Genomic DNA, 133,272 nt, shown 5'->3' with positions numbered 1-133,272 from the left:
ATTCAAATTGGTCAAAGTTAATCAAAAGATAATTACGATGAGAATTTGTAGCAATTAACGAAAGTTAATCAACAGTTTTGCACTTGACTGCCTTTTCCAATTGTGTACCAAGTAAATAGACATATATATATATATATATATATATATATATATATATATATATATATATATATATATATATCCTAACCCTCTTATAACGCGGTACTAATGATGTGTTTTATACTAATTCCGAGTTTCTTATAGTGTGGTTTCCATACAGCCTGTATTGGGTTTAAATATTATATAAGGTGGCCCTTAATATGGATATTTTCGAATATTTTTTTCCCAAGGGTTTAAATGCTTCTATATTATTAAAAAAAATCTGAAAGTTTTAGCTTTAATATTAACTTTAACATAGTCCGCATTCCTAGCAAAGTCTCTTATAGAAATAACATGGATAAAATTTCATTTAGAGAATAACATTGAATTTGCATATTCTGATCATAAATAAGAAAATTACAACAAAATTTTAATATGTTTTATAAAACAGGTTTTTACTTTAGAAGAAGAACCAAGAACTTTTGGAGGCAGATTTTCTTAAAATTAATATCAGGAGCTACAATTTCTTTCAAAGATTTTCTTTTTCCTTGGGAGCAAGGTATTCGAAAATATCCATATTAAGGACCACCCTAATGTATATATATATATATATATATATATATATATATATTTACATGTGTCTATTTCCATCCCTCGGGCAGAAAAAGGCTCAGTCGTCAGAGAACATTTAATTAAAATTTCTAATTGGATTAGAATCAAATATATCTGTTTATAATTGTCTGTTCTGTTTAAAGTCTACCTTCTGAAAATTATATTTATACACACCTACATATTTATACACACATACACAATCTGGTCACAATTATCTACAAGGTTTTTATAAAAGAAACTCATTTTATATTCTGACTTGCTCACGAGACTCTTTTTGTTAATTTTGACTTTTTGGGAAAGTGAATATTTTCAAAAACTCATGGTGTATGGCATCGTGTCTTAAGGCAAATTGCTGGAACCTCCCGTACCGTAATGAAATATTGGAGAAATAAACGTTTTCAAATATATTGTTACAAATACTGTAACTTTCATTATTTTTGTCATCTTATTGTTATATATCTGAGCAAATCAAATGTAAATCATAAATCAATTTATCTCCAGATTATTAACAATCGTCATTTTATTTAGAATCGAATTTTAAAAAAAAAGTAGTTGCCTTATTAATTTACACAAAATTGAAAAATTGCTAACAATTCTGTGCGACATTTTCACTTATACTGTACTTAGCTTGGCGGCATTTTCACATTTTTCAATAGTTTTCATGAAATTTGAAAAGTACATAAAACAGTCTAAACGCACTTGGGTAAACATTTGCACCAGAGAGGCGCTTAGACTGTGTTTAGTCTGGGTCATTTTTTGAATTTTGAATTTTTAATCTAAAATTATAAAAATATTTTATGGAAAATAAAAAATGATGTATTAATTTTTTATCTTCAAAAGCAATTGTCAATCATTCAAATCGGACGCTTAGTTCACTCAAAAACTGCCATATTTTGCATATTTAGCTCTGTATCTTCGTTACGGCTGGATCTGCTTTTGCCAAAAACTAATCAGCACATCTCCCCATCAATAGGGATCGATTGTTTTTTAAACCATTCAAATAGGTTGATCCGTGCGCCCGAAAACGTGGACGAAAAAATGCGGACATACACACACATCCATTTTTTTTGAGGTATGCCAAAATGTTCAGAAACCTTCAAAACGTCGAGAAATGCAAAAATTTTCATTTTCAATCTATGATATAAAAATATTTATATCTGACTTTGCTAGGTATAGAATTCATTAAAAAGTTTCCAAAGTATTAGCGAAAAATGGTTTAATTAAAAAAAAGTGGAATGATGTATGTTATTTTCGAAACTCTGTATAAATGGACATATGTACAAGCATTCCAAGTGTAATATAATGTTTTGATCTTTATTTGAATTCATTCTACCCTTGATTTGAATCATCTAATCTGTTTATGGTTTATGGCTTAAGAGTATGTCGAGTGGAATCATAATAATAGGGTTTGGTTATGGGTATGGGTTAGGAATTTTCGAGGCCATTAACACCGAGAGAGGGTAATTTAATCCAGATTAATATGTTATTCATTCCGGAATTCCGGAATTCCGGACCGCATTATGATATATGTTAATCGGCAAATTTACACATTTGTACATATAGATAAATAAATGGGTTAAGTCTATAAGGGAAGCTAAACTGGATACTTATATTCATATACTTCACTTTGTGTCGGTATCACTTTTTAAAAAAATATTAAATATATAGAAGAGACAAAAAACAAATGATATAATCGAAATGATGGCTCCCTCGTGAATTAATGGTTAAAGCAAAGCTAAAATGTTCAGAAAGCTCTAAAACGTGAAGATATGCAAAAATTTTCAGTTTCGATTTTTAGACGGTTACAATAACCTACCCTACGGAGTTAATATTATATTTTTATAATCGAAATGACAGTTTCCTCGTGGATTAGTGGTTAGAGCTATGAGCTTCCAATCAGAAGATCCAGGTACGGATATCCTGATTCCAAGTAATAGTGACATTTTACTTGGAAACATTGCAAATCTTTATCGAGTTTTCATCAAATGGCTTTTAGATTTTTAAAATCGATTCAGTAGTTTTTGAAAAAATATCGAAAAATGGTCGAATAGTCGAATAGACTCGATACGGACAGCCTGATATCAAGCAGTAGTGACATAATTTTACTTGGAAATATCGCAAATCCTCATCGAATCTTCATCAAATAATTTTTAAATTTTTAAAATCAGTTCATGATTTTTGAACCTTTGTTCGAATGGACACACATATTTTTCCCAATTTCAGTCTCAAACGATTCAGAATGATATGAAACGTCGAGACAAGACAAAAAGTATCAAATTGTATTTTCTGGCGAGAACCTAAACTTTTTCTTCAGGGTGTTTTTAAAAAAATAAAAACCAAGTTCCATTTAAAATAAAGGTGTATCTCACAATCAGATAAATCGTCTGGAAAACCTTTCAGAGACAACTTAATTTCGTTCCATTTCTCTCTTGTATCTATTATTTCTTTATCTTCTGTTGAATTAAGTTACTTTATAGTTGAATTTCTATTCAGACGATTGTATTTTAATTTGCTTGAAAGCAAATTGCAGCATTTCTATCGATCGATTGCTGCAGAAATAATTGCATTTGCTGCTGCAAGATAATGTACATCTTTAGACATTATTTATTTATTGACAAATTTATGCTTGTTTATGATTCGCTTTGTGTTTACGAATTAAGATGTTTTGCATTTCAAGATACTTTATTTCAAGATTTTAAGATAAAATAATAAAAATATATTATATGGGTTCAAAGAATTACTTGACACAATTCTTTGAATATTTTTCTTTCAGTTCAATTTATTCTCTTAAATAATATCTTATTTAGTTAAGTACTCTCTTTTAAAAATTAAATTTGCTAATATTATTTTTTTGCATACACGTTTCCTTTTAATCAAAATGTTTGTTAATGTATTCATGGCATTCCGGAATTAGAATCGCAATAAGAAACATTTGACATTTTCTTTTCATTTTCTTTGCGGTTAAATAAAAATAAATAGAAATATTGATTCATACATAGACAATTCCTTTATACATAAGTCAATAAATGTTACATGTATATATGTACCTGTATAAAATGATTAAATCCTCGTCCTTTCAAGGGGGGATACATTACAATACACACGTGTGTGTCCTTTGATATCCGACCAGGTGTGTGTAATGTATTCATATCCATTTATTGTACACATTTTAAAAGATCATGTAAGACCCCGAGAGAGCTTTTTAAGCTTTCTGAGCTTTTTAAGAAATTGGTTTAAGTGCTTTCAAGGGGGCCAAAGTAAATGTAAATTAACACATATTTGCTGGAGGGGTTTTATATAAATATATACAAATATATATATATATATATATATATATCTAAGTATATGTATGTGTGTGTGTATTATTTTACTATTTCTGTCTATTCCAGAAATGTCCAGTTTTAGATTCCATCGAATGTTATTTCGATCATGATCGTCTATAAGTATGTTTTATAAGATAAACACCTGTGGAGCTACTAACAGGTATACCTGTTACCTTGCTAATAAGATTAATTACAATACGATCTATTTCAAGATGAGATTTTTAACGACTTTGAAAATATTTACGAAGAGCACACTGGATACATTCTTTTAGGGTTTGGAAATTGACTAATTAAATTCATTATTGATTTTGATAAATGATTTTAATTTCACCTAAGATCAGCGGCCTTTAGCAAGCATACTTAAAATTAGTTATTTATATTACAAGGAAACCACATTATTTTTCAAAAGAAATTCATATATTGGAGAAATTTTATGTATTTTTATATACTTGAAAGTTCAGAATGGCCAAAAAAAAGTTGGAAAACACTGATTTAGAGCTTTATTGGTTTAAAAATTAGGAAAAGCTTGTTTTGTAACATGTTTTGCGTTGGCTCCTAAAATGTAATAATAATTTTAGTGCATTTTGTGGAAATTCGTATTCATTCGTTTTGTGAGCCCAAAATTCAACGTATTTTGTTCAGAAAAGCATGATTGTAAAAGGGAATAATATGCTTTTCTTAATTTTATTTAATATACTTTTTTACAACTAAAATGTCGTTAATATATTATTTTATAGAGTTGATTTTATGGATGCAAATTTATATGTTTCAAGTAATTATAATATAAATAATTCCATTCCGCTGGAAAAAAAATCAATAAAATATAAATGTTATGGTAATGCTGTGTTACAGTCCTATCTTCGTTTGAATTTGTTGTAAGAAATTATCAAAAAACTATGGATTTGCTGTGCAATAAGGCTTTTTACACATAAATCCTAACTTCCAAAACGCACATAAGTCAAAGGACAATTTTATCAAAAGTGCAACTCTGTGACGTCTTTTTGATAACACATACCTGAAGTTAGGTTATACGAAGATAGATCCATAACATCGCATTATAATAAGATAATTGCTATTGAGGATGAAAAATATTACATCTTTTTTTATTTTCAATAAAATGTTTTCGTAATTTTGGATTAAAAATTGAAAAATGTGAAAATGCCGCCAAGCCAAGCACAGTATAAGCGAAAATGTCGCACAGAATTATTTGCAATTGCGTTTAGACCGTGACTATACGCGAGCACTTTTTCATTTTTGTGTAAATTAGGCAACTATTTTTTTTTTAAATTGAATTCGAAATGGAATGACGATTGTTAATGTTCTGGAGATAAATTGATTTATGATTTACATTTGATTTGCTCAGATCATAACAAGATAGCAATAATAATGAATGTTGCAGTATTTGTAATAATATATTTGAAAACGTTTAAAATTTCTTGAATATTTCATTACGGTACGGGAAGTTCCAGAAATTTGCCTGCACGATGCCATACACCACTAGTTATTTGAATATGATCGACATTAAATCTGTAAAGCAATCTATTAATTATAAACTACCCCTTTTTTAATATTAATCATTTTTATTAAAAATGATATCATAGCTCAAGAATTTAAAAGTTTAAGACTAGATTTTACGAATTATTTCATATTTTTACTAATTTTTTGTTAGAACAATTTTAGTAGTTTGTTGTTTTATTGACCCAATACTTTAATAATTTCAAATTCCGATTAATTTCTGTTTTTCCAACATCGTCACTCGAGTGATGACGACGTATCGATAATAATGTTTTTATTACAAGGTATCGATATCTTAATTGATTGATCGATTAGATTCGATCACAATTCAGAAACGAAGAAGAGACTTTGATTATGATGGGAAAGAATTCGAGTGCGGCGCTTGAACGGATTCCTGCGTCCGATTAGAATTTGCGAACAAAATAAGACTGAGTCCGAGGGAATGGGACGTCTGTGGGACGAAGGCGGTCTACGATGGGTTTGCGATGGGTCGACGGTGGGTCGACGGAGACGGAAGCGCGCGAAGTTAGTCGCGTTTCGCAGGCCGATGCGAAAACAAGGCGGATTTCGGGGAAAACAATAACGGAAAAGTGACAAATCTCTATTACAAAATAGTTAACAAATGTCGTCGTGGAAACACATTCTATATTATTTTAAAAATGTGTTTTTATTGTAACCACTTAAGTTTCAACTTGTATAATAGTGATACAGATTTATCGCATAGAAAAAATTCATAATAAAAATATAAAGTATCTCGATATGCTTCTTGCATTCAAAAAAAATTTAACTAAACTTTTTCAAATAAACATTTATTGTGATGTAATAGTTAAATGCACAAATATAACAATAGTTAAATACAACTGTTGGTATTAATTAATATTTTCTCATAAATTTTATATAATATTAGTGAAAACTTGATATTTCTGTTTACATAAATGAAAGTGGTGAATATTATGCATAGTGAATATAAGAAAAAATTCATCAATTTATCAAATTTTACAAAATTTCTTAATCATTTTAATTCTAGTATTCAATCCACAATATTTTTAGAGAATTTACATCATTGTTATATAATTTTGATTATATGCATTGACGAATATATATCTATAAATCTTTATGTATACTATACTCGTACATAGGAGTATGTATATACATATATGCATGTCTATAGAACGAAATAGAGCAAGTATTCGTGTTTTTGTATAAATTCGTTTAAGGACCATCATGGTGCAATTTGTAGACACGAAGGGACCAAAAATGATAGAAAAGCAAAAAACATTATTTAAGAAAACTAATTTTTACTAAGCACAAAGTCTAGGTACATCATATTAAAATTCAGACCTCCAAAATAAAATTGTCAACATTTGCTACTAGTATAATAGTGCTCCTTTAACAAAATTAGGTAAAAACTGAAAAGTTTACCCACTTGGTAGCATATTATTAACTTATTGTATGATAGAAATTGGAGAGAAGCTTTGTTCTCATCCCTTTTCATGGTCAAAAAAAGTCTTAAAAAATAAGCATAAATCCACAAAAAATGCTAAATAAAAAACCTTTCATTGCAAACACCAAATTTATTATTAATTAATATCCAATTATAATTTTAGACAAAAAACTTCTGTTCAAAAAACGATTATTTTATTTTGTTTTCCCAGTGCAAAAAGCCACCACCAAGTCATGGCAAATTGTGTTGCTATATCACTCCTCATTTATTGTTTTAGAAATTCTAAGATGTCATGACAATTATTTTAATTTGTCCAACTTGTGTTGCCACATCACTCCCTGTTCATCCCTGATCATTTTACAAATTCTAAAAAGTCATGAAAATTATTTTATTTTAGACAGCTTGTGTTTTACAAATTCTAAAATGTCATGACAATTATTTTATTTTGGCCAACTTGTGTTGCCACATTTTTAAGTAATAAACATTTTTAGACAATATTTAACATTTTCAGACGATTTATAACATACTTAGATAATATACAACATTTTTAGATAATATAACATTTTAGATAGTGTGCAACATTTATAGACAATCAATAATATTTTCAGATAATCTACAAAATTTCAAGACAATTTATATTTACAGACAACTTGCTACATTTTCAGTCAATTTTCAACATTTTCTCTCATTTTGTACTTTTCTAATTCCTTCTCAGAAACATTTAATATTTAACACAACCTGATTGGAAAGTCGTATTAGAAGTTTTATTTCAACAAATAAACATTGAAAGCGCTTAATAAAATTTTAGATTTAGACTTTTTGGATAGAACAGGGAATTCAGATTATTCACTTTTAATATTTATTTTAAATTTAATTTAATTTATATTAAAAAAATATAAGCCACTACTAATATAATAAATACATGGATAAATCCAATAATCAATCACTACTTTCTGGTGCTAAAACAAAAGATACTCCAGATCATTAGGACCTGTTGATATTTGTAAAATTTGTAGTATATTTAATTTATATTATTTATACACTTCGTATGCAGGTTTCGAACAATTACAAATACACTATAAATAGTACAATGGGCTAATAATAATCTACACTTTTTTCAATTTCCAATCAATTGAAAATGATAAAGTGATAAAATGATAAAATGATTCGAATTTGTCGTCGTGTCTTTGTTAGGTGGAATCTGTCAGTTGCGTTTCGTTCGCCCGACTGACAACACAGGACACGTGCTCTCGAAAATAATAATAGAAATTTATTAATAATTTATTAATTAATAATAAAAGACATGAATATAAATAATAAGTGTTATTTACAATGAGTGATCGTCATATTTTTTCTAACATTTTGTACAAATTATATAAAAATTTGTGTCGCCAACGATTATTTATCTTGAAGTGGTTCCGAGAATGCCAGTAGTGTTTTTTGTGCTTTTATGGGAAATTGTTAGATAAATCGGATAATTATGTGCGCTCTTATACTTAAACAAGGTAATTAGACAAATATTTTTTGTTTAAATTTTATATTATATGTTATCAAGATATTAATTCACAAAACTCATAGATTTGAGCTAAATAATGAATTATATATGGTTCTGATTGATTATAATTAATTACAGCCTATTTTAAATATTTAGTTAGATATAATTCCAATAATTTGTTGAACTGAGTTTTGGCTGTCCATGTACTTATTTATTTACATTATTTAATTCAAGTCATCTATTAATAATAATAATAAATATTACAAAACGTCTTGTTCACTTTTTCTTAAACCTACCGACTAAGAGTTCATGTAGTTAGGGTAGTAAATATTATATTTAAATATCTAAGTAGAGTTCACAATCTATTTTTTATTCATTTTTTTTTTTTGATAGATGATAGGTTTCTAATAAATTCAGGTAAATTTTTTAGCAATCGATTTGTTAGGACAGGTACGACACATGTTAATAAACTCTAGTGAATGAGCAAATAATAGATTCCAGTTGTAAAATAAATAGAAAATTGGTGCTAATTTGGAATCTATGATCTACAATATACATTTAGATAGAATATATAATATATATATATATATATATATATATATATATATATATATTCGTAAATGGAATGTCTCGATCTGCAGATTCAGCAAAGCTAAAAATGGATACTAATTATTGTGGTTTAAATTTTTTTTTAAATAAATAAAATTTAAAAATATGTATATATTGTTTAAAACAATAATTCGAAAAAGACATTTTATTAAGTTACCAAAACTAAAAGCGTTCCACTTTTGTTTTCAATTTTTGTCTCTTCTCTTATTTCATTATAATAGATCTTGTAATAATATAATTTGATATAAAAGATATTAATTCTCTAATTTTTCTTAAATCAGTAATCAGGAAATTTGTAATAATTGATGCACTGTTTTCAATTTTATTTATTAATTAATTAATAGTAATTAATTATTGCTTTATGTTTAGTCATTTCAATGACTTTAATTTTCTTAAATTGCTAAATTTGTTTCTGAAATTTTGAAATATCATTATTTTATTTATATTTTTATAAACAACACTGTAGTTATTTTGAATCTACTAATTGCTCCATTGGAGATAATTCGAGTTTTGCCAATTGGTTAAGATACAATTTATGTTCATTTTTTAAAAATTGATGTCATATTGGAAAATTATAATTTATATATATATATATATATATATATATATATATGAGTAAGTTCTTCAAGGGCATACATCAAATAAAAGGCAAAGATTTAGAAGTTAATCTTTAATTTTTCCAAACGTTTCGACATAGTATTTTATGTCATCATCAGTGGATCTACAGAATGAATATTGAAAAATTAATATAAACTAGGAAAAAATGACAGAAATTGGAAAAAGAACTATAGATATAAGTAATATAATTATAACAATTTTTCCTAGATTATATTAATTTTTCAATATTCATTCTGTAGATCCACTGATGATGACATAAAATACTATGTCGAAACGTTTGGAAAAATTAAAGATTAACTTCTAAATCTTTGCCTTTTATTTGATGTATGCCCTTGAAGAACTTACTCATATTTCTCAACATCAAAATTAACTACTTTAACATATATATATATATATATATATATATATATATATATAATAAATTATCGATATATTTACAACCTTTTGGCCCATAAATAAATTTGCATGAAATTACGTCGTGTAGGCGATAAAATATAAACAAGGGATGATCGTTGTTTTCAACGCAAATCATTATTTTTGAATATATATATATATATATATATATATATATTAAAAATATTATCTTCGAAAATATGCATAATTTATCAGGAAACGGTTCGAAACTATGATTTGAATAGTGTAAATATATATAAAAATATTTTTAATTAGATATGATACATCTTCAATTATATTAATATTATTTATTACACTCTAAAATCATCAAGTATAATTTTGGAATTCATCCATTCATTTTTTTTTTGATTATGGTCAAAATATTTACTTTATTAACTTCCCGTAGGGTAAGTTATTGTAATTGTCCAAAAATCGAAATTGGAAACATTTTGGAATTTTTTCAGAAAAAATGGATGTATGCGTGTGTGTATGTGTGTATGTATGTATGGATACAATTTTTCGTTCACGTTTTTGGGCGCACGGATCAACCGATTTGAATGATTCACAAAACATTTGCTTCCTATTGATAGGGAGATGTGCTGATTAGTTTTTGGCAAAGGCAGGTTCAGCCGTCACGGAAATACGGAGCAAAGAGTGCAGAAAATACAAATCAAATTTTTGAGAGAACGGATTATCCGATTTGAATGATCTAAAAAACATTCGATATGTAATTATAGGGAGAAGCGGTGATTAGTTTGTGGTAAAGGCAGGACCAGCGGTTTCGGAGATACAGAGCTAAATGTGCAAAAAATGGCAGTTTTTGAGTGAACTAAACGTCCGATTTAAATGGTTCAAAGAACTTTCTGCTTTTTTAATAAAGCAATTGCTTTTGAAAAAAATTTTTTTTCATTTATTTTTAAATTTATTTTTTCATATTTTTTTTAATTTTTTTTCCATTTTTTTCAAAAGAAATTGTTTTTTTGTACATCGAAAATAATTCAGATTTTAATTTTAATTCTGACTAAAGTTCTAATATACTTTCTTATAAATATTGGACAATGTTATAATATTTATAATAATCTATTTCAAAACATTTAATATTCGTACGGGAAGTTCTAGCAATTTGCCTTAAGGCACAATGCCATACACACCACTAGTTAACTTTTTTTAAAGTCATTTTTTCTCTAAAGTTTTAATTGTCCATTTCAAGCCAGGTGTATAAATTACTTTATAAAAAGGTTTATTAGCTAGTATTATTTAATAAAAAAAGAGTGCAGCGCGTTTTTATTTTCAAAGAGTGTTTATAGAGCTTAAAAAAACAAAAACCGAATAATAAAGTGTGTGTTTCAAACAAATATAATTCATCATATTTTTGACGTTGGGATTATTGACATAAAATTCATGCAACTTCCGCCATACGTCCATAAACAGACTAAATATACATCACTGCCTAAATGAAATAAAATTTATAATATATATATATATATATATATATATATATATATATATATTATCTGTTCAATGTATAAATCGAAATGTGTTTCGAGACAATAAAGAAATCTTGAAAATCCTCCTCAAGATTGATTTATTTATAGCAATCGCTATCTGAGACGCATTCGTTAATTGATAACTGATAATGATTTGTTTTTATCAATCACTTTTATTGGTTATTGTTGTCGATAACGATAACGATGAAAGACATCGACAAAAATCACCACAATTGTAAATTACACGTACTATATTATTAGCTTGAAACTAAATTAAAAATTACGAATATTTATTAGTAACGGTTAATAAATCGGGTCGCCATTTTGTTTTTTCTGCCATCTTAAGATTTGTTTGTGCAACTTTAATTTTAATGGAGCTCATACATTTTATTTACCTTTCCTTTATTGTTTATACATAATATAAACATTTTTACAAATATTTTCAAATCTATTTGTCAAAGTTAGATTTACATTTCTTAAATTGTCTGTTAATTTATAATTAATTTGTATGTTGACAACTAATTCAAACATGACTAACCGCCATTACAGAAACTCGTTCAAATAATTTTATATTATATAAATATTTTTATATAAAAATTTGGCGATAAATATGCATTGATAATTTGTAAGATTACTATAAACTATTTATCAATATCAAAGTTAAAATTGCTTACTTAAATTCTAATCTTTGTATCTCGTTTTTGTAATCGTCCAAAAATTGAAAATGAAATGAAAATTATTGCATTTCTTTAAAGGTTTCTGAATATTTTGGCCTACCTTAGAAAAAATGAATGTGTGTGTGTGTGTGTGTGTGTGGATACAACTTTTCGTTGACGATTTCGGGCGTACAGATCAACCGATTTGAATTATTCAAAAAGCAATCGATTTCTATTAATAGAGAGATGTGCTGATTAGTTTTTGACAAAGACAGGTCCAGCCGTTTCGGAGTTATGAAGCAAAGAGTGCTGACAATAAAAATCGAGTTTTTGAGAGAACGGAGTATCGGATTTGAATGATCTAAAAAACATTCAATTTGTAATGATTGGGAGAAGAAGTGATTAGTTTTTGGCAAAGGGAGGTCCCGCCATTTCGAAGATACAGAGCTAAATGTGCAAAGAATGGCAGTTTTGGAGGGAACTAAGCGTCCGATTTGAGTGATTCAAACAATCTTTTGCTTGACGAAACGATTGTTTTTGGGAAAACATTATTTTTTGTTATAAAATTTTGAAAAACATTTTTTTTAATATCTAAAATAATTCTGAGTTTAATTTCAATCCTAGCTAAAACTCTAAATCTCACTCATATACTTAATTTTAACTTCGCAATTTATTTTATATAATTTTTAGAAATATGAGATGAGGTCCTTCATTTTAAATTCGATTGATTAAGTTTTATTTTGTCTCTAAAATATGAATAATGAGTTACAGCATTTATAATAATCTATTTAACAACGTTTGAAATTTCTCGAATATTTCATTAGTACTACTAGTTTAATTATTCCTCTATTGGCATTCCTACAATAGGGGCGACTAACTTCAAGTAGTTCAAACACTACTACCACCATTGCAGGAACACATGTACAATAATTACTTAAGTTGGCACTAATCAAATGTGAAGTTTCAAAGGAGAATTGTTTGTTGTTTCAACTGTCACTTGATTAATTAAAGTCGTTATCTTTAATTGAAATGAACATTAATCTAGAAATTTAATAAGTTTGATATTACGTTTGAGTAATTAAATTATGCGACAGACATTTAATCGTCCTTGCAATATTAATGTCTCTGATGCAAAATTGGTTCATTCCTAATTCATAAATTATATATATCATATAGAAAATTATTAATTCAAATTTCCTTTATTCCAGATGGCGTTTGAAAAAATGTGGAAAATCATTCTTTATGGAAATCAAGATAAAAAATGACAAGTTTCTGATAAATGTCGATAACATTTCATCAAAAATGAGACACAAGTACAAAACGAGGCACCCGAAGACAGACATTCACGTCTTGAAGAACAGAAGATGAAGAAAATAATAAATATTAAAAATATGAATTATTAATATATATTTTTATTTGAAAAATTCTGAACAGAAGACTGATGATAAAAGTCTAGTCTATTTTGTAAAAATATTACATTTGTTAAATTATTTATATAAAGCATTTATGTAAAATCCAACAAAGAACAGTATTGATGTAAATTGTTATAATAAATCACAGTGTTGTGTAATAATAATTTAGTTAATTGATATCTATAGTGCAAGAATTAATTTGTGATCAATTAAATTAATGTATATGTGTTATCAGTGCCATTATTTTTTAAAAGTATTTAAATAAAAACAGAATTTTAGAATGTGATTCAATTATTAATTGAAAAATAATGAAAAAACTATGGTGATTGGGTGTTGCTTTAAATATATTTTGTTGTTTAAATAAACAGTGTCTAGTGATATTTTAAAATTAAAAACAAACATTGAAACAATTTTTATAAACAAAAGTAAAATTGTAAAACTTTAGTGAGAATTTTAATATGAAATTTTATTAAAAATATTAATTGGAAAATATTTAAAAGACTGTAAACACATCAATTATAATGTATGGTTTTAGAACTATATTTTGTTGAGACATTTATTTTTAAAATATATGAACAATTTAAATAAAAAGTGTCTTGTGGAATTTTGAAGTGAAAGAAAACTCAATTTTGTGTTTATAAAAAAATGTTATTTATCAAACAAATTGTTTATGAAATGAAATTAACAAAACTTTAGTGAGAAATGCTGTTCTTGAAATAAAAACATAAACATGTATTTAATGATACTTTGAAGTCATTAGTCAAATTATAGTGTAAATGTAATAAATTTTTAATAGTGTTTTAAGTGACTCTTTTGAAGTTTTTTTAAAGACTGGTCATTTAAATGAACTATTAACAGATTTTAATATAATGTATAAACTAAGTCATTATTAATCTTTTCCTGAATTTCCTTCTAATTGTGTTATAAACTGCGTGGAAAAGTTATCAGTGTCAATTTTGGAAGTTATGATTTTCTAAAAGTGTTCAACGTTTTTCTAAAGACTGACTAAAAAGAAATCGAACTCTTACAATATTTTAATATAATGTGTAAACCAAAAACCATAAATTTCCTCCTAATTACAATAATTTTAATAAAAATGTGCAACTCTTCATCCCCTGTCGCCTATGGGCAGTGTCTACTAAGTGAAGAAGACACTGGACAGCCCAGAAAATGCGAGTCGCTCTGTGTCCAAAAATTGAAATCCGATGAAAATCCTTCGAATTTGGCCAAAAAATATAATCAGAATGATAAAGGATATTCGGATAATTATGCTGATCAGTATCAGGATCATGATTTAGAAGGAAATGCTACGAATTTTAGTAAAAATGCTTACGAATGGGTTTGCGAATTAAGGGCTGCTGTTCTGTTGCCGAATAATACGAATTATGATGCTGCCAGGCCGAAGGTAATAAAATTAATATTTATTTTATTATTTTATTTATTACATCTATATTCTTATTAAAATTGATTGTGTAAGAGGAAGTATGTGGTACATATATGTAAAAATTTAGATGGTTTATCCCCTGTTACGCATACCACATATAAATATTCCCGAGACGTATTGTGACAAAATAAATATTTATTTTATAATTTTATTTATTACATCCACCTTCTTGTTGAAATTAATTGTGGATGTGGAAGTGTTTGGTATATAAGTAAAAATCAATCACTTGAATCTCCAAATGTACCAAATCAATTTATATGAAATGAGTTTCAAATTGAGCTGACACTTGCAATAAATTCCGGGAACATTTATATGCGTTGCAGTGGGTAAACCATCCAAATAGTTTGTGTTACCTAATTCTTTCACATATATGCCACATACCTTTTTTTTGACAATTAGTTATTTTTGTACTAAAAATTGTCTAGAAATATTTTTTATGGGTTATGCCGGGTCAGCTAGTATACATACAAATCAGAAAAATTGTCATTTTTAACTTCCCGTAGGGTAGTTAGAGTAATGGGCCGAAAATCGAAAATGAAAATTTTTGCATTTTTCGACGTTTTGAAGGTTTCTGAACATTTTACTCGCATACCTCAGAAACTAAATGGATGTGTGTGTGTGTACGGGAAGTTCCAGCAATTTGCCTTAAGGCACGATGCCATACACCACTAGTTATTGATTTATTCATACTAATAAGCAACTAAATTTTCAACTAAATTGTTACTTTTGATAAAAATGAACTAAGTATTACATGCACACACATACATGCATTTTTCTTAAGGTATGCCAAGAAGTTCAGAAACCTTTGAAACTTGAACAATATGCAAAAATTTTAATTTTTAATTTTTACGACTGCCTAAGTCTGGAATATTATATCACTTAACCTTTGATGAAATGCAACAATATAACCTAATACGAGCTCAAGGGATTTATTTGTGCAATTCCATCAGTAACTACGATTGAATAAACAGCAAACGCAATTTCATTGATTAAAACTAAATATACTCGGAATTTACTACCTACGATATGTTAGTTTGTACAGAACTGCATAATATAATATAATATTAATTCAATGATATTATCTCTGAGTTGGAATTATGTTTACCAATGTCTTGTCCTAAACAAATTGATCGAAGGGAGAAAATCTAAGGGAAAAGGACTATATCTCAATTTGATGTTAAGGAATTGACTTAAGACTTCAATTGTGTATAAATTTATAAAATATAAAACAACTAATGGTGTATGGCATCTTGCCTTAAGGCAAAATGCTGGAACTTCCCGTACCGTAATGAAATATTCGGGAAATTTTAAACGTTTTCAAATATATTATTACAAATACTGTAACTTTCATTATTTTCGCATTAACTTGTTATATCTGAGCAAATCAAATGTAAATCATTTAATGAATCAAATTATCTTCAGAACATTAACAATCGTCATTTCATTTCGAATTTAATTTCAAAAAAATAGTTGCCTAATTTGCACAAAATTGAAAAAGTCCTGCATCGTCACAGTCTAAACGCATTTGCAAATAATTCTGTGCGACATTTTCACTTATACTGTGCTTAGCTTGGCGGCATTTTCACGTTTTTCAATCACATTTTTTCACTTGGCTAAACATTTGTACCAGAGTGGCGCTTAGACTGTGCTTAGGTTGGGTAATTTTTTTAATTTTTAATCCAAAATTACAAAAATATTTTATGAAAAATAAAAAAATAATAATTTTTAATTCTCAAAAGCAATTGTTTTGTCAATACAACAAGTGGAAAGTTTTTTAGATCATTCAAATCGGATACTCCGTTCTCTCAAAAACTCGATTTGTATTTTCTGCACTATTTGCTCCGTATCTCCGAAACGGCTGGACCCGCCTTTGCCAAAAACTAATCAGCTCATCCATTTTTTTTTAGGTATGCCAAAATGGTCAGAAACCTTCAAAACGTCGAGAAATGCAAAAAATTTTATTTTCGATTTTCGACCCATTGCTATAACTACCTTATGGGAAATTAAATATATGGAAAATTTAATTGGACAATTTTATATTTTCTCAAAGTTTCAAGTAATTTTGAATTGTTTGACACCATAATTGGAAAAACTTTGTGTTTTCCGCGACAATCATCCAAGCTGTTCCTTTATAATTAGAAGATAAGTGCGAAATATTTCATCCACGTTTTAGCCAAAATCCCGAATTTATTTAGAAAATTCAAAATTAATTCTAGTTATAATCGTGCTGATTAGATTTTAGTAGATATCGACCGTATTGCGATACAGTAGAACTCCAATTATCCGAATTAATGGAGACCGGGACCCATTCGGATAATCAAATATTCGGATAATCGGAGTTTTTTTTTTAAAATTGCCATGGAGAGAAAAAAAGTTACGTTTTGATATTGCACTTTTTTTTATTGAATTAAATGAAAGAAACATGATATTTTCACATGCTTCAAATATAAATAAAATGTACTTATGTACAAGTTTAGAAATGAAAATCATTGTTTTTCAAACATCTTCGTCAAATCAAAACAAACCATGTGCCTACACTGGCTTCGCTGGTGGAAGAATAATAGCGCACTTAGATTTTTTTGGACAATTTTTTTTCTGAAAGTGATTCGGATAATCGGCGATTCGGATAGTCGGAGTTCGGATAATTGGAGTTCTACTGTATTTTCCTAATTTATCATCTGCTATTATACTAAATAACTAAATGTATGTTTTTCCCTTGTTTACCAGGTTCTGCCCGTGTTAGAGTTGGCCCTCCAGAATGCCTACGAGATGGAACTGATTCCCCGTTTCGTCAGGTGGAAGTTCATCCACCGGGACGACGCCTGCGACTCGACGAGGGCGCAGGCGGCAGCAGGAATCGCGGTCGCCCGAGACTGTGCCCACGTCCTCTTCGGCCCTGCCTGCGACTACGCACTCGGTAAGGGATTGATTTATTTATATAAATATATACATACATAAACACACGTATTATAAAGTATTACCTGAAAGGTTTCAAAAATTCAAAATAGTTTTTTTTCTCTCATATTTTGGAACTTAGTATTTTGAACGGTGTGGCCTACAGTCGAGATGCATTTGTAAAATTCAAGAAAAACTGGAAAATCTTAATAAAATTATATAAACACAGTTAACGATTTACATATCATTTTATTCGTTATTTTATTCTGCATCTTTCGTACGAACAAAGTTTTTTCGTATCTTTTACAATTTCGCTTGTAGAACGCAATCTGTGTGAATATACAATTGTCGAAATGCAAAATACGGTTAGGTTAGAGCAACACTCCTCACGATTCGATATTTTTGTAAAGAAAACATATAAAGTATTATACATCGTTAGAAAGGTCTCAAAATTCTTAGTTTTTTTCCCATATATCGCAACTTCGAATTCCGAACGGTGTGGCCTACAGGCGAGTTGCCGTCGTAAAATTTCAGGAAAATCGAAAAATCTCGAGAAAATTATATGAACACACTTAACCATTCGTATACCATTTTATTCATAATTTTATTCTGCATCTTTCGTACGAACAAAGTTTTTTCGTATCTTTTACGGTTTTCATGTTATAGAGCAATATGTGTAGATGTTAACTTGTCAAAATGCAAAGTGCGGCTAGGTTGGAGCAATACTCCTCACGATTCGATATTTCTGTAAAGAAAACATATAAAGTATTATACATCGTTAGAAAGGTCTCAAAATTCTTAGTTTTTTTCCCATATATCGCAACTTCGAATTCCGAACGGTGTGGCCTACAGGCGAGTTGCCGTCGTAAAATTTCAGGAAAATCGAAAAATCTCGAGAAAATTATATGAACACACTTAACCATTCATATACCATTTTATTCATAATTTTATTCTGCATCTTTCGTACGAACAAAGTTTTTTCGTATCTTTTACGGTTTTCATGTTATAGAGCAATATGTGTAGATGTTAACTTGTCAAAATGCAAAGTGCGGCTAGGTTGGAGCAATACTCCTCACGATTCGATATTTCTGTAAAGAAAACATATAAAGTATTATACATCGTTAGAAAGGTCTCAAAATTCTTAGTTTTTTTCCCATATATCGCAACTTCGAATTCCAAACGGTGTGGCCTACAGGCGAGTTGCCGTCGTAAAATTTCAGGAAAATCGGAAAATCTCGAGAAAATTATATGAACACACTTAACCATTCATATACCATTTTATTCATAATTTTATTCTGCATCTTTCGTACGAACAAAGTTTTTTCGTATCTTTTACGGTTTTCATGTTATAGAGCAATATGTGTAGATGTTAACTTGTCAAAATGCAAAGTGCGGCTAGGTTGGAGCAATACTCCTCACGATTCGATATTTCTGTAAAGAAAACATATAAAGTATTATACATCGTTAGAAAGGTCTCAAAATTCTTAGTTTTTTTCCCATATATCGCAACTTCGAATTCCGAACGGTGTGGCCTACAGGCGAGTTGCCGTCGTAAAATTTCAGGAAAATCGAAAAATCTCGAGAAAATTATATGAACACACTTAACCATTCATATACCATTTTATTCATAATTTTATTCTGCATCTTTCGTACGAACAAAGTTTTTTCGTATCTTTTACGGTTTTCATGTTATAGAGCAATATGTGTAGATGTTAACTTGTCAAAATGCAAAGTGCGGCTAGGTTGGAGCAATACTCCTTACGATTTGATATTTCTGTAAAGAAAACATATAAAGTATTATACATCGTTAGAAAGGTCTCAAAATTCTTAGTTTTTTTCCCATATATCGCAACTTCGAATTCCAAACGGTGTGGCCTACAGGCGAGTTGCTGTCGTAAAATTTCAGGAAAATCGGAAAATCTCGAGAAAATTATATGAACACACTTAACCATTTTATTCGTAATTTTATTCTACATCTTTTATCCTGAATAATTTTTTTTCGTATCATTTACCGGTTAGCTTGTAGTATAGGATTTGTGTGAATATTCAAATGTTGAAATGCAAATTGCGATTAAGTTCCAACAACTATTCACATTATTTAATATTTTTATAAAGTCGCTATAATTGCTATTAAAAAATGAAAAAAATTAAAATTTACAAATTTATTTATCCAAATTCACCGGTATGCGTCTTGTGTAGATTTGTATTATTGCAACAATGTGCATTTTCTTAAATGCAAATTTGTGCTTAACAAGATGTTCTAGTCTAGAATTTTTTTAAATTGATTTTTGCTTTTGATATTTATAAAGTTTAACTATTCAAGAATATGTGTGCAAGAGAATTTTTCTAAATTTAATTTATATTTGAGGATATAGCCACGATAATCCTTCTGTTTCCTTTGAATGCGTTTTTTTAGAAACTGTTTTTTCCGATATAATACTTGAGATGTCTCAACTTCTACTGGACCGATTTACTTGAAAATTTTACATAGTCCTCTTTATAAACATCTCTTCACTAAAACTCCAATTTTTACTATTTTGAAAAAAATTGTGAATATCAAAAAGTTGAAAACTCTTTTTTCTTCAGACAGTCCTTATTTTGTGAAACAAAATTTAATATAATACAACTAATTATATTATATACAATTAATTAAAGAATTAATACTAGTCTATTTGTTATTCCAATGAAAAACTGCCTTTACTAAAACGTATAAATTGAAATGTGAATAGCTAAAAAAGCATTTATAAATTAATTTGTTAGTCTATCACGTTTTCTAAATATGACAAATTTAATTTAAATATACAAGGCTTCTATTTCCTTTATTTTTCATGCTATCTTTTATTAGATTCAAATATATATTTAGGTTGCTTGAGGTAAAGGTTTTATCTGAATATCATTATTATATTTTCATATCTCTTCTTTATATATTTACATAATAATCATTTACCCATATGATATAAAAAGGAAATAATCAAAAATATAAAACAGCGTAAAAGGATTCAAATCTGTAGTCTGGTAGTTTTTATCAAAGTCGTTTTTAATTTAGTAACAAATTGAGGTGTATGAACTTCTTATAGAAAAAATAATATTTATAAATTAAAATCTTACATTCATTCGCATTTCTTGTACGCTAACATCTACATCATAGGTTCTTTCATGTATTTTTATAGCCTTACGTGTGCCTATACGTTGCATTCTATACTACACGCCTTACATCTGTACCATACGCTATATTTCATTATATACTCTCAAATCCCTACATTGTACACCGAATACACCTAACCTATATCTACTATATATCCTATTACCTATATTTTTTTTACACGCTACATTAACCCTACCGAGAATCGAACCCGGGTCCGCCGCGTGGCACGCGACGACCTTATCCACTACACCACCGTAACGCTACAATCAACCGTCTTTTTTCGCGTGTCGTCGCGCCACCTTAGTATTAATTACCTAATTAATTAGAAAATGACCCGCGGAAACAACAGTGCGTCCCATATTATATTATTAATGGGGGTATCCGGTAGGGTAGTGGTTAAGGTGCGCGACTTCCACGCGGAGGTCTCGGGTTCAATTCCGCGTTATAGACAATAGATAATATATATAATAGGTAGAGATAATACATAGGGCGTAAGGTAAACTATATAATATAGGTGAATATATAAATTAGACAGTAGTATTTATAAGAAGTAAAAGGTCTGTAGGTTATATAATAAGATAATGACGGTATAGGTATCTCACGGTATGATAGATAATAGATATTTATCGATGATATACAATAATATAATGTAGTATGATAGGTAATAGGTTATCTATCATATTATTAGGTTAAGTCTTATAAAGTATTGTAATAAATCTTGAGTACTTTTATATCATAATAAATACCTGTAGGTATTAATGAATACAAATAATACCAGAATAAATATAATTAATGTCATTGAAGAATATAAATTATGTACTCAATGATTCCCTCATACTTGTACAATTTAATGTATAGACTAGCTGTATATAATAGAGTTAATTATATAATAAGTTATTATTAATAATATAATTATTATTATATATATATTATTATATATTATATATTATATATATATTATTAATTATATAATAATTATATAATATTACATTTGTGAGGTCTTATCGAAATATATCAAATTTTTTGAATCGGATTTTAAATTTCGGTATATAATAGAGTTAATTATATAATAAGTCAATATATTACATTTGTGAGGTCTTATCGAAATATATCAAATTTTTTGAACCGGTTTATGAACCGGATTTTAAATTTTAGCGTTCCGGCAAAAAAAATATTAGCACAACACCACTGGGTAGTACATAATATAATAAAAATTATTCGTTTTTTGTGTCTATTACACACTGTATACAAATTGTGTATATTTTTTTCATATATAGTATATAAATTGGTTTGATTTTCTTTCGACGACTTTGAATTTGATATTTCATTATTTAGCAATAAATAGAAAATTTAGGACATTTTTTTGGTTTTTGTCAAATAACTCAAAAATTTAATATGGAACCACCCCCTTTGTTTTGGATAGGGTGAAACTAGGTAAAATTTACAACATTTCACAGGGAACACTTTTAGAGAGTCCGAATTGCAAGTTTTGAATAAAACGACTTTGATTTCGATATTTCTTCATTCTTCCGCAATAAATAGAAAATTAGAGACATTTTTTTGGGTTTTGTCAAATAACTCAAAAATTTCATATGGAACCACCCCCTTTGTGTTAGATAGGGTGAAACTAGATAAAATTTACAATTTTTGTACAGTTTGTAGGACAAATAAAATACATCTTAAGTATGATTCTATCGATTGCAAAATTTATTCTGCTGTAGGGTTAAATTTAACATTAGTTGAAATGAATTTATTATTTAATATGGGTTATTGAAAAATCTTACTGTCAATATTAAGATAAACTTTTTAGTATTTTAGTTGTAATTTTTCAAACCAACTTATACATTTTAGTTTTTAAATTAAATTTTACGAAGGATAGGACTATAGCCGAAACGTATACATTTTATTATAAATTTAAAAAAATGCAAGTGTATATGTATTTTTATTCTCCTGGTACTAAGACTATGCTTCCATTACAAAACGACCTTAAGGCGTCTCCGTAAGCCAATCTGATCTTCAAAAGAAATGTTTTGTTTAAAATTGATTAAATTTAGAATCGAGGTAGAACAGACTATACACGTTTCTATCTATATATTCGTGTAGAATAATAATAATCTGACTGTTGTATATTTTAATTAGCCGTATCTTATCGATAACTGGACACCTATATCGATAACGATGATAGACTCGATCAAAATATACCCGACGATGAAAAATATATACCGAACAACCCGACAGGTCGACTCTGTATCAGGTTACATGACCTTAAATACACACACACACACACACACACACAAACACACACACACACACATATATATATATATATATATATATATTAACTGAAAATCTTTTTTTCTCAGAAAATGTTTCATGATTTTTTAATTATTTCATTCAACGTTTAGGCGCCAGTGTGCGATGTGTCTCCTATGGGATAAATACTATTTATAACATTTATTATACATTCATACTATAAATGAAGATGTATAAATTTTATACATACATACTAATTTAATTATTTAAATATTTAAATAATTCACTTTACTCTAGATAGGAGAATATTTTTGATGTATTTTATTTCTATGTGGATGAGAATGCGGAAAATATTGTCAGAAAACAAATCATATTTTAAATCTGTATGGAAAACTTCCGTTTTATATTCCTCTCATATTTCCATGATCACGAATATTTTCAAAAGATAAAAAAATATAATAATAATAATAATAAATAGTAGTTTGTCAGAAGGCAGGTCCATGGTATGAGAGCAACCACAAATCAATGATTCTTTTTTTCTCCTTCTTTATTATTCCCGGTTGAAGAAAATTTGAAGTTTTACTAATTATCATAGAAACTTTCTACTGGGCTCTTATAAATTTATTCTATTATTTTCGATCCTTGTTTAGCAATAAATATAAATTCACGTGTACTTGTTAACTTCCCGAAGGAGAAGTTTATGTTTTCATCAAAAAATCCGATTCGCTAATTTTATGTTTTCTCGACGTTTCAAGCCATTCTGAATCGAATGAGATCAAATTTGGAAAAAGTATGTGTGTGTGTGTGTGTGTGTGTGTGTGTATGTGAACAGATTTTTTGCCGTAAATCGACGTTTTCTCGAAAACGGCTGGGTCGATTTCAAAAATTTAAAAGCCATTCGATGTATCTCGACGAGAACTATTGTTTGTCAGTTTTGTGCGACGATCGGCCAAGCCGTTTCTTTATAAATAGCAGAAAAGTGAAAAAATTTTCGTCTACGTTTTAGCCCGCAATTCTGAATCGATTTTGAAAATTCAAAAACCGTTCGAAAGATATTGGTTGGGAATCGTGCTGATTAGTTTTTGGTAGAGATCGGCCGGGCCGTTTTCTTGTAATAAAGTTAAAAAAAAAAAAAATTCGACGATTTTTATGATTATTTTTTTGACGATAGATACCATAGTCTTCTAGATCATACTAAAATATTACGGCCCTACGATAACTGGTTCAGCTTTAAAAATTCGTCAAAGTTTGCAAAAATCAGTATGGTCTTTTTGGCATTTGTCAAAATTAGACTTTTGATCGACGTTTTCTCAAAAACGCCTGAACCGATTTTAGAAATTTAAAAGCCATTTGATGTATTTCGATGAGGACTATCGTTTGTCAGTTTTGTGCAACGATCTGCCAAGCCGTTTCTTTGTAATTTGAAAAAAACTTTTCGTCGACATTTAAGCTCATCCTACCGAACGATTTTAAAAAATCAAAAACTGTTCGAAAGATATTAGTTGGGAATGATACTGATTAATTTTAGGTGAAAATCTACCGAGCCGTTTTCTTGTAATTAACTGTTGAAAAAAGTGTTAAATTTTCGTCGACATTTAAGCTCATCCTACCGAACCGATTTTAAAAAATCAAAAACTGTTCGAAAGATATCATTTGGGAATGATGCTGATAAATTTTAGGTGAAAATCTACCGAGCCGTTTTCTTGTAATTAACTGTTGAAAAAAAGTGTTAAATTTTCGTCGACATTTAAGCTCATCCTACCGAACCGATTTTAAAAAGTCAAAAACTGTTCGAAAGATATCATTTGGGAATGATGCTGATAAATTTTAGGTGAAAATTTACCGAGCCGTTTTCTTGTAATTAACTGTTGAAAAAAAGTGTTAAATTTTCGTCGACATTTAAGCTCATCCTACCGAACCGATTTTAAAAAATCAAAAACTGTTCGAAAGATATCATTTGGGAATGATGCTGATTAATTTTAGGTGAAAATCTACCGAGCCGTTTTCTTGTAATTAACTGTTGAAAAAAAGTGTTAAATTTTCGTCGACATTTAAGCTCATCCTACCGAACCGATTTTAAAAAGTCAAAAACTGTTCGAAAGATATCATTTGGGAATGATGCTGATTAATTTTAGGTGAAAATCTACCGAGCCGTTTTCTTGTAATTAACTGTTAAAAAAAAATTAAGCCGTTTTTCATGGAACTTTTTTTGGCGATATACATCATGGTCTTATAGAACTTACTGTAATATTACGGCCTTACAACAAGTAGTTTAATTTTGAAAATTCGTCAAACTTTGCTAAAATTATTATCGTTTTTTTTTAAAGTAGGATTGATGAAGCATATTATTTACACATTTTTTTGATCAAGTCGATTATTTACACATATCGGGAAGTTCATGTAATTTGCCTCAAGGCTAAATACCAAACCAACTAGTTAACTTCCCGTAGGGTAAGTTATAGTAATCGCAAAAAAATCGAAAATGAAAATTTTTATATATCTTTACGTTTCAAAGGTTTCTGAACATTTTGGCATACCTTAGAAAAAATGGATGTATGTGTGTGTGTGTGTGTGTGTGTGTGTGTGTGTGTGTGTATGTACGTGTGTGTATGTATGTGCGGATACAAATTTTCGTCGACGATTTCGGGAACACGGATCAACCGATTTGAATAATTCAAAAAGCATTCGATTTGTATTGATAAGGAGACGTGCTGATTAGTTTTTGGCGGAGGCAGGTCTAGCCGTTCCGAAGATACGGGGCAAAAAGTGCCGAAAACGGTAACTCAGTTTTTAAGAGAACGGAGCGTCCGATTTGAATAATTCAAAAACATTTCACTTGTATTGACAAGATGAAGAATCGATAAAATTTTCATGAAGGTAGGTCTAGCGGTTTCGGAGATATGGAGGAAAAAGTAAAAAAATGAGCCATTTGGCGGTCAAAAATGATCATTAGACATATGCACATCAACTTATCAGATATTTTATAGAGATTTTAACAATAAGTATACATTTTGTTAACATTTCTATGGGTTCCGTACCAATGTTTACCGGTTAGAGAGCGACGCTGCGCTTACGCGCTTTATATTTTGTCCCTATGCAGTTAAAGTAGTACGATTGCTTTGAAAAAAAGTTCAGATCTTCCACAATATGTCAAAATAAAGAAAAAAAATTTTTTTTCAAAAAAAAAAATTATTATTATTTTTTTTTTTTTTAATTTTTTTTTCCAAAAAAAGTAATTTTTTGTCCAATTTATAATTTCTCAAAAATCTTATTTTTTTTCAAAGTAAATTTTTTTCAAAAATGTTAATCGTTTTTAAAAAAATAATAATTTTTGTTACGGGAAGTTCCTGCAATTTGCCTTAAGGCACGATGCCTTAATTGCCTTAAGACAAAATTCCACTTACAGCTAGTTTAAAATAAATCTGTGAATTTTTCCGACATTTGTGACATTTTTCATATTTTCCCTGGGATGGAATTCGACGCGTGCAAATGTCGCTCTTTACAAAATGTCAATTCGAATGGAAGAAATATAATACTAAAAAGTGATATTTGTCTCCGACAACGGAATGTAAAACATTAGAGAAATGACAGAGGCGATTTTATTTTTATGCAACAAGGGACATTTCTAAAGATGAGTGACATGAAAAATTTATAAAATTCTGATCGTCAAAGTTTTCTCACAAATAGCTGCATTAATTTCAAAAATTTATAAGACATTCGATGGAACTGGATAAGATCAGTTTTGTGCTACTATCGGCCGAGCCGTTTCTTTATTTTAGCAGAAAAGTGTAGAATAATTCACTCATAATAAATCCTAAGCTGATTTTGAAAATTCAAAAAGTATTTGAATAGACATCAGTTAGAAATCCTGTTGATTAGGTTTTGGCAAAGATACATCGGGCCATTTCTCATAATTGATTGTGAATTTTTTTTCGACAATGTCAATGAAATTTTGTATGACAATTACATACATTCATTCATTTTTTCTAAGGTGTGCCAAAATGTTCAGAAATTTCTGAAACGCAAAGATATATATAAAAAAGAGTGGACGCAAGGTTCACACGCGATTGAAGTAAAACTTATTTGCTATTGTACAAGATGGCATTTAAGTAAAAATAAATACATCATATAACAATTTTGAATAATGTTTATTAGTAAAATTTATACTTCAAATATGACATGATCGGTTTGTCATTGTAATTAGCATTTAGAAATGAATCTTCAATAGAGAAATGAAGTAATTGCTGATTAATAACTTCTATAATATTCGTTCACACAATGGATTATGTTAAACAACGCCTAAACAAATATTGTTTTCACAATTTCACTCATCATCATATAATATTAGTGTTTGAGGAACTTCATGTAATTAAAATTAACATACATTCATTGACTGCCTGTATTTTTTTTACTTTTTCGTTGGCGATATAATCCCATTCTTTGAGCAACTGTAATTATTATTATATTTTCCATTTTAATGACTTCAAAGATTTATAGAAACTACGAATAAAATAGAAATAATTTATTATCAATAAATTTAATTTATAATCAATAAACTTACGTTTAGTACACGACACAAATGTTTAATTTATTTTCTTATTTTCAAAGAACAGGGTAAAATATTCTTCTGATTCAGGCATTTTTTCATTAAATCAATATTTGTACTACGATGTAATTTTAAAATGTTTATTTATCTATCTATGTGGATTTCCTGTGGTGTAAGGGTATACATTTTCTTTGAACTAGTAAAATGTGTGAAATCATTAATGTGTAATAGATATATCCCCTAACACAAAATTCCACCATATTTTACCGTTTTCCTGTGAATTCCAGTTTTCTCTGTTGTGTAAAATCGGAAAATCGTTTGCATAATATTCAGAGGGAAACAATTTACGACATGTGAAACATATGAAAACGCGCGTAACGAGGCGCTTTCGCATTTGTCAACTATTATCGCAGAAATATTATACAAATACATAATACATATGTATACATTGTAGATGGACTCTCAAATACATACCACTAGGATATACATACATATATTATTTTCTACATATATGTATTTTGTGCTTGTTTGCTCTTTTCCGAGTGACAGCATATGCAAAACTTCACATGAAAATTTTCCCGCTCGACGGCAGAGAAAATTATATTCAAAATGGGGATTATAATAGATACGTGCGTTGACAATATTATTAAGAGGAAATTATTATACATGTGTCCGATAACAGTAATAATGAATTTTCGATTATAAAAATATATTGCACAATAATAATTTATAAGGTGATAGATATAAATTCAATTTGTTTGTATCACTTGCTCTAGAATTGGTTTCAGTAGAATTGTAGACCTTTGTCATTTAGGGACCAATTCTCGCATAAAATAAAAATTATGGTTCTATCTTCGTATGAGTTGGTAGTAACAGACTGAAAATCCAAAAAACAATCGAGACAGCAATTATCATTTTATTTTAGTATATGTATGTATATATATATATATATATATATATATACACAAGTCGTAATGTAATATGTAAGGAATATGAAGCATTTAGAGTGAAGATAATGCAATTTTATGCATCTTGCAGAAAATCCTTTGTCGGCAAAATAAGAGATTTCCTTCCTTTGAGAGAAATTCAAATTCAGAGAGAGTAGAGAGAATTTCTAATATTCGTTTAAGACTGACTAAAAGCACATACATATTGTCTTATGTGAGGCACCCTCATGTAATGACATATACATTGAATTAGGGATGTTTATATACGTACACATACATATGTATATATATACACATATACATTTATATATATATATATATATATATTTATTTATATTATTACATTTATTTTATTATATATACATTTATATGTATGGAAAGCAACATGTTTCATATTTACATGTGTCGTTTCAACGCACATATGAATAAATCAAACACGATAAAAAATCATTATTTTTATATGCAATATTACTATTGTTATTACCTTACTGAAATAAAAGCTTATATCAGATTTGTTATTTTTTGTTTCCTCGACGTTCCAAGTCATTCTGAATCGCTTGAGACCAATTTTAGAAAAATTGTAAGTGTGTGAGTGATAAAATGACTTTTTTTTGAAATTTTATTATGTATGCACCGAAGTTATACATTGAAAAACAATTCGATGTAATTCGGTTAGGACAATGACACCGTTAATTAGATTTTATACCCATAATGCAACATGCCACTTACACCTAGTCTTATTCATCCATAATTATTGCTTGCACTTTCCATGGTAAAAAATTAGCTATTATAAAAATGATGTCTGATTAAGATATTTAAATTTGAGAGTTCCAAATAAGTACAACATACCTATACAAATACTAAATCTCAAAACGAATGATGATATAAGGTTTATGAATAATATTTTTTTTCAATTATAAATTATAAATTAAATTAAATTATTAATAATAAATCCTAATACTCACAGATGCTTCTGAGGCGCGGAGTACCCTGCAAAAAAAAAAAAAATAATTAGTATAGTATATATAATAAACTATATTATATACTAATACTAATTATTATTTTTTTAGCGAAAATAATTCATATTTTATTTTTAATTCTGACTAAAGTTCTAATATACTTTAAACAAATAATTTCAACTTTGCAATTCAGTTTATATAATTCTCATAAATATTAGACAATGTTACAATATTTATAATAATCTATTTGAAAACATTGAATATTCCTCGAACATTTCGTTACGGTACGGGAAGTTCCAGCAATTTGCCTTAAGGCACGATGCCATACACCCCACTAGTTCTAATTATAATAATAACTAGAAACTATGTCCCAAATTTGTGTGTACAACTTTGCTTCCGCCGTTTTTACGATACGAATTCCTTACAATAAAGGTGGAAGCAAAGTTGTATGTTTGAAAATGCGTTTTTAAGTATACCGAGTAGCTGTAGAGCATAATGATGTTAGAAAGCATTGTTAATAATTTAATTTTGAACTTTACCGAATACATACTTTAAATCGAAAGAATAGTTTAGAAGTTACAAGCAATAAAGTAAAAATGAATAAGAATGAATGAAATGAATTTAATTACTTAATATTCTATATACGTTATTATATAAACTATAAAATATAGTTAATTATTTTTTAGCTTCGGTGGCTCGAGTGATAAAGTACCAGCAAACGTATGGAACGCCCCTGCTGACCGTTGGGGGGCTCACCTTTGATTTTTCCGAAAAGAAAACCGAATGTAAGGACGAATACTATATGCTGGTCAGGACCGGAACAGTCGGATTCAGGGACTACGCCTTTTTTGTCATGGACTTAATGAAAAGGTAAGAGTAATAGAAATATATATAGGTAATTTACCACAATTTTTATATATTTAATATAAATTATTTCATTATTATTTCTATAATTCTAGGTATAATTGGAGAAAAGTCCTGGCGATCTACGAGGTGGCTGGCCAGTCCCACGTGGCTGGCAAACACACCTGCCACCTGATGATGAAAACTCTTGTCGAATACCTGAAGAAGGACACGAACCTGACTTTTAGCGCCTGGGACACTTCCCAGAACGCGCACAACACTATTAAGGAAAATTTGAAAATCGAAATGGGAATGTCTTACACAGGTAAGGTAATTGATAAGTTTGTATTTGGATGTTTTTGAAATACGGTGGAAAACTTATTTATCCGGGATTCGAGCCGAGTTGAGAATTTTCACCGTGAGATGTCCGTGGTGTTTGGGGTTTTCCAAGCGCTTTTCCTTGGGTTCATAGATTCGATAAATTTGAATCTTGAGTGGTGCTATTTATTGCATTATCCTATTATTTAAACATTATTATTATTGTAAATGTTTTTTACAAATACCCATTCGATTCAAATGGCGTTATTTTTGTTTAAAATATCATTTGCATTTATTTAATACTGAGAAATTTGAGAATCTTATATTAAGGTAAATCATACGTCCTGGATTTCCACTTTTCGTTCCAGATATTTCTATAAGCGATATTTATTCTCTTTTTATTATGTGGAATTATTTATACAAATTTTGATCTTAGAATTTTTTACGATTTTAGAATTGGATAACACGTTATTCACATATTATTTATACATAATTATTATTGGTAATTTTGTTGCTAAGATTATTAAGTTGGCCGGAACAATCCCGGATTTGAACCTACCGTTCCGGATTTAGGTTTTTTCAGCAATTTATATTCCGGATTGTTTAAATAATATCTGTTCTTGATTTAGGTTTTTGACCAATATCTGGCGATTTAGGATTATCAGCATTATATGTATATGTTTTCTGGTAAAATACATATCGAATTTAGGTTTTTCAACAATATCCGTTCAGGATTCAAGTTTTTTGGCACGATCTATCCCGGATTCATGTTTTATGTCACAATCTATCCAGGATTTGTGATTTTCAGCAAGATATTCCACTGATTCAGGTTTTTGACCAATATCTGACTCCGATTCAGTTTTTTCAGAAATGTCTGTCTCTAATTCAAGTTTTTTTTTAGCAATATTTGTCCAGGATTCAGTTATTTTAGCTATATCTATCTTGGATTTAAATTTGTTTTAGTAATATCAGTCTTGGATTCAGTTTTTTCAACATCTGTGCTAGATTCAGGATTTTCAGCCAAATATATTCCGGATTCAGGTTTTTTCAGGATTTTCAGCCTAATATATCCCGGAGTCAGGTTTCTTCACCATCATCTGTCCCAGAATTACGGTTTTCGGTAACATCTATTTTTGATTAAGGTTTTTCTGTAACATTTGTCCCGGATTTAAGGTTCCCGTCTCAGATTGCCCCAATTTTTGAAAAGGTTCTTATTCTAAATATTTATTTTTAATCTTTTACAACTAGAATTATTTTTAAAACATTCTAGCACAAACTTTTGCACATATATTATTTTAAATATATAAATTCAAATATCGATTTATCCAAAATATCAACATACCCAAATAGATAATTTGTTGACAAAATGTCTATTAAAGTTCACGCGACTGTGATGGCGACATCAAAGCTAGATTTTCCAATACAATTTTCAATCTATCGGAAATGTAAAATTAATATTTTGCACGTGGAACGAATCAATCAACGGAATCCAAATTTAGATGAAAATGTAAATAATATAAATATGTTTATGTAAAGAATAAATATCATCGGAATAAATATCAATTGAAGAGATGAAAGGATGAAATTGTATTTTGGAATCGTTCGATTAATAGAAGTTATACATTTTGGGAAAAATGTACAAAAATGATTAATTTGTATCTACAGACGAGCTAATTTTTATGATATAAATTGAAAAATATTACATGAATTATACATATTGCTTATTATATATATATACAAGGTGTCCCAGAACTCAACGGAGTGATAGTATTGACAGTAACTATCTTGCAAAAAATTAGAACAAAAAAATCTCACGTTGTTTGGAAATTATGAGCTTTTTAAGTGCAGTAAATTGTGATCGTTGTGGTTAATTTTTATGAAATTTGTTCATTGATCTTTGTTGAACTATGAATTAAAAATTTTTAAATTCGGTCGAATTTGAGAAACCCTCATTTAAAATAAAAATTACAAAAGTGTGTTGATGTTTTATCAAAAGTTGGCACATTTAATCAGGATTATAAAATGGTAAAATACTTGATGGTTTCACATAGAAAAATTTTGAGTTAAATTCACAGTTACAGCCAATATTATAACCTCGTTTTGAGTGGTCGTTGAGTTCTGGGACACCCTGCATACAAAGGTCTTTTAGAATATCTTTGGTACTAAATCAACTCTTAGACAACCACCTGTTCACCTGAATAACTCCTGTATTTGTTCTGACCCAAAAGTTAAATCTCACAGGTTCAAGTTTATATTAAAATACATGGTAATTAACAAAGCTATGAAACGAACATATATAGGTACACACACACATACATACATACGAATATATATATATACTAGCCGGCCCCTGACAATCGTCCTCCAGACTCGTTCACAAATCAAAAATTCAAATTTTTTAATGTGCTATATTTTGATATGTCTTTTTTAATGCTTTTGTTACACACGTACAGAATTTAATTTTTGTAAGTTTGACCGATTAAAAACTTGGTAATTAAAAATTTCTATATCGTCTATCATTCCGTTTAGAAACTTCTAAATTGCAACAATCAGAGACTTACACAATATATGTTATTTCTATTAAGATCTCATCTGAGACTTCTAAATTTTTCTTAATAATATTATATCGTTTCTGAGTTTCATTGAATGTTTAGCATATTATCACACATTGTGTTGTTTTGTATGTGGATTTATTAGTGTACTGTATATAGTATGCTAATAAATAATTCATAAAATCAAAACGCGTTTTAGTTTAGAACACAAACACTCTATTGTATTTCGTTTGTGCAATCAAAGTTGAATCAAATACAATTTGGTGGTGCACATGAACCGAGATTTCGTAGAATTTATATGGAAAATCATTTGAATAATTTGAACAATACTAAATATACACAATGTGTATGATATACACACAAATAGGTATATATATATATATATATATATATATGTATATATATATATATATATATATATAATAATTAGATTTTTTTGTTTCACGTTGAGATATATCTTGAATAATAATTTTCAGCCTGTCGTCGAAATGAAAGAAACAAATAAATAAAAATATTTATTTATAATATACGTTTTGACACGGATTGTATGTCATCATTTAGCAATTTTTTATTAACAGTATCACACCAGGAAAAAACATTTTTTCAATAAATATATATAGAAAAACCAATCATACATTACATATGTCTGTGTATATATATATATATATATATATATATATATATATATATATTAGGATGGTCCTCAATATGGACATTTTCGAATTTTCTTGCTCTCAGCGGCTCAAATGCTTTTATAAAACATATCAAATTTTTATCAATTTTTTGTTAATAATTAAAATTTGCAAATACAATATTATTCACTCAAAATTTTGATTCACTTGTTGCTAAATTACAAAATTCTAAAAAGCAAATGGAATTTTACCCATGTTTTTTATTTAAAGAAACTTTGGTCAGAGTGCTTTTGTATTAAAATATTGTATTATTATATATAATATAATATTATATATGAGTCAAGACATACATGTTTACATACTAGATTTGAAAGGAAAAAAAAGTTATATTAAAGGGGCATGTAGTTCTGATTGCGGTTCTTTATAAGAAAAAACTATTCCTCTGATGTTCTATCCTTGATTATATTTTTTTTAGAAATCAATTAGATGATTGCATAAAAGATTATATACAGATTACACCTAGATAATCCTTATTATAAAATTTCATATATACAAGTTCGTAAGATTATAAAATTGTGTCGAGGATAGCAGCATTTAATTAGATGATTTAATATATATATATATATATATATATATATATATATATATATATCAAATTATCAAATTTTACTCTTATAATTCAAAATATTTTAATAATCTTATATCTTATAAATTTTACCTTTTTTTTAAATCAAACTATTTTTATCATTTATAATTTAATCGTTTTCTAATTACATATATACTTATACATATACATATATTAATCTTACTCTTATGGAATTTTACTTTTATGAAATTTTATGGAATTTTACTCTTATAAAATCTTACTCTTACGAAATTTTATCTTTACTCTTATCAAATTTTACTCATATAATTCAAAATATTTTAAAAATCTTATATATTATAAATTTTACCTTGTTTTAATTCAAATAATTTTTTATCATTTATAATCTAATTGCTTTGTAATTATTATACAATTGTATTTAATTATCACATACTTTTACTCTTGTAAATTGGATAATAATTCAATCATTTATAATTCAATTTTCTTTGATTTTTAATTTAACATTTGTCATATGAACTTTCAATAGTATAATTGTGATATAAAATATAATTAGTTCTCGTTTTTGTATTAAATAAATGAATGATGGCAAGAAACAATGGAAGGCTATTTTAAAATTTAATTTTATACAAACCGAAACCGTTATAAAATATAATATTATTTATATTATTTATATTTATATATGTATGTTTGTGTGTGTGTGTACATGAATATAATTCAAAATTTCCCTCTCGATATAGAGATGAATAGATTGTGTGTTGGGAAGAAAAACAGACCTATAAAAGATTGAATGAAAAAAACACGAGGGAAAATGGCGAGGGCAAATTACCAATTATTTCAACATAATATACAGAAAATATGGAGAACATGAAAAATATGCCGACACAATTCCAATGTTAATAAAAAAAACATTTATATATATTTATATATATAAAAAATTTAATATATATATATATATATATATATATATATATATATATATATCTGTATATATACAAATATATTTGTACATTAGCACTGCATTAAAAACGTTATTGGCTGGGTGTATAAATGTATGTATATATAAATATTCGAGTCTGTGTATATATAAATATATAAATAATAGCATATATAAATAGTGTTGGCAGCCTGGTTTAGATATTAATCAATTTTTTGCTGGCCCAACGAACAAGAGAGGATTATACGCCTAGTTAGTTCCTTGCAAAAACATACTCATTTAGTCCAGAAGTTATATATACATACATATTTATATTTATATGTATATATATATATATATATATATATATATATATATATATATATATTAGGGTGGTCCTTAAAATGTTCATTGTCGATTTTCCTTGCTCCCAGGGGCTCAAATGGTTCCAAATTGATAAAAAACAATTCTCTGAAAGTTTTAGCTCTTAATATTAACGTTTAGATAGAGCGCAATTCAATCAAAGTTTGTATGGAAAGAGCATGGAAAAAATTTTGAAAATTTTAAAAAAATGTGTTAGGTATAACTTAGCGGCAAATGAATGAGTTTTATTCATTCATTTGTTCGCTAAATTACATCTAAAAAACATTTTTACAATTTTTGAAAAATTTTCCATGCTATTTCCATACAAAACTTTGATTGAATTGCGCTCTATCTAAACGTTAATATTAAGAGCTAAAACTTTCAGAGAATTGTTTTTTAACAATTTGGAACCATTTGAGCCCCTGGGAGCAAGGAAATTCGAAAATGACCATTTTAAGGACCACCCTAATATATATATATATATATATATATATATATATATATATATATATCTGGTGATGAAAGAAATATAATTACAAACAGAAAAGTTCTACATACAGAAATACATACAGTTCGTTAAAAATAGTATGTTGTGTTTAAAAGTTACTTCTATACGTATTATACGGCTTTCCTCATTGTTTCAGACAAATTATTTAAATAGTCAGAAAATATGCTATGAATGAAACACTTTATTAACAAAAATTATATTTGTGAAATATAATTAATTATTTACCTTTGAAAATAGAACTAAAATTAAATGCAACCCCTATAAACATGTAAAGTTTGACTTTTTAATTTCCCGTAGGGTAGTTATAGTAATGGGCCGAAAATCGAAAATGAAAATTTTTGCATTTCTCGATGTTTTGAAGGTTCCTGAACATTTTGGCATACCTCAGAAAAAATAGATATGTGTGTGTGATTCTATTGATAGGGAGATGTGCCGATTAGTATTTGGCAAAGGCAGGTTCCGCCATTTCGAAGATCCAGAGCTAAATGTGCAAAAAATGGCAGTTTTTAAGTAAAATAAGAGTCCGATTTGAATGATCTAAAAAGCTTTAAAAAATTATTACATCTTTTTTTATTTTCCATAAAATATTTTTCGAATTTTGGATTAAAAATTGAAAAAATGACCCAGACTAAGCACAGTCTAAGCGCCACTCTGGTACAAATGTTTAACTAAGTGCGTTTAGACTGTGCACTTTTTCAATTTTATGTAAATTGGGCAACTATTTTTTTGAAATTGAATTCGAAATGAAATGACGATTATTAATGTTCTGGATATGAATTGATTTAGGATTTGTTTACATTTGATTTGCTCAGATATAACAAGATAGCAAAAACAATAAAAGTTACACTATTTGTAATAATATATTTGAAAACGTGTAAAATTTCTCGAATATTTCATTACGGTACTTCCAGCAATTTGCCTTGGCACGATGCCATACACCTTACTAGTTTAAATTATTTTATACAATTTTTTAAAAAATCAATGTTAGTTTTATCAAATCTCTTGCATACTTTACCCATCTATATATAATTTTCATTATTCAAATTATTTTATGATTTTTCCGAATTGCTAATGCATAATTTTATATTTTGCATAATGAACCGAATTATTTAAATTATTTTGCGATTTCAATTGTGAATATTTACATTTGGTTGCTGCTATCATATGCATGAGCGGGAGCGGTTCATATTTTGTGCAGAAATGCACAAACGGCAACAATGTCATTCCTTTGCAGAGGAGGAAAACTGAAATCTTATTTAATTGTTATAGTTTTTTCACTTTTTTTGTTTTTATTTCCCAATTTTAATTGTATTGTGTAAACAAATTGAATTTCACAAAATATCTTCAAATTCAAATTTTTATTTTATCATGTTATCCAATTTGATTTTAAAAATCAACTTCACACTCGTATCTGAGCGTTTTATTATTGTGAAGTTGATACTTAAAATCAAATTGGATAACATGATAAAATGAAAATTTGAATGTAATCAAATTGGTTAATACGAAAATAAAAAAAATCTAATGTAAACATAATTCTTAAAATCGTATGGGATAATATAGAAAACATTTCCCAAAATGTTTAATGTTCAAAGTATCTCATTTTATTTCGTAAAATAATTCAGTTTGCTCGTCTATAGAGTCCTTTCTCTGTTTCATGCCATGAAATACAAGGTTTGCTTGACAGTAGAGTCCTATTTTATTTTGTCTTGTATTTTAGTTTGCTCGCCAGTAGAGTCATTTTTTACTTAGTCTTAAATTTCAATTATCTAGTAAATAGTACTCAGTTTTGCCTTGTATTTTAGTTTACTCACCTGTAGAGTCTTGTTTCATCTTTTATTTCAATTTGCTCGTCAGTAGAGTCCCTTTTTCTTATTTTTACTTCAGCTCTTGAGTAGAGACTTCGTTCTGCAAGTACAGGCCCAAACCCTTGTAGTTTTTTAAAAGTTTACTTGGTATTAACAAAATTGACGAAAGTTTATAATAAAATGAAAAGTACTTAAAACTCTTTGGCTCATTTTTTTAAGTTCTTTGTTAATATTAAAAATAATGTCGTATTTTATTTACTCAAAATTATTTTATTGGGACTTTGTTATTAACAAAATGGACGACAATCTGTCAATATACCCACGCGAAAATATTTTAATAAGTTGTTTTTAAAATACAAATTTAATAAAAATACTTGAAACACTTCTGCTCATTTGTTGAATTTTTAATTTAATTAAGTTGATATTTCAAAAAATGTCTTATTTCAATCAATCAAAATTTTATTATTGACACTTCATTATCAACAAAATGGCCGACAACTTGTCAATATAAAAACGCGAAAATGTTTGAAAAAGTTGTTTTTAAAATACAAATTTAAGAATAACTTTATCGATTTGTTGTATTTTTAATCCATCGTTCATTTTAATATAGAATGTAATATTAATTTCAATAATGTATTGAATTTTCTTGCATTTGCCAATTAAGACTAATTTAATTATTAAGTTGTCACCACCTGTCGCGCAGACTGCACGTCTCCGCCCCCAACTTCACAACAGTTTCTTTCGAATCGCTTCAGTCGCGACTCGGACGTCGTGTTGAACGGTTTGCGAGTGAAAATTTACACCGCCGGAACAATTTTACGGTCGCACGTGAACTACGAAATACGAAACGAAGGATAAATTAATTATTTCAAAGTAAAAAAGAAGTTATAAAATAATAGTGCTTTTTGAAATTGATTAAAACTTGAATTTTGCGTAATGAAATTTTGAACTTTAGTGCTTAAACGTGTAAAGTGACGTGAAGTACGAAGCGATATAAACGAAAGTGCAAAAACAAACTTATCGACTAATTTAATTTAATTAAACAATTTTCTTCTCCCTATTAATTTGATGCATCTTCATCATCACTTTTCAGTTTAATATGCTTCTATCTATTTTATTACCCGCGCGAAAATAAATCTACTTCGTATTTTATTGCGAAGTCTAATAAAATTTCATCATTTATTATCGATAGCTGTTACGAAAAGCAATAAATTTTCAAAATGCCACTTATAGCTGTAGTTCAAGAAAACTTTATGAAAAGAAACTTTATGCTTTTAAACTTCGAACTTTACGCCAGCAGTTTTTTCTTTAGACGACTTCGGTAAATCATTTTCGTGTCAGAAAAATGACTCGTATGAATTATTTGAGATTACGAATAAAGGAAATTTGTGAGTTGCTTTTGATTATTTTGGTTTTTTTTAATATTTGGACGAATCTTAAATAGATTGATGGTGAAGAAACTTATGTAAGTTTGAAAGTTTATTATTTATTTTTGTATAGAAATTATGACGTTGATGATTAAAAATTGCTGTTCAGGATATTTATTAGTTGCCTTTAATCCTTTTAGCTTTTCAATATTTAAATACGTTTGATTAATGATGTAGAAACTCGTCAGGACTTTGTAAGTTTGACAGTTTTTTACTCTATGGAAAATAAAAGGAATGATATATTTCTTTCAATGTATAAAGTTTTCCAGCTATGGTTAAGTAACTCAAAATATCAGGTTATTCATAGAGATTTTACCATGTACATTTTTATAAATTTTGTATTATTAACAATTAACAAGATGGACGACAGTCGGTGTCAAAATAAAATTAAAATAACCGAAAAGTTCGATAAAAACTTAACTTTAGTCTGTAATTTTTCATTTGTTGGTTGCTTAATCTAATTTTTATATAGATGTAATACAAGTTAGTCTATTATATCTCAAAATGTTTTATTTCTTTTAATTTTAACATTTTCTTGCATTTGCTAATTGTCACTTTGTCATTAACAAAATGGAGGACACGTCAAAATAAAAAGAAAATTGTCTAAAACTTTGATAAAAGCTTATTTTTTTCGATAAAACATCATTTGTTAAATGCTTAATCGTGGTTTAATTTATTTTTTGTATAAACTTTATACAAATTAATGCATTATATAGAATAATATTATATTTCTTTCGATTTATAACGTTTTCTTGCCTTTGTTAACTGTCGCTTTAACATTAACAAAATGGAGGACAGTATGTGTCAAAATAAAATTAAAATTGTACAAAATGTTTGATAAAATCACAATTTTTTCGGTAAAACTTTATTTGTTGGATGCTTAATCTATTTTTGTACAAATAATATACAAATTATTATTTGACATAATGTTAAATAAACGTTTTCTTGCTTTTGGCAACTGACAGTTCACAATTAACAAAATGGAGGACAAATTGTTGACAAAATAAAAAGTAAATTGTTTAAAAATTATGTAGCATATTTATAATACAACTTTTTTTATTTGTTTAATGCATTATTAGTCTAAATAAAGAATTTTGTATTGTCGTTAAAATATTAAAACAATTTTTTTTCATAAAATTTGTCCTTTAGAGCTTCTGACGTTTATGAAGGTCAAAAGTTGTTCATTGATTTTAAAAAATTATCATTTAATCCTCTCTCATTTTCAATATTTAAATATCTCGCAGACGTATTATCTCCGCATTAAATAGATTAATGAAGAAACTTTGAAAGTTTGTTAAAGTTTTGTGCCGAATAAGACGCCGCCGACTTTGTTCTCGAAACTATTTCAATGGGTTTTGTCGTTTTCCGCTTTTGTTGTTGGCAACACTTAATTGGAAATTGCTTTGACTAATGTGGATGAGAAAAGCAACTTGTTCTTACATTTGTTTTGGAGTTGTTTTTGTACATAATATATATATGAAGATAATTCAGAGATAGGTAGATACAAACTTAGATTTACATAAGATCTTTCATATAAATAATTTATCTTTATCACTTAAAACTTAGTATTATTACTTAAAATAGGGTATTAAGACGAAAACCCTTAGTGAATTATCTTTCGAGTTGATTTTGATGTCTGATGGTTTTTGGGAAACACATTCATTAATCAAAACCACCATTGTGCACATTTCGAATGTCTACATTAGATATTACGATATCACGAAAATCTTGACACATAATTTGACAAGACTGTCAGTTTTTTCCCAAAATGAAATATATATTTTATCAAGGTTCAGTTATTGTGGTCGTCGGCCTTATGATTAAAATGAAAGCTCTTGTGATAATCGCAAAACGCGAACACGGCTGAGGTGTATTAAAAATAATATTTACATAATTTTGATTGATACGATATTGACTTTGCATGTTTATATTTAATATTGTACACGCCTTGATAAGGATTTTATCTAGAAAACCTGAGCGAAATATCAAATTTAGGCTCACACATATATACTTTGTCCAAGTTTGATGTCAAACGATTCAAAATTACTTGAAACGTCGAGAAAACGTAAATTTTCGGCTAATGAATAAATTGAATTATCGATACATTAAATAGTATGACGTAGTTATTAAATTAGTGAATAGATTTTTTCATATGGAAAATGAAAAGTGGAAACGTGTCTTATTGTTAGTGATGTAAAACAATCATATGTTCAAATATATATTTGTTAATTAATGATGTATTTTGGTTATTCATTTACTGTGAAGTTGGATGCAATTAGTGTTTAACTTCAGGTTGTACGTAGCGCGAGATTTGAATTCAAAATCTTGCAGTTGCAAGACCTAGACTTTTTTGTTTGAATATTAACAAAAGATGTAATAAATAGATACATAAATAGATTATCTATACTTTTATGCCGTTATTATATAATAATATAGTTGCTTAAACTTTTGTAGTAGACATCTTAACTAGATCTCGGACTATTTTATACCGCGTTCTGATGCAGAGTAATCCTTGTCTTCGGAATGTGATGTTTTTAAAGTTTTTGTCAGGAAGAAACGATATTTCTCAGTTCCAAGGATAAGGATAAAATATACTTTATAGTTCGGTTGGAATAATTTAAAAATATTACACCCTTGCTGAGTCGGTGGAATTATATATTCTAGTGCTCGTCCATAAGAATCGAGTGCAAGGAAGCATTTTTATCAATTTATGCTTTGTTTTGCAAAAAGCAACAATGTTGAGTATGACATGCTTTGGGATAATTGATTATTGAAATATAAAATTAGAAAAAGGGATTTTCTGGCGAAAATCTCAACTTTTCGAACAATGATCTGTAAGAATTGAAGTTATTGTAACTCATTTATTTCTTTTTATAAATTACTGATTTATGCAAACTAAATAATGCATTAATAGTTGAAATTACTAATTTCAATTATTAAATTATCAAAATTATTAAATTAAAATTTGTCAAAGTTAAATCGGATGCATTTTTTAAAATCAAGTTCATTAATGCACATTTAACATTGAATATAAAATTGTTTTTTTACTACATTAGCATTATCTTTACAAATACCTAATATTAATTTCATTTCCTGATTAAATATTTACATTTCAAGTTGTATTAATTTCCTACATTCCATTAAAGCTCTTTTTCCATTTTCCTTTTATTACTAATTAACTGAATATCAAATAACACTTCCAAATAGAACTGACTGTAGGACGTTTTTAATTTTTACTTATGAGAAAAAGTAATAGTTTTTAGATTCCTTTGAACTATAAAATTTTATGTGTACTTTACAAAAACTATATTAATAGACATGGGGACATAGAGAAAACTTGGTATGTTTTTGCAAGAACATTGGTCGTAATAATTAAAATTCAGTAACTATAATATTGAGAATTAATTCAGAATTTTACCTTATATATATTACTTAAAATAAATATTGTGCATTGTGAATAAACTTCTTCGCTTAGTATTTTGTAAATACATAAATGCAAGACTTTAATTACTTCAATTTTGTTTGTTCTATATTTTTAAGTTTCATTTACTTTTCTGCCTAAAGGATTTTTTAATTGTACTATCATTTTAATTCAAGAAAAAAATAGTCCAAGTACGTATTTTATTATACTTTATTTTTATTATTGTTATTACACAACCCTATGTCTGCAAATACAATGTAAACATAAGTTTTCTTTCTATTAAATTCCCACAATGCATTTTCTCGTTTGGAATAATAAATAATATTTGTTCAACGTCTTTTGTTGAAACGATAATAGTTATTTAAATCAATGCCTGCGAGGTTCTATGGCATAAAATAAAATATAAACGCATTAATAAAATAAAACATGAATATTTTAAATTTTACATTAAATATACTTAATAATGAAGTTAAATATTTACTACCCGAAAATTTGTTTTTGCGACGTTTTAAGTAATTTTGAATCGTTTGACACCGAGTATATATGAGTGAGCCTAAATTTAATATTTCGTCGACGTTTTCTAGATAAAATGCTTATCAAAGGGTGTACAATATTGAATATAAACATGCAAAATCAATATCGTATCAATCAAAATTATGTAAATATTATTTTTGAAACACCTTCGGGAAATTAAAAATTACTAAAATATATTAATTTACATACTATACTTCTATAATGTTGCAAGCTAATAGATTTTTTTCATTAAATAAGTAAGTAGATTTCTTTATACTTTACCATGTGGAAAATGAAAAGTGAAAATGTTTCACTTCACCATAACATGTACAAATATGTATTTGTTAATTAATGATGTATTTTGGTTATTCATTTGTGTTACTTGAGTATGTAATTAGTGACCCAGTTATTAATATAATTTAATTACTTAATTAATTAGTGGTGACTCGAATAACAAATAGGATTTCTGTTATTGAATAACATACAGTACCTCGTTGTTTAATATATTTGTTTATTAGCAATTTTAAGAAAAAGTGATAATATTAACTTACAGCAAGAGGTTTGTTTTCCCCAGAAATTCCGATTTGCTAATTTTTTGTTATCTCGACGTTTCAAGTCATAATTAGCAGTTTGAGATCGAATTTGGACAAAAAGTATGTGAGCTAATTTTTTACCTTTTGTCGACGTTTTTTCAAAGAATCCTGAACCGATTTTGAAAATTTAAAAATCGTTCGAAAGATGTCATTTGGTCACCAAATACTTTGGTGAATACCGTTAAAATTATTGATATATTTTTTTAAATGAAACGTTCGTCCCACAATATTAGAAGTCTGTAAATTAATCAAAGTTTGGGGAAGTTCAAGCAATTTGCCTTAAGGTATATTGCCATTCACACCTAGTTCACTTTCTCCTAACAAGCCAAATGAGTTTCTGAAATCTCAGAAAAAGTTTGTTAATTTTTGGAATTAATGAAATCTTTTGAATTTGCCGCGTTTCTCTTCCGGCGTTGATGGATGCATCTGCATGAACATAAATAAACTCTTCGTATTGCAAAAATGTCTCTGCCAGAGTCAAGGACGAGGCTGCAATTAATTGTGAGTCAGAACTTAATAATAAATCACACTGACTAACAACTGATTGCATCGACAATATTAAATATTGTTTAAAGAAATTCACAAATGAAATAAAAATATTCTCCGCACGTCCTATCTAATTTTAGCAGAAACGAGAGATGAGTACATAAATCTATTCCATTTGCGAGATGCATTTTTTAATGCACATTTAAAGTTATAAATGCATAAATGCGTAAATTATTTATCGCTGGTACGAGATTGTATGTAAATGCTAAATGCACGTCCAAGTGCATTTTTAGAACTTTGACCTCGGACCGCAAAACGAAATACATCCGACGTATGTATTTATTTTCCGCATATTTTATAATATACAAATATAAATATACATGTTTATATAAATTTAAGTGTAACATTACACGATTGATTAATTGGTAGTAATTGACATTTGGCATAAAGTTGAACAAGATGCGAATTCGCCATAGAATTCGTGCATATTTTCTCGCATTGGCAATATTAAATTAAAATTGCAGAAATTTATAAACCACTTAATGAAATAATATCTTAGGCTTTAATATTTTTTAACTTCCCATACCGAATATATTTTTAACTTCCCATAGGATAGTTATAGTAATGGGTCGAAAATTTTGCATTTCTCGACGTTTTGAAGGTTTCTGAACATTTTGGCATACCTCAGAAACTAAATGGATGTGTGTATGTGTATGTATGGATACAAATTTTCGGTCACATTTTTTTGTTGCATCTTTTGTTAAAATTATTACATCTTTTTTTATTTTTCATAAAATATTTTTGTAATTTGGATTAAATATTCAAAAAATGACCCAGGCTAAGCACAGTCTAAGCGCCACTCTGGTGCAAATGTTTACCCAAGTACGTTTAGACTATTTATGCACTGGAGCACTTTTCCAATTTTGTGAAAAAAAACTATTTAAAAATGTGAAAATGCCGCCAAGCTAAGCACAGTATAAGTGAAAATGTCGCACAGAATTATTTGCAAATGCGTTTAGACTGTGACAAGGAACTATTTTTTTGAAATTAAATTCGAAATGAAATGACAATTAAATGTTCTGGAGATAAATTGATTTATGATTCACATTTGATTTGCTCAGATATAACAAAACAGCAAAAACAATGAAAGTTACAGTATTTGTAATAATATATTTAAAACCGTTTAAAATTTCTCGAATATTGCATTACGGTACGGGAAGTTCCAGCAATTTGCCTTAAGGCATGATTTCATACACCACTAGTTTAAAAATTGCGCTGCAAACTGCAGAATTTCTTAGCCGCTAATTCAAAAAAACAATTCTGGTTTGATAATGAAAATTTTCTTGCTCTATTTTATTAATTGATTACTCTACTTTTATTCAGCATACTTTATATTATGTATATTTATTCTATATTTTATATTAATTGGTAATTAACATCTGGCATAGCAAGATGTCGTATTATGCACAATTCTTCAGTATCGATACATTGAACAATTATAACATATTGCAAAATAATAAAAAAAAAATCTTATTTTAAATATTACATATATATGTTTATGAAGTGAATCGGAATAAATGGCTTCATTGGCACTAAAATCATTATAATTTAACTAATTCATCAATATGTGAAATATAACATTTAAAACAATAGTATCGTGCACCCTTTGTGATAATAATTTCAAACGTAACTAAATTGGCGATGTAATTAATATGATTCATAAATTAATCGTGTAACATAATAGGCATACAAAACAAAAATCAATTTAATATATTAAATTTAGTTTATCATATTAAATTAATTCCAGATTTGCTTTCATGAACGTCATATGTCGTTTTTATTACTATTTGTCATATGTCGTTTTTATATTTGTTTGTTTTGCTTTGAACAAAAAAGTTGAACATGCAATTCAATAATTAAATTTAATAGAGACCTTTGTTGTTTATGTAAGTAATTTTTATATTGTACAGACTGTAATAATTATGCACTATTTATATCGTGACGTAAACTTTTTTTTAATTATGTGTAAAAATCTCTAAAACTTTTTTAATGTCGTTTCATCGAAAAGAAACGATGAAATTTTAAAATAAGAATATTTCTTATCATTGACCATTAAAATCATTTAGCATTTTTTTGTAGAAAATCTTGTAAGATAATTATTTCTATCTTTAATAATAAATATATTTAAAATTTTCCATCATGAATATGTCATAAAGAAGTGATTCCCCGTGACAGAAACTTTGTATCATTCGTTCGATTTTATTTTAAAATGAAAACATGCCCAGAAAAATCGATTTAACATATTTTCTTATATAAACATATATAAATACACCCACTCGGAAATTATAATGCACGGTAGGGGACATGTCATGTCTTTTTATGGTACTTTATTTAATTTTTAAAAATTGAATATAGGCCTTTGGCAGAAAATTCACTTGTGGGAAAATAAAAAGGCTATATATATATATACATATATATATATATATATATATATAGTTGTCTTAGTATGTATATATTTATCATGTGCCTCATTAATAATAATAGTTTGTTAATAGTACCATTTTATGGAGATTTTATTAGTATCATTTATGGAGAGAACCGATTTATTTGGAATTATTTCCTGCGTTGTTTCCGAGTGTGGAAATCGTCATGTGTGTTATTGCATACGAATAATTGATTATCGAATCGATTACCAATCAATATCTGATTGTAAACAAGTCATTAAAAATAAATACTTAGAATGCCGGACATAGACCATTTGAAGTGGTGGATACGAATACAAAGATGCACTTTGTGCATGCACTAATTATCAAAATTATGCTTTTTAGCTTTTTCTGTATACTAAATGAACTCTATAAATTTGAAATTTGTCGAAAATAATTCCAACTGTCAGTCACCATCTTGACAACATTCGTTTGCTAAAAGAAGTAAATAACATTCATAAAAAATTACCTTAAATAACGTTAATTAGTAGTTGATTTATTTGTAATTACCATTATTAGTCTTCTCTGTTTATTGAATGAATTATGTACATTTTAAATTTGTTTAAACTTATTTGAAAATAATTTCAACTGTCAATCGCCATCTTGCCATTTTTCTTTGGCTAAATGAACTAATTAACATTGATTTATATTATTGGAACTATTAATGTGTTAATTAGTAGCTGATTGATTAATAATTACCATAATTATGTTTTTTGTCTTTTCTGTTATAAATTTGAAGTTTGTTTAAACTTTGTTCAAAATAATATCAACTGTCAGTCGCCATCTTGTCCATTTTTCTTCGGCTAATAGCAGTAATATAACGTTTAAATAAGACAGTCAATTGGTTAATTAATAGTCTATTGTTTTACGGATTACAATAATTAGTTTCATTCTTAGTCTTTTCCGTTTGTTATTTTAAATAAATTTTTTAATTCGTTAAAACTTATTCGGTAATAATATCAAGTGTCAATCGCCATCTTGTCATTTTTTCTTCGGCTTAATGAACTAATATAACGTTGATTTAAATTTATATTATTTTGAACCATTAAATGTGTTAATTAGTAGCCGATTGATTAATAATTATCTTAATTCTGCCTTTTATTTTTTCTGCTAAAATTTGAAATTTGTTTGAACTTTGCCCAAAATGATATCAACTGTCAGTCGCCATCTTGTCATTTTCTTCTTCGGCTAAAAGAAGTAATAAAACATTTAAATAAGGAGTCGATTGGTTAATTAATAGTCTATTGTATTAATAATTACCCTAATTAGTTTCATTCGTGTCTTTTCCATATGCTATATAAACATTTCCACATTGGGAATACTAGTCTGGTAGGAATACTCGTTGTTCTATATTTATATTTGTTGTTTATATGACAAACGTAACTGAATGCAATCCGTTGGCGAACTCTATCTAGTTTTAAATCGAAATCGAAAAAGCACTTCGGATTCGAAGCGAAAAATCGAATACGAACTCTTTTATTGACTGGAGTTTCGATAACAGAAACTATATATCAGAATAGATACAAACGGATAGGGAATCCGGATAAATAACAAGCAAAAAGCTGCACTTCTTTTGGGACATTTAATCTCTTTCTAAACTCAACTTTGTTTATTCATGGCCATGTATTTAAATCATTGATTCAAAAATGCTTTTCTGATAAATTTTGTTTCATATTACAATTCAAAGCTGCCATATGGTCTCTTTTTGTCAGTAGGTTTTGTAAATTTTATTTAATACCTACTGTACATATTGCTTGATATATTATTTATTAACTCATATTATCTTCATATTAGCTCATATTTTCTCTTAGTTATTTTTTTTTGATTTAATATAATTTTTATTTTAAAATATAATAGGTATATATATAAATCAAATGTTAATTATAATAAATAATATTTTATGCACGTTTATAATTTATTTTGACTTAGTAAAAGAAAATGCAAAGGCAAAGTGCATAATTTAAAACAGTGACCGAAAAAAAAAACAATTCTAATATGAGTGTGTGTTTAAAAAAAATAATACAAAGTTCAATCCTAATAATAAAATATTTAAAAAATGAAACATGATATAAATTAACTCCATAAAAATGAATTTACGCCGATTTTTGATGCAATTTGTAACCCTGTATCTCTTATTTGTGGGTGTTTATTGTGGACGAAGAAGTCGCTACAAAATGGAGGAAATACAAAAATCGTATTTTTATAATAAACATCTGCTGCAGAATTATAAACCTAAAACAAATTTTAACCAAATGTTTAATGATAATATTTATTTAAATAAGACTGTAAAATTTAAAAATGGCGACGTTGGTGTGTTAAACCAAGATGGAAGCGGTAACCAAGATGGCCGCCTGTTAAACGACAAAAAACTGTTTAAACAAAACTTTCAAGGATTTAATAACAAACTTGATATTATTAATTACAATCGGCCTAATGAACAAGATATAAATAATTTAAATAGTTTTGTGCAAGTTGCGAAAAAGTTAAAAAGATCAACACAAATCAAAGGAGTGCCCAAACATAACTTCAAAACAAGAATCATAAACATCGCAGTGCTTTTACCAAATAACAACGAACTAGACTATTCTTTAGCAAAAGCTTTACCTGCAATTGAATTAGCCGTAAACGCTGTTAACAACAATAATAACAAATATAATTTATTAATAAATAAAAGTGATAAAAATAATACAAGTGACAATTTCTCCAATAGTGATTTGCTTGAACAGCCGTTGATTTTTAGTGCTAACAGTGATAAAATGACTCAGAGTGGTTATGAAAGTAGTGGTTATTATTTAAACAATGAGCAAATTGTTTTTAACAATTGGAATTTGAGGATAAATGCGATGGACACCAATTGCTCCTCCATTACGGGACCTTTGGCAGCCTTCGAGTTGTACAGCAACAAAAAAGCAGGTAGGAAATTAATGGATAATTGCTTTTTTTTTGTTTTAAATATAGGGTAGATTAGTATTACATAATTTAATTATATGAAAAAAAGTTTGAAGTTTTTCCTAAAATTTGCATAGGGTAGAGCGGGGCTTGTTGAGCCGTGTTATAAGGGGGATGGTCTTCTTAATTCTTAAACCGTGTTAGAGCGAATCCGTGTTATAGAAGTATCGTGTTGTGTGGGGATGTTTGATTTTGTCAAAAATTTAGTTTCTCAAAAATCTAATTTTTTCATACTAAATTTTTTTCAAAAATATTAATCTTTTTAAAAAACAATAATTTTTGGTACGGAAAGTTCCAGCAATTTGCCTTAAGGCACGATGCCATGCGCCCCACTAGTTAATTAAGTCGATTATTCATGCATATTGGGAAATCCATTGCCAACTTGCCACTTACACCTAGTTATAATTTTTATTTGTTTTTCTTCATAGTGTTAGAAATTACATAATCAAAATTTACTCGAAAAGGAGTTTTTGTTTGTAATTTTTAGCAACTTGTCCAGTGTCACAAGTTGTATAGCTTTTTCATAAAGTTTTAACTAGTTTCCGGAAATTCAAAAACTACATAAAAACTTCAAATCAACTTCAAATTTTTTTTCTATTTTCCGAATCCTTTTCCTCGTCGGCCATTTTTCGACGCTGAGAAAAAGAGAGTTAATAAAAATTAAGCGAAGCGTAAACTGATATTTATATTCCCAAGAAAAAGCTCTTGACGGCAAAAATAAAGGAACAAGGATAACAAAAGGGATAAATCTGTCGCCGGCGGCATTTTTTCACGTATTGTACGAAGGATGATTTAGTCTGAAGTCAGTCTGACGATTTAAATGCCATATCAAATGGTAAATGGTAGTAAAAGTCTTATTCAAAAGTATAATTTTCTTTTTCAACTCATTCTGAATCGTTTGACAGCAAAACTGTGCGTCTATGCATGTATTCTTATATTTTCGACATAAAACACGTAGTCCAGTAATGTACGTCTGTCCATCTATCTATTTTAGAATCCGACTTGAAATTTGCATTCATTCTACACGAATTTATCTATTTAATACAATTGAATACGATTTAAAACGTACCTAGTACATTTATTCTGCGAATTTCCACGTCTGAGGAGCTCAAATGCATTTCTACATTCTATTGCTCTCATTTGCTCGAAAAAATATGAAAACGTAATTTATTAATGTATTTCGAAAAACATTGAAATCGGATAAAGCTGAATGTTATTTTACACTTTATATACTCACGTTGTGTTAATTCACGTGATAGAGTTTTGCAAAACTCATTTTGAAATTAAATTCATAAAATGCATCCTAGAAACTAAATTACTAACTAGTAAATAGCATTTTGCCTTTTAGAGAATGTGAACAAAAGGTCAAAAATCGGCTCATGTTAACATGCACACATAAGCACACACACATACTTTTTCCAAATTTGGTTTCATTGGATTCAGAATGACTTGAAACGTCGAGAAAACATGAAGTAGCAAATCAGTTTTTTAGACGAAAACTGAAAAATATTCTTCGAGGCGTTAAAAAATATTTAAATAAACTGCATAAAGGGATATATTCAAATAAACTACATAAAGGTAGTATTAAGTTCAGATGTGGAATTTATCTCTGTGAATATATCTAAATCTCAATAACATAAATCAATTCAATTCGTACATATCAAGTGATTTATTATCTGGAACAGAATTCAACAGGAACAAATTTGCTGAGTTTCTGCAAACACTCTGAAATATTCACTTCGAGACGTTATTGATTGCATCCATCTGTTTAAGCACTTTGATTAATTTTTTTCAATTCATCCAAGATTGAGTAAATTCAAATATCTATTCTATTAGACTTCAGAATCGAAAAACGCCTAGATGCCGGAAAATGTATGCACGTCATGTGCGTATTATTACACATTAAAAATAACTTTTTATGAATTTATTTTTTTAAAATCGAAATCGTTTTAAGCACGAAATTGCTCATTACTTTATTTCTGGTACTTAACATCAAAAGCAAAAGACGTCTTCGACTTCAAAGTGAAAATTTTATATCGGGAAACGTTTATATCCCATTTAATGTTAATAAGAATAATGAAAGCATTTAAGACATTTTTGCCTTTTCGCCTTTTTGCCGATGGCAAATTAATTTCTTTAAGGTTAATTCGATTGAGAATGCTTTTAGCAAAAAATACATGCATTGAGTATATTTTTTTACATTTTATGTTAACAAATTATTTCTAAAGTACCTGTACAGTATTTTCTTTGTTCATAAGACAAAAGTTAAGTAGTTTTGTTTCCTAAGGTAATTGTGTTGAATTTCCTTCAAGTTTTGCTCAAGCCGAAGGAATACTAATGGAAAAACACATACTAACCCTTAAAAAAACCCTTGATATTTTATTCAGAAGGTGATGTTTGTTTAAGGACTTCGTATTAAAAGAAAACATTTGCAATCAATTGTTGCCAAAATTTTTTTTGTTCTGGCTCGCTATCATGAAGGAAAAGGAAAATTTATAATTTTCAATTTCCTGAAAAAGTTTGATTTCTCAGCGTCGAAAATTGGCCGACGAGGAAAAGGATTCGGAAAATAGAAATAAAATGCGATTTTAAGTTTTTATGTAGTTTTTGAATTTCTGGGAACTAGTTAAAACTTTATGAAAAAACTTGTGAAACTGGACAAGTTGCTAAAAATTATGAACAAAAACTCCTTTTCGAGTAAATTTTGGTTATGTAATTTCTAACACTATGAAGAAAACCAAATAAAAATTATAACTAGGTGTAATTGGCAAGTTGTCAATGAATTTCTCAATATGAATGAATGATGGACTTAATTAATAAGTATTAAGATTTATCTACTTTTGACAAAGTTAATTATGTTAAATCTCCATAAATTATCATAATTGAGTCACGTTTCGTAGGCCGAAAATATTTTATTTACACACATACACATACCTTTTATTAGAATTTTGGTTCCAAACGATTCAGAATAACTTAAAACGTCGAGACAAATTGTGAGAGAGTATTATTATCGAAATTCCTATAATATAAAAGTCTTATCTCTATCCCTAATAGATTAAAATTGCGCTAAGCTAGATCATTTCTAATATAAATCTTTTTCACCCATTTTGTGTGAAAATCGTTTCCCAAAAACTAATTACGTATACGAATCTATTATAATTAAATCGTGAATGGAGTTAAATTCAGGGCAATTACTTTAACTTTGGCGGTTTGAACTAATTTAACTTTGTGTTACTTGGAAAATCTAGTGAGAAAGATAAACCTCATAGTGTAAGAAGAAATGAAATATTAAACTATTCCAATTTAAAAACTTTTTTTGCAACACTTTCCACAACGGATTCAGAAAGTTTTAAAATCTGTTGAGAAGTTTTTATGGGGTAAAAGATCTATATCTACACTAGCGATGGCTATTTTCTGCACTATTTTTAAATTCTTTTGAGATGAAAACTGAAGATCTGAACCGAAAAATTTAAAAAAATAGGTGTGTAAGTGGCCATTTCGCCTTAAATTGCAAAAGTTTTCCGATATCTATAAATAATCGACAATTATTAATTTTTAATAATTAAAATTAGTAAGACATTGTTTAAACAAAAAAGTTTTACATAGGTATCAATGTAAATATTAAAAAAAAGAGAAACATTTGAATTAAATTTAAGATTAAAATGTTTTTATTTGTATTAATATAGTCATTATCAAAAAATACGTTTCGAATCCCTATTTTACTCTTCTCAGTTTGAGGGTGCAGTGAATATGCACCCCAATAAATTTGAAAAAAAAAACACCTAAACTATAAACTATAAACAAAAGTATCTATTGTTGATTATTCTATATACATCATGTACTTTTTATATATATTATTTTTATTTCATATTTTTATTTACTAAGTATTTACTGAAGATAATTTGAATGGGAAATCAAAACTTATGTAAAATTTATTAGGAAAAACTACCTTACTAAAACTTTTAATTTTTTAATAATTGGATGGATGTTTGTGCAAATACTTCTTTGATTTATAATATAAATATATATATATATATATATATATATATATCTATATTTGTGTATATATGTATATATTTATATATATTATGTATATTATTATATCTTTATACTTTCTCAATAATCTTCCATTTCAAGTGGCAGTCCTGAAGACATATAATAAAGTTAATACCTCAGCAAAGGACCTTTGTGAAGGGCTCAATTGAAAGGATTCAAAAAGGATATCACCTCCTTTATACGCACACAAATATACATATTTATACATACACATACATAAATATCTATGCATACATTTGCGGATCAATAAAAGTCGTAGAAGTTTGCCATTTAAAGTTTTCCATACAAGAATAAGAAACAATTCTTATTTTCGTTGTTTTAGATAAATAAAATATGGTAATTTTTTTGATATTAAGTTTATATATCATTTTTCAACTTTAATTGCTTACTCTAACAAAAATCGATTTTACTTCTCGAATAATCCTGCACGTGATCTTTTCCTCCAGACTGGTATAGATTATCCTTCAGAAAGGTAAAGGGTATCTAATAAAACTCAATTTGTATCTAAAGTTAACTCGAAGCAAAATATATCAATCGGATTAGATAAAGTAGATAAATTAGATAAATAGATAAGTAGATAAGTAGATAACCGTGTTCTTTTCATTTCAACTGACTGAATTACTAGAGCAAATATCGACAAGGTAATGGACGGATTATTTAATTGCTATTTTGAAGTACACCGAGTTGCTCTAGAGGTTAATAATGTTAGACAAAATTATAAATTATTGAATTTGGTGAAAATTTGTTTAATATTTTATTTATATTAGATGAGCGGTTTGAAAGTTGCAAGTGATATAATAAAAAAATGCACCAACAACTGACTTGCTATCTTTGTATGATTTTTTTCTTGTATTCAAATGCATTTAAAATGTTGAACTGTTGACGTTTAAAATTCAAAATTCATATATTTTTATAGAATCAAAATATTTGAAATTATTCCTGAAATTGATTACTAAACAAGAATAATTTTGAAATTTAAATAAAATCTAGCAAAAAGTCTATCGAAATTATTAGTTCAGTAAAAATTGTCACTTATTCTGCTAGGAATTTCTATGGATCTTAAGTTTTCATCTCAAAAGAATTTAAAAATAGTGCACAAAATAGCCATTTTCTGCATCTGAAAATATATATGTTAAATAAATGTTAACGGTAAAAGGTAAAAATTTTCGGGCAAGTTACAACATTTTCAGATAACTTACAACATTTCCAGACAACTTGGAAAATTTTCAGACAACTTCGAACAATTTTCAGACAAGTTACAACATTTTCAGACAAGTTACAACATTTTTAGACAACTTATAACATTTCCAGACAACTTACAACATTTTCAGACGACTTGCAATATTTTTAGACATCTTACAACATTTTCAGGTAACTTACAACATTTTTAGACTTCTTACTATATTTTTAGACTTCTTACAATATTTTTAGACCTCTTGCAATATTTTTAGACTTCTTACAGCATTTTTAGACTTCTTACAGCATTTTTAGACTTCTTACAGCATTTTTAGACTTCTTACAATATTTTTAGACTTCTTACAATATTTTTAGACTCTTTACAATATTTTTAGACTTCTTATAACATTTTTAGACTGTTTACAACATTTTCAGACAAATTACGACATTTTTAGACCATCAATACAACATTTTTCACTTTTTTTATTAAATAATTGGATGAAGACCTTTGTGAACTTTTTTTGTTCAGTATCATATAACAATATCTTACTAGTTACAACTAACTAATAATAATAATAATAATAATAAATTATTAGTCAATAGTCGATTAAATACAGATATCGGTAAGGTTTCGCAGTTTGCCTTAAGGCAAAATGCCACTTACACCTAGCTTTCCACTATATCAAACACAGATATATTTATTATAATTTACATTTGAAAAAAAGTAAAAATAACTTCATCTCCATAACATTTATAAACAAATTGACTTGCTCGGTCGGTACATTAAAACAAATGTAACCTCTATATAAATATTTACTCTTTGTGTGAGGCAATGTGGTCGGTTTGTGGTCGAAAAATACACTTTTTTCGATTTAAATTGATACATTCGAATGTTTCCGATCGTATTTTTAGTCCGATTTCCTGTTTATATAAATTGCTTGCGATTTTTATTAAATATTTGATGTAATTCGGGATACTGAAAGTACAGGTAAAGGATTAACCTTTGGAGGTAAAATTATTAGCCTTTAGCATTTAGCAGAGATTTAGAGTTAATGAAATTTTAATTACATTTAAAATTACTCTTGAACTTTATATTAGAGCCGATTACGGACTAAGCAAGAATTAAATGTTAGGAAAAAATCCGTTGGACTTAGCTAATAGAATCAAATCAAATCATATTTGCACTTTTCGAAAATTTAAAGTTTCAATTATTATCAATTTCCCGTAGGGTAGTTATAGTAATGGGTCGAAAATCGAAATGGAAAATTTTTGCATTTCTCGACGTTTTGAAGGTTTCTGAACATTTTGGCATACCTCAGAAAAATGGATGTGTGTGTGTAAGTATGTATGGATACAATTTTTCAGTCACGTTTTCGGACGCACGGATCAACCAACCAATTTGAATGGTTCAAAAAACATTCGATTTTTATTGTTAGGGAGATGTGCTGATCAGTTTTTGGCAAAGGCAGGTCCCGCCATTTCGAAGATACAGAGCTAAATGTGCAAAAAATGGCAGTTTTTGAGTAAACTAAGCGTCCGATTTGAATTAACTATAAAACTTTCTGCTTGTATCGACAAAACAATTGCTTTTGTAATTTTAGATTAAAAATTGAAAAGATGACCCAGGCTAAGTACAGTCTAAGCGCCACTTTAGTACAAATGTTTACCCAAGTGCGTTTAGACTGTTTATGTAATGGAGCAATTTTTTAATTTTGTGAGAACTATTGAAAAAAAAACGTGAAAATGCCGCCAAGCTAAGCACAGTATAAGGGAAAATGTCGCACAGAATTATTTGCAAATGCGTTTAGACTGTAACTATACGGGAGCACTTTTTCAATATTATTGTGTATTGAAAATATTAGTGTATATTAGGCAAGTATTTTTTTGAAATTGAATTCGAGATGAAATGACGATTGTTAATGTTCTGGAGATAAATTGATTTATTTATGATTTACATTTGATTTTGATTGTTTAGATATAACAATATAGCAAAAATATTGAAATAATTACAGTATTTGTAATGATATATTTGAAAACGTTTAAAATTTCTCGAATATTTCATTACGGTACGGGAAGTTCCAGCAATTTGCCTTAAGGCACGATGCCATGCACCACTAGTTATTTATTATTTTATTGAATAATCTACAAAATATTATTATATTTATCTCTTTTATTTCAGATGTTTTTCTGGGCCCCGTTTGTGATTACGTTTTGGCCCCCGTGGCAAGGTACGCCGGAAGATGGGGCCTGCCGGTTTTGACTCCGGGGGGCCACGCTTCCTCGTTCAAGTAAGTTTTATGTGAAATTATAATAGATAATTTTAATTAAGCAATTATAATCTGGTGTTAATTAAAATGTTTTTGTTAAAGTAATTCTAACAAATTATGACAGAAGAATAATGTAATAAGATTTTAGATATTTAAATACATTTGCAGCAAAATCTAATATTTTCAGTAAATTTTGAAACTAGGCACAACATTTTTAGTCTATTTACAACATTTTCAAATACTTCACAAAATTTCTCAACTTTGTCAGAACATTTGAAATATTTTCAGGAAAATTTCAATATATATTTCCAACATTTTCAGACATTTCATACATTTTCAAATTATTTACAAATTTCATATTTTGAACCATTTGACAATGTTGTCAGACATTTTTCAGCATTGTAAGAAACTTATAATCAATTTTAGACAATTTACAACATTTTTAGAAAGTTTATATAATTTTCATACTATTTACACCATTTTCAGACAACTTACATCATTTTTGTATAATTTTTATAAAACATTTTTAGTGTATTTGCAACATTTGTAGCAATTTAACATATTTTCAGAGTATTTTGAATACTTACGAACATTTAAAAAAATTTAAAGATTTTCAGAGAGTTTACAACATTTTTAAGCGAACTACAATATATTCAGCCTAATTAAATTTGCAGCAATTTATAAAATTTTCAGACAATTTGAAATATTTTCCAACAATTTTCAACATTTTTTTTGTAACCCACGAGTTTTCACAAAATTTACAAAATTGTCAGGCATTTTTGAACATTACAGAAAACTTGAATCATTTTCAGTAAGATTAGAACATTTTCGACAATCTTTAATATTTTCAGAGTATTGAATAATGTTTGATTTTAAATTTTGGCATTATATTAAAATATCATTTAATAATAGTTTTGCACTATTTCACGATTTATACTAATTTTTTCTATTTATTTTCTTTTCAGAATCAAAGATGACCATTTTCCGACTTTGACTCGCCTTTTGGGTGGTTATTCACATGTTGGGGCTGCCATGAAGATAATTTTGGAACATTTCAATTGGAATAAAATAGGTAAAAGAATAAATAAAAAATATAATAATAATATGATAAATCTATAATATAAAAATTAATCGCAAAATGTGTTGGTAAGCGCATAACTCAACAACGCCTGGACCAATTTGGCCAATTCTTTTTTTAAAATGTTCGTTCAAGTCCAAAGATGGTTGTTACGGCGAGAAAAAATCGAATAATTGCAGGGAAAACACTAAAACCAGCTCTTTTCTTTTTCTTGTTCAAACGTTTTCTAACTAAAACGTAGAATCAATTTGAGCTTTATTGCTATTATATAAAGTTCATATTAAATTACAAGCACTCACTGTATACTCCTCCTAAACAATTATTCGGATTTTGATAAATCTATCTGGAGTTTGTTAAGGAAATTTTCTAGGATGTATGTGATCATGAAGTACTGGGATGTATGTGCAATATTGTAGAAATAAATGGAAAAAATTGCAAAAAACGACATATCGTTGTTTGAATTGAAAATTAATGAAAACTATCATCTACCAAAAATTTCAATTTACGTATAAACCTAGACAATATTAGAATATGCATAATAAATTTATGATTATGAATAAGAAAAATGAAATGTCTACATTATTATTGCCGAAAAGAAGCTGAGTCAGAAATTAAAATAATATAAAATACAGTGTATGTATGGCGATTGAATGATTGATTGAATGGCAAATTATTTCACTTAAAATATTGAAATTAAGTATTAATCAGGGCCGGACCTACCTTTAATGCGATCCATGCGAACAATACGAGCGCACGCCTTAGGGGGCGCCAATAAAAGATTCGGATATTAAATTTTAAATATTGTTTTTTTTTCAATATATAATTTCTTTGCATCTTTTACTAATCTTTCCACAATATTTTTAAAATTCGTAAAAATTTCACTTTATAACAACAAATTAAAGTAAAGGTGAATACATACAATTCAACCCTCACGATATCGATTAGGGGAAGTTTAAGATGCAATTTGGAATATCTTAAATAATTTAATCCAACATGAAGTACCAGTGTTATGTTATGGTTATGGTTATGTTATACCGTTTAAAAGACTTCAATTTCGAATATAATAGTGTGAGAATTGAGACTCATAATTTTATTTAAAGCAGTTCTACATTTAACATCGCTCATATTATAAATATATATGCATTTTGGCGTGAAGGGTAATTTAAAAAACAATAATTATTATTTTTAGGCAAACGGTAAATATTAGTATATTATATTAAAAAATTGTAGACATGGGTACAGGACAACGTCTGTCGGGTCATCTAGTAAATAAATGAATTCATATAAGAAAATCATCACCAACATTTCAATATTTAAAATTATTCTTGCATTATTGTGGAATGTTTCTACATATAAGAAACATAATTTTTATTTAAACTTAGTTATGCAGTAGACTTACCACTAGACTAATTCCTTTACCATTAATTAACACATTTAATGTTAATAAATAATCAGTATTTTTTATTATTTTTTCCCAGGTCTGTTATTCCATAACCATGCCAGGGAATCAGGCAAAGGCAACAGCGACTGCCACTTCACCCTGGGAGCAATTTTCGCCGCCATGAAACAGACCGACGCCTTCCATCGCAGTTTCGACGAAAACGAATTTTCCGACGAAAAACTGACCGTCGACAAAATAGTCGAAGACGACGAAGAAAACATTAAGAGTCGACAAAAGCGCATTGTGGAAAATAGTGATACAATTGAAGATTTGAGTGATAGAATATTGAATAAAAGAAGTGTTAACGACAGTAGTGGTGCAGATTGTGTTAATTATACTAATTGTAACTCGAATAGTGAAAAGAGGATGGCTTTGTACAGGGAACTATTGGGAACTTTGTCGAAAAGTGCCAAAAGTGAGATAAATATTCTTGGTTTTAAAATTTTAATTATTCTAAATTATAATTATACCTGATTTTTGACGCCGATGTAATCACATTGTATTTAGTGATTCAAAACTTCTCAATACGTTTGAAATTCAAATAATGGGATTATGCAGGGTGTCCCAGAACTCAACGTAATTAATAGGTTTTTATATTTTACTCGGATTTTTTTTATTATGAACTGTCAAATATTTTACCATTTAAAATCCTGATTTAGAAGCAACGTTAAAGAGTTCATTTGTTTAAAGAACGCTTTCTCGAAGTTGACCTATTTAAAAAAAATTAATTCATAGTTAAACCAAATGTCTTAATTATTGAAAACTTGAGACAATTGTGTCATTATTTTTGAGTGTGGTCTTAGAAATAATAAAAATCAACTACAAGAATAAGAAAATTATCACAATTGCACCAAAGATATAGGTTGCACTTAAAAGCTCATAATTTCCAAACAGAGTTATATATTTTTTTCAATTTTTTTTCAGGACATTTACGCTCTATATTATCCTTCCTTTTCGGCTAGACGTTGTATTCTGGAACACCCTGTATATATATATATATATGTATATATATCAGCGTTTGTAATCAAATCCGCTTGAAATTTAAATACCCTTTGAAATTCTTCTGAAAAGCTTGAATTTCAGATAACCATTGATGTTTATTCAAAGGCTCAGATTTATATATATATATATATATATATATATATATATATAAATCAAAATTCACACACCAAGACTTAATTAATTAGTTTTAAAACACGTAAGCGAAAATTGGAAAGATAAATTTAATTTTCATATGTAATATTAAATCGCCCTTCCCAATTTTCACTCACATTGTCCTAATTAAATATAAGTTGTCGGGGTATGAATTTTAATTATTAATTTCAATTTGTTTTAAGCATTTTCAAATTATTATTTATTTATATACAACATCCTTTTAGGATTTGTTTATTTTTAATTGAAACTTCGACGTATTTTAATAATTATGTATAAACACAACAACGTTTAATTAACGTAATATACCTACGACAGAAATATATAATATAATAATATATATATATATATATATATATATATATATATATATACATATTTGATAATTTTCTGTGTATAAAACCTCTGCAAAATTAATTATCAAAGGAATTTTGACAAACGTTGCATTAATTCGCGGTTTTACATCGTAATATCTTTGAAATATGAAATTTGTGTTCGCTCTAATGATTCGTTTAGAAAATGAACTATATAACATATATATAAATATTAGGGTGGTCCTTAATATGGATGTTTTCCCATTTTCTTGCTCCCAAGGGCTCAAATGGTTCCAAATAGATAAAAAATAATTCTCTGAAAGTTTTAGCTCTTAATATTGTCTTTTAGATACAGCGCAATTCAATCGAAGTTTTGTATGAAAATAGCATGGAAAAAATTTTGAAAATTAAAAAAAATTTTTTAGGTATAACTTAGCGACAAATGAATTAAAAGTGAACATTTGTATCATTTTTTATTGCAAATTCGATGCTCTGCAAAATTTTTGAAAATTTTCTCATGCTATTTCCATACAAAACTTTGATTGAATTGCGCTCTATCTAAAAGACAATATTAAGAGTTAAAACTTTCAGAGAATTGTTTTTTATCAATTTGGAACCATTTGAACTCTTGGGAGCAAGAAAATTCGAAAATGTCCATATTAAGGACCACCCAATTATATATTAAGTGGTAGAGAATGCCAACACTTCTGTGAAATTAATATCGCTAATTAGTCTCTGTTTTGCGTCTTAGTAATTATTTTAATAAACAAATTGCCTTTTGAAAGACTTAACAGTCGTTTTGAGGTTGACTTACAGTGTTAACAGTTGAGCCCCCTTCAAAGGATTTATGTCTGTAATGGTTTCAATTAATAAAATTGGAAAATACAACACCTAAGGAAATATTATCGACATTTCGGTTGTTTGAGGCTAGTATATAAGGCTTGCCTTTAAATTGTGTATTATCTATCTATTACACAATGATCGGTCCCCCATATGTATTAATATCTACAAGTTATTTGCAAGTCTCAAACTATAATATATCATTTCAAGCGAATCTCATTTACATTTATATGCGGGCATTATCCATGTGCATAGATTTTCATCTTTCCTTCATAGCCATTCATTCTACTACGATGATATCATATTAAGCGGCATTATTTATGAAAGACATGAAAATAATTGATTTTTAACGAGATTTTTATTATATAATGTGCGAATCTGTAGAAATGCCGCCGTATGGGATATGAATGGAAATTGGAGATTTTTTGGGGAAGCATGTTGTATGTGATCGTAAAATTGATAAATGTTAACATGGGTAAGCAGATAATATTCGGGTGTACATATTTAATCAAATAAGGTTTTATAAAATTTGCGAGTTAAATTTTGACGTTTACGAACCGCCATTTTGTTTAAGATTTGAAGTACATACTTGTAACATGCAAATATTGGCAAATTCTGCAAATTATCACTATAAATATGACGTTATGAAACATTTAATTCGCTAAACTCGAAATATAACTACATTGTTAATTATAATTTATATTTAAGATTATTTAATTTTTGTCGCTTTAACAAGAGATTTTTTGGGAAAGCATGTGATCGTAAAATTGATAAATGTTAACATGTGTGTACTTACATGGGTATGCAGATAATATTTGGGTGTATAAAATTAATCTAAAAATGTTTTATAAAATTTGCGAGTTAAATTTTGACATTTATGAACCGCCATTTTGTTTAAGATGTGAAGTAGATACTTTTAACAAATATTGACAGATTCTGCAAATTATCACTATAAATAAGATGTTGTGAAATATTTAAATCGCTAATCTCTGATATATAACTACATTGTTAATTATAATTCACTTATAATACAATATAATTATTTTTGCTTTGATAACGTCTTTGAAACGTGCGCGAACTTCGTGTGAATCAATATGTCAATTAATTTTCATATTTGTCAGTTACCACTTTTAATATTAATTTACACTTTTAATATGTATGAATCGTTTTATAGTATACACATATTCTGATTTGAATCTATTTACACACATATTTATATTTTTTTACTTTGACATTAATTTTTCAAACCAAAAGCTCTTTAACGCGAACTTCGCATATGTCTATTAATTTTTTTCATTTTTTAGTTGCTGTCCTGTGCGCGAGCCCAAACACAATTCGCGAGATAATGTTGGCAGCTGATGACCTGAACATGGTTGGGAGTGGTGAATACGTGTTTTTCAATATTGAATTGTATACGAGGTGAATAACGATATTTATTTAATTAAAATGTTATAAATATTTTACGAAATTAGTTCTGAGTTTTTTGCAACAATCGAATAATTTGAATGGTTGCTTGAGAATTTGACAGTTGTCAATGTTTACTTTTGGGCGGCCATTTTGTAGCCGTTGACAGTCACTCAAAATTTATTTTGAAACTATAAGAACAACTTTGTAATAATGGATATACTTCTAAATTGCATTTACAAAGTGCTCGTACAAGTTTTAAATATTTCCATCATAATAATAAAAAGTTTCATAGTTAAGAATTTAATATATTATATATTTCCTTCCTCTATGTGCAAAGTTTCATAAAGCTCGTTCCGACTTTTTGTAGTTTAAACTTTACAAAATGGATCAATTTCTCTTCATTTCTTTCGGCAGCATGACTAGCGCTTCTCTTAAGCCCTGGTACAATCCGCAGGATTCTGATGAGAATAATGTAAGGGCCAGGAGGGCTTATGAGGCTCTACTGACCGTCACGGCTCAAACGCCGGATGACCAGCAGTACAGGGAATTCAGTCAGCAGGTAAAATAGATTAAATTTATAATGTATGGATTAAAATCTATAATATTCTTGGTATTATAATCATGAACATGTTAGCTGTTCTCCGTATAAGGAGAATGGTAGAAGCAAGTTGCATTAATTGTTTTCACCAAAATTCATATTAATAATTTGTCAATTTCCAATTAGAGTTGTTGTAATCGGTCCATTACCATGTTCGTTTCATGAAAAGTTCGAACCCAGGGCAATTTGAATAAGAAATCTCATATAATAATGCAATGTTATTATATGTATTAAGAAATGTAATATTTCATCGCAAAAGTTTCGGTTTTGCCTTAGAATTGTGTCCCGTAACAAGCGAAAAGCGGAAAAGTTTTGTCGCGAAACGAAATGAAAAGTTGTTGAGGCGGTACAAGGGTATTTGAAATGAATTCGTATTTGTTTACATTTGATATAATATAATATATACTGTGAAATCATGTTAAGACGACTTCTCAAAGAATCTTGCCAAAATCGGGTCTTAACGAGACAAAAAATAACGTGCCTTACATAAGTCTTATTATTAGGTATTAAATTAGGCATACACTAAATAGTTAGTATAATTATAATTACATCATTTGAATTAATTCTTATTTTAATTTGAAAGAAAGATTTTGATGCATTAGCAAATACAGGATTTTCAACAAAATTTTGGGTTTTCAAGTTTCAAAGATTTAAGAGATTCTAATGCGAAGTTTTCTCGATACAGTTTGACCGAATTTCATGAATCAGACCACATCTATTTCTACCCCAAAGGACAACATCTATTATTACCCCTAAATAGTAAGGGTTGGCCAGCCTTAATGATTTTTTTTATATAAAGGTTACAGTAATGAAAAAAGAAAATTTTAGATTTCTCGACGTTTTGAAGGTTTCTGAACATTTTGGCATACCTCAGAAATGCTAAAGAGCTAAATATAAAAAATGGCAGTTTTTGAAAGAACTAAGCATCTGATTTAAATGATTCAAAGAACTTTCTGCTTGTTTTAACAAAATAATAGATTTTGGAAAAAAAATTGTATCAAGATTTAAAAAAGAAATTTTTTTTTCAATTTTTTTTTTGTATACCGAAAATAAATCAAATTATATTTTTAATTCTGACTAAAGTTTCAACTTTGCAATTCAGTTTATATAATTCTTATAAATATTAGAGAATGTTACAATATTTTTAATGATCTATTTCAAAACATTCAGTATTCTTCGAACATTTCGTTACGGTACGGGAAGTTCCAGCAAGTTGCCTTGAGGCACAATGCCATGCACCCCACTAGTTAATTTTTTTTTCAATATTTTTTTTATTGTAATTTGTATATGAAAGGCACATACAGTGCTGAATTTTCACTTTACTACCATAAACTCTTATTTTGCGTAGTTTTTTTCTGTTACTTTATAATTTACCTTAAAATATACATATGGTAAAACGTTTGCCGGGTCAGCTAGTATATATATATATATATATATATTTATATATATATATATATATATATATATATATAATAGAGTTGCTTTAAGGGGTGCCTAAAGCATAAAACAGATTCTTTTACTTAAAGGTACATGTCTAATAATTTTAACAATGGAAACCGCCCATGTATGTTTTTCTTCTGTATTATATAGGTATATTATGCGTATTTATATAGAACATAATAACTTAAATGTGTCTATTTATAGTAGTTAGGTAGGAATATTTCAATAAAGTGTATTATGTAAACGTAAACTGTATCTGTTTTCGACGGACGCCAAATAAATGGATTAGAGACGAAAACAAATAACATACAGATACTAATTAATTACGGTTCAACATCAAAATATTATCCATAAACAGAGAGAAATTCAGAATATATCCATACATAGGAATTAATAATATAACAGATTAAGTCCCAACTGTTAAATTTCATATCGTTTTGCTTTGAATTTAAATTTAATTAAGATAATTTGTTCACTGTATAATGTAATAATAATGATACTTACATAGGCTCAAAACGAAGCATAAACATTCATCCTGTGCAATTTACACCCGTTGAATTAATTCTCTTATCATCTTATAATTTTTTATGATTTTGTTACTTCCAGGTGAAGTCCCTGTCGAAATCGAAATACAATTACACGTTCAACGAACAGGAGCCCCTGAGCACCTTCGTGACCGCCTTCTACGATGCGGTCACCCTCTACGCCCGCGCCCTCAACGCCTCTCTGGCGGACAACCGCACCACCGATGGTGGTGGTACGGAACCCAATTACGAAATACTGGGAAGACCTTTGAACGGGTCAGACATCACCAGGAGGATGAGGAACGCCAAATTTAAAGGTGGGTAATAATAATAGAATCATAGTGACCGAGTGTGGGTACTTGATAATTTTATTTAAAGTAGTCCAAGAAGTCGGTTTATTATATTTAAATAACTCTAGTAGAAACAATTTAATTATTAATTGGTTCTTTTTTTAATGCGACATCGATAATTATTTATATACCGTATCTTTAGATTTTGAACATTACATACAGTGGTTTTAAATATATTTAAATATTTTGGGAATGAGGGTTTAATTTTAAATACCATCACGCATCACCTTAAAAATCCTAGATCCTAAATCCTTAAAAATCGTTCACGTTATAATTGGATTGGATTGGACAAATAATTTTTGAGAGTACTTAAGTTCTTATATTATGTCCGTCTTATAAGTATTATTAATTAATTCATTATCTCATTGTATTATTAATTATAACAAACTGAGGTTTGTTATTTATTTTGGTTCCTTGATTTTGAAAATATCTTAACTTGTCTTTCAGCTATTTAAATCAGCAATATAATTTGTATTTGGCAGTAGTCTGCTTTATAAATAATATATTGCTTATGAACTCTTTGGCATTAAAGTAAAATTTTCTCATTTAGTAATATGTATGTTCTCAAATAAAACTTTGAAGTAATTAAAACTCAACTGAAAAATATCCTTGCACAAACTTTATGGATTTATTTTGCTTATTTTAAATACTGCAACATACTTCTGTTTTTTAGTGATATTAGAGCAAAATTTATCAGATTTTCATTGATATATAACAACTCTTATGTTTTTAAACAAAAGTTTCTGTTAATTTTGCAAAGACTGGAAAAATGTCTTAGGTAGATTTTTTTATATCTTGAAGTAAATAAAAACTAAATCAATATAAAAGTAACAAATATATGCAAATAAAAAAATAATAATTTAATATCAAATTATCTTAGGGTGTAATACAGTAAATTATTTAATTTTAAACAACTTACTCATTTATTTTAATCGAGTTTACAATTTATGTAAAACATATAAATACACATTTAGTTTTCTCAGATGAAATTTATCGTTCTAATTGCACTTTTAAAACTAATATTGAACTCAGTAATTAAATAATTTATAGGATTTTCTACCACTTTAAACTTTTATAGGAACTCAATAATTGGTGTAAAATTATATAGAGGTACATAATCCTATTAATTATTTAATTCACAGAATATGTGTATACAAAATATTTATTTTATTAATATTAAATGAACAGTTTAAAAATATTAATAAATCAAATCTATAAATGCCTAAATTATGATAGTTTTGGTTCGACTCTTTTAACATGGTGAAAATTTTTCCAGTTTTTGCAAAATATCTTGAAACTTTGTTAGCAAATATATTTAAGTAATCATGGTCAAATTAATATAACGTACATTTTATTTCCATTTATATATAATTAAAGTCTAATTAGATTTGTTGCCATTATTGCATTCACAAATAAATTAAACGCAATGAAAAAGCGAGAAGTCGTAGCAAAGTTTTTTTTTTATTAGAAAATATATACCGAGGAGAAGAAACGACGATAGAGCAAATATATATATATTATATATATATATATATATATATATATATGTTGGAAAAACTCAATAAGAATGCCAAAGAGTTTATAAGCAATAAATTATTTATAAAGCAAGACATATCCTCATACAGATGTGCCTAAACCAAAACCTATCTATATTTTGATCAGGTGTGGAAAACTTTTCGCATAATTTGTACTAAAATATTAAATATACTTCAATTCAATACAACTTTACTAAAAATAATCATAAAAATGAACTAAATTGTCAATAAAATAAAATCAAATATTACCAAGTATCACCAAGGTGAAGGGAGGAGCCAAAAATTTTCAAAAAGTGATCACGTTTTTAATGGACGCCATCTTAATTAACGCCATCTTAATTAACGCCATCTTAATTAACGCCATCTTTATTAACGCCATCTTTATTAACGCCATATTTATTTAATTACAAATTATATTTAATGCAGTTTCGTTCGAAACTTATATAAAATTAAAATAATAAAAAAATAAATAAATCTCAATTCAAACATTAAATAATGTGCAAACTAACAAATTTTTTTATTAACAACATTTATTTTATTTTACTGATATAAGTATAATGCATTATTGCGTTATACAATACAAAATTTTTATTCGGAATGTATGTTAATTTAAGATTATCTCTATTTTCATCATTTCTTTCCTAATTTTTACAATTTTTAATAAATGAATTTTATTCCACTGACATAATGAAATTAGTATTTTATATAAATATTATTTCATAATTACATTCTGGATTTTTTGTTTGCAAATGTTATTTCATAATTACATCAGGTATTTTTAATGTTTTTGTTTGTAATAGTGTTTTTTGCAATATCATTAATGAACTAACAAAATATGCTTATATTACAGCATTTGCATAAAATCAATAATATCTTTATCCTGGTTTTTATTTATCATTTTTAATACATAAAAAGCAAACAGAATAATGATAATAACAATAAATAATTATAATAAAATATCGTATATAGAAGTTAATTAGACTTCAAATTAAGTCACGAATTTAATATGGAATTTTGTAAATTTGAAATGAACCACGTGTTGGATATGTCTGATAAATCATATATATATATATATATATATATATATATATATATATATATATATATATATATATATATATGTATGTATGTATGTATGTATGTATGAATGAAAGGTAGCAGACCAAATTACGACCCCAATTTATATGGATAAACTATTTTGTGGAAGAAAACCTATTTGAAATTTATACGTGTTTCTACATTTATAACTGTATATATATATATATATATATATATATATATATATTTGTACATTTTCAAAGTATAGATGTCGATATTTCGCTATTATATGGTGACAATGAGAATCTGACGTGAATATTGAAACCTCCAAAAGAAATATTGACATTTTCATGAACTCCACGTCTGTCATTTAATGTTATATATATATATATATATATATATATATACACTTTTAAAATTAAAACTTTTGTGCAAATACTTTCAATAGTTTGGGCAATTATTGTTTTTTATCCAGTAGTAGACTACCGATAATTTCAATATCATTTTGAAAAATATGTAGTACGAACACATTTTATCATATTTTTTCTACCTAAATATTACAAAAATTTAGAAAATGTTAGTATAAACTTTTGGGATACTTTGTAAATGTTATTCTTTTGAACTTCTACATTTTTTCCTAATACCATGAATGGGGTGACCTCAAGACAAAAGACAAAGATATCACTTTAGTCTTTTATATGTTAAAAAGTAATATATTATAAAATATCTAATAGTCATTACTTTGCATATTTTTTTAAAATAAATATACCAATTCAGCAAAATTCTCTTATGATTTTTTAATATTGAAAAAAAAAATGAATGAAGCATAAAATACAATAATGTACTTTGTAGGAAGCAACGAAATTTTATATTTATTATATCTATATATTACATTATATTTACATTATAGTTGGTATAATGAAAAACTTGACATTTGGTATTCTGCTCAATGAAAATTTCGTTCGTTATTTTAATTTATTTGCATTGTAATATGAATTGAAGTTTTTAAATTAAATGAGTGGATCAGCTGTCACATTTATTTGTATTTTGTGAGAGTTTTAATATTAGATACTATATTATTGATATAGTATTTCAAATAACATTCATTTACAATTTATTCGAAAATATACTCTTAAATCTGGGCTGGATTTATGGTAAAACATATATTTTTAGCCTTTTTCATAAATAAAACAGAAATAACGGTTTGAATCTGCAGCAACTCGATATACTCTTAAATCTAGGAAAAATATTTAAAAAAATTACCTAAACTAATATCATGCATATGTATTTTATTTGCTAATTGTAAGTGTTTAGAGTACTTTAATCTTTAAAATGGTTGTTTCCTGTGAGGTAAAAATACTATGTCTAAAAAACTATGTCCTATGAGGTAAAAATAAAGTATATTGGACTTCGATAAATGCAAAGAAACTATTATGAAATGAGATATATCTACCATTTACATACTCGTATTTAGAATGATTTTTCATCTTTGTATGTCTTCATTACTATTTTCTGAAAAAAACGTCATGTTTACAGAAAGGTTGGAAGAAAATTCGTTTGACCTATCAGTTCTGATTGTTTTTGCAATGACATGGGATTAAAAGGACATTTAGTTTTAGTTCATTTTCCAGTGACACATGTCCATTTCAGTGTGCACTGCATTTTATTGTAAATGACAATAAAAATAAAATCTAAAGTTAAAATGACACGAGAGCATGACATGCCCATTAAAAAATTTACGACGACGCGGGCAGATAAAGTGCTTTCAGAGCAAATTCATGAAAAATACTGCAATTATGGAAGAAAATGATAAATATAAAGCTGGTAACTAAATGACAATTGAAAATTCCTTTAGATTAAAAATACAACAATAGCAATATCTTTGAAAAAATAAATTGGAAATAGGTGCAAAATTCTGTTGGTTAAAAGTCTAATTATATTTTGAGGGTAAAATTTAATTCTGAACCGCGTTTTTAGTCCAGTTTCTGGAAAATCGTATTAACGGGGTTTTACTTCATATTATATGTTTATGTGTGTGTATGTGTATGAAATCGTAGTTTTATCATATTTTTTCTACCATATCTATGTCCAGTGCACTTTATTATTATCTCATAAAATGCAAGTAGTCTTCTGGTGTCATAAAATGACCCATTTTAAAAATTTAAGTGCTTTTTAAAATATTTGCATAATTTCCATATGAAGTCTACATGAAATAGATAAAATTTGATTTATAGTATTGATTTTAATGTATACGGAGGATAAACAAAAGACATTTACAATTTACAATCAAATCAACTGTACAACAACAAGAATGATTTATGAGTTAAATAATTGACTTACAATTAGTGCTATTATTTAATTAGTTATTTTATTATAATTTTTATTTTTTATGTTTTTTTTTTCAGGAATTACTGGAGACGTGATTATTGACTCAAATGGTGACAGGCTCTCCGACTATTCCTTACTGGATATGGATCCTGAAACTGGAATGTTTGAGGTAAATTTAAAAAAAAAATACATCTTTTATAATAATATGTAGCTTTTATCCTAGATATAACTGTTTTATCTTAATATTTTTTTCTACAAAAAAGAGAGCAAGTATGAAAGAAATTCAGATACAGAATCTGAAACTGGAATGTTTGAGATGAATTTTAAAAGTAATACTTCCTAATAAATCTATAAATATAAAATAAAAAAATATAATTAAACAACATTATATTACTCGTGTTTTTATAACACTATAGAAGTATTTTATGTTCTTACCATAATAAAACACATAACCTTTTCAACATCAATTGAATTGAAACGACATTTTTTATTTACTGGAAAATAAAATAGGAGATCTCAAGAAACAACTACAAAGTTGCTTTTACACTCTACTTATTTATGGCGAAAGAAATAAAGTACTTATATAATGCATCATATGTTCTACATTTTACCTTTATTTGTGCACTATTTGTTTAGTCATTTTTATTTATTTCATCTAATATGTTTCTTTTCCTTTCAGGTTGTGGCAAATTACATAGCTTCATCCAGAGTGTTAGAGTTCGTCCCTGGCAAAAAGATTCATTGGCCCGGCAACAGACTAAATCCGCCTCTGGATTCGCCTGTATGCGGATTCGATATGAGTTTATGCCCAGATAATTGTGAGTCAATTTTATTTTCAATTTTGGCTTTAAATTAATTATATGATATTATTGTATGGATGTAGTCACGTATTGATTCGATTTTGATTAAAAGCATTTAATTAATTCATAGAGCAATTAATGGGAAATTATATAGGAGTGAAATATTAATTTGTGCTTAATCGGTTTTGGTAAACATAATTATGATTATTACGATTACGATTACGATTATATATATATATATATATATATATATATATTGCACAAAATCATATATATTAAATAATTGTATTTTGATTTGATTTTATTCTTAATGATATATACGGTTAGTTAATTACTTATAAACTATATTTATTTGCATTTTGAATGAATTGAACTGCTTTTCGTTATTTGAAAATGCCGGCAAATTATATGTATTAACTTTGCGCCAACTTCAAGTCGTATCAATTGAATTCTTTTCGAATTAAGTTGGTGCCATGTCCTTTGGTGACGAGCACAACACTTTTGTTAGGAACCAATATGGTGGACTTTCGGCTTCGTTAACGTTCACTAGTGTGGCGATTTCATTAAAATACTAGAGTTCTATGTCGTGTTATATAATTTTATAGTGATTAAAGTGTGCAATGAGTACTACCCCACATGTACAATTGTTATTTAAGAGTTGAGTTGTTACAAATAAGGTGTATTGCAACATTTAAATCCGTGCACGACAGTTGCATAATGATGCGTAATTGCATGAAAATGGCGGAAACAATGATAATTGAGTTTTGTGTTGGATCTAATAAAGCGAAAGGAACTTTAAATTCAAGGTTAGTCAGAAGTTTTCAAAAAACAAGCAAATACATATACTTAAGTACGTAATAAACTATTGTTGTTAAAAAGGTTATAAGGTTTATCTGTTATAAATAATAAACTTTGCTTACGATTATACTGATAGCTCTTAAATCTGTTGTAAGTTCTAAACGGTGTTGTAATATTAGAACTTCTTGTATATAAATTTATGTGTGTATATAATTAATACAATATATAATTATTGATGTAATTGAATATCTTTCACAGCTCTGCCCGGATATGCCATTCTGAGTATCGTATTATCATTTGTACTATTTATAGTACTAATCGGCGCCGTCTTGCTCTACAAGTACGTAAATCATTAATATTATAAACATATATATATATATATATATATATATATATATATATTTACTGATATTATTCTGCTTTTACATTTTGCAATAATGTTTCTGATTATCTTTTGCCTAACAACTATATATAATTTTTGGGACTACTGAAAGTTCAGACTTTTAGAAGTTATATTAAATATCTGAATTAAGTATTTTAAATATTCAGAACGAAAGAAAATTTGTCATGTCCTTAAATTTATTTCAAGTATGTATTAAAATATAAACCTGGCTCTGAAACTAATTATATGCATGCATGTTCTCGACGAATTACGAATTCAAGGAACGTTTTTTCATTTCTTCACATTGAAAGTCGCTAACTAAAGCGATATTTAATAAGATTAATTCTAGAGTCTTTGGAGAAATAAGATCTTGTTACTGAAAAGTAATTTAAGCTTTGTTTAGTAATTTAATATAAAAGTTTAATAATGGAGTATTACCAGATTTTGCTTCAAATTCACAATTTATAAATCATTACAAATTGAACATTTTTTAGATCATTCAAATCGGATGCTCTGATCTCTCAAAAACTCGATTTTTATCCCTATCAACAGAGATCGAATGTTTATTAAACCATTCAAATGGGTTGATTCGTGCGCCCGAAAACGTGACTGGAAATTTGTATCCATACATACATACACACACATCACATCCATTTCTTCTGAATTATGCCAAAATGTTCAGAAACCTTCAAAACGTCGAGAAATGCAAAAATTTTCAAGTTCGATTTTTGGACGATTACAATAACTTACCCTATTCTCTACTATTTACGATGTTCGTATAAGCCTCGTAGATTTGTGTAAAAATTTTGTTTGATAAATATTTTGTGCAATTTTTGTGTGCAACAGTGAATTTTAGCAACTTTTTTAAAAACAACAAGTGAAAACAACTCATTCGTAACTATAAGCTCTCATATTTGTATGAAATTTTTCACCATAGCGAAATAACTCATAAGCAAAATGATGGACTTTTTTAGCATATTCCCTCATACATGAAGTCAATCCTAAGACGGCCCTGTCCGTTCCTAAATATGCCCATTAATCCCTAATTCGTATCTGCAGCATTTGCCTTTTTTCCTTTTTATGTACTCATATATTTATTCTGCCGCTTCGGATTACCGCACTAAATGAGATATGCTGTTTCTTATTTTCATTTCCTTGGAAAAAAAATCTTATGTCGTTTGGCGGTTGCTGCTCTTAAAATCTATATTATACATATTATATATATACACATATATACATATATGTATATATATGTATGTGTGTGTATGTATGGATAAGAACATTTGTATATGTTTGCAAAGGGACATCATAAAAACGTAGCATAAAAAATCCAGAGAAAAGTCATGATGTGCTCTTAAGGGGGGCGATACATGTAACAAGAAAAAAAAAAACGATTTTTTTTTCTTTCATAAATCGTTACAATAACATCTCAAAAATATGCCTGTAAATATTCAAAACAAAATTATCATTATTTATACAATAAAAACTCATTTAAGTGCCACGCCTCAACTCGACGCTTGAGTGCTATTGTACTCTTATCTGTTTCTGTGTCAAAACTTTAAACGCGTTTTTCTCAAAACGACATTTTTGAAATTTGCAGGCGGGATAACTCAAAAAGTTCTCAACCGATTCCAATGAAATTTTGCACACATCTACTTTACAGTAATAGCTTCTAGTTAAACCTCAAACATTCCAAAAAAAATTTCAAAAATTAACCCTTTTACCAAAAAAACCATTGAAAAAAAGGTGAAAAATCGAACTTTTTTTTTTCTAAGGTGTGCCAATTTACGATTTTGTGACTTTTTTAATTTTTTTTTGGTTTAACTAGAAGATATATGTTTTATGAACACGTACAAAATAATTTTTTTAAATTCAGATCACCGTACGAAAAGTGAGAACGCCCGCAAATTGATGGCGTTTTCCGAGAGGGTCTTGGCAGATTTATTTTTACGGCAGCCATTTAAAAAAAAAAATAAAAAAAAAAATTTTTTTTGTGTATTTTAATATATAATAAATAACCCTAAAAAAGTTCAAGAAGATTCAATCATTCCTTCCCAGTTTAAAAAGTCCTCAAAAAATGATAAAAATTAAGGCGATTACATGTATCGCCCCCCTTAAGTTCTTGTTAGATGCGCCATAAAAACTATATAAACTTAGGATTTCTATGTATGTATGTATATATATATATATATATATATATATATATGCATTTAAGTAGTTCCTTGAACTTGCAAAAACATTATTTCACACTTTAAAATCCTCCCAAATTACTAGTAACTAAAAAAATAGTAATATATAATATTTAAAATATTTAATTCAGGTAGTTAATATAACTTCTAAAGTCTGAACCTTCAGTAGTCCCAAAAATTATATATAATTGTAAGGAAAAAGATAATCATAAACATTTTTGCAAAATGTAAAAGCACATTATCAGTGAAAATGTCGCACAAAATTTTTCAAGCACTTTTTCAATTTTGCGCAAATTATGCAACTTTCAAATTGAATTCGAAATGAAATGTCGATTGTTAATGTTCTGGAGATAAATTGATTTATTTATGCTTTACATTTGATTTTGATTGCTCAGATATAACAAGATAGCAATAAAAATAAAGAAAGTTACAGTATTTGTAATAATATATTTGAAAACGTTTCTCGAATTTCTCGAATATTTCATTACGGTACGGGAAGTTCCAGTAATTTGCCTTAAGGCACGATGCCATGCGCCCCGCTAGTCTTTATTTATATACATTATTTACCATTAATACATGATCTCAGTTATATCGCTCTAGTAAATTGAGTTTTAGATTGATATTTTCTAATTATTTTTTTCCCAGGCGTTACCGGGACGAGGCCGACCTGCTGTCCATGTCCTGGATGGTCGACCATCGTCAGATCATTCCGATCTCTTCCGTAAGCAGCCGACATCCCACGAGGGGCAGCTGCATGACGCTCACGGCGGCGGTCAACAATCCAGGTGACTAATCCATGAAAACTTATATATTTATCATTATCAATACTTTTATCCAAAATGCCTCTGTATTATACATTGTTTATTATTTACGTCTGTTTTTACTTACGACATTAGAATTTAATACTTTATTTTATTGAATATAATGTTTTTGTTCGCAGATGTGTTGAACAACTGTGCTGACCCGCTTTACGGAAACAATTCCGGGAATCCGGCAACAGCCGGAGGAATGCCCAGAAGAGGAAGCCAAATTGTAAGTTATTAAGATATACTTGTTATTACATAATATTCAATATGATCGATTAATTGTTAATATTTTTTTTATTTTCAGACTACATATTCCTTAGATTTGTTTGCTGCTAAAAATCAGAACAGTGGTCGCCAACTTTTTTGTAAGGTTGCGGTTTACAAGGGCGTTCGAGTTGCTCTGAAATCTCTGCCGCCTGTAAAAACGAAAATTGAAATAACGAGACAACTGAAGATTGAACTCAGAAATGTAAGTAAAAAACAATTTCTGATTATTATATATATTGCATAATAATAATTCAATAATAATAGATATATTAGATGTAAAAAAAATCATGGAACTTTCATGCTGACTTAATATATTAAATTATTATTTAATTTATTACAATTTACTTTGCAGTAGTGCTTTTTTTCATTAACATTTTTTAATATGTTTATGAAAAATATTTTATCGAAATTAAGTTAAACGATGCTATGCTAATAATATAGAATTATTAATTCAAATATATATATATATATATATATATATATATATATATATATATATATAAATCTTTCTGGGTGTATATACAAGATGTTTGATAAAGGACGAAATATTTATTAGGGTCTAATAGGTTGAAAGGTATCACTTAGAATTAATTGAAGGTGCGTCCATCAAATATCTTCTTCAGTAAACAAACATAAATGCCTTCTCCCATAGTTGCCCTTTCCATTTGAATACAATTACAAAGCACCCAAATATATATATATATATATATATATATATATATATATATATATATATTGCGGATATAAATATATAAATATATTATTAAGGATTGTAATTGTTGTTATGATGGGGAAAGTTTTCAATATATTTAATATTTTAATCTCTGGCATATTTTATTTGCTTTTTCTTAATATTAATGCCACAATTACATTTTTCTTATTTTGATTTTTTTTATTGATAATTAATATTTTTATCTTGAAAATGAAATTTAATATTTTAATCTTTGTTGCTTTTTTGCAAATTTTGAGTGAAAAATGTCAAGGTCACACATTCATTTGTTTTTCGTAATTTTTTCCTTATTCCTACGTTATTAAATTTTTATATTTATTACTATTCTATTTATCTTCACAAACTCTAAAATGATTCATCGAAATTGGAGCAGCCGTTTAGGAGTGTCACATTTACACAAGATATATTTATATATATATATATATATATATATATATATATATATATAATATTATTTCCAATGTCATGTGTTATGTATTGTATTAAAATATACTTTAAAGTGTCTCCGACCCGTATCAAACTCGAACCGGACCTCTGTCAACCGTTTGTCATTCTGAAATATCTATAACATCATATTTTCACATAATAAAACTAAATACCCCCGAAAATTCATGAGATATCTCACAAATCTAATAAACGAAACATTTTCAACCCCCTGAAAAATATTTCACACCCAAAGAAAAATAACTCTATAATAACTGATACAATTTTTTACAATGTTTTCATTTTTTTAGCTGAAACATCTATCCCATGATCATCTAACCAGGTTCTATGGGGCCTGCTTGGACCCTCCAGAGGGTCCTGGTTTGCTTCTAACCGAATATTGTCCAAGGGGGTCCTTGCAGGATATTTTGGAAAATTGTCAATTGGAATTGGATTGGATGTTTCGGATTTCTCTTATGCAAGATATTGTCAGAGTAAGTGAATAATATTTAGATTTTTTCTAAAATTTTGCATGATATTTACATTTTTTTATTATAATTATTGATTTTGTTTAATTTAGATGAAAAATTCTTGGTACTTAAATCTAAATCATTTCATATGCACTAATTTTTGCTTTAAACTATAAATATATATTTTCTTTTTCATTTTATGTACTTATTATTGAATTAATTATTCATGTTATTTTCACTAAAATATTAAGTCTTGTTCGTTTTTGTTATTTAATTAGTGACTATTTTATAAATGTACTGATTAACTTCTTATAATGGTCATTTTCCTTTGATTTTAATTTTTAATTAAAATTATTTTTTTCTACGACAAAAAGTATGTTTTTTTTACAAAAATAAATCAAATACTCAAAGAACTTTTTTTAATTTTTTTTCTAATGATCATAAAAGCTAAAAGCAGTATCTCATTTAATATTTACATCTCGATGTTAATTAAAGTTTGAAATAAATAAATATTTGATTTGATACTTCGTAGGGAATGTGCTATCTACATAATTCCGATATTAAATCTCACGGGACCCTGAAGTCCTCAAACTGTGTAGTCGATTCGAGATTTGTGCTGAAAATTACGGATTTTGGACTTCATGCCCTCAGGAGCCCTGGGTCAAATTGTTTGGATAATTCTTCAGGAGAGGAGAAAAAAACTAAAACTGGTAAGAAAATAATAATAGAAGAAAGTTTATTTATGAGATGTTGTGAAATGGGATTTTTAATTAAAATATTCAAAAAATTGCCTAATGCCATTAGAAATAACTATATCATTTCTCAATAATTAAATTCATAAAAGCTTTTCAGTTAAAATTATGTTTTTTGCCTTTTTAGATGGAGAAAGTCATTCCAGAAGATACAAGAACAAAACTGTTAATAGTTACAAGTGGAGGAATAAAAATTATAGAAGAAATAGTGGTAAGAAAATAAAAATTATATATAATTAGTTAATAGGTTTATACTTTTTCTTTCATTTATACTTTCTATATTTAGTTAATATATTTGTACTTCTTTACAAATTTTACATTCAATTTCAATACAAGCACAATATTTGGCTCGAAAACAACTTAATAGAAATAGAAACAGCAATAGATATTACATAATACTTAGATATAGATGTAAAAAATCTATTTAATAGCAAATAGATTCATTATATTTAAATATTAATTTATCATACAATTACACTTAAAATAGTACATTTTTTATAAACATTCTATTATGATTTAATTATTATTTTATCACTAATAATCTTTAAAAAAAATACTCATGCTAATTCATTCAATTTATTCCAGTTGCTTCGAATAGCTCCAAATGGTGGTCCAGTCGACAAGAACGTTCCTCTCGTTGGTGGAAAGACAAATCAGGAGTCACAGATATCGAAGACACCTTATCAGCATCCACCCCGAGACATCATAATGGATCCCTATCAACAGATTATGAAACATCTTACTACGATGACAGATTTAATAAGGAGAGTCATGTGTATTGGAAACGTAAGTACATGTAAATTAAATGAAAATGAATATAGATAGGAGTCAGTTCAATATATTTTATAATTTCATGTTTTTTTCATAAACAAGTCATCATTAAATTAAATATAAGTAAAGTAAATATTATATAATATAATAGTAAAGTAATATTGTTCAAAGAAACAAATACAAAATTTTTCTAGGTATTAATGTATATTAATGTTGAACTTGTAAAAATTATATCTATTAATTTAAGTAATTTGAAACATAAAATTATAGAAAGTATTCAAAGAAATATAGTGGTATGTGAAGTAGAAATGATCTGATGCCAATTTAGTGAATAATTCAAACATATTTCTTAGAATATTTCAAATAATATTTTGCTATCAAAGTGTCGGATATTATTTCGAATATTTTGGGTGGTTATTCATCAGTTCACTAAATAATAATAATAAGGTAATCTACTTTGTAATATTACTTTTAATACTGATTTTTATATTCAATTCAAATAACTGATTTTATTTTTTATTTGTAGAGTTTTTGTGGACTGCTCCTGAATTGTTGAGAATGGATTCATCAAAAAGGCCTCCAGCTGGAACACAAAAAGGAGATGTTTATTCGTTTGCAATTATTGTTCATGAAATTGTTACGAGGAATGGGGCATTTTATAGAGACGATGATATGACTCCGAAAGGTTAGTTTAGATAAATAATTTTTATAATTTATAAGATATATATATATATATATATATATATATATATATATAACAAATGTATTCTGAGTGGATAGATATTAATTTAGAAATATCAACAAACAACACTTTTTTTTGCCCTAATTTATTAAATAATAATTTCACAAACGTTTTGAGATTAGGTTTGTCTCATCATCAGTGTGTTATAATTTAAAATCTAAAATATGGAAATCTAAATTAGCATTATGTGTTATCCGTTGCAAGACGTTCCTTTTACTAGGTTTTAAATCCTTTACTTTAGTGAAAAGAATGATTTGCAACGATTAACACATAATGCTAATTTAGATTAGCCCTAGTCTCAAAACGTTTGTAAAATTATTATTAAATAAATTAGTGCAAAGAGTGTTGTTTGTTCATATTTCTAAATTAATATATGAAATATAATTTAAGAAGATAATCTTAGCCGACATCTGTGTGCTTTTTATCTACAACTTTTACTCAAGTTGAAAACCGATTTTCCGATTCAGTCCTCTACAGAAATGTAATGAGAATCTTGGGAAAATAATTATTAGTTTAGTTTTTCACGAAATCCTATTTGTTTATTATATGAATTACTAACATTTTATGTCATTTTGAATTGTTTGGCACTAACGTATGTGCCTATTTTCGATTAAGTCTTCAGATATCTATATAGTATGTTTTTGTGAGACAATATAATATCGTTTGTTTTTATCAGAAAATCATATTTGATATTTTTTTAATTTTTGATGTTTTATGTCATTCTGAATCGTTTGACATTGAAATGGAAATTTAAGTTCATCAGTTCAATTAATTGCATTAATTTGTGTAGGAAAACTTACAGATATTTTTTATGGTCCGTTACGAAAAATTAGATTGAATTTATAAATATTCTTTCTTCTGTAGGAATATTTTTCTTGGTATTAAATCAAATATTATCAAAAATATTTACCATTACATTCTAGTCAGCCAAAGCAAATGGTTTAATGTCGTGTCATTTTTTAATTTGCCCTTATGAATTTGAACATTTGGAATTACTAATCTAGATGGAATCTACCCTCGATTGTAGGATAAATTGTTGAAATACGGTTTCATTCAAATTTTACATTATAATTTTATCCAATAAATGTGGTAGTAAGATTAATATCCTTTTAATCTGCATCCCAACTAATTTAGCATTTACCCGATGCAATCTGGAAATTACCCGGCAAAGCTCTCGACTTTACAATGCGCATTTAGTCGAGTGTGTACTTATAGTTCTATATCTATATATAAGTACATATAGACAATTAGGGCAAATGGGGCGAATGGAAAGGGACAAAGTCAAGCTCACCTGTTCGACTTTCCCTCTGTGTGGGGGACACGTACTAGAAAATAATTAATTAATTTTAATTATGAAAACAACACGACTCGGAAACTGTACCGAGAGTAATTACGGTGGACGGAAATGAAACGGAGCAAAGGTGTTTGCATATTTTAACTCTTACAACACAAAAAGGATAATATTAGTACACACGAATATATACTGTAAAATCGCGTTGTACTTATTGGACCCTAAAACGCTTACGAGATAGGCCGATTATTATGTACTGATTTTGGTATATGTAGGTAATAAATTATAATTGTATAACTCACATCAAATACTACATCAATTTCTATTTCTCTTGAAAACATTGGATTTATTTGGATTTATTTGGCATAAAAAGTGAAATATTAAAAGGCCTTGCGGTTCCTACTTTTTTATTTTATTGCCTTGCCATCCATGCGTCTTGTTTTGCCAATTTTCAAAAACGTAATTTTTCGACTATAAATTGAAAACCTTTGAGACCTTGTATAGTATCCAAAATGTAAATTATTTATTAATTTCTTCTGGCTTTTAGAAATGTGATGATTACTGAGAACCGTGAGGGACTTCGAATTAATTTTTTAGCTTAATTTTTATTTTTGCTTTGATTATTATGCAAATTGGTCAAAATTTTCTTCTACTTCCTACACAGAATTTTTCCCAAATGTATGTAAATTTATCACTAATATAATTTATCACGTTAGTGATAAATTGATTTTTACATATGTTAAAGTAATTTGAATTTTACATATGTTAGTGCAGATCTACTTCTTTGCGAATTATTTGAAAATTTCGTTTTTTCTTTCAAATTTACAAATTATGACATTTTTTGATAATAATTTTATATTTCAAATTCAAAATTTGATGTTTAAACTGTCAATTTTTTTCTGTTTTATGAGTTACGTAGTATTTCGACTATAAATTATTGTGATTTTTAATATCTTCGGGACGTTGTCGTAATGAATGCTAGACAATTCAAATGTAAATAATAAATCAATTTATCCCGAATTTTTCAGAAACCTTGACAACTTTTATTTCCGTGTTTTATCTAAAAAATCGTAACTGTCAAAATTAATTTAAATTTATAGGATTATAATATTTCGAATATGAACTTCGAGTTTTAATATTGCCTATGATCTAGATTGTATATAAATGCAGGCTGGATTGTATATAAAATTTAAAATCGGTTCAGTATTCTAGGAGTTAATTTCGGGCAAATTTGTGAATCAAACTTTATATATATATATTATATATATATATATATATATATAATATGGTATAAGGGGTATAAATCAGTAAGGCGTCGCGATTCATCATTTTGGACCATTTTCCCTTTATCGTGACCTTACAGAAAATGTACATTTATATTTATGATGTACATTTCTATCTTTGTATATAGAACCGTTAAAAATTTTGCACCTACAACTGAACAATCCGTTATTTCCGCAATTAAAAAAAATATATTGAATATATAATATTTTTTAGCATTCTGAAAAAGACGTAAGAACATTTATCCCTCATAAGTATTATATACATGTTTATACAATCATATATGAAATTAATAAGATGTTAAGCCTTGTCAAACGTAAAATAACATTCTATTTTAGGGTTTAAGATTTCATGGTCGTGAACATTTCTGTTGGGAAAATTCGCTTGAAATATATATATTCGAGTGGGTTATAGACGGTTACAAGATGAGTTTATTTTCGAATTGATTCCGATGAAAATACGATATTGAATAAAATATGCAATTGGGGAAAACGTGTAATATAAATATACAAATTACACTCGAATGTTTTTCGATATAACCCACGCACAAAGGTGGATTTAATAATGGATACTACATGATAACTGATTATTGAACAGATATATTTGTTAAATCTTTATAAAAATGCTGAACTAGAATAATAACATTTAACAATTAACTGATAGATTTTTTGAACTAAAATAACTTGTTGTAAGTGGCATTTTTTCTTGAGTCACAGTTGTAAGTTAGCCGCTAGGATTTTCTGGCGAAATCATCAATTTCTTCTAAACGATAGTAATAACCTGTATTTTCAACCCTTTTTTGTCTTACCCTTTTCCCCTCCACGATTATATTCAAACATTCGGTTGTTTTTTTTTTTCAAAAAAATATTTATTTAATTTTTCAACTATTTTTTCATTCAACGTTTCGGGGATGTGGGATCTCTTGAAAACATAATCAATTTTTTTTATTATATTTTATTGAAAGAATTTTCTTTACAATTACAATTTTCAACATCTCGTTTATTATAATATTTTTTTATTATTATTTGTTGGATTTCAAAAATGTTTGGTGATTAAGATAAAAAGTGAATTCTTGACCGTTGTTGATTTTGACAAAGTAGTCAATTATTCTGTAGATTTTTTAAATTTTACATAAATCTTTTATATTATTATTAAAAATTTGTTTACCAATAATTTCATCTAGAAATTTAATTGACTCGAAATGGTACGACATTAGTGGAAAATTTCAAAGATGTTGTCCTTGTGTATATACCAATAATTCCTTGAGGTTCAGTTATTCCATTTAAACGCTTACAATTTCCATATTTATATATATATATATATATATATATATATATATATATATATGATGTAGGTTCCTGTGCACTTGATTAAATATCCTCTGAAGTCTTACAATCAATTAGTGAAATCTGAATAGAAGCAAAATGCGTAATACACACCACAAAGGAATATTATATCAGACTACATATATTTTTATATTTAAAAAAAAATATAATATCTACCAACATAAATGCGTAAAAGCAAAATTGTGTCATTAAATATTTATTTTCCTATTAATGCTTAATTAATTAGTATTTTTACATTTTTTTAATAAGCGAATTACATCTCCATTATTTTCCATTTTACTTCTTAAATCGACTGCGAAGCTTTTGATAAGATTTAACTAAAAATGTTGTAAGTAATGCTTTACAATTTTATTTTTATAGCCAATTATGGTACTTTGTTCAGAAAGTAGTAGTTTTGCGTCCAAATGGCTTTTTCTATAGTAACAACTCATATAAAATGCTGTACTAAATCTATGGTCTTATGAAAGGGATTACTGATATATATATATATATATATATATATATATATATATACAGAATTGTTAAGTCTTATCAGATGGTATATATACATTCCTTTGTGGATTGCTTAAGGTGTGTAAGTGCCCTATAGCAGTCTATATTTTCCCTTAAACAGAAAGCTGATGTCATATGAAAGATTATTAACTGAGCTTAAAATTGCATTAATTTGTAACAAAACAAATGCGTTTTTAAACAAAGTTATGAAAAAACACTTCTTAATATAATACATTAAGCGTATAATACATTTTCTTCTCAAACCAAACTACTTCTTCTCTTAAATGTTAGTTTTTGAATAGTATTAGTTTAATAGTTTAACCAGTTAAATGTGATTGACGGATATACACGTCATGGAAAAGTGGTATCATTTTGTGTATTGACGAGTGTATCACACAGAACGGAATATTATCTAGACATTGCATCTATTGTTGCACATAATCAAAAGTGCTAATTCCTAACTTTGATGCTTTTTTCTAGCTAAAGTACTTACCATAGGCCTATAATATTTCACGATGTTCACAGCAAGAATTTCGTTAAATAACTTTGATGATGTTATATAATTAAAATGATATTTATGGGCCTATAATATTTTATAATGATCGCACCATTTCATAGCAAAAAATTTGATTTTTTTATACTAAACTACTTTTCGTAGGCCTGTAATATTTTATATTATTCGTATCACTTGCAGTAAGAATTTCAATTTTTTCAATAACTAATTCCAACCTTTATTGATTTTCTTTCAAGTAAATTACTTGTTCTAGGACTATAATATTTTATAATGTTTTTATCATTCTACAGTAAGATGCGGTGTACGGCATCGTGCCTTAAGGAAAATTGCTAGTACTTCCCGTACCGTAACGAAATATTCGAGAAATTTTAAACGTTTTCAAATATATTATTACAAATACTGTAACTTTTATTATTTTTGCTCTTTTGTTATATCTGAGCAAATCAAATGTAAATTATAAATCTCCAGAATTTATCTCCAGAACATTAACAATCGTCATTTCATTTCATTTCATTTAATTTGAATTCAATTTCAAAAAATAGTTGCCTAATTTTTTAAACAAAATTGAAAATGTGCTCCCGTATAGTCACAGTCTAAACGCATTTGCAAATAATTCTGTGCGATATTTTCACATATACTGCGCTTAGCTTGGCGGCATTTTCACATTTTTCAATAGTTTTCACAAAATTGGAAAATTGCATAAACAGTCAGACATAAACAGTCTAAATGCACTTGGCTAGACATTTGTACCAGAGTGGCGTTTAGACTGTGCTTAGCCTGGGTTTTGAATATGAAATCGTTTTTGAATTTTTATTCCTAAATTACAAAAATATTTTATGGAAAATAAAAAAAGATGTAATAATTTTTTATCCTCAAAACCAATTGTTTTGTCAATACAAGCAGAAAGTTTTTTAGATCATTCAAATCGGACGCTTAGTTCACTCAAAAACTGCCATTTTTTGCACATTTAGCTCTGTATCTTCGAAATGGCTAGACCTGCCTTTGCCAAAAACTAATCAGCACATCTCCCTATCAATAGGGATCGAATGTTTTTTAAACCCTTGAAATCGGTTGATTCGTGCGCCCGAAAACGTGGACGAAAAAATGTGGACATATAAAACACACACACACATATACACACACATCAATTATTTCTGAGGTATGCCTTAAAATGTTCAGAAACCTTCAAAACGTCGAGAAATGCACAAATTTTCATTTTCGATTTTCGGCCCATTACTATAACTACCCTACGGGAAGTGTTAATACGGATTATATTAATAAACTACTTTCCATATGCCTATAATATTTTATAATGTTTGTAGAAATAATTTCACAGTTAGAATTTCTACATGTATATTAAATTCAATGTATTACGTTTTTGACATGTAATATACGTTTATTTTGTCCAAAGAAGTAAATTGTGGTAACGAATAATTTCAGTTTTGTGAAATAAACCATGACTCTTCATGACGAATATACCCGCCATAACGTGATTCAAAATTATAAAAAGAAAGTACTTATGATTTTTTCTTAAAATGTTATTTAAACTAATTAAAATCAGTTCTAATGGCGCACCCACTTTACTTTGTATTAGAGTTTTTGGTTAAATTCTAGTTTCCATTTGAGTATGTTTTTCGCCCGACCCTCCGACTATCGTAGCTTTCGCCGTAGCCGTGGCGTATTGTAGTTCAGGTAATGAAAGCTACGTGGCGTAGAGCCGTAGAGCCGTAGAGCTCTCTCATCTACGACCAGTATACATTCGGCGTAGCAACCGGACGCACGCCGGAACAAACTCCGGGAAACGAAAAATATATTCGAAATGAATAATACATGAAATATAATAAATACAAATAATATAATATTCTAACATTACATATTTATTTACATTTAAAACGCTAAAAATAAAATAAATTATTTTAAATTTGTATTGTTAAAAACTAACTAATGTTTAGTACGTATTGAAGTTTTAGTAATATTCAAAATTATAAAAACAAAGTACTTATGATTTTTTCTTAAAATATTTTTTAAAACTAACTAAAGTTCAGTTTCATTGTATGTATGTATAATTATTTCATAAAAAACAATTTGTGTTTAAATAAAATCCTTTGAAATTGATAGTACAAGTATGTATATACATTTGGGGATTAACATCCCCAAATTACAAAGTTTTACAAACAATGATAATATTTATTCAGATATTTACACAGATACTATTTATTCAGATTGTTTACACGACAGAGATACTTTAATTAACTAATTATTTTTAACAAGAAATTAATTGATTGTAGTATTTGTGGCTATTGAAAACACATTTAGGAATGACATAGACAAATTATGAAATTCTTTTACATTTTGGAAAAAAATAGTTTTTTTTACTAAACTGAACCCTATATTTAAATTATTTTATAATTTACAAATTTAAACTAATTTAGTATTTTTTCTAGTTAGTATATGTAGAATTTTATTACACTTGTGATATTATAAGATTTTTGAACTTACTTTTACATATTTATTGAATTAAATATTGAATTATTAAATTAAATAATAAAATTAGACAAATATTATAATTTTAGGAAAAATTTATAATAATTTATTTCATAATAATTCATTAATAATGATAAAATTGTGATTTTTGTTTGCATTATTTGGAGAACTATACATATGTCTCTTGTCATATATGTAAAAATATACAATAGTAAGTCCAAAATATAGCACAATTTATTCAAATTTCTAAAATTACTTAAAATTGACTAAAATTTCAGTAAATTAATTATACTAATTAAACTAATTTAGCTAATATACAAAATTACATTTATCTTATATTATTATAAGTTTATTCGAATTTTGCTTACCAACCAGGAAAAAACATTAAATTTTATTAAATTTGTATAAAATTTTTGTACTTCCTATTGTATATTATTTAGATGAATGTTGACACATTATCAGAACTTTTTTTAAGCTTCTTTTGTATTTTATTTAATTTCAATATTATTTATGTTCCGGAGATAAGGATTATTTACTTTGACAAGAATTGCTCATTATTATGATTTATATTGAAGCGAATAATTCTTTGAATTTTATTTATTTTACATTTAACGTCTTACACCACTTGGGAAAAAATTACAATGAAATAGCGAATAAAATAGTATTTTACTTGCTAAATGACTGATATAAAATTTAAAAATATATTTTTTTATTTTTCCTAAATTGTAGGTAATTTTACTTTTGAATTTTTTTATTACAAAAAAATAAACAATTTGATCAAACACGAAATTCATATAAAGTTAAAGTGTTATTAAAAATTTTTAATTCATAGTTAACAAGTGACTGATATAAAATTTAAAAATATATTTTTTTATATTTGTATAAATTGTAGGTAATTTTACTTTTTATATTTGATTACAAAACCATACACAATTTGCTTAAACACAAAGTTCATATAAAGTTAGTGTTATTAAAAATTTTTAATTCATAGTTAACAAGTGACTGATATAAAATTTAAAAATATATTTTTTTATATTTGTATAAATTGTAGGTAATTTTACTTTTTATATTTGATTACAAAACCATACACAATTTGCTTAAACACAAAGTTCATATAAAGTTAAAGTGTTATTAAAAATTTTTAATTCATAGTTAACATGATTTTTTAAATTTTCCTAAAATTATAATTTTTGTCTAATTTTATTAGTTATCATACAAAATATTTGGTTTTAGAATGTACTGTATTTTATACATATTTTTTGCAACGTAATTAGTAGAATAAATAATAAATGTCCCGAATTTTGTATGTATCTCGAAAGAATAATGAAAGATCGAATTCAAAGTCGTTTTATTCCAAATTTAAATTAATTATAGAAGAATTATAATGACAATACTCTTAAATTATTTATCAACCGAATTCTAATTTTTGTAAAATCTTAGGGATTTCTAATTGAATTAAAAACTAATTAAGAGTTTTTATGAATATGCTGAAAAGCTCGGCTTAACTTAATTTAAGTTTGCACCCGACTGAACTTTGAACTTAACTTGACTTGAGGAGCTTTATACGGTTTCCGAGACATGAGTTTATATTGGGTCTTGTATAGACGTATAAATCATTACATAACACAACCACATACATACACACATGTTGTAGCTTTATTTCGAGTCATTACAAAATAAGTTGCGAGCTTTAAAGCTCATGTTTTCAGGATAATATCGATAAAGTTCTCGCCGAGTCGAACGTTTTATTATGCGATCAAATGCACATTAGTACTTATGTGTATATATATATATATATATATATATATATATCAATTATCAAATGAATTCGAGTCTTATCGATTACATACAATTCAATTTTCCTTTGATTGAAAAGTATTTAGGTCGCAGACTACTTAAAAGATGTACTCGGAGACTCAGTAATGAAAAAACTTTACCAAATGTCCCAATTCTTTGCAAAATAACTTCAACTTCAAAAACACTGCCTTTATATCTATATCTATATCTAGATACATATTTGTATCTGAATTCCTATACATATTTAAATTTATTGGAAATTGAAAAAATTATTACGCTATTCACAAAACTGTTTACCCACTTGAATGCTTATGAGAGAATTCAATTTATTTTTTACATGGACTTTTTATACGATCTTGGTATGTAGATATATATATATATATATATATATATATATATATATATATATATATATACCTGATCTGAATGAATTGAAGAGTTTGCAATATCCAGAAAAAAAGCAAACATTCAACAATGATTGATGATTTCGAAACGTTATTACTTCGAAAATGAAGTGAAAAATCAATTTGCTTTCGATGAGCGATGATATCGATATGAATATCATATGATGATAGTAGAATATCATAGGAAATTATAAATATATTCAATTTTTAACAATTAAGATTTTAAAAAGAACAAATAAGAAGAAACAAATTAATGAGTACATCATTAAATGACAATATAAAAATTTAGTTTCAAGAACCAAATCGTTATTACGAGTAAATTTGTAGTTCTTTTGTTTACCATTTTTTTCGGTACTAAGGCGACACATATTTTTAATCTCCATTCATATAATTTTATTAATGCCAAATTGATAAGAATTTAAAATAAAAATAATTTAAAGTTTTATAATAAATATTGTAACAGATTTACTATTGTTGACTAAAAAATAACATAATTCCAAATTAGTATTAGGAAATTAGTATAAAATAAGAGATTTTAAATAATGCAACAGGTCCGGATTTATTTTCTAGAATTAGGGCTGTGGGTTTAAGAGGATTTTAGTCTTTGAGACTATAGTTAATGAGTGTTTGAATATTTTTATCACGCTCTCAGATTCTGTGTGGGTCGCGACTTCATTAGTTCGGATTCTAGCCTTTAAGCCTCCATATAAATTTAAGTTAATACATATATACATTCAGTTAATACACACATACATATATACACACACATATATACATATATACATGTATATTTTATCCTTTACTAGCTGACCCGGCAAACGTTGTTTTGCTAAGTAAGGTATATTCTGAAGAATTTCTAGATAATCAAAAATATTAATACTTTAAGTGTATAAGGATGAGTTGTTTTAATGCAATATAATACAATGAGATATTATAAATACAATAAACCCCATTAGTTTGTCTATATTTTGTCAATACAATCAAACTGGAAGATTTATTCACTTTCTATAGAAAACATAGTATAATCCATCCAAGTCTTTTTTGGTCTTTCGACTTATTGATTACGTTTCAAGTTTTTCAGATTCTTTTTGGATTCTGGATTTTGTGTATAATTGTAAATAATACTTCTGAGCTTATACACAGTTTTCAAATTTTTGCGAGGAGAGATAGAAAATGAATTAAGTATTTCTTCTTTGACCTGCTTTCTGAAAAGTTTCAAGTAACATTTGATGAATTAAAGCAAATTTAATAAAAAGTATGTATGTAGAGCAGGGCGAGGCACAAAGGTCCAATTTGATTTTGAGCAAATATAAACTATATTGTGAAAACCATAACAATATCACAACAAATAACACATATCAAACGAACAATTATCTGACTACGTTCAGTAAACTGCCTTCTACTTCATCAATGTAGAAATGTGTTTTTTTGATGTACATATTTCAAAAATTTGTTATCTAGACCTTTTTAACCTATAGGCGCAGTAACTTGAAACGGGCGAGTGACAAAAAGGTTTGAAGCCTTATTATAAGTTTAAAGGCATTTTACAGAATAATTATATTTTTAACTAATGCTAAAAAACTACCAACGGAAGAAAATACTTTTATTATGGATTTTCAAAGAGAACCGTTTATCTCCCTCATTTCAATGATTGCCGTTTTCAAATCAAGGTTATAGCTTGTTATACATATTTTTCCTGTATTTTCAAATATTGTTGTTAAACAATGCTTGACTTTACTAATTTTTGACACATCGGTAGTGGACCTTTTTAACCCCGGTCCTTCATATATTACTATCTATTCTTCGATAAGTTCTGGGAAATTATAACTGGGAAAATGTTATTCGACAAAATGTCCCTTTGATCGATACCAAATTTAAGTTGTGAATTTAAATAACATATATAAAAAATAATATAACCTAGAAAATGTTTTATAAATATCAATGAGTATATAATGATACAAATGAGATCTTTCAGAGCACCGTGTTTGAGAAAAATATGCCAAAAAGTGCATTTTCATATTAACATTTCAAAGAAGTTGATATTTTGAGCCTCTAGTAACACTTGCGGCCCGTTTACTAACGTTTTTTTAATAAAAAACAAAACTACTTACTACAATTTATTCTTAATTAAATAATATTCACGTAAAACATCCTATTAAACGTAATTGAACGTTTGACATTTCACGTCTTGGTTAGTTGCCGAATCAAATGATTCGCCTGTAATTTGTTCTTGAATTTTGAAATTTAATTCACTTACATCAATGTTTTTGGCTGCCAATATAGTTCGTTAATTTCTATGTTTATATAAATATATTAAAAATTAGATTATCAAAAACTACACAAAATGTCATGACATAAATCATTGTTTTTTCTACAAATTTCGTTGCCTACTCGATTAAAAAAGAAAAGGGCTGTTTTTAGGGTTTTCCCGGAAATTATTCGATTTTTTCTCGCCGTAACAACCATCCTTGGACATAAACGAACATTTTAAAATAAGAATTGGCCAAATTGGTCCAGGCGTTGTTGAGTTATGCGCTTACCAACACATTTTGCGATCCATTTTTATATATAAGATATAAGAATTTGTTCCGAGAGTGCCGGAGATTAAGCTGAAGAAAGCGTCTGTGTTTTTTACATTCAAGATTCTTCTTTCTCGACGGGAAGGCAATTTATTCTTTTTATTCTTTAAATTTTTTATTCCTTGTCTCCGTATTTAAACTTTATTTAAATGGCTTACAAGTACAAGAAAATTGCTCTAGATTTATATTTACATGACGGCGGCATTAAAAGTTTTCATAAAGACGGATTTGTTGCCCGCGAGGGATATTTTATAATTTAAATTGCAGACAAAGATTAGAGACTTCATTTTTCTTGAGCCGCCGATGACAGGGTTGAATTTGGGAAAAAAAAAAATAATTATCAATATTATTTATAATATTATATGTGTTCAATTTATTTACCAAGACAATGATTGACTTCCCATAGGGTAGTTAGAGTAATGGTCCGAAAATCGAAAATGAAAATTTTTCGAAGTATCGGATTTGAATGATCTAAAAAAAATATTTAATTTGTAATGATTGGGAGAAGAAGTGATTAGTTTTTGGCAAAGGCAGGCCCGCCATTTCGAAGATACAGAGTTAAATGTACAAACAATGGCAATCTAAAAAACTTTCTGCTTGTATTGACAAAACAATTGCTTTTGAGGATAAAAAATTATTACATCTGTTTTTATTTTCCATAAAATATTAAAAATTCAATTAAGATTAGATTAGGATTAGATTAGATTAAAAATTCAAAAAATGACCCAGGCTAAGCACAGTCTAAGCGCCACTCTGGTACAAATGTTTACCCAAGTGCGTTTAGACTGTTTTTGTACTGGAGCACTTTTCCGATTTTGTGAAAACTATTGAAAAATGTGAAAATGCCGCCAAGCTAAGCACAGTATAAGTGAAAATGTGACTATTCACTTTTTCACTTTTTCAATTTTGAGTAAATTAGGCAACTATTTTTTTTAAATCGAATTCGAAATGAAATGACGATTGTTAATGTTCTGGAGATAAATTGTTTGATTTATGATTTACATTTGATTCGCTCAGATATAACAAGATAGCAAAAATAATGAAAGTTACAGTATTTGTAATAATATATTTGAAAACGTTAAAACTTTCTCAAATATTTCATCACGGTACGGGAAGTTCCAGCAATTTGCTTTAGGGCACGATGCCATACACCATTAGTTTCAATAATAAGTTTTTTGTGCAATCACTATTAGGTAACTTTCCATTTTCTTGATCTTTCAAGTTATTCTGAAGCGAATGAGATCAAATTTAGGAGAAGTGTGTGTGTATGGGTATCTGAGCCGAACTTGGACCTTTCGTTGACGTTTTTTCAAAAAACGGCTGGACCAATTTAAATAATTTAAAAAAAATTCTATGTACCTCGATAAGGACTAAAGTTTATAACTTTTGCAGAACAATTTCTTCCAACTTTCCCTTAGACAGAATACTACTTGAAACTAGTTTATTATCTTTGTTGCTTCAATACTATTTAGTGGTTAGATTAAACTATTTCCATCGCTGACATCAAAAACTATTTTTCCTCTCCAGTTGAGCAATTTCGCAAATTGATTAAAGTAATTTTCACTTCGTTTAGAACAACGCTTGATAGGCGTGTGCTGCTATCAAAATAGAATTTTTATTGATTCATCCACGAACGTGGAAAATGGCATCTATCAACGTTGACAATAACAACACACTATTGGTTTGCCTATTGGCAATTACCACGCGAATTGCGAAAAATAACAGGACCATAAAACACATTGGGCGCGACGTCGACGACGAAACTGGCAAAGGTCAATATTTGCACAAACGAACGAGAACGGACTGTGACTGTGACCCACTATTTGTAGGGGCGGCTCGTGGCGTTGGACAATTGCTCGGGCACTGAAGGTTGAATCACCAACTTAACGTTATAGATAAAGCTTTCATTCTGTTAAGATTTATTAAATTGATTAACATAGGTGTTCTCTATCAGAGAGATGCTTGTAGTTATATAGATTAGATTAGTAGCCACTATAATATCAGTAAAAATTTTACTAACTTTATTAGATTCTTCAGTTAAAAATATATCCAGGAAACTTCATGTACTAAAGAAATTTTTTTGTGCCGAAATTTGTAGAAGCATACTATTTTTATGACTGACTTATATTAAAACTTTTTTTAATACTAAATCGAAATTTTTTAGATAAATTGCTACATTCATAGACAACTTGCTAAATTTTTTGGCTTTAGGGGCGTCCATTAATCACACAGGGTTTGTAAGGGGAGGGGGGATTTGACAAAAAATCACTAAATATCACGTGGGGGAGAAAGGGGTATAGTAAGATATCACGTAATTTTTTGAATTTTTAATCCAAAATTACATAAACATTTTATGGAATATAAAAAAAAATTTAATAATTTTTTATTCTCGAAAGCAATTGTTTTGTCAATACAAGCAGAAAGTTTTTTTAGATCATTCAAATCGGACGCTTAGCTCACTCAAAAACTGCCAATTTTTGCACATTTAGCTAGTATCTTTGAAATGGCGGGACCTGTCTTTGCCAAAAACTAATTACCTTTTCTCCCAATCATTACAAATTGAATTATCCGTGCGCCCGATAACGTGGACGAAAGAATGCGGACATACAAAACACACACACATATCCAATTTTTCTGAAGTATGCCAAAATGTTCAGAAACCTTCAAAACGTTGAGAAATGCAAAAATTTTCATTTTCGATTTTCGGCCCATTACTATAACTACCCTACGGGAAGTTAACAAAAATATTACAATTTTCTGGGAAACTAAAAATACACGTGATTTTTGGTGGGAAGGTGGGGTAATTTTCAAAATCAGCAAGGGGGAGGGGAGTTCAAAAATCCTCAAAAAATCGATCACGTGATTAATGGAGCTTTCTATTATGAAATTTGCAAACTGTTTGCAGCATTTTTAGACAATCTTCTATCTTTTCAGACAAATTAGCATTTATTTAATTAAACCTTAGACAAATTGCTTCATTTTTTGGTAATTTGCAACATTTAAGACAAAATTTAAAAACAGCTTAGCATTTGCACTTTGTTTATGTAAATTTAATAATTCGAAAAATATCAGAATTTTATCTCAACTAACACTTGTTTTTTAACATAAATATTATTTTTAACAAATTAACTATAAATTGTTTATAAATAGAGCAAAAAGACTCAATAAAATTTAACTGATTCAAAACAGTGCAAAAATATTAAAAAACATTAAAATTCAATTTATTCCATAGGACACAAATCTTAAACTTTAAGTAATATCTTTTGAACAAAAGTGTGACTTTTATCGAATCTAATATTAAAAATGAGTGAAAACCAAAGTACAAAATCAAATATGACTCTAAACGTGTACTACCACTCCGACCAGATGTCGGACGATTGTAACGACTCCAGTAGCGGGGGTCGGAGCCCCATATCGGCCCCCAGGCACTACCAGAGGGCGTCCAGCCCCCTTTTGGAGATATCCAGACCGCACTGTACGCTCAATTGCCAGCACTGCTATAGCATCCTGCAGCAGAGATACAGTAGGTTATGGGATACATATATATATATACTATATATTATTTTCCTATTTGTACAAAAAGTAATTTAGTGCCATCAACATCGTCCGATGTGCCATGATGGAAACAGTTAATTTGAAATGTTTGTCACGCAATGGCGGATATATTTTTTAATATTACTTTTAACATAGTCATCATGATGTCCCGACACGTGTCGACACTTCACAAACCCCATGTGGGGTAATACATATATAAAATTTATGGGTATACACATTTAAGTAAATATATGTACAAGGGGGTGAAATAACATTTTGATATATGGTAGAGTTTATTTTGCAACAACTATTTATAGATCATTTGATTTTGTATAAACTAATTGGATAAAATATAATTAATTATTGCTATCTAACAGTGTGCTTTTGCAAATAACCAAAATCTGTTAGGGGGGCTTTTGACCCGCCATTTTGAGCTTTTAATTTTATTCTTTATTATTATGTAAAATGTGGTTGTTAATAATACATGGCTAAGACAACATCCACGTATAGTAATGTGCTTTAGGGGAGCAATTATATAATATATCATTTGTTATTTAGAAATTTATATACAAACGGAAAAAGTATTATTACATTGGCAACTAAGTAATTTCGGATTTCTCTGATAAAAGGCTTCAAATGAATTTCTATATTTGCTGACGTAGTCTAAATGTTAAACACAGTTTGTGTTAGGTATTTCGAAATTTAGCTATAAATATAGTGATATATATTCCGATTTATTAAAGCAATTACCTATCCATAATAGCTTTGATTTCGTAATAAACTAGTGGTGCTTTAGGGCAGCAATTTGCTATTTAGAACACGTTCAATGATCATATTCCAGAGTAATAAAATATATGTTTGATTATGCTATTATACATGATACTGCATGAATTATTATTATCATAATATTATTGAAGCACTGAAAGGGGAGTAATGTTGCAATTTGGGTCAGCAATAATAAAAACAATAGATTGCCGTGATATGTCGACTTTTATAAATACAGTTTTGTACATTTTACAAGCTTTTATTTAAAACATAAATTCTTACATATGTTACAGAAACACTACATTCTATTTTTGTATTAAATTTTTACTTAGTATTAACACACATTTCGAAACTGTGATTTTCAATTAATAATGTTAAATTCGACAATAACAAATTATTAGCACATCATGTAAATTACATATTAATTAAAATATGTAATTACTATGACTATTCATCGACGTTTTTTCAAAAACGGCTGTACCGATCTCAAAATGAGGATGATCAGCCTAATCAGCTTTGCGCGACGAGCAGCCGAGCGGTTTCTTCATAATTAGTAGATTTAAGCAAAATTTTTCATTAACGTTTTTGCCAAAAATCTTGAATCAATTTGAAGATCCATGTTTTTTTGACTATTTACTACTTGTCTAAGCGAAGATCTTACTAAGTAATTGCGGATTTCTCGGATAAAGGGCTTCAAATGAATTTCTATTTTTGCTGACGTAGTCCAAATATACAACACAGTTTGTGTTAAATATTTCGAAATTTAGCTATAAATATAGTGGTATATATTACGATTTATTAAAGCAATTATCTATAATTGCTTTGATTTAGTAATAAACTAGTGGTGCTTTAGGGCAGAAAAAAGGTTTTGATTATAAAAATTCATTGAATAATTATTCAATTAATGGACTGCGATTTAAAAAAAAAAACACCCGGTGCATATACTAATATACTAATTTGTAAAATAGGCTAATAATCTATAATAGTTAATATATATATTGCTCTACAGCAACTCTGTATTATAACAATTTACAATTATAACAATTAGAAACGAAAGTGTTGGTTTCTTGTTGATTAAGACGATTATTGATAGGTTTTCAACTTGCCTTAAGGCAAAATGCCACTTACCCCTAGTCAATTACAAATTCTTATTAAACTATGTCAGCATATACGTGTCGTGTTATTTACATGTGGGGCGTCCGCGCCCCCAAGCCTTCGCACGCCGCCCCCAGCCCCGCGATGGAAATGACAAAGTACATATTATTTTACGCAGAATTAAATTCCGAGAGCAGCTCGACAACAGAGCTCGTGTCTGAACCATATACTACATACACATCCATGTGTAATAAAATAAAATATATGGCTCATAACTAAAGATTGTTTTATTCAAATATCTCCCAGACTGACAAATTAATGTATTTGTCACTTGCACGGATTTCCATCTGGGAGAAGAAAAAGAGATTTTGCGTATTTCTATCTAAGGATACATGTACACAAACCTTATTGTTTACTAACAAAGGATGTTTGTTTGCCAGTCTGTCTGTGGTTTCAACGTGCATTCAATTTAATATTGTTTTCTGTCGGTTAAATTAGATAAAATGCGTTTTTAGATGAAACAACGTTGTTATCCTCTGACCTAAAATGTCAGAGTCATACTATGTTTCCAAAGTAATTCTATATATCTAATCCTAAAGAATTGTACAGATATGAGGATCATAATATTCAGTTATATCAGGTTATGGTTCAATTTTAGTCGATTTTACTGAAGAATTATAATATATATTTCCATCTCCAATATATTTTGTTACCAATTTGAAATATCAATGTACCATTCACAAATAGAATTGCAAATATACCAAATATTGATTGAGCAATATGTTGATATGAAGTTTGCATACAATTTAGCCTGCGGGAATGTCATTATTATTATTGTTATTCAAATAACAGAAGCGATATCATTCATTAATATTCATTATTCACTATTCATCAGAGGGCAGATGATGAAGTGAATATTCACTCCCTGGAAGGGAAACATATATATATATATATATATATATATATATATATATATATATACATAATGCCCAATTTTCCCATTTCATTGGATTTTTCAGAGCCGCCTGCAATGATATTTTATTCAACTCATGCATATGTGCCGATTCGGCTGAATAGGAACGAAAAGAATATTTCAATAGTTCAATATTCACAAAAACAACTAAATATAGACTATCTGAAAACGGAATTTTTAATAACAAATCAATTGTGTCATTCGAAATGCATTCAATTGCACAATTCAATTGTGAAAGTGAATGAAGGCACTTTATGATGAAAGATATAGAGTCATCTGTATACTTAATTGGAGCGCAGAAAAAAACATTAAGATAACAAATTGATTTGTGCGCAAAGATTTTTTTAAAAACTATTTTTACTTTCCTGGGGCGTAAAAAAGCTCTTGTCAAGATAAAATGACTGTAACGTGAGAATTTGTTTGATATATCAATTTCAGTGGTTTTTGTTTTATATAATGTTATGATATCGACCTGTTTACAGTCCTTCTGTTTTGCTACTTTTCGAATTAGTACAAATAAACTCTCTCATTGCGTTTAATATATTATATTCTCTATATCATCTAATAAATTTTATCGACAATTTGCCCAAGCACAAGTTCTTGACGGTTCTTTGCATTTTTCTTTTAGTTTTTTATTTGTTATAGAATAATAAAAATAATCTTAACCAGTTTGAATTAATCGCTAATTATAATATAATTTATTGCGCAAACTTCATGTTATTTAATCAGTCGGTTAATTAGTATATTTAGTTGGTATTATATTGTCTGAAGTTAGTACCTTACCTTTTTCTTGCTTATCAATATGATGGACGTATAAACTGTGCTAATGTTCGTTAGTAATTAAATTTCGATAAAATACACGATTTTTAATTCATTTTACATGATTCCATAGTGCTTCAAGTGTGTAATGAGTAACGGCCCAAATAAAGAAATGTTATTCAAGAGTTGTGTTGGCACAAAAATGTAATAAAGCACTTAAATCCGTTAAGAAAAACAGTTGGTAAAAGGGTGCGCAATTTCTTGGAAATGGCGGAAAGAATGATAATTAAGAGTCTTGTGTCAATGTTTAATTAAGTTAACAAAGTTGAAACGAAGCAATTCAAACTTGAAAATTCAAAGTTAGTCAAATTTAGTCAGGTTTTCATGTGAAAAATACAAACTTGTTTCACTAATTCAATATTTCATTCGCTTCTTGGTGAGTGAACTTTTTTTTCTTACAGCAATGTATATTTATATTATTCTTATAAGGAATATTTTTATATTTACGATGTTAAAATTGCGCAAAATACTTTTATTCATATATGAATATATAGTAAATAATTGTATTCTGAATTTATTTTATTATTAATAATGTTTGCGGTTATTTAATTAACTTATAAACTATATTTATTTTCATTTTGAATGAATTGAACTGCTTTTCGTTATTTGAAAATACCCCACATGTACAAATGTTATTTAAGAGTTGAGTTGTTACAAAAAAGGTGTTTTGCAACATTTAAATCTGTAAACGACAGTTGCATAAAGATGCGTAATTGCATGAAAATGGCGGAAACCATGATAACTGAGTTTTGTGTTGGATCCACAGCGAAAGGAACTTTAAATTCAAGGTTAGTCTATCTTTTCAGTCTCTTACGTGTACTTTGAGACTATGTATATTTTGTCGTTTTTTTGGTAATCCAGATATGAAACTAAAAAATTCATTTCGCAAATCCCAAATTTCATCCGCTGTCCCTTGTTGAGTGAAATCAGTACCTTTTGAATATTTAACATTTTTCGTGTTTGCGGATTACTATTACTACAGTGCGGACGTTGACAACTCTTCGACGCTGGGGAAAAGGTTTCAACAGGAGACTCGGACGTAGGTAGTGGTGCTCCCTTAGGCCTTAGGTCGGTCTATACATGTAATAGATATATATCTCCATCCCAATGTGGGGCGTCCGCGTCATTTATTCAGGACGAATGGGATGCTAATACCTCTATGTAGGGCAAACGTTGTGCATACAGGTGTAGACGGAGCGCCTTAAGAAAAATTCGATACAATATCAGGGAAATAGTCTGGAAAACAATCATAAATTTAGAAAACGTTTATATATTATTTCTCCTGTTAATTCTAAGTCGATTGTTTGTAATATCAAGTGTATCGAGCGGTTCGATATATTTCAAATTCTAAATTAAATATGTTTATGATTTTTAAGATCAGGAGTACTTTACGGGACATTAATTTGAGTTGCATATATGTGGTGTACTGTAATTACATTTATTAATATTTACATTTCACAATAATATTTTACTTCAAAAGTTATCGATACTTATGTTTATTTTATTTATTACATTGCCCACAAAATGTCTCCAGGAAGACCTAAATATACATACATACAATCATTGATATTTAAAGTAATATTGTTGAATTGTTATCATGTGTTATTATATATTATTATGTGTACTGATTATTTTCCTGGCTTTCTTTTTATTGAACCCCGGTCTAAAATATAGTGTCTTCATGAATATGCGAAACAAATATATACAACATATATACATGTAAAGTGGTATATAAAAAAAGTCCGACCTTTTTAACCCTTCAAGGACCTTTAACATATGAAAACGTTCATGTGTACAAATAACCCTCTAAGTATTATATATATATATATATATATATATATATATAATATATATAAGGTATGATATAGAAAAACGTGAAATTCGTATAAAAATGTCTGTAGGCAATCATAACAATCAATCTAGGGTATTGCTTTTATAATGGAAAGCAATTTCTTGCTAAATATTCAATTATATTCACTATGTATATATATAGTGTTATATATGTTACTGAATCAAAATGTTCCTTTTATTTTTTACAAAATCTTATTCATTTAGTGACGTTCTAGAGACCTCGATTCATTTCCTCATTCGTGATTTTTTCCCTTTGATAGTAACATTAAATATTAATTTTATAAAAGCAATATTAAAAGACGTATAATAAATTTCACAATTGCTGAATCTAAATGCAACTTTGTGGAGACACAATAAATATTAAAATTTTAGAAAATCATAGTAATTCATCGAGACAAATATAATTAGGGCAATAAAAAGAATATTACGATGATGGAGCTTTTTTCATAATAATTTTAAGATTATTGGGAACAAAATATTTGACAAAATTATGCTCTTTGATATCTCCATGTTTAAAACATTTTTCTATTATTTGCATTTTTGTTTTATCTGTAAATGATATTTTTGTATTTTTATCCTAAAACATTTTTGAAGCTTTATAATAGGCATTTATCCAGATATTAGAAAAAGAAACTAAATTTCAAATTTTAAATTAATTTTTTTTTTAATATTTGAATAATATTCATATTAGTTTTATTTAAAAAAATGGAGTGAAAATTAAATATACTTAATTAACAATCATTTTGCAGTAATTTGTGAACCACCAAAAAAATAGTATAATAATTCAATATTCCAATCTAATAAATATTTGAATGTATGTCTGCGAAAAAGCTATTTTGATTACTTCATTATATATGTATATATATATATATATATATGTATATATATATATGTATATATATATATATATATATATATAATGTATATTGGGTGTTTTGACATTTACTCTTGTAAATATATTATCATATAAATATCATCATGATGATCTTCATGAATATAAATTGCTCTGTCAGAAATATGCTTTTCTAAGTGCTGAACTACAACTATATACTATAATATTTATTACATATCTATTCTTGTGATACATATATGTATATATATATATGTATATAAATGTATGTGTATATATATATATATATATATATACAACATAGAGCTAGATATAGATACGTTCCATCATCAGGTTTTTCTATACAGTATTCATCAAAATGCAATATTCAAATATTCTTAAGGCTAGGTTTGACTCATTTTCAGTGTTATAAATTAATATATTTAATTAAATATAATTTTTTTATTATTTATCACAAAAGACACTTAGAAGAATAATATGTCTGACTTACAAGGTTATAGTACAAGCGGTACGTCCTGTAGAGCTCTTTGAAAAGACTAATCTTCCTAGGGTCAATCACTCATGACATAACGTTTATAAACACGCATTTCATTTAAGACATCTATTGATAAAATCTTTTTTAATTCAAGATATTGTTAGAAAACCTATCAAATTTAATGTTTGATATTACAATAGACACTTTGAAGAATGACATATATGAAATACAAAGTTGTAATACGAACGGTGTGTACTGCAGAGCCCTTTGAAAATGTTAATCTACTGAGAGTCATTTCACCAGTAACATATATGACATTTATAAGTGAAATATTTTTTTTATTCCAAAAGTTGTTTGAAAACCTATCAAATTTAATATCTGATCTTATAATAGACACTTTGAACAATAACATTTCTATATTACAAGATTGTAGTACAAATAGTACGTCCTGCAGAGCTTTTTGAAAGTGTTAATTCTCTAAGAATTAAGCTCTAAGAGTCATTTCACCAATATACTCATATATGTCATGTATAGGTAAAATATTTAATAATTCAAAATATTCTTAGAAAACTTATAAATTTTTATATGTGATCTTATAATAGATACTTTGAAGATCGATATGTATGAATTTCAAGTTTGTAGTACAAACGGTGCGTCCTGTAGAGCTCTTTGAAAATATAAATCTTCTGACTGTCATTTCACCCATATACCATGTATTAATAAAATCTATTTTAATTCAAATGTCCTGTAGTTCTCTTTGAAATTTTGTCACACACACAGTTACTCCAATTATTGATCTCAAACGATTCAGAATGATATGAAACGTCGTGAAAACATCAAATCAGAAACCGTTTTTTTGACAAAAATATAAACTTCTTCAGTAAGTTAAAAATATTATATTTTTGTATATCTTTATCTATCTATTCATCTCTCACAATATGATTACATAATCTGCATAGAACAATAACAGTTATAGAAGCAAGGGGTATGCAGATTTGTTGTAAGTTTGTAAACTATAATATAAATTAAATTTTAAAAAAGTGCTATTTAAATAAATTTAGTTGTTTATATAACACTCAGATGAGACAAACCTAGTCTTGAAGCGTTTGTAACAAATATTATTAATTATTAATAATGTTTGCGGTTATTTAATTACTTATAGACTATATTTATTTGCATTTTGAATGAGTTGATTTGTTTTTACATTTTTTGAAAATGCCGGCAAATTATAGATATTATCTTTGCGCCAACTTCAAGTCGTATCTATTGAATGTTTATTCAAATTAAGTTGGTACCATGTCCTTTGGTGATGAGCACAACACTTTTGTTAGTAACCAATATGGTGGACTTTCGGCTTCGTTAACGTTCACTAGTGTGGCGATTTCATTAAAATACTAGAGTTCTATGTCGTGTTATATAATTTTATAGTGATTAAAGTGTGCAATGAGTACTACCCCACATGTACAAATGTTATTTAAGAGTTGAGTTGTTACAAATAAGGTGTTTTGCAACATTTAAATCCGTGCACGACAGTTGCATAAGGATGCGTAATTGCATGAAAATGGCGGAAACCATGATAACTGAGTTTTGTGTTGGATCCACAGCGAAAGGAACTTTAAATTCAAGGTTAGTCTATCTTTTCAGTCTCTTACGTGTACTTTGAGACTATGTATATTTTGTCGTTTTTTTGGTAATCCAGATATGAAACTAAAAAATTCATTTTGCAAATCCCAAATTTCATCCGCTGTCCCTTGTTGAGTAAAATTAGTACCTTTTGAATATTTAATATTTTTTGTGTTTGCGGATTACTATTACTACTAGTGCGGACGTTGACATCCATCTTTTCATCTATCTATTCATCTCTCACAATATGATTACATAATCTGCATTGCACAATAACAGTTACATGCAGATTTGTTGTAAATTTATAAACTAATTATTAATTATATTTAAAAAAGTGATATTTAAATAAATTTAATGATTTACATAACACTCAGATAAAACAAACCTAATCCCAAAGCGCTTCTAACAAGTATGATTTAATTAGAGTCCCCTGTTTTTATATTTACATTGATACATACGTATATATATATCATGTAAGTATATCCTTGTATAATACAGATTATATATTTTTTCCGGTATCGATCTGTCACGGGTACTACCGGAACGAACACCTCCGGCTTCTAACAAGAATCCAACTAGATAACGTGCACTTACACGTGCACACACGTCTTATGGGAATTTTCTTCTTGGAGAGTGGAAAAAAAGACGGCGGATTAAAGATAAAAAAATATTCTATTCTATTCGAGTAGTAGTATTCAAAGATAAGCGATAACTAGAGACGAAACGAGATTTTTAATTTATTTGGGTTAATTGACCTATTTTAGGCCGTAGGTTGTATTATATATAGTCGTGTAGTGTGTATATGCCCTTGAATCGATGTTGAATATTACAATGTAATTTTGATGCGGTAATATTCGGCATTGGGTTATATAAATAAGGTGTTTGGAAACGTACATCGGACATTATTATACATTTAAGGGGTACACACACATGCATTTGTTCTGAAAATTTGTATATAAAAACATTACTATTTATTTTACTAAAATAGCTGTAACATATCTTCTTCAAACATAATAAATTAGCGTCGAAACGGAAATAAGTGATAATGTTTTGCTCATAATTTTTTCAAAAACAAACTTTAAATTGTCCAATATTAAAACTTAATGAATTAAATATTTAAAGTAGTTTTTAGCAGATTATTGTTAAATTGTTAAAATTAGATTAAAGCTTATAAACTTATAGCATATAATGTGTAAGAGGGTTCAACTTGCGGTTCCTCTTCGAGGAAATGGACTAACTTGATAATGAAGTTTTATGTGTGTGTATATTATATATATATATATATATATATATATATATATATATATATCTGTATGTATGGTACAAAGGTTGTTGAACTTTTCAGCATCCCGAAACTCTTAAGGGATGAGTTTTATGTGTCTGCCATGTTATCAAACATCATGATTTATTGTACTTTCGATGCGAATACAAATCGTTATAAATATATATATATATATATATACATATATAAGCCTCCAGTTTTTCTTCAAAATTTGTTATTTTTGTTTATTTCTGCTATCTATTTTTTTGTAATGATTGTTTTATTATAAAGCTGTTGTGATGACTTCTGAAAGGCATTGTCTTCCAAATGGCAAACCAAATAAACGGATGTCCTATCGATAGAACCTGATGTCAAGCAGTAATAAAATAGGTGTCATTAGATAGTAATATATTACATAGTGTAACAGACTTAGATTTTTTTCATTACAATTTCTGTAATACTTGACAAGAGCCTGAAATAATATCTATTGTTATTGATTACGGCTTGCTTAGGAACATCTTACGAATAAATAAATAAATAAATAAATACTGAATGTTTTTTATGCGTTTGTGCTCTGAAATACTATTTTCACAATGTAATATATTACTGTCTAATGATGCCTATTTTATTACTGCTTGACATCGGGCTGTTCAAAGCGTATATCCAACCTAGAAACTCTGTTTGAAAGCCCTTAGCTCTAACCATTATTCTATGGGAGAGCCTTTTTTTTAAATTTACAAAATATTTTGCAACTTTTTTTTCTATGAAAAAAATGTTATTTTTAATTTGTAAATTTGTAAATTTGTAAATAAATTTGCTTAAAAAGGTTTACTGCTTTAGGAACTATTAGAAACATAAAAAAATTATTCATTTATACACTGTTTGATATTCAAATATTAAAGGAATTCACTTTTTACCTTAAAAACTATTATCTTTTTGGAATTTAATACTGGTTAGAACTTAAATTACATATGTTGCATATGCTTATGTTAACCAAAGAAGTAAAGTTTGGTGTTGGCATTTGCTATTTCTCAACTTGCTCTGTGATTGACGAATATACTCGTCATGGGAATACACTAATTACAACCATAATTTAATTATAATTTTGAACATAAATTTAATTTTATACAACAGCTTTGTAGAAAATGATTTTATTGCTAAATATTAAAAAAAATATATTTTTAATTCATAGAATAGTTTCATTTTTAAATGATGAATTAATTTTTTATTTAAAAATAATATTTATCTTTTTTTCCAGAGATCGTCGAAGGCGTAAGGCGCGGCCCCAAAACTTCATCCCTCGGTTCCAGCCCTGGGTCCCCCAATCCGCTCGGGGGCTCCGTGTCTCCCAACAGCGCCGTTCTCTATCACAATCATAACAGCGGAGCGTCGGGCGGTCACGGCCCCAATGCCCTGCAGCAGCGCCCTCAGCAAGCCGGGGGCGCCCTCGTAAGACCCACAATCGTCGAGGGCACCGAACAACAACTGACGGAGATAATGAATCATTGTTGGAGCGAGGACCCCAATCATAGGCCCGACTTTAATAGTCTCAAGAGCACTGTGAGGAGATTAAACAAGTAAGTGTTAAATGTTAGAGAATTTGATAAAAATTAAATGTTTTGAGAGCTTGGTTCATTATTTCAAATTTTGATAAAAAACCACTTTTCGTAGGCCTATAATATTTAAGGATGTTTCTTCAGACTATAAATTGTTTCATCATACAAACGTTCAACATAATTGTAAAGAAAAGAAATCAACAATTAATTTTGAAGAAACGGCTTGACCGATCTTTACCCATACTGCACGATTTTCATCTTATATCGTTCGGAAGGATTTACAATTTCAAATTCAACTAGTGGGTCGCATGGCATCGTGTCTTAAGGCAAATTGCTGGAACTTTCCGTACCAAAAATTATTTTTTTAAAAAAAGTATTAACATTTTTGAAAAAAAATTACTCTGAAAAAATTAGATTTTTGAGAAAATATAAATTTTTGACAAAAATTTACTTTTTTCGAAAAAAAAAAGACTGAAAAAAAAATTATTTTGAAATATTTTGGAAATTCTGAACTTTTTTTCAAATCAATCGTACTACTTTTAACTGCATAGAGACGAAATATTGAAGCGCCGCGTCGCCGTCTAACTGATAAACATTGGTACGGAATTTAAAGGAATATGAACAAAATTTATACTTGTTAAAATCTCTTTAAAATATCTGATATTTTGATGTGCATATGTCTAATGATCATTTTAGACGGCCAGATGACATTTTTTTTACTTTTTTTTACTAGATCTCCGAAACCGCTAGACCTGCCTTCATATTTCAAATTATATCAATTCTGCACCTTGTTAATACAAATAAAATGTTTTTTGAATTATTCAAATCGGACGCTCCGTTCTCTTAAAAACTGAGTTACCGTGTTTGGCACTTTTTGCCCCATATCTTCGGAACGGCTAGACCTGCCTTCGCCAAAAACTAATAAGCACGTCTCCTTAACAATACGAATCGAATGTTTTTTGAATTATTCAAATCGCTTCATCCGTGTTCCCGAAATCGTCGACGAACATTTTTATCCGCACACACACACGCACGCACATACACACACACATGCATCCATTTTGTTCTAAGGTATGCCAAAATATTCAGAAACCCCTGAAATGTAAAGATATATAAAAATTTTCATTTTCGATTTTTTTGCGAATTTTTTTTCGATTCATTAAAGATGAGTAACTTTGGTTTTTACAAAATACATCCCCTATAATTTATACTATATATAATACACCATATGTGAACTGAATTATATAAATATGAATATTTCATTCGTTTTCATTAGCCGAGGGCGACGAGCGAATGATTGACATTTTGAAAAACATATTTTACGCCGACGACGATGGATTTTATTTTGAATATCATGAATATATAAATATAAATATTATACATGATGGATCCATTTACATTTATAGACCACGATAAAAGTGGAGAGAATTCATGTCGAATGATAATAATAATAATATTTATGTCGAAGTAAACAAATCAATTTTATACTCCCACTTAGAATTTGTATTCTGATTGATTTTATTCAATTCCTATAAAAGTTGATTGAAAATACTAAATTGGTAGAAAAAAAATTAATAAAATATTTAATGAGATTTCGTAGAATTGGAATTTAAATACGGAATATAAAATGTGGAATTCAGTACACATAAAACTGTACGTTTTGTTATGTATTTTTCAATTTGCATTACAAATATTGATACAAATAAATTACACAGTATTTTGAAGCAAATGTAGGTTGATAGAAAATTTGAAGCGATTTAGTTTTCGAAGAATATGAACGCCACAAATATTGATTTGACGTTTCAAGTCATTTTGAATCGTTTAAGACCATGATTGGAAAAAGTCTGCATATGTGTAATAAAATTTCTTTGTAATTGTTTGATTAAACTTTTATATGAATGGGATTCGTGGTCTTTACGAACATTTTAAAATAGTATAGGCTTGCACAAAAGTGATTTAATTATTTAAAAAAATGCATTATGCGCGCTTTCAGGACATTTTCAGTCGATTTTTTTAGACATTTTGGAAAGTTTTTGCACCCCGCTTAAAAGAAAAATACCATGCACGTCTTGTTTATAAAATCTTGTACATATAATCTTGTTATATAATAGTATAAACTAATGTACAAGCTAATAATAGACTATATTGAATGCATTTTAGTGGTTCCTCTGTGCAAAGTATAATATATTAGATGAGAATTGTATTTGTATGATTCTTTTAGCAGATGAATCAGTCAGCATTAGTTTTCGAAGATATCTAAACAATTTCACAATAAATAAAATAGCAGTTGTATATTACTATTTGGCTTATCTGAAGTAAAAAATGCTAAGATGTTCTCATAGCTGCTTAAATTTCTGTTCATTTTACACCACCCAATATGTATCTTAGTAATATAGTTCAAACTTCAAAGTTTCTATACAATTTCAAACGTTCAATTCAATTTTGAATATCGCGCTTTAGGCGGTAACTCGATTCAGGTTGGCCAACCTTGTCTCTTCGCATGTGTTGTCACCTCATCCGGTCGGCGTCCTGTTAATCCTTCCGCCAAATAATAAACGACCTATATCGTTATAAATAATGCCGACGCTTTATTGTGAATATCAAATAGTTTTTGTGAGTATTGATCACCGGTATATGGTGGCCTCAGCCTTACAATACTGGATAACTCTTTTATAAATTTTACACTTTATAAACTAACGAATTTTTCCCCTAGTTTTTCGATATTTATTAAAATCATGTTCAGCTTTTATTTAGGAAGATGAGACATGTGTAGTTCTACGTTTTACATTTTTAAGAACTTATAAAATATTTATTTATTCACAAGCATTTCAGTACTCTTCATTCTTCATAAAGGTTTCAGATTTATGAAATTCTATTCCCATCTTGCTTCTTTTGATAGTAGATAATTAGATTGTTTGCTAAGCAGTGGAAATATTATTTTACCCTATTCTGAGAATAATCTTCTGTTAAAAGTGCTGTCATGACTTAGTAGTAAAAACTTTGCCTTGCAACTTTTGGTTTGGTACCGATTTTGGCCAGCTTGATATCGAACAGTAGTAATTTTAGTTTTACTTGATTTTGATTCAAGTAGATACATACATATTTATATATTTAATTCTAAAATCTCAATCCAGAATGTATGTCTCAGTTTTTATTGCGATTTTAGAATCACATCACGTTTCGACCTACAGATAGCAGTCTCTCATAACTAACTTTCTATTCGACTAAAGTTTTTTTTTTATTTAACTTTAATAACCATGAATTGGGAGCTTTTATATAGAGAGAGTTAGTTATAGTTGCCAAGTGAAAATTGGCTTATTGGCAGATTGGCCGATTCAAAATTGAGTTAGTTATGATAAAAAGTTTGGCATCGGGTTACAATTTCTCTAATGGAAATTATTCGGGAAATGTAGAACGTTCGAGGAAGAAAATATCACAGAGCATATGATAAAGTACTTGGATTTTAATCTATTTAATATATTTTTGAAATTTATGGCAACATTAACATTTAATAAACAACGTTCACGTTAAAGCAGATACCTCCTATATAATATAGAATTATTTCTTATTAATTAATATTTCTATTTAGGGACCAGGAGAGTGGAAATATCCTGGACAACCTACTGTCTCGTATGGAGCAATATGCGAATAATTTGGAGACTTTGGTAGAAGAGAGGACCAGGGATTACTTCGAGGAAAAAAGAAAGTGCGAAGAGCTGCTTTATCAGCTACTTCCTAAGTAAGTATATTACAAATCTTTTCATAAAATTATTTATAAAATATACGGTTGCACAATTTTGTGACGATCCATATATGAAACATCAATATTTATTTACAACGAAATATTATTCGTGTCATTAGCAATTAAATTCATTTTCGTGCATATGAATAATTTACATGAGAGAGACAAAGTTTATTTGGAATGATTTCGCAACTATTTTAATTAATTTTAAACATAATGGAAATTATTTGGAATGTGTAATCGTCCAGGGGGCACAGGGGGTTCTCTAGCAACAGGTACTGTAGAGTGGGAAATTGAAATATTTTGAAACAATTTATTCAAATATTCATATATTCATTTAATCGTTTATTCATAAGTGTGATTGTTTTCATCAATTAATTCAGTTGCAATCATTAATATAGTTGTCTCGTGAGCTTCATAACGACAGTAGAACTTAATTAAAGTTTTAGGAAGTTTTACTTCTTAACAAGAAAACTATTGCCCCAAAGCCAACTATTCATGTCGATAATATTGTACGACATATATGGATATATATATATATATATATATATATATATATACATGTGTGTTATAAAACTTTATAAACCTCTTGTGGCAAGAAGAAAGCAACTTATATAAAAGTTTCATATTACATATTATGTTTCATATACACACTGTATGGTTTTCCTTCAGCTGATGATATTTGTATTTTCTAAAAGCATCTTCTCCATTTGCTGCTATTTAAAAAAAAAACTTTTTGCAAACTCTGTTAAAACAATTAATTGTAATTGTCGAAATATGAAGAAATAATTGTGCTGAAAATTAACAGACTATATGATTTTGATTTCATTTTTTTAAAAGGAGTGTTGATAATTTTTCAGATATCTATTTATTAATTATAAATTAAAATGGTGTATAAGAATTATTGTAATAAATTCCTAATTATTATACATTCTCCTTTCTCAGGACAGTGGCGTCCCAGTTGATTTCGGGCGGCGCAGTGGCGGCCGAAACTTACGACGAGGTGACCGTCTACTTCAGCGACATCGTCGGCTTTACTAAAATGTCGGCCGAAAGCACGCCCATGCAAGTTGTGGACCTTTTGAACGACCTCTACTCTTGTTTTGATTCCATTATCGAAAACTTCGATGTTTATAAGGTGAGGGTAAAGGACACATTCATATTATTTTTTATTTACAATAATTCCCTAAGCCGATTTGGTAGAAATATCTTATTTGACGAAAGAGAATCTTATCGTCGAACTAAGGCGGAAAAGGATGTATTATTTTAAACAGATTTGCACATATATACTTTTAATACATATGGACAGTTATTATGGATTGTATTATATAACTAGATGACCCGACAGACGTTGTCCTGTACTTATGTTATGTCTACAATTTTTTAATATAATATACTAATATTTACCGTTTACCTAAAAATAATAATTATTGTGTTTTAAATTACTCTTCACGCCAAAATGCATATACATTTATAATAATAGATGAGCGATGTTAAATGCAGAACTGCTTTAAATAAAATGATGAGTCTCAATTCTCACACTATATTGGAAGTTGAAGTCTTTTAAACGGTATAACATAACCATAACCATAACATAACACTGGTACTTCACGTTGGATTAATTTAATTTAATTTTTTATTATTCAAGATATCCAAAATTGCATCTTAAACTTATCCTAATCGATATCGTGAGGTCCGAATTGTATGTATTCATCATTACTTTCCCATTTGTTGTTAAGTGAAATTTTTACGAATTTCAAAAATGTTGTGGAAAGTAAAAGATGCAAAGAAATTATATATTGAAAAAAAACTATATTGAAAATTTAATATCCGAATCTTGTGTTGGCGCCCCCTAAGGCGTGCGCTCGTATTTTTCGCATACATCGCATTAAAAGTAGGACCGGCTCTGATTAATACTTAATTTCATATTTTAAGTGAATTAATTTGTCATATCCTGTTTATATGTGTATCATTTAATCTGCCATACATAAACTGCATCTTATATTGTTTTAATTTCTGGCACATCTCAGCTGCATTTTGGCAATAATAATGTAGGCATTTCATTTTTCTTATTTATAATCATAAATTTATTATACACATTCTAATATTGTCTAGGTTTATAAGTAAATTGAAATTTTTGGCAGATGATAGTTTTCATTTGTTTTCAATGCAAACAATGACATGTCGTTTTTTGCAATTTTTTCCATTTATTTCTACAATATTGCACATACATTCCAGTACTTTATAATCACATACATCCTAGAAAATTTCCTTAACAAACTTCACAAAGATTTATTAAAATCCGAATAATCGTTTAGGAGGAGTATACAGTGAGTGCTTGTAATTTAATATGAATCTTATATATAATAGTAATAAAGCTCAAATTGATTCTACGTTTTAGTTAGAAAACATTTGTATGTGAAAAAGAAAAGGGCTGTTTTTAGGGTTTTCTTGGTAATTATTCGATTTTTTCTTAAAAAAAAGAATTGGCCAAATTGGTCCATGCGTTGTTAAGTTATGCGCTTACCAACACATTTTGCGACTCATTTTTATATATAAGAAGATTCTACTTATGACTAATTTGTTAGTATGATTGATAAATTTTGTGTTAATTTTTTTGATTTTCAAAATCTTTCAATAGATATAAATAAAATTAATGTAGTTTGAAAGCCTCTAACTTTTGATGCTATGCAACTCTAGTTTACACATAGACAGCATTGATGAACTTATTAATTATTTATTTTACCCCGTCCAGGTGGAGACGATAGGCGACGCCTATATGGTTGTTTCTGGTCTGCCAACCAGGAACGGCAGCAGACACGCTTCCGAAATTGCCCGCATGGCCCTGGCCCTGCTCGGCGCTGTAGACAAATTCACCATTCGACATCGGAGGGACGAAAAACTGTTGCTCAGAATCGGAATTCATACAGGTAAAGGGATAATGGACTGCCTTTATTTATTAGATTCATTTTAGATTCAATTTTCTTTAACAATTTTTCATATTATACTTATATCAAAAACATTCAGTAATTGTTAAGACTGTTATCAGGTATACAGTTACAACCAATATAGAATGGTGTACTCCTTTTTGGATATAGTTATTGAAATATCTCTTCCTCTTAGGTCCATGTGTGGCTGGAGTGGTGGGTCGAGTGATGCCCCGATACTGCCTTTTCGGTGACACTGTAAATACTGCATCAAGAATGGAATCGCATGGTGAACCACTAAAAATACATGTCAGTCCGTTCACAAAACGTCTGTTGGACATCATGGGCGGATTTTTGTTGCAGGAAAGAGGAGAAGTCAGCATGAAGGTAAGAGCAATTTTTTGTAATGCATTGTTGCCTGCATATTTGTTTTTTTGCACTGAACGGTTTGATTTCGTTGCGTTTAGTAAATTTGCACTTTATGGAAAAGGATTGACATTTGTCAGTGAATGTGTATATTTAGTTGATGTTTATGTGTGCTAAAACCGTCATTAAATTGTCATTTAGCATGCTGCTTTAATCATTAAATCATCACATTTTCAAACATTTCACACGATATTCGGAAAGTAAATAGGATTTATTTCTCCACACGTTTGTGTCATCATAAAACTCTATCATTATCATTACTAAATATTTAACTTCATTATTCGGTTAATTTCACTATACCTTAGTTTATTATTATGATTTTTTAAATCATGTGTCAGTGTTATCTCAAAACTGGATCATCATCTTTTGGATCATTCGACAAGCATGTTGCTTAAAGCATGAACAATTCACCAATTCCAAAAATTATCCATAGGATTTGGGAGAACTTTACCACATTTTCATTTATCATTATATTTCTTGTGTCAGTGTCCTGAAATCATCACAGAATTTTATCATTATCATGTCGCTTGAAGCATGGAAATGTTACCAATTCCAGTAATTATTTATTTACAATAAGTGTTTGTTTTTGAATCAGGGCAAACCACCCATGATTACATATTGGCTTTTGGGAGAAGCCCCAATACCTCCCTCGACTGATACCAGCATTCAAAATGCAACGAGTGAGAAGACTGTTTTGGAAAATATTGATGTTAAGGATTCAAAAAGTGACTTGGAAAACCCACAAGATATTTGCGATTTAGAATTCTTCACCAAGGACGATTTTTGTGAAGTCGAAATACATGATGAAACTTCAACTAAACACAAGAATAAATGCGTAAGATTTCCTGGTTTGGCGACTCCAGAAATCGTGTGCAGCGGACCTGGTGAAGAAGATTTCAAGTTTGATAAGAATTTAGCCAGAGTGAATAAAACAGAAAAAATTAGAAGTTACAGTGCTAATTATGAGCCCACCAAGATATCCCAAAGTAGAAAAGACTTTTTTGAACCTAAATCTGCAGAAGATTTAAAAAATGTTAACTTTACCACGCAAGGAGACTGGAACAAAAACCCACATGATCCAAATCGTCCAAAATCAGAACCTATATCTATTCCCAATTGTGATCAAAATAAACAAAATTTAGATGGCAACATCACACCGAAGAAATTTACATCGCCCAAGCATTTAAATTTTGAGAATTTAGAATTGCAAAACATAAATAGTCAAAAATACAACGACACGGGTCAGAATTTTGATGAACACAAAGGAGCATGCTGTGAAGATGAAAAAAGCCTGGCGGGTAATGAGGGTGAAAGGATTTTTTCAGAAACTCATAGCATATTGAAAAATAAATTAAGTTTGAACAATAATAATAATAATTTGAGGAAAACGCAACAGCACGTCAAGGACGAAAGTGCAATGCCTTTGTTAGATAAGTGAAATAGTTTTAGGAAAAAATTAATGGAGAATTATAATTATTGAACAAATAGAATATGTTTTTTCCAAAATCTCTTACACCAGGCACCACTGTCTGACTGAGATATAGAAAATACATATTAAGTTAATAAAGTGCATAAATAATAATCAGAAATTCCTACCACGTTTATGCTCTTTATTATTAAATAAATCTATCGGTGAATATTACTCACATTCAATTCTTGATAGAACATGGAAAAATGACAAACGATTTATAACAAAATCTTATGCAGTTAATTTATTATCTACTGTAAAAAACAAAGTTTAAACTTTATCGATTGGCATGTCATTTGGTCAATACTGTATTGTTTTTTAAAAAGCTAATTCGACCAAAAAAACAGGGTTATATGATGATGAAAATTAAAATGTATAACCAATTATTACATCTAGAAGATTCAAGAATATTTAGCCTTCTTCTGTCTAAATACTTAAGCCAAATCTTTATATATATTATAAATGGACCATGTAGTAGAAAAATGTCATATTATATAGATAATTATAAATAATAAATGGTAAAGTATATTAATAATATAAAAGCGCGAATTTTTTTTGCATTGTTTAAATGAAAGTTGATGAAAAGTTTATCGACAAATTATGAATATTTAAAAGATCATGGTAAAAAGATGTTTTAATTAATGTTAAATATGTTAGATAAATATTTAATTAAAGTTAAATGTACTAGAATGATACAAGTTTAAATTCAAGTCATTACTGAAACTTCAAACGATAAAAGTTATATATAATTAAGCTGTGCCAAATACTTAAATTTATTCTGTACAAATAATAATCAATGTGATTTCAAAATGTGTTATTTTAATTAAATTCATTTAACTACTTAATAGATCTTCAAGATCATATAAATAATATTTTAAGCAGCCGTTAATGTGTACTTAACGATTGTGATTGTGAATATTCCGTTAAACGGAATAAAAATATTTATAAATAAATTTAATTTAAATATTTATTATTGTGAGATGATTTACTTATGTAGAGAAAATTTAATGTGTAAATAGAAATTCTGTGAATTTGGATAAAGGAAATTAATTACATAAAATATGCTTGTACTTGAATGTGTAATTTTGATGAATATTGGTTTAGTAAAAATTAAATTAAATATATATTTTTTGTCGGCAAACATCACCTACAATTAACAATTTATCTTTTCTTGCAATAATCCAACTCACAATATAAACGAAATATTATTCTATTTACTTAAGTACTACCTAGTCACAAATTCAATTAATATATGAATAAAATAATTAATAAGTTTTATTGTCGATAAGTCCATTTGAAATTTTATCATGGTTGTATTATATATTTATGTATAAATGTATACTGATTTGAAATAAATTATTGAACAACATAGTAAAAGTCTAAATAATAGTCAAAGTAGTAAATAATAGTGAAAGTCGTATATTTTTATCATTTTTAATTTATTTCATCAACTACATTGAAATTAAACAAATAAAGAACTATTATTCTTAAATTAAAGGGAAATTTTACATCATACATTCAACATGAATCAATTCTAAAATTATGTGAATAACCAAAATTTTAAACCATTAACACAAATATTTTTTATTCCCACTTATCTTATTACTTATTAAAATATTACTTGGCAAGTATTTTTATATTTTTGTATTTTTTTTAGGTATATTATAAAGACGCCTTTAGTTGTTGCCTTATGAATAAAATACATATTTATAATACATTCACATATTATATACTAAACTATTGAGAAGACTTAGACGATTTAATGGAATTAATATGAAGGAATTTATTAATTTAAATTTTATAAATATAAAAAATTTTAGTGTTTTTTTTTAAGATATCTTATGTTATATTATAATTCGTTTTCATTTACAGATGTGGCATATATATATATATTTTTTTTTTTTGTTTTATTAATTTTTAGTTATTAATTAATAACGAAGTCATCATTAATGAAATAATTAATGAACGACTTTAGGATAATTATTTATATACATTTTTATAAGAAAAGACTCATTATTTTATAAGTATTTAAATTTCAAAATCAAGTTTTTGGGATGGAGCAGAAGAATAAATATATTTATTATATCGCCCGACTGTTATACGATGAGATTTTCTTATGAAAGTGGTTCCCTGGTCGTGTTAGGCAAAAATAGACACATCAGACCACCTCCAGCCAATAGTAGTGCTACAATAAATGTCGGGGCTGGACAATACATGTCTAATAAAGTTGCAATTACCACATTGCCAATTATGCCTCCAAGTCGAGCAGCTACCATAGATATTGCCACACCAGTAGCCCTACAAATGAAGAGATTATATGGAAATAGATAAGAGAGAAGATTTTAATGGAGAGTTATAAATTATGAGTTCGAATTTTACCTCAAATTTGTTGGAAACACCTCGGTGATAAGACAGTCCAACGCTGCATTTCCACAAGATATAACAGAGCTGAAGACTGCAGACACGATTAAATTGTGACGTTTATTGTAAACAAAGAACATGCAGGCTGCACACACTCCTGATGTAAAAGTACTGAAAACTGCAATGGAAAAAAATGTCTATTACCACCACATCCTTTGAATTTTAAATAATTATCTTTAACTACCTAAGAAGAATTTTCTGCCAAGTCTATCCATTCCTATGACTGCAATTATATTACTGGGAATGGCTGCTGCGACAGTTATGAGGGACTCCAGGAACACAGCAGCAGGAATGACGTCGTCGCAGACTGGGCCGGAGGCCCCCTTGGTGACTCCAAAGTCGTCATGGTGTTGATCCAAATGACGTGAAACTACAAAGTTGGTTACTTCGCAAACATTGGCTGTTACTTCGTTTCCGTCAGTTAAATGGTGGCGTGTGTATTCGTCGAAACGGTTGAAGAGCTCTGGGAACCACATCATCAGACCATAGTAACTAAAAAATGAAAAAAATGGGTTAAGATTTTATCTGTTTCATTATTTCAAAAAAGGAGGTAAAACTCTTACCCGATGTGAAACGTGAAGTTGATCGTTATCGATATCAATGTGAATCTTAAAATTGGCGGTCTGAACAACTGCTTGCTGTTCTCAGCCATGTCTGACAACATCCGACTATACTTTCCTTTCCTTTTATTTTTTCCGATCTTCATTTTATCGGAGTTGTAAGAAATTTCAACGTTTTCCTGCTTCTTAGCATCCAAATACATGATAACATTTTCTTTCGATGCTGATTTAATTAAATCTCCGCTTGATTTAATTTGATTATTCGTTTCTTGGGCGTCGTTATGTTGGAACAAGTTCGTGAGCGATCGCTGTTGCGGCGTTTGGCCGGGCGATGGTTCATCGGGTATCAATTCGCAAACTGGAAACTGATCGCGCGGCTTTCCAGTGTTTGTGTGGAAAATGCCTGGAAAAGAAAGAAAAAGTCATCATTATTTTTTTATTGTGAAAAACTATTGAATTCAGTTGTATACGTTATTTTTGCCTCAGAACGAATGTGCAAGTTTCGTACGCAATGTCACGCTAGAAGGTTATAAAATGTTTCGTATTAACTAACTTGAATTACGTTAGTTAAAATTTGTGTATTTTATCATCTTTTATTTTGTCTGCATTTTATATTTTAACTAGTTGGTATTGGTATTTTGCCTTGAGGCAAGTTACATGAACTTCCCGAAATGTGTAAATAATCGACTTAGTCAATAATAAATATATTAATTTATAAGCGATTAAAATTATTTCGAGTGGATTTATTACACATAATTGAAAATGAACGAACGAAAACGTTAACTCGGAGTATTTTCTAAAAGCAAGTTTTTAAAAAATCAACCATTTTTGTAATTGAACCAGTTACCGTAAGACTTTAATGGTTTACCATGTTGATCAAAGTATGACCAAGTACTCTATCGTTATACCAAGTAAATCCAATAATTTTAATTTTAACAAACGTCAAAAAAAACTACTCATTTTCTCAAACTTTGATGAATTTTTAAGTTAAACTACTTGTCGTAAGGCCGTAATATTTTAGCAAGTTCTATAAGACCATGATATATATCGCCAAAAAAGTTCCATAAAAATTGGCTTAATTTTTTTTTCAACAGTTGATTACAAGAAAATGGCTCGGTAGATTTTCACCTAAAACTAATCAGTATCATTCCCTACTAATATCTTTCGAGCAGTTTTTGATTTTTTAAAATCGGTTCGGTAGTTTGAGGTTAAATGTGGACGAAAAGTTTAACACTTTTTTTTCAAATTATAAAGAAACGACTAGGCAGATCGTTTCACAAAACTTACAAACGATAGACCTTATTGAGATACATTAAATGGCTTTTAAATTTCTGAAATGGGTTCAGACGTTTTTGAGAAAACGTCGATCAAAGGTCTAATTTTGACAAATCCCAAAAGAACAATACTAATGTTTGCAAACTTTGAAGAATTTTTAAAATTAAACGACTTGTCGTAGGGCCGTAATATTTTAGTATGATCTACAAGACTATGGCATCTACCGTCAAAAAAATCATAAAAATCGTCGAATTTTTTTTTTTAAACTTTATTACAAAAAAACGGCCCGGCCGATTTTTACCAAAAACTAATCAGCACGATTCTCAAACAATATCTTTCGATCGGTTTTTCAAAATCGACTCATAATTGCGGGCTAAAACGTAGACGAAAAATTTTTCACTTTTCTGCGATTTACACACACACACATACTTTTTTCAAATATTGGTCTCATTTGATTCAGAATGACTTGAAATGTCGAGAAAACACAACCAGCGAATCGGATTTTTTTATGAAAGCATAAACTTCTCCTTCGGGAAGTTAATAATTATTAAAATTGTATTTTCTTATTTTTAGATACATTATAATGATATGTTGTTGCCTTCTGTAAAAAGTCCATATTTATAATGCATTCAGATGTTAACACATATACCAAGCTAGCTAGAGATGACTTGGAAGATTGAATAGAATTAAAAATAAGGTATTCATTAATTACAATTTTACATATATACAATTTTTAATGTTGTGTCTGAAGTTAACATATGCTTCAACTACTTAATCTTCATTTACAGACTAACCTCTGAATATTTCCAGGGCTTCTTCTTGTTTACCTCTGGCCAAGAGAAATTTTGGAGACTCCGGCAGAAAGAACAGCAGCACGGCTACAATTAATGATGGAACAGCACACAATGACAAAAATATGCGCCATGAGTTATATGTGAAATGGATTCCGTGATATCCTGATACAAAGTAAGATTATTTTAATTTCATTATGCATGCAAATATGGGATTTTGTTATTTAAAACTTACCTAAACTGGCTTGGGGTATAACGGCCCAAGCCAAACCTGCTACACAAAGATTACCCAAGGTCCAAAAGGCTGCCATTGAACTAAGCATTGAACCTCTTTTTGCTTTTGGTTGAAATTCGGCGAAATATGACCAAATTACAGGACCGCTTCCTCCTAAACTGTAGGAATAAATGATTTTTTTTTTCAAATTATTCACAAACTCATTATTTTAATTAGTAATACTTACGCAGCTCCGTTTAGAAATCTGAATAACATAAATAGTCCATAAGATTGTGAAAATGAACTGGCTACTATGCAAAGGGCGTTCATGAACGAAATTGCTATGAGGACCCTTTTGCGTCCTACGCTGTCTGCTAGGGAGCCCCACAGATAGGCACCAAACATCATACCTATGAGATGATAATAATAATAAACTAGTGGTGTAGGCATCGTGCCTTAAGGCAAATTGCATTTTCACATTTTTCAATAGTTTTCACAAAATTGGAAAAGTACATAAACAGTCTAAACGCACTTGGGTAAACATTTGTACCAGAGTGGCGCTTAGACTGTGCTTAGCCTGGGTCATTTTTTCGATTTTTAATCCAAAATTACAAAAATATTTTATGGAAAATAAAAAAAAGATGTAAGAATTTTTTATCCTCAAAAGCAGTTGTTTTATCAATACAAGCAGAAAGTTTTTTAGATCGTTCAAATCGGACGCTTGGTTCACTCAAAAACTGCCATTTTTTGCACATTTAGGTCTGTATCTTTGAAATGGCTGAACCTGCTTTTGCCAAAAACTAATCAGCATATCTCCTTATCAATAGGGATCGAATGTTTTTTAAACTATTCAAATCGTGCGCCCAAAAACGTGGACGAGAAAATGCGGACACATTTCTGATGTATGCCAAAATGTTCAGAAAAGTTTTCATTCTCGATTTTCGGCTCATTACTATAACTACCCTACGGGAAGTTAATAATCCACAATCAGCTATTTGTACAATTTATGAAATTTTATATTTACCTATAAATATGATACTATTCAACCAACCCTTAGTGTGCGTATTTAATTTCAAATCGCATTGGGCTGATGGTAGAATAAATGACATTGAGATTACGTCCATTTCTTCACTCGTGGATACAAAACCACAAACCTGAATAGAATATTTAATATAGAATTATTGTTTGTTTTTATTAATAATAATTTAATACTTACCGCCAGCAGGGCGTAATGGAATTTTCCATATCCAGTCATATCTATGGCTGTTTCAAAATCCGCCGCAATTTTCTTGGACGGATCGCTTTGACCCTTTTCTGGGTCATTTTTACCCCTACAAAATAATAAAAATATGATAAGTTATTCAAAATAACTAGATAATTTTATTTTTTAATACCTTTTGTCTGAATTAACGGAACCACCATTTTTGAGCTTTAATGAACTTTTTTTGCTACTGTTGTCATTAGCTCTAGTAACCAATGTTGTCGGATCAGTCAATGTTTTTTGACTAGTCAAGTCAGTCAAGTCATGTTGACTGACCTCCGTCTGGTCCTTCAACTCATTTTTATCTTCTCCATCATCCTGACCTTTCAATTCTAACTGACTAATATTCTTTAGGAATTTTGTTGACGCCGTCAAATCCCTTTTTAGTAAAGGACTCAGGCCATCTTTACTTTGAGTATCCGTGTTTTGTTTACTATTATTAACGTCTGCAGCTGACTTGGTACTGCTGCTTTCTGCTAGTGAGGTATTTGATGTTTCTAATGGAGTATTTGTTGAAGTATTTTGGCTTAAGGGTTGTGATTCGGTGAGGTTTCCATTGCTTTCATTCACGTTTGAACTTGGAGCAGTTGTGGATGGGCTTATTTCATCATTCGTTGACTGTGGTTGGTCGTCTTTAACGTCACTGTCTGGGAAAGCAATAGTAAAAGTATGATTATGAGTGAATATTTATTTGCTCGACTATTATTATTATCTTACTAAGCAAACGCCTGGGCCCAGGGTCAGTCTGTACCATCCTATGCCGAATAGGGTTGAGAGTGGCTGTCTCCTGCGTTCGGAATGAATTCGATTTGGCCAGGGGTTGAGAACCGACGAGGGCGCTCGATGCTAAGTCTCTGCTGGGCGTTGCGCTGTTATCACCGGCCGGGACGATCGGGCTCTGAAAAAATCATTTTATTCGAAATGAAATTTGGATTTAGGGGCACACCTTGTGTGAAATTTTCAAAAAATCGAATTTTCAATTTTTACATATTTCGATTGGTTATACCTTTAAAAATAACGTACCAAAATTTTATATCGATATCTTAAATAGTTTTTGAGTCATAGCCATTTAAAGAGTATATATACAGTATATAGTATAACAATCATTTTATCTTTGAACGCGTTTTTCCCGAAACAGCATTTTCCGAATTTGCTGCAGCGATTATACTCAACAACAAATGTTCAGATCACTATCTAATTTTTTTACATGTTCTATATATAGTTCTCCGTAAAATGAACTATCGATTTTTTGATCTGATCAAAAATCGAATGTTGGCAGTCCAAAAACGATCAAAATTTTGGGTAAAATTCGACTTTTTTATAAAAAACGCCGCCATTTTGTCAATTTTTGATTTTTTATTTTTATCATAGGTCATTTTATAGACAATATTATCTAGTTTAACTAGATTTTTTTTTTAAATTTCATCCACGTAGCACTGCAGCAGTGAAGGGCCTTTTTTTTCGCTCCGCCGGATATCGCATGCCATTTTAAATATATTTGATATTTTATTTCAAAAATTTTACTGTGTATTCTCAAGGCATGTATGAATATACCCTCAATTTCAAATAGATCGATTTACTAGTTTTTATTATATTTTAATTCCCATAAATAAACTTTTTTTAGGTTGTCACACTAGGTGTGCCCCTTAAACTTAGAAATGCCCCGGAGAAATAAATAAAGCCTCGAATTGCAAGTACCTGTCTGCGCTATAAGTAGTATATATGAAAAAAGTTCTATTAATTTATGCAAAGAAGTAATAAATTAGTCTTCTACATATATTAGTCATTGTGCTAAAAGTTTGTTTTTCAATTTGTATGCAACGACAAGAAAGTCATTCGACATATATAGCTAAGAATTGCAAATGGCTATATAATAAAGATTTCCATTAATTTTTGAAAAGGTTTTTTATACACATATTAGTTAAATTTGCATGGATTTAAACTAACAATATATATTATCCCATAAACAAATATAGCTCGGAAGGGCAAATGCACTAAAGATTCCAATTAATTTTTGAAAAAAACTTAATAATTTGCCTTTTGCACATATTAGCTTATTATGTCTATGATAAAATTGGTTTTTAATATTTGTGTTCAATTAACTTATTACTCTTTGAACGCGTCTATAATATTTGGACTATTTTTATATACATACTTATAGCACATATGCAAAGCTATAGCATTTTTTTAGTGAAATTATAACTAGCAAACTAGCAATAAAATTTTATAAGGTATGAAAAGATTATGTTAGCCTCATATTATTTTTAGAATGAATATGATATATAATATTTAGAAAATCAGGCTTCCTGCATTTTAATTTGGTTGGGACCAAAATTGGAAAGAGTATTTGTGTGTGTTTGTGTCTGTGAGACATTTTGTCTGAAGATTTTTCCAAAACTACTGCGCCTATTTTATCATTATTGTTCAGCAAAAACTTTGCCTTCGAAATAAATAATTGAAAATTTCATCTAAATAGCTATTTTATCTAATATCTACACATATCGCAAAGTTCGTGCAACTTGCTTTAAAGAAAAATGCCGCTTATACCTAGTTACAGTTTGTATAACAATGAAGAAAAATGAGAAAAAAAATTATGATTAATCTATTTCATTTATCTAAATAATTCAAACTTCAATAGAAAATTATTACATCTTCATGTAAAACCATTCCTATGAATAAAATCAATCTGTCTACGGCTGCAAAAAAATTAGTTTTAATCTTTTTCAACATTTCAAACACAAATAGTATTTTCACGAACTTTTTTGATTACAACACACTTTAATATATTTTCACATCATCGGAATATATTTTTCATAAATAAATAATAATTGAGTTAATAATCTTATATAAATTAATTGATAGATTGTCGTTGTATACTTTGTAAATGTCACATTTATCACTTTTTTATTTTATTTCAACATATAATAAAACATATTGATTTTAAACACTTTCTTATTTCTACTTAATTTACTTAGTTAACTTCAATTATTTTTTCCTGGTTAATAAATTTTGTTCAACTATTTTTATAACTTTGTCTCTCTTGATCTTTTTCCCTCAAGACCTAAGAAAAAACTGCATCCAGATCTCGTCGATGTTTCTTTATCCCAGCGAAAAAATTTTGTCGTAATTCCTAGATCTTAAAAAATAACTTTGCAGATATTTTTCACGCCAATTAAACAATAAATCGATATTATCAATCATCTTGCTTGATAATAACTAATGATTCGGTTTTAATTATCGCCATTGAGTCACTTTTTATTATTTTACAACTCGACGCTAATGGAATGAATTATTTATAAGGATAAGTAGTAAAGGAGCTAGATTTAATATAATAAAATATTTATAGAGGTAAAATATATAAATCAATGTTATCCATTCAAGTGATTTTAATATTATTAAAGTAATCTTATATATTACTCATGAAATAAATATAAAACTAGTGGTGTATGGCATCGTGCCTTAAGGCAAATTGCTAGAACTTCCCGTACCGTAATGAAATATTCGAGAAATTTTAAACGTTTTGAAATATATTATTACAAATACTGTAACTTTCATTATTTTTGCTATCTTGTTATATCTGAGCAAATCAAATGTAAATCATAAATCAATTTATCTCCAGAACATTAACAATCGTCATTTCATTTCGAATTCAATTTTAAAAAAATAGTTGCCTAATTTACACAAAATTGAAAAAGTACTATAGTCACAGTCTAAACGCAGTTGCAAATAATTTCAATAGTTTTCACAAAATTGGAAATGCGTGCGTGCTTCACCCATAAACAGTCTAAACGCACTTGGGTAAACATTTGTACCAGAGTGGCGCTTAGACTGTGCTTAGTCTGGGTAATTTTTTGAATTTTTAATCCAAAATTACAAAAATGGAAAATAAAAAAGATGTAATAATTTTTTTATCCTCAAAAGCAATTTTTTGTCAATACAAGCAGAAAATTTTTTAGATCATTCAAATCGGACGCTTATTTTTCTCAAAAACTGCCATTTATGATGGACCTGCCTTTGCCAAAAACTAATCAGCACATCTTCCTATCGATAGGGATCGAATGTTTTTTAAACTACTCAAATCGGTTGATCCGTGCGCCCAAAAACGTGGACGAAAAAATGGGTACATATTTTTCTGAGGTATGCCTTAAAATGTTCAGAAACCTTCAAAACGTCGAGAAATGCAAACATTTTCATTTTCGATTTTTGGACGATTACAATAACTTACCCTATGGGAAGTTAATAAAGTAATCCTATATATTACTCATGAAATAAATATAAAATGATTCGAGCCCTTTGGTTATGGCTTCTCATTATAATGATATTTATTATTATTTCAAATATAAGTTTTTATTCTTATTTGCAACCTTCCGAAAGAGAATTTTCGCCAGATAGTCCGATTTACTAATTTGTTGTTTTAAGTTGTTCTGAAACCCTTAACACCAAAATCGTTATTGTATTTATTGTGCATTGTTTTTTTTTTAATTTTAAAAATACTTTTGTTAAAGTGAACATATGAAATTTGAATTCCAAACAAATGTGTGCAAATATGATGTAATGACTATTCCAAATTGGTATTATTATTATGATTAAAATCTTAATCAAACAAAAAACAAAAATTTTATTGAAGAGAAAATACGGAGTGGTTTTTCAAAATTTAATCAAGAAATTTAAATATGAGACCATGCCAAATTGTATAAGAATTAAAAGCATTTCAATATTTTTAGTTCTAATATTTCAATTGCTGTTTAAAATGTTCTGAATTCCTATAGTACAATTTTATATTGAAAATAATATTGAATATTTAACTTTGTGTAATCACAGTCTGAAATCACATCAAAAGTTTATATATTCTCCACATGAAGGCTATTTCTTTAATGAGATTTTATGAGGAATTCTTTATGAGAAACACAACAATTATTTTGGAAGCTGGATAAAATAAATTATTCACTTCAACAGGAAGGGTTACTCGATTTTTTTTAATGAGATTAATTTGAAAACCACCCAAAAATTACATGAGATTTGAATTGTGCTGCTATAAGGCAAATAGGTGTTGGACCAGAATGGCTAATATATAATTTAATAAAGTTATATAGTGAAAATTTTTGCCACGAAAAACGAAATTACTTTCCTAAAAACCATTTGGTTCCTACAGAACATCATATTACAAATATTTGAAAAATTTTCAATACGTTGTAAAAGTTTCGTAATATTTTATATAAATAAACTGTTTCATAAGAAACAGATTTTGAAACTTTTATACTACATTTAGTACAACAATGAAATGTATATTTAAAAACAAAATCATCCTAGAATTAAGTAATATATCTACTATACTAAATACTGTATAATAATAAAGTATGGTATAGAATTTTTAATATCAATAATTTTTATTTAACAAAGTTAATTAATATCTCTCTTACCATATTACACTTCACTGCCAATTTTATTTCATTTCATTAATTACACAACTATAACTATAACTCACAAATCATTCAAATGAATTATTAAAATCCTATTGTTATATTCCTTCAACTTTATTGTTATAATTATATGCAATAAAGTATACTAGTTTATATCACTAATTTGCAACAAATTATAATTTTTATCGTGAGTTTATTGCAGAAAATAAAATTGCACTTCAAAATATATTTTTTTTTAGTAAAATCTTAGTAAATTCCGAGTTACTGACGTTGAATGAATTATTTGTGATCTGTAGTTACTTTGTTTGTTTTGAGAGAATTTACTTTCAGATAAAAATTATTGATAGTAATGAAATTTTCTGTAGGATGATATTGATTTGAATAAACACACATTTAATTCTTCTATGTATAAATTTGTATCAGTTCAGTACAAAGATTAGACAAATATCTAAAAGGACCGAATTTTTTCCAATATTTATTCTGCCACTTCGTAATTTTTCCATCAACTTAAGAGTTAAATTTATGTAATTGTGTTTAAATGAATTATCTGAATAATTTTTAGTAGAAATTTGCTGAATTTTGATTTATAACTTATCTTTATTTAATCTTTGGTTACATTTATGATTCGATGAAAAACGGTATAAAAAATGTTCATATTTCTTAACTTCATGATTTATTTATATGTTTTAAAATTTTGTCATGGAGAAATAGTTCAGTTTTATATTGTTTGTACATCAATATATTATATTTTAAATATTTTATATTCACGTATAACTTATAAATTTAATATCAAACGATTCAGAATGGAGAAAAAATAAAATTAGCGTGTCGGATTTTCTGGCGAAAACATAAACTTTACTTTCTGAAAGTCAGAAATAATAATAATCTAATTAAGTAAAAAGGACTCTACTGACGAGCAAACTGAATCTTGAAGAAAAATGATAATTGAAGTTTTTAGTTATTTTGCCAGATTATTATATATTAATAAAATTGTATTTTAAAATATTAAATCATCTAGAAAATTGTGACCTCAAATTGTATTCGCAATTATTAACTTCCCGTAGGGTGGTTATAGTAAATATTTTTTTGAAATTGAATTCGAAATGAAATGACGATTGTTAATTTTCTAGAGATAAATTGATTTATGATTTCCATTTGATTTGCTCAGATATAACAAGATAGCAAAAATAATGAAAGTTACAATATTTGTAATAGTATATTTGAAAACTTTTAAAATTTCTCGAATATTTCATTACAGTACGGGAAGTTCCAGCAATTTGCCTTAAGGCACGATGCCATATATAACTAGTTTCAAATTAGTTTAATAATATTTGAGTTTTTCATTAGTTTAAATTAAATTATCTAGCATAAATCTCAGTAGAATAATTTTCAGAATTGAGACCTCAAATTTGACTCTTGTAGCTAAATGAGTTCAATAATATTTGAGTTCTCTATTAGTTTAATTATCAGATTGACCTAAACTTTCTTCCTATTTATTGAACAAAATGCGAAAGCCCTTCTAATTAGTGATATTAGGAAAACACTGACTAATTAACATACAGGTGTTAAGGTAATTAAGAGAAGTGCAGTTGCAAGATTGAGATGTATATATGTATATATATACATAATGTTATAAATCGTCATGACATTTATGAATAATAATGAAATGGTGTTGCGAGAGTAGTGAGTGAGATTAAAAATGAAGTTGATTGATTTAGTGAAGTAATTTTGTAATGAGCAAGGTCGCGCACTTTACATTGTTCTCTTTTCCTATTAAATGTAAATACCGATAATGAACACGTACAAACATCTACATACATATATGCAATATACAGGGTGTCCCAGAACTCAACGTCAAGCCGAAACGGAGTAATGGTATTGATAGTAACTATTATAATGAAACATTTTTATCACATGTTGTTTGATGATTTTGCAATATAGTTTTTGCGTTATAATTTAAGGGGCACATCTAGTGCAACAGCCTAAAAAAAGGTGATTTTTGGGAATTTATATTAAAAAAAAAACTTTATCAATTATTTCAAATTTTTAAGAATATATTTACACATGTTTTAGGAATACATAGTAAAATTTTTGAAGAAAAAAAATTAATATTTTTTAAGTTGACATCGATCTCCAACAGCGCGAAATAAGACCCTTCACTGCTGTAGTTATTCCGGCCTTCTACGTGGATGAAATTAAAAAAAAAAACAAAATTCTCGTTAAACTAGATAATATTGTCTGTAAAATGACCTACAATAAAAAAAAATAATCAAAAATTGACAAAATGGCGTCGTTTTTAAAGAAAAGTAGAATTTTACCCAAAATTTTGGTCGTTTTCGCGAAAAATAGTGAATCGATTTTGAAAATATAAAAACTGGAGGTTCATTAGTTGGAACTCGAAAGCTGACCAGATTGTTTTTTGAAAATACAATTAATTTCTTTAGAATTTTTTTTGATTATTTTATATAATTGATGAAGCTTTGTATGAAGATAGAAATTGTTGCCTTAACGGTTGATGATAGAGATTTTAGCTATAGGCCTATGAAAACTGTGGTTCAATTCTAAAAATTCAAAACAAAATTTAAAATTTCTATCATCACAATTTTAAAGTTTGTTGCAGCTCCATTCTTATTATGTTAATTATTTTGGGAAGTTTTACTTACGCTTACACCTGAAGCGTCACAATAAGTAATTTTTAATTTATAATATGAAAAAATAAATATCACTATAATTATTGTGACTTAGATATAGTTTTACATGTAGTATGTTTTCAATAATATTCTCATATAAGTTAGTTTGATTTGGGTAAAAAAAATGTTAAATTGTAACACACATTTTTATTTTCAATGTTTTTGATGGTTTTATTTTATTACACGGATTTTTGTTTCGTTTTAGTACTATGTGTTAGTGGCATTTTGCCTGAAGACTAGTTGTAAACTATTGCAGATTATTCAACTACAAATATCTTTGCACTTTTTTGCTAATTCTAAAGAAATCGTATCCCAAAAGTAACCAAAGGGAGTGTCTGTTAAGTTTTATTGGAAAATTTTAAAATTTTTGAAATCGGTGCAGCCGTTTACGAGAACACATGGACAAAATATCAAAAATCGACTCACACACACACGTGTTTATTTAAAATTTGGTCTCAATCGATACATAATGACTTGAAACGTCGAGAAGCAGCAAAACATAAACATTCTCCTTTCGAGAATTTAATAATTGTTAATATTATTTTTAGTTAGATTTTAGTTTTAGAGTGCAAAACCCAGCGTTCACAATTTATAGAAAAATATTAAATTTTGCAAGTAAAATGTAACTCACCTTATCTAAATCTTGTATCACCACTTATTAAAAATTAAAACTATTTAGTAATAAATTTAAAATTAAAACTATTAATATACAATATGTGAATGTATTATAAAGTATATATTTTATTCGACAATTACGATAATTCTGAAGCGCTTGATGGCCCGCCAACGGCGCGAATTTGATATTGGGTCGGGTACGGAACCATCTCGTCGGTTTTATATGAAATTTAGACGTGTTTGATAATGAATTAATTCTTTTTATAGAATAAATATTAATAAATCACATATATATTTACACAACGATTACGTCTGTTTGGAAAAGATTTGATAAGATGGTGACAGGTTGTGATGTGTTTACATGATTTTTGGATAATTTTGAATTCTATATTTATACATGTAAATGAAGTAAATACATCAACTGTCATGATTCATGTTTTTGCCTGTTGACTGTTGATTCGCAACAAATAATGCCTTCTAACCAGTTAACTTTGTTTGACGAGTATATTCGTCATGAAATAGCTTCATAATTTTGTGATAAATCTATGACGAAGTTAATTTTCAACAGAAAATCTAACAAGCTTTCATGTTTCGACGTTTGAAGTCATTCTGAATCTTGGGAGATAGAAATTGGACCAAGTAGGTGTGTGTACATGTGTACATGTATATTCGTGTGTATTTGAATATTAAATGATTTATAACTTTTGCATCCTAAACAATATGAAAGTATTGATAATGTGCAAGAATGTGGTCTACACAATAATTTTAAATAATAAATGTCCTGTTTATAATTGAAAATACTGCAAAACTAGTGGGGCGCATGACATCGTGCCTTAAGGCAAATTGCTGGAATTTCCCGTACCAAAAATTATTTTTTTTAAAAAAGATTAACATTTTTGAAAAAAAAATTACTCTGAAAAAAATAGATTTTTGAGAAACTATAAATTTTTGATAAGTCTTTTTGAAGAAAAATTCATTTTTAAATATTTTGGAAATTCTGAACCTTTTTTCAAAGCAGTCGTACTGCTTTAACTGCATAGAGACGAAATATAGAAGCGCGTAAGCGCCGCGTCGTCGTCTAACGGATAAACATTGGTACGGAACCCATGGGAATTTAAACAAAATTCTAAAGAAATGGCTCAGCTGATCGTATCCCAAAAGTATCCAAAGGGAGTGTCTATCAAGGGGTTATACTTATTGTTAAAATCTCTATAAAATATCTGATAATTTGATGTGCATATGTCTAATGATCATTTTTGACCGCCAAATTGCATTTTTTTCTACTTTTTTTACTAGATCCTCGAAACCGCTAGACCTGCCTTCATGAAAATTTGATCAGATCTTCATATTGTTAATACAAGTAAAATGCTTTTTGAATTATTCAAATCGGACGCTCCGTTCTCTTAAAGACTGAGTTACCGTTTTTGGCACTTTTTCTCCCATATTTTCGGAACGGCTAGACCTGCCTTTGCCAAAAACTAATCAGTACGTTTCCTTATCAATACGAATCGAATGTTTTTTGAATTATTTAAATCGCTTCATCCGTGTTCCCGAAAT

At 28.1% G+C, this 133,272-nt stretch overlaps 2 protein-coding genes across 4 annotated transcripts; one reads left to right on the top strand and one right to left on the bottom strand.

The window, feature by feature from the left end:
* Positions 1-14,488: 14,488 nt before the first annotated feature.
* Positions 14,489-121,668, top strand: LOC113368122 (atrial natriuretic peptide receptor 1-like). Of its 3 annotated transcripts, XR_003366345.1 has the most exons (25): positions 14,489-15,047; positions 17,814-18,003; positions 30,518-30,701; positions 30,791-30,999; positions 63,870-63,984; positions 64,387-64,531; positions 66,617-66,851; positions 71,863-71,954; positions 72,465-72,603; positions 73,642-73,723; positions 76,600-76,739; positions 76,895-76,986; positions 77,065-77,229; positions 78,492-78,674; positions 79,183-79,360; positions 79,530-79,613; positions 79,988-80,188; positions 80,700-80,858; positions 107,608-107,926; positions 111,495-111,644; positions 112,593-112,785; positions 114,403-114,577; positions 114,771-114,961; positions 121,298-121,421; positions 121,535-121,668. XR_003366345.1 is itself a non-coding variant. In XM_026609685.1 (24 exons), the coding sequence occupies exons 1-24, from the start codon at positions 14,685-14,687 to the stop codon at positions 116,436-116,438; spliced, it is 4,827 nt and encodes a 1,608-aa protein (XP_026465470.1). In that variant the 5' UTR covers positions 14,489-14,684; the 3' UTR covers positions 116,439-116,931. The 3 variants fall into 3 exon arrangements, 2 of the variants coding, with proteins under 2 accessions (XP_026465470.1, XP_026465471.1); XM_026609685.1 differs by lacking the exons at positions 121,298-121,421; positions 121,535-121,668 and adding an exon at positions 115,596-116,931; XM_026609686.1 differs by lacking the exons at positions 14,489-15,047; positions 17,814-18,003; positions 30,518-30,701; ... (1 more) ...; positions 121,298-121,421; positions 121,535-121,668 and adding exons at positions 49,914-50,205; positions 57,653-57,761; positions 58,706-58,812; positions 60,297-60,674; positions 115,596-116,931.
* LOC113368123 (synaptic vesicle glycoprotein 2B-like) lies at positions 117,898-131,910 on the bottom strand. Its single transcript, XM_026609687.1, has 12 exons — positions 131,732-131,910; positions 123,708-123,888; positions 123,124-123,637; positions 122,946-123,060; positions 122,754-122,883; positions 121,977-122,139; positions 121,751-121,908; positions 121,519-121,680; positions 119,453-119,852; positions 119,074-119,381; positions 118,848-119,007; positions 117,898-118,766 (listed from the first exon to the last, which is right to left on the bottom strand). The coding sequence occupies exons 2-12, from the start codon at positions 123,742-123,744 to the stop codon at positions 118,583-118,585; spliced, it is 2,331 nt and encodes a 776-aa protein (XP_026465472.1). The 5' UTR covers positions 123,745-123,888; positions 131,732-131,910; the 3' UTR covers positions 117,898-118,582.
* Positions 131,911-133,272: the final 1,362 nt, after the last annotated feature.

This window comes from Ctenocephalides felis, unplaced genomic scaffold (genome assembly GCF_003426905.1).
Source record: "Ctenocephalides felis isolate EL2017-DRISC unplaced genomic scaffold, ASM342690v1 CF-g0.4_SCAFFOLD_01170, whole genome shotgun sequence".
Lineage (NCBI taxonomy): Eukaryota > Metazoa > Arthropoda > Insecta > Siphonaptera > Pulicidae > Ctenocephalides > Ctenocephalides felis.
The sequence above is the reverse complement of the archived record's forward strand: the minus strand, read 5'-3'. Positions and strand labels throughout refer to the sequence as shown.

Bases quoted from the DNA above. Each gene is read 5' to 3' on its own strand.
- LOC113368122 (XM_026609685.1), top strand. From the start codon at position 14,685: ATGTGTAAACCAAAAACCATAAATTTCCTCCTAATTACAATAATTTTA. The intron at 73,724-76,599 runs GTACGTAAATCA...TTTTTTTCCCAG, and splicing joins GGCGCCGTCTTGCTCTACAA to GCGTTACCGGGACGAGGCCG. The intron at 107,927-111,494 runs GTAAGTGTTAAA...ATTTCTATTTAG, and splicing joins ACTGTGAGGAGATTAAACAA to GGACCAGGAGAGTGGAAATA.
- LOC113368123 (XM_026609687.1), bottom strand. From the start codon at position 123,744: ATGGTACAGACTGACCCTGGGCCCAGGCGTTTGCTTA. The intron at 121,909-121,976 runs GTAAGTATTACT...TTATTCCTACAG, and splicing joins AGATTTCTAAACGGAGCTGC to TTTAGGAGGAAGCGGTCCTG. The intron at 118,767-118,847 runs GTAAAATTCGAA...CTTCATTTGTAG, and splicing joins GTGTTTCCAACAAATTTGAG to GGCTACTGGTGTGGCAATAT.